General features: G+C 45.4%; 5 protein-coding genes across 7 annotated transcripts in view; 2 read left to right on the forward strand and 3 right to left on the reverse strand.

The window, feature by feature from the left end:
- The window catches only part of LOC311235469 (double C2-like domain-containing protein alpha), a gene marked incomplete at both ends in the record, with an annotated part of 99,389 nt that extends 68,023 nt beyond the window's left edge, over positions 1-31,366 (forward strand). The window contains 4 exons of the mRNA XM_084322932.1: positions 895-1,097; positions 26,455-26,536; positions 28,220-28,316; positions 31,230-31,366. Of these exons, the coding sequence (XP_084179058.1) occupies positions 895-1,097; positions 26,455-26,536; positions 28,220-28,316; positions 31,230-31,366 (519 nt within the window). The remainder of the gene's footprint in view (positions 1-894; positions 1,098-26,454; positions 26,537-28,219; positions 28,317-31,229) is intronic.
- Positions 31,367-69,147: 37,781 nt separating this feature from the next.
- On the reverse strand, positions 69,148-74,278 carry LOC311235470 (trafficking regulator of GLUT4 1-like; the record flags this gene model as incomplete). The annotated part of the gene is made up of 3 exons (XM_084322933.1): positions 69,148-69,294; positions 72,839-73,137; positions 74,047-74,278. The coding sequence occupies 3 exons, from the start codon at positions 74,276-74,278 to the stop codon at positions 69,148-69,150; spliced, it is 678 nt and encodes a 225-aa protein (XP_084179059.1).
- Positions 74,279-76,700: 2,422 nt separating this feature from the next.
- Positions 76,701-105,645, reverse strand: kif22 (kinesin family member 22). Its single transcript, XM_084322544.1, has 13 exons — positions 105,501-105,645; positions 104,726-104,925; positions 100,841-100,968; positions 97,543-97,697; positions 94,298-94,507; positions 91,465-91,861; positions 89,746-89,869; positions 85,012-85,126; positions 83,894-84,038; positions 82,308-82,396; positions 81,318-81,542; positions 78,321-78,380; positions 76,701-76,994 (listed from the first exon to the last, which is right to left on the reverse strand). Exons 2-13 carry the CDS (start codon positions 104,917-104,919, stop codon positions 76,965-76,967), a joined length of 1,872 nt encoding a protein of 623 aa, XP_084178670.1. The 5' UTR covers positions 104,920-104,925; positions 105,501-105,645; the 3' UTR covers positions 76,701-76,964.
- A 579-nt stretch (positions 105,646-106,224) lies between these two features.
- Positions 106,225-112,783, forward strand: pagr1 (PAXIP1 associated glutamate-rich protein 1). 2 transcript variants are annotated; one of them, XM_084323825.1, is made up of 5 exons: positions 106,225-106,288; positions 106,564-106,814; positions 108,092-108,431; positions 108,875-108,966; positions 111,675-112,783. In XM_084323825.1, exons 2-5 carry the CDS (start codon positions 106,607-106,609, stop codon positions 111,908-111,910), a joined length of 876 nt encoding a protein of 291 aa, XP_084179951.1. In that variant the 5' UTR covers positions 106,225-106,288; positions 106,564-106,606; the 3' UTR covers positions 111,911-112,783. The 2 variants fall into 2 exon arrangements, with proteins under 2 accessions (XP_084179951.1, XP_084179952.1); XM_084323826.1 differs by having other exon boundaries at positions 106,564-106,775.
- A 4,691-nt stretch (positions 112,784-117,474) lies between these two features.
- tlcd3bb (TLC domain containing 3Bb) lies at positions 117,475-138,285 on the reverse strand (the record flags this gene model as incomplete). 2 transcript variants are annotated; one of them, XM_084322474.1, is made up of 7 exons in its annotated part: positions 138,024-138,285; positions 135,081-135,281; positions 132,346-132,429; positions 127,194-127,419; positions 125,092-125,187; positions 122,491-122,600; positions 117,475-117,763 (listed from the first exon to the last, which is right to left on the reverse strand). In XM_084322474.1, exons 2-7 carry the CDS (start codon positions 135,203-135,205, stop codon positions 117,475-117,477), a joined length of 930 nt encoding a protein of 309 aa, XP_084178600.1. In that variant the 5' UTR covers positions 135,206-135,281; positions 138,024-138,285. The 2 variants fall into 2 exon arrangements, with proteins under 2 accessions (XP_084178600.1, XP_084178601.1); XM_084322475.1 differs by lacking the exon at positions 138,024-138,285 and adding an exon at positions 137,390-137,499.
- Between the last annotated feature and the right edge of the window lie 2,211 nt (positions 138,286-140,496).

Consider the following 140,496-nt stretch of genomic DNA (forward strand, 5'->3'; position numbering starts at 1 on the left):
CTCCTCTGTCTCTCCTATAAGACTCTCCCTCTCCTCTCCTCTCATCTGTCACTCTGAATCTGCGCTAATGTGCGCCGAGTGCCAGGGTTACTGCCAGGTACTTTGATCTCAATTCCTACGTTATCTACGACTAAACACGCGGGGCCGGAGGGCGATACATTAGCAAGTCTGATGGGAAGGATCGTTGTGTTTATGTTCCGCGCCCGGGGGACCAATCAGAACACTTTATATCGGCCCGCCTCGCCCGTCAGTAGTGATAATTGATTTTCTGGAAAACATATGGGGTGCATGGTGTGTGGACATCAAATGCTTTCTGTCTGCTTATAAATAACTAGAGAATTGAACCACAGCACAGAGGGGAGATTCTGTTTTCTGTCTGCTTATAAATAACTAGAGAATTGAACCACAGCACAGAGGGGAGATTCTGTTTTCTGTCTGCTTATAAATAACTAGAGAATTGAACCACAGCACAGAGGGGAGATTCTGAGATTCTGTCTGCTTATAAATAACTAGAGAATTGAACCACAGCACAGAGGGGAGATTCTGTCAAGTTGCCGGAGGAAGCGCTGGTCAACGTACACACGCTGGTCAACGTGCACGCGCACACAAACACTAACAAAAGGCCTGTTTCTCAGACGAGATGTTTTCACCGCAGCTTAAAGCCCCGCCGCTCTTAGCGGTTGTGTAACCGTGTTACAGCGGCGGCAGCCGGGAGAGCTGCTGACTCACACGTTATCAAAGGCTCAGCTCTCTGGCGCTGAGGGGGGCGACTTCAATACGTCAAGTGGGCCCGTTTTTCCGGACCGGGAACTTGAAATAACTTACGTAATAATAATAACAGGACGCGGGGCTGATGTGGCCTCCTCTGACTCCGCGTCTCTCTCCTTCTGACAGTGGGAGATGGAGCAGCAGAGGAGCCTGGAGGAGAGAGGCCGCCTGCTGCTCTACCTGCAGTACCTTCCTCCCTCCGCCAGCGAACCCGAGACAAAGGGCAAGGAGAAGGAGAGGGCCCGGGGGGGGCTGTGTGTGGGCGTGCGGCGCTGCGCCCACCTGGCCGCCATGGACGTCAACGGATACTCCGACCCCTACGTCAAAACGTAAGACGAGATGAGATGAGATGAGATGATGAGATGAGATGATGATGATGAGATGAGATGATGATGAGATGAGATGAGATGATGATGATGATATGAGATGAGATGATGATGAGATGATGATGATGATGATGATGAGATGAGATGATGATGATATGAGATGAGATGAGATGAGATGATGATGTTATGAGATGAGATGAGATGAGATGATGATGATGATATGAGATGAGATGATGATGAGATGATGATGATGATGATGATGAGATGAGATGATGATGAGATGATGATGATGATGATATGTGATATTCCTTTATTGATCCCCTCTGGGAAATTCAGGTGTCATAGCAGCATGAGGGAGGGGGGAGGGTACAGGTATGGGCAGGGTAATAGTAGAAAGACATTTCTACACAAAATTGTATCTGAATATAGAAATATGAGAAAACATAAACAGTGTAAACAATATAATTAACTCTGAATATAGAAATATGAGAAAAATAAACAGTGTAAACAAAGGTGCAGATGAGGTATGCCCTATCGGTTATATTATGTTACAATAAATATAGGCAATAAAGACATTTAATCTGAATATATACTATGAGTATATACTTTTAGTAAGCGGTATACACTAGGTGTGAGGGCTGGAGGAATTCTGCATGCTGCCCAACGAGGGGGCGTGCCGTTTTTCTGCCTCACGCACCTGAGATTGATCCACAATCAGCTCGTCAGGAGGATTCATATACGCTGACTCCCCTCCACTCCGTGTCGGGTCGTTCTTGTTACTACCATCTACTGCCGCGTCTCCGGCGTGAGACGTCGTGCCACCCCTGTACATCACCACCTGTCGCCGTTTCCTGGAGTAGGACACCGTCTTCGCTCTCTATTACTCCACGGGAGGATCCCAGTGTTCCCACTCCAGATGTTGTGCCGGCTACTTCCCAACTCCCTCTACATGGACCTCGTTCCTGGGGTGAGGCTCGCCATCGCTCTCTATTACTCCACGGGAGGATGCCCGTGTTCTCACCCCGTTCCCCTCGGACCCCCTGTTTGCTGCGTTGCCCGTCGGCAGCGTTCTGGTCGTGAGGAAGAAGACTTCTGTTTACTTTGCCCGTGAGGAAGAAGATTCCTGGGTACTGTTTGCCCGTGTTCCAGAGGATTCCTGTTACTTTGTTCCTGCCTGTTCGCCCGTTAAAGGCACAGTGCCGCCTTTTTTTGTGTTATTTTACTTTAGTGTTTTTTCGCCCTTAAAGGCTCAGTGCCACTTTTTCTGTATTATAAATCATGCCCTTGTTTTGGCTAACTCTGATTACCTGTCTGTGTCGTGCAATTGGGGTCGCATTACAAACCATAACACAAGGTGCCGTATACACAAGGTGCCGTATACACAAGGTGCCGTATACACAAGGTGCCGTATACACTAGGTGCAGTATACACAAGGTGCAGTATACACTAGGTGCAGTATACACAGGTGCAGTATACACTAGGTGCAGTATACACAAGGTGCAGTATACACAAGGTGCAGTATACACTAGGTGCAGTATACACTAGGTGCAGTATACACAAGGTGCAGTATACACTAGGTGCAGTATACACTAGGTGCAGTATACACAAGGTGCAGTATACACTAGGTGCAGTATACACAAGGTGCAGTATAAACTAGGTGCAGTATACACTAGGTGCAGTAAGCAGTATACACAAGGTGCAGTATACACAAGGTGCAGTATACACAAGGTGCAGTATAAACTAGGTGCAGTAAGCAGTATACACAAGGTGCAGTATACACAAGGTGCAGTATACACAAGGTGCAGTATAAACTAGGTGCAGTATACACTAGGTGCAGTATACACTAGGTGCAGTATACACTAGGTGCAGTATACACAAGGTGCAGTATACACAAGGTGCAGTATAAACTAGGTGCAGTATACACAAGGTGCAGTGTACACAAGGTGCAGTATATACAAGGTGCAGTATAAACTAGGTGCAGTATACACTAGGTGCAGTATACACAAGGTGCAGTATAAACTAGGTGCAGTATACACTAGGTGCAGTATACACTAGGTGCAGTATACACAAGGTGCAGTATACACAAGGTGCAGTATACACAAGGTGCAGTATACACAAGGTGCAGTATACACAAGGTGCAGTATAAACTAGGTGCAGTATACACTAGGTGCAGTATACACTAGGTGCAGTATACACAAGGTGCAGTGTACACAAGGTGCAGTATACACAAGGTGCCGTATACACAAGGTGCAGTATACACAAGGTGCAGTATACACTAGGTGCAGTATACACAAGGTGCAGTATACACAAGGTGCAGTATAAACTAGGTGCAGTATACACAAGGTGCAGTATACACAAGGTGCAGTCTACACTAGGTGCAGTATACACTAGGTGCAGTATACACTAGGTGCAGTATACACTAGGTGCAGTATACACAAGGTGCAGTATACACAAGGTGCAGTATACACTAGGTGCAGTATACACAAGGTGCCGTATACACTAGGTGCAGTATACACAAGGTGCAGTATACACTAGGTGCAGTATACACAAGGTGCAGTATACACAAGGTGCAGTACACACTAGGTGCAGTATACACAAGGTGCAGTATACACAAGGTGCAGTATACACAAGGTGCAGTATACACAAGGTGCAGTATACACTAGGTGCAGTAAACACTAGGTACAGTATACACTAGGTGCAGTATACACAAGGTGCAGTACACACTAGGTGCAGTATACACAAGGTGCAGTATACACAAGGTGCAGTATACACAAGGTGCAGTATACACAAGGTGCAGTATACACTAGGTGCAGTAAACACTAGGTGCAGTATACACAAGGTGCAGTACACACTAGGTGCAGTATACACAAGGTGCAGTATACACTAGGTGCAGTAAACACTAGGTGCAGTATACACAAGGTGCAGTACACACTAGGTGCAGTATACACAAGGTACAGTATACACTAGGTGCAGTAAACACTAGGTGCAGTATACACAAGGTGCAGTACACACTAGGTGCAGTATACACAAGGTGCAGTATACACAAGGTGCAGTACACACTAGGTGCAGTATACACAAGGTGCAGTATACACAAGGTGCAGTACACACTAGGTGCAGTATACACAAGGTGCAGTATACACAAGGTGCAGTATACACTAGGTGCAGTATACACAAGGTACCCTAACTGGCATGATATACGTCATACGTTGTAGTCTGTGCAGGTTTTGGTGGTTAAGAGTCAGACACAGTGGTTAAGAGGCCACTGAAAGACATGGAATTTGAACAGGAAGGTCTCGTAAAAAAAAAAGAAAAAAACCAGAGTCAAATAGTAAAATATTCCATTGCACGTTTTCTCAGTGTTGCACATGTTCTCAGTGTTGCACATTGTCGACGGTCCCTCGGCGCCCAGACATGCAGTTTTACAGGGGGAGTCTGTCACGGCACATTTCACGCTTCATAGCACTATTGTACACAGTCGAATGCGTCTCTGAACAGTCTGCTCGAAATGTAGTAAATTATAATGTTGCGTAAACAGGAGGGAGAGAATTCTGAGATGCAGTTGACGTCATTAAGCCTCTTCAAGGTACTTTTAACCACCCGATGCAAAGCGATGTGAATGCTGTGGCCCTTCCAGAGCCTATAAGCTGATAAATCTAGTGATCTATGTATTATAAGCTATAGATCTAGTGATCTATGTATTATAAACTAAATCTAGTGATCTATGTATTATAAGCTATATATCTAGTGATCTATGTATTATAAGCTGATAAATCTAGTGATATATGTATTATAAGCTGATAGATCTAGTGATCTATGTATTATAAGCTGATAGATCTAGTGATCTATGTATTATAAGCTGATAGATCTAGTGATCTATGTATTATAAGCTGATAGATCTAGTGATCTATGTATTATAAGCTGATAGATCTAGTGATCTATGTATTATAAACTAAATCTAGTGACCGAGGCACCGAGGTATCGAATCCGGCTGTCAGCGTTGCCTCCGGCTTGGCCCGGCCGTCATTCTGACTCAATTGGCAGAGTTAGCGGGTGGGAAGTCGATGGGTGATAGTCTGGTCGTTGTAAACAGCGACTCCTACAGGTCGGTCAGGGCGCCTGCACAGCAAAGACTCCCACACGTTACACCTCACCAATGAGAGTCCGCGCTGGCAGGTGAAAAGAAGTGACTGGCTGCCTCCACATGTATCGGAGGGGACATGTGATGGGCTTCTATCCTCCCTACGACCGGCCAGTGGGTGGCACATGCGAGCAACGATCAGGACAGGGGAGGGAGAATTGGCACGAGAGGAAATTGGGATGGGAGAAAAATCACAGAAAAAAAAGGAGGAGAAAAAGTAGGTCGAAAAAAACAAAAGGCTTTTGTTTTGAAGTATTAAAAGATTGCTATTGCCAATTACTAGGCAACTCGGGCGAAGAGAACAACTGATCTACTATAAGCCCCGTTTGGAAATACGAGTCCTCTGAACAATGTAGGGAACATCGGTCTGTTCATTTAACCGTGATCACAAAGATCTGATCAGAGAAAAGTGACCCTCTGTGTTCTAGTAGTGAGACACTGGAATGTAGAGACATTTTTCACACATTATCAGATTTAATTTGCCTAAACTTTGCGGCTCTTTACATCACGGTGGAAACGCAGACAACAATGGACTGAAGGCCGGTCAAGTATTTAACCCTTTCACTGCTGCGCTACCAAACGGTTAACCCTTTCACTGCAACAATACACAGAAGGTTAACCTTTTCACTGCCACACAACAGCAGGTTAACCCTTTCACTGCCACACTACAGAAGGTAGTGTGGCAGTGAAAGGGTTAAAGATAGTTATTGCCTACTAGGTGAGAGAAGGTCAACATTCTGCTACAATATAAGCCCCTGTTAAGTCATCTCACTCATGTGAGTTTCCAGTGCAGTGAGCGTCTGTTGCACCATCCTGTTCAATGTGAGGACCAATATATGGCAAACGAGTCTGCAGGGAACATTGATCTGTTCATTTAACCGTGATCAATGCCTGGAGACCTTTTTCACACGTTAACTTAACACACTAATTTGCCTAATATTCACAGGTCTTTACACTGCGGTGGAAACGCAAGCAATGGAAGGAAGGAACAATTTATTGTACTGTCAATTGTCCCTGGATTAAGTTATTTATTTATTTTTTATTTAACCTTTATTTACCCAGGCAAGCAATTAAGAACAAATTACAAAATACAAAAGAAGCCTGTCCAAAAAGCAAAGGTCTTTTGAGGGAAGGGTGGGTGGGAGTCTGTAACAAAAACAAGGTTATGTACATGCATACAAATAAATTAAATTACAGTAGCAATAGTATACAAGGACGACAATAAATAAGGGAGAGAGAAGGAAAGGGAGAGAGGGGAAAAGAGAAAGGGAGAGTGAGAACCAGAGGGAGAAGTTCAGGGTAATGTGGTTGAAAAGGCACTTAAAATACACATTATAGTGAACATGGGTGAGGAAATATTTAACTGCTTCCTCTGCAAAACAATACAGTAACACCTAACAAAACAATAAAGTAATGCATAACAAAACAATAAAGTAACGCCTAACAAAACAATAAAGTAATGCCTCCCAAAACAATAAAGTAACGCCTAACAAAACAATAAAGTAATGCATCCCAAAACAATAAAGTAACATCTAACAAAACAATAAAGTAATGCCTCCCAAAACAATAAAGTAACGCCTAACAAAACAATAAAGTAATGCCTAACAAAACAATAAAGTAACGCCTAACAAAACAATACAGTAACTAACAAAACAATGAAGTAACGCCTAACAAAACAATACAGTAACTAACAAAACAATAAAGTAATGCCTAACAAAACAATAAAGTAACGCCTAACAAAACAATACAGTAATGCCTAACAAAACAATAAAGTAACTAACAAAACAATGAAGTAACGCCTAACAAAACAATAAAGTAACTAACAAAACAATACAGTAACTAACAAAACAATATAGTAATGCCTAACAAAACAATAAAGTAACGCCTAACAAAACAATACAGTAATGCCTAACAAAACAATAAAGTAACTAACAAAACAATGAAGTAACGCCTAACAAAACAATAAAGTAACTAACAAAACAATACAGTAACTAACAAAACAATAAAGTAATGCCTAACAAAACAATATAGTAACGCCTAACAAAACAATAAAGTAACGCCTAACAAAACAATAAAGTAACGCCTAACAAAACAATATAGTAATGCTTAACAAAACAATACAGTAACTAACAAAACAATAAAGTAACACCTAACATAACAATACAGTAACGCCTAACAAAACAATAAAGTAACTAACAAAACAATAAAGTAACACCTAACAAAACAATAAAGTAACACCTAACAAAACAATAAAGTAACGCCTAACAAAACAATAAAGTAACGCCTAACAAAACAATATAGTAATGCTTAACAAAACAATACAGTAACTAACAAAACAATAAAGTAACACCTAACATAACAATACAGTAACGCCTAACAAAACAATAAAGTAACTAACAAAACAATAAAGTAACACCTAACAAAACAATAAAGTAACACCTAACAAAACAATAAAGTAACACCTAACAAAACAATAAATTAACACCTAACAAAACAATAAAGTAACTAACAAAACAATAAAGTAACGCCTAACAAAACAATAAAGTAACACCTAACAAAACAATAAAGTAACAAACAAAACAATACAGTAACACCTAACAAAACAATACAGTAACTAACAAAACAATAAAGTAACACCTAACAAAACAATAAAGTAACTAACAAAACAATAAAGTAACTAACAAAACAATAAAGTAACGCCTAACAAAAACAATACAGTAACACCTAACAAAAACAATACAGTAACACCTTACAAAACAATAAAGTAACGCCTAAACAAAACAATAAATTAACTAACAAAACAATAAAGTAACGCCTAACAAACAATTAGTAACGATTAAACAATACAGTAACTCTAACAAAACAATACAGTAACCTAACAAAACAATACAGTAACTAACAATAAACAATAAGTAAGTAACACTAATAACAAGTAACTAAAAATACGTATACGCCTAACAAAACAATATAGTAACGACCTAACAAAACAATAAAGTAACGCCTAACAAAAACAAATAACAGCTAACAAACATACAGTAACCTAACAAACATACAGTAACACCTACAACAAAACAATAAAGTATTGCCTAACAAAAACAATACAGTATCGCCTAACGTATATATATTATATATTTGTGAGAAAAATCATTTCCTGTGTGAGAGTTAGTGTGTGTGTGTTGAGAACCTTAGAGGCCATGGTCACCTTTGAATAAATGTCAAAGCAGGTCTCTCCTCCATGTATCTTTAGCCAATCTTCTAGATTTAAAAAAATAAACGACACAGGGAATCCATCGGATTTCAACCTTTTGTCCGAGACTCAGTGGCGTCCTGAAACGGCACCGCTGGACATGTTTAGCCACCGCTGATAAATACACACTTGAGATTGATAGGACGATATCTCCAGACCCCCCGCCCCCCGTTTCAAAAGCCATCCATCATCACAACCTCGATCTCCCTCTCCGGTCCTAATAGCCATGTGTGCTGTGATCGCCGGCCGCTGGCAGATTACCGGCCCCATGCATCACCCATTGTTGCTGCCTCATACGTGATGGATGGTGGGAGGCAGTAATGGTGATAGATTAGGGGCCAGTGTGCACCAAGTGGCCACCGAGCCGCCTGCGAGATTACAATAACATGTCCGTATTGACAGACATCAGAGTCCGATAGACAGGGTGACGTCCATCGTGACATGATCTAATGTTATCGCCTCCCAGGAGCTGGAGAGGGAGGGAGGGATATAAGGAGGGGTGGAGGGAGGGAGGGAGGGAGGGAGGGAGGGAGGGAGGGAGGGAGGGAGGGAGGGAGGGAGGGAGGGAGGGAGGGAGGCAAGACAGAGGATCCCTGTGGATATTGAGATGCCACAAGTGTGTCAGGCTCTATAGTTCATGACATCAATGTCCTCTGGTGTTTCATGAGTCACTGGCCAAAGGGTGGTAATAGTGTGCGGTCTGCAGTGGGGGGGGGGGGGGCATGTGGTGGGATTGTTCCCAGCGTGAGTGATGCCTGCTGACGACAGTCAGACAATAGGGTTCAAAATGGCCCCCTCCTCTACGTTCTCCACGAAGGCCGCTTGGGGTTATTCACTGAGATTAGATTAGATTAAAATGTATTGTCATCATGCAGCACAAGTACAGTACAACGAAGATAAGTCTGGCATCCAACCAGAGTGCAAATGTAACAGTATACATTCCAGCCCCTCAACACAGGAGCCCCCCAGGGCTGTGTCCTGAGCCTCCTCATCTACTCCCTGTACACCCAGGGCTGTGTCCTCCTCCTCTACTCCCTGTACACCCAGGGCTGTGTCCTCCTCCTCTACTCCCTGTACACCCAGGGCTGTTTCCTGAGCCTCCTCTACTCCCTGTACACCCAGGACTGTGTTATCCTCCTCTACTCCCTGTACACCCAGGACTGTGTTCTCCTCCTCTATTCCCTGTACACCCAGGGCTGTGTTCTCCTCCTCTATTCCCTGTACACCCAGGGCTGTGTCCTGAGCCCCCTCCTCTACTCCCTGTACACCCAGGTCTGTGTCCTCCTCCTCTACTCCCTGTACACCCAGGGCTGTGTCCTCCTCTACTCCCTGTATAACCCAGGGCTGTGTCCTGAGCCTCCTCTACTCCCTGTACACCCAGGACTGTGTTCTCCTCCTCTATTCCCTGTACACCCAGGGCTGTGTCCTGAGCCCCCTCCTCTACACCCAGGTCTGTGTCCTCCTCCTCTACTCCCTGTACACCCAGGGCTGTGTCCTCCTCTACTCCCTGTATAACCCAGGGCTGTGTCCTGAGCCTCCTCTACTCCCTGTACACCCAGGGCTGTGTCCTGAGTCTCCTCTACTCCCTGTACACCCAGGGCTGTGTCTCTCCTCTACTCCCTGTACACCCAGGGCTGTGTCCTGAGCCTCCTCTACTCCCTGTACACCCAGGGCTGTGTCCTGAGCCTCCTCTACTCCCTGTACACCCAGGGCTGTGTCCTGAGTCTCCTCTACTCCCTGTACACCCAGGGCTGTGTCTCTCCTCTACTCCCTGTACACCCAGGGCTGTGTCCTGAGCCTCCTCTACTCCCTGTACACCCAGGACTGTGTCCTGAGCCTCCTCCTCTACTCCCTGTACACCCAGGGCTGTGTCCTGAGCCTCCTCTACTCCCTGTACACCCAGGGCTGTGTCCTGAGCCTCCTCTGCTCTACCCCCTGTACACCCAGGGCTGTGTACTGAGCCTCCTCTACTCCCTGTACACCCAGGGCTGTGTCCTGAGTCTCCTCTACTCCCTGTACACCCAGGGCTGTGTCCTCCTCCTCTACTCCCTGTGTACACCCAGGGCTGTGTCCTGAACCTCCTCTACTCCCTGTACACCCAGGGCTGTGTCCTCCTCCTCTACTCCCTGTGTACACCCAGGGCTGTGTCCTGAACCTCCGCTACTCCCTGTACACCCAGGGCTGTGTCCTGAGTCTCCTCTACTCCCTGTACACCCATGGCTGTGTCCTCCTCTACTCCCTGTACACCCAGGGCTGTGTCCTGAGCCTCCTCTACTCCCTGTACACCCAGGGCTGTGTCCTCCTCTACTCCCTGTATAACCCAGGGCTGTGTCCTGAGCCTCCTCTACTCCCTGTACACCCAGGGCTGTGTCCTGAGTCTCCTCTACTCCCTGTACACCCAGGGCTGTGTCTCTCCTCTACTCCCTGTACACCCAGGGCTGTGTCCTGAGCCTCCTCTACTCCCTGTACACCCAGGACTGTGTCCTGAGCCTCCTCCTCTACTCCCTGTACACCCAGGGCTGTGTCCTGAGCCTCCTCTACTCCCTGTACACCCAGGGCTGTGTCCTGAGCCTCCTCTACTCCCTGTACACCCAGGGCTGTGTCCTGAGCCTCCTCGGCTCTACCCCCTGTACACCCAGGGCTGTGTACTGAGCCTCCTCTACTCCCTGTACACCCAGGGCTGTGTCCTGAGTCTCCTCTACTCCCTGTACACCCAGGGCTGTGTCCTCCTCCTCTACTCCCTGTGTACACCCAGGGCTGTGTCCTGAACCTCCTCTACTCCCTGTACACCCAGGGCTGTGTCCTCCTCCTCTACTCCCTGTGTACACCCAGGGCTGTGTCCTGAACCTCCTCTACTCCCTGTACACCCAGGGCTGTGTCCTCCTCCTCTACTCCCTGTATACACCCAGGGCTGTGTCCTGAACCTCCTCTACTCCCTGTACACCCAGGGCTGTGTCCTCCTCCTCTACTCCCTGTGTACACCCAGGGCTGTGTCCTGAACCTCCGCTACTCCCTGTACACCCAGGGCTGTGTCCTGAGTCTCCTCTACTCCCTGTACACCCATGGCTGTGTCCTCCTCTACTCCCTGTACACCCAGGGCTGTGTCCTGAGCCTCCTCTACTCCCTGTACACCCAGGGCTGTGTCCTGAGCCTCCTCCTCTACTCCCTGTACACCCATGGCTGTGTGCTGAGCCTCCTCCTCTACTCCCTGTACACCCATGGCTGTGTGCTGAGCCTCCTCTACTCCCTGTACACCCAGGACTGTGTCCTGAGCCTCCTCCTCTACTCCCTGTACACCCAGGGCTGTGTCCTGAGCCTCCTCTACTCCCTGTACACCCAGGGCTGTGTCCTGAGCCTCCTCGGCTCTACCCCCTGTACACCCAGGGCTGTGTCCTGAGCCTCCTCTACTCCCTGTACACCCAGGGCTGTGTCCTGAGCCTCCTCTACTCCCTGTACACCCAGGGCTGTGTCCTCCTCCTCTACTCCCTGTGTACACCCAGGGCTGTGTCCTGAACCTCCTCTACCCACTGTACACCCAGGGCTGTGTCCTGAGCCTCCTCTACTCCCTGTACCCCCAGGGCTGTGTCCTGAGCCTCCTCGGCTCTACCCCCTGTACACCCAGGGCTGTGTACTGAGCCTCCTCTACTCCCTGTACACCCAGGGCTGTGTCCTGAGTCTCCTCTACTCCCTGTACACCCAGGGCTGTGTCCTCCTCCTCTACTCCCTGTGTACACCCAGGGCTGTGTCCTGAACCTCCTCTACTCCCTGTACACCCAGGGCTGTGTCCTCCTCCTCTACTCCCTGTGTACACCCAGGGCTGTGTCCTGAACCTCCTCTACTCCCTGTACACCCAGGGCTGTGTCCTCCTCCTCTACTCCCTGTGTACACCCAGGGCTGTGTCCTGAACCTCCTCTACTCCCTGTACACCCAGGGCTGTGTCCTCCTCCTCTACTCCCTGTGTACACCCAGGGCTGTGTCCTGAACCTCCGCTACTCCCTGTACACCCAGGGCTGTGTCCTGAGTCTCCTCTACTCCCTGTACACCCATGGCTGTGTCCTCCTCTACTCCCTGTACACCCAGGGCTGTGTCCTGAGCCTCCTCTACTCCCTGTACACCCAGGGCTGTGTCCTGAGCCTCCTCCTCTACTCCCTGTACACCCATGGCTGTGTGCTGAGCCTCCTCCTCTACTCCCTGTACACCCATGGCTGTGTGCTGAGCCTCCTCTACTCCCTGTACACCCAGGACTGTGTCCTGAGCCTCCTCCTCTACTCCCTGTACACCCAGGGCTGTGTCCTGAGCCTCCTCTACTCCCTGTACACCCAGGGCTGTGTCCTGAGCCTCCTCGGCTCTACCCCCTGTACACCCAGGGCTGTGTCCTGAGCCTCCTCTACTCCCTGTACACCCAGGGCTGTGTCCTGAGCCTCCTCTACTCCCTGTACACCCAGGGCTGTGTCCTCCTCCTCTACTCCCTGTGTACACCCAGGGCTGTGTCCTGAACCTCCTCTACCCACTGTACACCCAGGGCTGTGTCCTGAGCCTCCTCTACTCCCTGTACCCCCAGGGCTGTGTCCTGAGCCTCCTCTACTCCCTGTACCCCCAGGGCTGTGTCCTGAGCCTCCTCTACTCCCTGTACCCCCAGGGCTGTGTCCTGAGCCTCCTCCTCTACTCCCTGTACACCCATGGCTGTGTGCTGAGCCTCCTCCTCTACTCCCTGTACACCCATGGCTGTGTCATCCTCCTCTACTCCTTGTACACCCAGGGCTGTGTCCTGAGCCTCCTCTACTCCCTGTACACCCGGGACTGTGTCCTGAGCCTCCTCTACTCCCTGTACACCCAGGGCTGTGTCCTGAGCCTCCTCCTTTACTCCCTGTACACCCAGGGCTGTGTCCTCCTCCTCTACTCCCTGTACCCCCAGGGCTGTGTCCTGAGCCTCCTCTACTCCCTGTACACCCAGGGCTGTGTCCTGAGCCTCCTCTACTCCCTGTACACCCAGGGCTGTGTCCTGAGCCTCCTCTGCTCTACCCCCTGTACACCCAGGGCTGTGTACTGAGCCTCCTCTACTCCCTGTACACCCAGGGCTGTGTCCTGAGTCTCCTCTACTCCCTGTACACCCAGGGCTGTGTCCTCCTCCTCTACTCCCTGTGTACACCCAGGGCTGTGTCCTGAACCTCCTCTACTCCCTGTACACCCAGGGCTGTGTCCTCCTCCTCTACTCCCTGTGTACACCCAGGGCTGTGTCCTGAACCTCCGCTACTCCCTGTACACCCAGGGCTGTGTCCTGAGTCTCCTCTACTCCCTGTACACCCATGGCTGTGTCCTCCTCTACTCCCTGTACACCCAGGGCTGTGTCCTGAGCCTCCTCTACTCCCTGTACACCCAGGGCTGTGTCCTCCTCTACTCCCTGTATAACCCAGGGCTGTGTCCTGAGCCTCCTCTACTCCCTGTACACCCAGGGCTGTGTCCTGAGTCTCCTCTACTCCCTGTACACCCAGGGCTGTGTCTCTCCTCTACTCCCTGTACACCCAGGGCTGTGTCCTGAGCCTCCTCTACTCCCTGTACACCCAGGACTGTGTCCTGAGCCTCCTCCTCTACTCCCTGTACACCCAGGGCTGTGTCCTGAGCCTCCTCTACTCCCTGTACACCCAGGGCTGTGTCCTGAGCCTCCTCTACTCCCTGTACACCCAGGGCTGTGTCCTGAGCCTCCTCGGCTCTACCCCCTGTACACCCAGGGCTGTGTACTGAGCCTCCTCTACTCCCTGTACACCCAGGGCTGTGTCCTGAGTCTCCTCTACTCCCTGTACACCCAGGGCTGTGTCCTCCTCCTCTACTCCCTGTGTACACCCAGGGCTGTGTCCTGAACCTCCTCTACTCCCTGTACACCCAGGGCTGTGTCCTCCTCCTCTACTCCCTGTGTACACCCAGGGCTGTGTCCTGAACCTCCTCTACTCCCTGTACACCCAGGGCTGTGTCCTCCTCCTCTACTCCCTGTATACACCCAGGGCTGTGTCCTGAACCTCCTCTACTCCCTGTACACCCAGGGCTGTGTCCTCCTCCTCTACTCCCTGTGTACACCCAGGGCTGTGTCCTGAACCTCCGCTACTCCCTGTACACCCAGGGCTGTGTCCTGAGTCTCCTCTACTCCCTGTACACCCATGGCTGTGTCCTCCTCTACTCCCTGTACACCCAGGGCTGTGTCCTGAGCCTCCTCTACTCCCTGTACACCCAGGGCTGTGTCCTGAGCCTCCTCCTCTACTCCCTGTACACCCATGGCTGTGTGCTGAGCCTCCTCCTCTACTCCCTGTACACCCATGGCTGTGTGCTGAGCCTCCTCTACTCCCTGTACACCCAGGACTGTGTCCTGAGCCTCCTCCTCTACTCCCTGTACACCCAGGGCTGTGTCCTGAGCCTCCTCTACTCCCTGTACACCCAGGGCTGTGTCCTGAGCCTCCTCGGCTCTACCCCCTGTACACCCAGGGCTGTGTCCTGAGCCTCCTCTACTCCCTGTACACCCAGGGCTGTGTCCTGAGCCTCCTCTACTCCCTGTACACCCAGGGCTGTGTCCTCCTCCTCTACTCCCTGTGTACACCCAGGGCTGTGTCCTGAACCTCCTCTACCCACTGTACACCCAGGGCTGTGTCCTGAGCCTCCTCTACTCCCTGTACCCCCAGGGCTGTGTCCTGAGCCTCCTCGGCTCTACCCCCTGTACACCCAGGGCTGTGTACTGAGCCTCCTCTACTCCCTGTACACCCAGGGCTGTGTCCTGAGTCTCCTCTACTCCCTGTACACCCAGGGCTGTGTCCTCCTCCTCTACTCCCTGTGTACACCCAGGGCTGTGTCCTGAACCTCCTCTACTCCCTGTACACCCAGGGCTGTGTCCTCCTCCTCTACTCCCTGTGTACACCCAGGGCTGTGTCCTGAACCTCCTCTACTCCCTGTACACCCAGGGCTGTGTCCTCCTCCTCTACTCCCTGTGTACACCCAGGGCTGTGTCCTGAACCTCCTCTACTCCCTGTACACCCAGGGCTGTGTCCTCCTCCTCTACTCCCTGTGTACACCCAGGGCTGTGTCCTGAACCTCCGCTACTCCCTGTACACCCAGGGCTGTGTCCTGAGTCTCCTCTACTCCCTGTACACCCATGGCTGTGTCCTCCTCTACTCCCTGTACACCCAGGGCTGTGTCCTGAGCCTCCTCTACTCCCTGTACACCCAGGGCTGTGTCCTGAGCCTCCTCCTCTACTCCCTGTACACCCATGGCTGTGTGCTGAGCCTCCTCCTCTACTCCCTGTACACCCATGGCTGTGTGCTGAGCCTCCTCTACTCCCTGTACACCCAGGACTGTGTCCTGAGCCTCCTCCTCTACTCCCTGTACACCCAGGGCTGTGTCCTGAGCCTCCTCTACTCCCTGTACACCCAGGGCTGTGTCCTGAGCCTCCTCGGCTCTACCCCCTGTACACCCAGGGCTGTGTCCTGAGCCTCCTCTACTCCCTGTACACCCAGGGCTGTGTCCTGAGCCTCCTCTACTCCCTGTACACCCAGGGCTGTGTCCTCCTCCTCTACTCCCTGTGTACACCCAGGGCTGTGTCCTGAACCTCCTCTACCCACTGTACACCCAGGGCTGTGTCCTGAGCCTCCTCTACTCCCTGTACCCCCAGGGCTGTGTCCTGAGCCTCCTCTACTCCCTGTACCCCCAGGGCTGTGTCCTGAGCCTCCTCTACTCCCTGTACCCCCAGGGCTGTGTCCTGAGCCTCCTCCTCTACTCCCTGTACACCCATGGCTGTGTGCTGAGCCTCCTCCTCTACTCCCTGTACACCCATGGCTGTGTCATCCTCCTCTACTCCTTGTACACCCAGGGCTGTGTCCTGAGCCTCCTCTACTCCCTGTACACCCGGGACTGTGTCCTGAGCCTCCTCTACTCCCTGTACACCCAGGGCTGTGTCCTGAGCCTCCTCCTTTACTCCCTGTACACCCAGGGCTGTGTCCTCCTCCTCTACTCCCTGTACCCCCAGGGCTGTGTCCTGAGCCTCCTCTACTCCCTGTACCCCCAGGGCTGTGTCCTGAGCCTCCTCCTCTACTACCTGTACACCCAGGGCTGTGTCCTGAACCTCCTCTACTCCCTGTACCCCCAGGGCTGTGTCCTGAGCATCCTCCTCTACTCCTGTACACCCAGGGCTGTGTCCTCCTCCTCTACTCCCTGTACACCCAGGACTGTGTCCTGAGCCTCCTCTACTCCCTGTACACCCAGGGCTGTGTCCTCCTCTACTCCCTGTACACCCAGGACTGTGTTCTCCTCGTGACTGTGTAGCCACGCACAGCTCCAACATGGTGATTGCATTTGCAGATGACACAACAATGATAGGCCTAATTGCCAACACCAACGAAGCACTGTACGGGAAAGAGATTGACAACCTTGGACAGTGGTGCTGGGTGAACCACCTCTCTCTCGACGTTGACAAGACCTGACAAGGAGCTGGTCGTGGACTACAGGAGAGGCGGAGAAAGGCTGGACCCCATCAATATCAACCGGTCTGCTGTGGAGAGTCAGCAGCTTCAGGTTCACCTCACCTGGGACGTGCTCACCACTGGCCAGGTGGTGAAGAAAGCCCAACAGCACCTCTTCTATCTCAGACGGACTAAAGAAAGCCGGCATGGGGCCCCAGATCCTACAGGCCTTCTAGAGGAACAACGAGAGCATCCAGGCTGGGTGCCTCACCGCCTGGTATGGGAACAGCTCTTCCCTCGACCACAGAGCAGGGGTCGTGAGAACAGCTCTGACCTCGACCACAGAGCAGAGGGTCGTGCGAACAGCTCTGCCCTCGACCACAGAGCAGAGGGTCATGCGAACAGCTCTGCCCTCGACCACAGAGCAGAGGGTCGTGAGAACAGCTCTGCCCTCGACCACAGAGCAGAGGGTCGTGCGAACAGCTCTGCCCTCGACCACAGAGCAGAGGGTCATGCGAACAGCTCTGCCCTCGACCACAGAGCAGGGGTCGTGAGAACAGCTCTGCCCTCGACCACAGAGCAGAGGGTCGTGCGAACAGCTCTGCCCTCTCCACCTCTCTCTCTACCTCTCTCTCCACCTCTCTCTACACCTCCTCTCTCGCTCTATACCTCTTTCTCCACCTCTCTCTCCACCTCTCTTTCTCTCCACCTCTCTCATCTCCTCTCTCTCTCCACCTCTCTCTCTATACCTCTCTTTCTCCACCTCTCTCTCCACCTCTCTCTCTCCACATCTCTTTCTCTCCACCTCTCTCTCTCCACCCCGCTCTCCACCTCTCTTTCTCCACCTCTCTCTCTCCACCTCTCTTTCTCTTGATTGATTGATTTTTATTGTGGAGTAAAGACAGCATCCAAGGGATAAAAACATGAGAAAGTGCAAGCACTTATTTCCATCATGGTCCCTGATTTTGGACATGGACAGACATCATAACACATAGAGCATCATAATAAAACATAGAGCATCATAATAAAACATAGATCATCATAATAAAAACACAGAGCATCCTAATAAAACATATAGCAACCCCATAAAACATTAACCTGTATTTCACTTCTACATACTATCAAGAGACTAACAGATACGCCCTACCCTCTCCTTCCTAGACGTGGCTACTCTACAATTCACTCTCTAGCCATTTCTTTGTGGCACATCTAAAGCTTCCCCCCTCTTCAATGTTTTTCAGGGCCACTGGAAGCTTGTTCCACTCCAATGCCGCAGAATATAAAAAAGTATTCGTGCCCATTAGTGAGTTGAAGTTTGGAAGAATAAAATCAGTACTGCTCCTTCTAGTTCTCTCAATCAATCAATCAATCAATCAATCAATCAAATTTATTTATATAGCACGTTTAAACATGACGCTTGTCAACCAAAGTGCTTCACATAGCTAAGCTAAGAACAAAGAAAAGTATAAAATAAACAGAAAAAAAAATCAACGGATAGACAAAACATAACAACACGTCAACAAGTACGGCAAGAGTCAAAGTGAGTCAGGGAAGGCCAGGCGATATAGGTGGGTTTTGAGTTTTCTCTCCACCTCCTCTCTCTCCAACTCTCTCTCTCCACCTCTCTCTCTCCACCTCTCTTTCTCCACCTCCTCTCTCTCCACCTCTCTTTCTCCACCACCTCTCTCTCCACCTCCCTCTCTCTCCACCTCTCTCTCTCTCCACCTCTCTCTCTCCACCTCCTCTCTCTCCACCTCTCTTTCTCTCCACCTCTCTCTCCACCTCTCTCTCTCTCTCTCTCTCTCTCTCTGGGACTCGGAGCATACGGACTCCAGCGAGGCTCTGTTGGGGCTGGGAGAGTGTGGGACTCGGAGCATACGGACTCCAGCGAGGCTCTGTTGGGGCTGGGAGAGTGTGGGAGAGTGTGGGGCTCGGAGCATACGGTCTCCAGCGAGGCTCTGTTGGGGCTGGGAGAGTGTGGGAGAGTGTGGGACTCGGAGCATACGGTCTCAGGGCCGTGGGCGGCGGCTGGCTGTGATGTGAGAGGCAGATCCGCTCTGCGCCTCCGTGGCGTAAAGATATCCTGGGAAGTGAAGTGTGGCATCGGGAGGGAACAGTGTACATTTACAGTCAGGAGAAACCTGTGGAAATTGGCATCCAACCAGAGTGCAAATGTAACAGTAAAGTGCAATAGTAATATATACAATGTACAGGTGATTAAACTGGGTATAAAATATATAAATGAGTACTACTGAGTAATAGTGCTAATCAGATGTACGTACAGAGTTGTAGTATTAATGTACAGTGATACAGGTATAAAGACAGTGGGCTGTCTTAAATACTTCGAAGCTTCGAAGCTTCGTTCGATGGCACAAGCTTCGAACATTAAAAAAAAAATCGAAGTAAAAAAAAATAAAAAAAAAACAATTTTTACTTCGGTGTGTGTGTGTGTGTGTGTGTGTGTGTGTGTGTGTGTGTGTGTGTGTGTGTGTGTGTGTGTGTGTGTGTGTGTGTGTGTGTGTGTGTGTGTGTGTGCATGGGGCCATTGGGTGGGGCCGGGGGACAAATACACTGGAGGAAAGTAACCCAGCTCAGCACTGCCCAAATTATATCATCACTATTGCCTGTTTGAAGGATATCATCCTCAAACACATATACACCACCTACACGCCTATTCTCAGTCCTTGCCCCACAATGGTGGAATGAACTACCCACCCCAGTTAGGACAGCCGAATCCCGTCCAATCTTTCGCCGTCGACTAAAGACGCACTTCTTCAACCATTATCTGAAATAAAATAAAATAAATAAAATAAAAAAATCTAACCCTAACTAACCTTACTGTCATGCACTTGTCCTAATAAACTAACCTACACTATAGCACTCAACACTTTGATGAACATTGTTGCTCAGCTGATAGAGTTGTATCCTTCCTGATGACCTGTCGTACAGAACTTGTAAGTCGCTTTGGATAAAAGCGTCAGCTAAATTACTAAATGTAAATGTGAATGTAAATGCCTTGTAGAATTCCACACATAAGAAAGAAAGATACTGGGATGAATAAACAAAATAGGAAATCAAATGTAGAAATGCATGCAATACATAAATAAATATGAATCTCCATATATGAAATAGAACATTTAGATAAGGTGCTACTGAGATGTTTTGGTGAGTTCTTTGTTTTTTTGTGGAAGTAGCCCTTCTTAAAAATGCATGAACATTCACTGATAATTGGTCTGTAGTGGAGTCTACAAGGTCTACATTGCCGGACCATGTAGAATCCGGACCTTGTAGACTGACATAATTCTGTGCATAGTTTAGTCTACACAGGCCATATTTCAAATAATCTAAATCTTACTTCATTCATCTTAAACATTCTTGATTTGGGGGATTGGTAGTTCCCATGAAATCTGAAGTTGTTCAAACGACAACAGCGATCCACCTTGAATTAAATCACACAGCCGTGTTGGCTGCGTCACAGTCACGAAAGGGGCTACTTAATTCATTAATCCAATCCACTTTATTTATAGAGCACATTTAAAAACAACAAAGTTTACCAAAGTGCTGTACAAGTCCCACAACATAAGATAAAAAAAAATAAAAAATAAAATTATTATTAAAAAAAAAATTATTAATTCTTTTTTTTATTCGAAGCTTCGAATTAAAATCGAAGCTCGGCCCCGAAGCTTCGATTGCCAAAAAAAAAATTGAAGGTCAGCCCTAAAAGACACTATGGTAGTAAGTCATACTGGCCAGCAGTGTAACTAGTAAGAGTAGGTAAGGGATATGTACAGACATAGATACAGCATCTACATATGTAAAAAGGATTCTATTCAGTTGTGTACACATATATATATACGAATAAATATATATATGGTACTGTATATTGTATTATTTGTTTATTTTATTTGTTTATTTGTTTATTGTACATGCTATCATGGTCAATTACCTGAGATGGATGAAAGAATGTCAGTCATGCTCCTGTATTGATGTTAAACATCTATAATTGTATCGTGTTGTGTTTATGTGTGTACATATTTAAGTAGATGTTTAACTGTGGTATGGGGAGTCTAAAGTAGATGTTTAACAGGTATGGGGAGTCTAAAGTAGATGTTTAACAGGTATGGGGAGTCTAAAGTAGATGTTTAACAGGTATGGGGAGTCTAAAGTAGATGTTTAACAGGTATGAGGAGTCTAAAGTAGATGTTTAACTGAGATATGAGGAGTCTAAAGTAGGTCAAACTAACCCCTGTGGTGATGAGGTGCAGGTTTCACCAGCCTGCCTTCTCTACATCCTGGCTGTCAAAACATTGGGACTTTTAATGTCTCAATAAATTATTAATAATAATAATAATAAATATTGGAGCTACAAGCGGGCAACTGTTATAACATTTTGATTTCAGTATGGGGATATAACTCAGGCAATGCCGTTTGATCATGTCATAAGGTTGCATTTTCATTAGGGATGTCCGATATTATCGGCCGACCGATATTATCGGCCGATATCGGCAGTAAAATGTGATATCGGAAAATATCGGTATCGGTTTAAAAAAAGAAAAAAACAATAACAATATTTGTTATATATATATCCAGTGAAATTATTAGTTACCTGAAATTATTCCGTTTTTTGGGGTGGGAAACCCTGCATATATCGGTATCGGTTGATATCGGTTGATATCGGTATCGGAAATTAAGAGTTGGACAATATCGGAATATCGGTATCGGTAAAAAAGCCAATATCGAGCATCCCTAATTTTCATTGATCTTGAAAGCGCATCACAGAGAAATCATAAAACAGATCCATATCTGTCATACGGTACCTGCAAATAATCCTTCTATATACCTACTTATACACCTCCATATACTGTAAGTCTGTATGATAGCATGTGCAATAATGCTGTATATACCATATATATATATATATATATATATATATATATATATATATATTTATTCTCACCGTATATCTCTATCCACATCTGTCTGTATATACCTGCATATAATAATTTTTACATATCTGTAGATACCATATCTATATCTGTACATATCTGTAGATACTATATATCTGTACATATTCCTTACCTACTCTTACTAGTTAGTTACACTGCTGGCCAGTATGACTTACTACCATAGTGTCTTTATACCTGTATCACTGTACATATTAATACTACAACTCTGTACATACATCTGATTAGCACTATTACCCAGTAGTATTATTTATATATTTTATACCCAGTTTAATCACCTGTACATTGTATATTACTATTGCACTTTACTGTTACATTTGCACTCTAATCTAATCTAATCTAATCTAATCTAAAGAATGTTGGGCCATAAAAAACTAAACAAGAAACCTCCACTTTTGCAAAATAGTAAACATTAATTTTGGTGGAATCCTCCTTTAGGTCTCTGTTGCTAGAGGGAGTATTGATCCATCTGTGGATTTTATTTTTATTTTTTCCATCTGTACTCACTCATAAAAAGGCCAGACAACGGATTAAGCTTTGATTTTCCACTCCACGTATTTCTCTTTCACTAGAGATCAAATGGGAATCAAGATAGTGGAGAACTGGGCTTGTGTCTGTGACAGCAGCCGGCAGCAGGTCGCATTATTAAGTGCCAGGGCTTCCTGGCTGTCATCCAGGCTGTGGGCGGTAATATCACCAGCGTGGCCATGCCCTGCTGGAGCCCAGACAAGTCCCAGACAAGTCCCAGAGCGAGTCCCAGAGCAGGGGAAGACAGACAGCATGGGAACTCATCCAGACTCCGTGCGCAAAGAAATGATGCGACACAAAGTATATTACACTGTACACACAGTACACCCTGACGTTCCTGGCCAAATTCCCAATCAGGTCTCTGACATCAAGGCCAGCTAATCATCCATCCCCCCTTAATTGGCTGATATCAATCCTTCTCTCCTGAGCCGTTCAGCCATTGTGTAGTGTGATGTGTGTCCCGGGTGCCAGTGTATGGTAGTTAGTGTGTAGTGTGATGTGTGCCTGGTGCCAGTGTATGGTAGTCAGTGTGTAGTGTGATGTGTGCCAGGTGCCAGTGTATGGTAGTTAGTGTGTAGTGTGATGTGTGCCTGGTGCCAGTGTATGGTAGTCATTGTGTAGTGTGATGTGTGCCTGGTGCCAGTGTATGGTAGTCATTGTGTAGTGTGATGTGTGCCTGGTGCCAGTGTATGGTAGTCATTGTGTAGTGTGACGTGTGCCTGGTGCCAGTGTATGGTAGTCAGTGTGTAGTGTGATGTGTCCCGGGTGCCAGTGTATGGTAGTTAGTGTGTAGTGTGATGTGTGCCTGGTGCCAGTGTATGGTAGTCATTGTGTAGTGTGATGTGTCCCTGGTGCCAGTGTATGGTAGTTAGTGTGTAGTGTGATGTGTCCCGGGTGCCAGTGTATGGTAGTCATTGTGTAGTGTGATGTGTGCCTGGTGCCGGTGTATGGTAGTCAGTGTGTAGTGTGATGTGTGCCTGGTGCCAGTGTATGGTAGTCAGTGTGTAGTGTGATGTGTGCCAGGTGCCAGTGTATGGTAATTAGTGTGTAGTGTGATGTGTGCCTGGTGCCAGTGTATGGTAGTCATTGTGTAGTGTGATGTGTGCCTGGTGCCAGTGTATGGTAGTCATTGTGTAGTGTGATGTGTGCCAGGTGTCAGTGTATGGTAGTTAGTGTGTAGTGTGATGTGTGCCAGGTGCCAGTGTATGGTAGTTAGTGTGTAGTGTGATGTGTGCCAGGTGCCAGTGTATGGTAGTTAGTGTGTAGTGTGATGTGTGCCTGGTGCCAGTGTATGGTAGTCAGTGTGTAGTGTGATGTGTGCCTCGTGCCAGTGTATGGTAGTCATTGTGTAGTGTGATGTGTGCCTGGTGCCAGTGTATGGTAGTTAGTGTGTAGTGTGATGTGTGCCAGGTGCCAGTGTATGGTAGTCATTGTGTAGTGTGATGTGTGCCAGGTGCCAGTGTATGGTAGTCAGTGTGTAGTGTGATGTGTGCCGGGTGCCAGTGTATGGTAGTCAGTGTGTAGTGTGATGTGTGCCAGGTGCCAGTGTATGGTAGTTAGTGTGTAGTGTGATGTGTGCCAGGTGCCAGTGTATGGTAGTTAGTGTGTAGTGTGATGTGTGCCTGGTGCCAGTGTATGGTCATTGGTAGTCAGTGTGTAGTGTGATGTGTCCCGGGTGCCAGTGTATGGTAGTCAGTGTGTAGTGTGATGTGTGCCAGGTGCCAGTGTATGGTAGTCATTGTGTAGTGTGATGTGTCCCGGGTGCCAGTGTATGGTAGTCATTGTGTAGTGTGATGTGTGTCCCGGGTGCCAGTGTATGGTAGTCATTGTGTAGTGTGATGTGTCCCAGGTGCCAGTGTATGGTAGTTAGTGTGTAGTGTGATGTGTGCCAGGTGCCAGTGTATGGTAGTTAGTGTGTAGTGTGATGTGTGCCAGGTGCCAGTGTATGGTAGTCAGTGTGTAGTGTGATGTGTGCCGGGTGCCAGTGTATGGTAGTTAGTGTGTAGTGTGATGTGTGCCTGGTGCCAGTGTATGGTAGTCAGTGTGTAGTGTGATGTGTGCCAGGTGCCAGTGTATGGTAGTCATTGTGTAGTGTGATGTGTGCCTGGTGCCAGTGTATGGTAGTTAGTGTGTAGTGTGATGCGTGTCCCGGGTGCCAGTGTATGGTAGTCAGTGGTAGTCAGGTAGTCAGTGAGTGTCTAGAAAAGCGCTATATAAATGTAATGAATTATTATTATTATTATTACACACTCTACACACTGTACACACTCTACACACAGTACACACTCTACACACAGTACACACAGTACACACACTCTATACACTCTACACCGTATCTTACTCGTGCCTGCAGGTCAGACTAGGCTCAGAAGGCGAGAGAAAGCCTGATTATCTGGCGCCACGGCCATTTAAAGCCGCACTACGTTGTTTCAAAGCAGGGGGATTTGTTTGCAGAGCCTGCAAAACACATTTACATAAAACATGTTCATTATATAAATCATAAATTAAAACGGAATCATGTTTAGTCACTGTGAACCAAACGTAAGCCTCGAATATGTTTGTTAAACTAAATTGCGGGCCCTTGCCTTTGTAAACGACAGCGATGAAATTGGACGACAGTTTGTTTATTCAGTTGTGAAAATATACCTTAGAAATTATTCACTTCTGACTGTCACAAAACGATATAGTACACCTTTAATAGAATAGAATAGAGCAATGGTAATAAGACAACAACAAAAACAACACAAACAGCAGCCTAAAAACAATAAATAGTATTAGAAATATGACACATTATGCATGTGGTGTGACATGAGAATATGTAACATGAAAGAGAATGTCCTCCAATGCATTTCTCCATTAAAGGAACACTTCACCCAAAAGATGAAGCTAATTTATTTCCCCCCTTAATCTCACATATATTCCAATTCTACAAACCGTCTTGTATGAATTAATTTGGTTTTGATTAGAACTGAGTGATTGAGTTGGAATGTGTGATTTCACTCTGTGAAATTATGAAAGAAAAGAAAAAAGAAAAAAATATATATATATATCAAGACCTTAGTTGGTGATTAACAGCTCCTGGAGAAGCCACACGCAGAAGGCCTTGATATTTGATATTTACATGTTTTAATTTTCATAATGTCACTCAGTTGTAGTGTTTAATTGACCGTATTAGCGAATATGGGGAAATGTCCTCAGGAACAATTTAAGTTTAATTATACTTGGTTACGTGTTTTAATTATTATTATTATTATTGTATTTCTTTTTAAATGTTAATTTGAAATCCGAGCAGGGAGTCACGATATATCAGTGACCATGTCAGTCTCCATAACCTTAACTTAAAGGTCAGACCGAACTGTGGGGATGTAAACTTAAAGGACCACTGTCATTTAAAAGGACGAGAGTTGTATTTTGTGCGGCGGTTAAAAATGTTGTGTATACTTCATTTAAAGGAACACGCCAACATTATGGGAAATGCGCTTACTTGTCTTCTCCAGAGTCAGACAAGGAGATAGATACCAATTTCCTCTCTGTGCGTTCAGTAGAAAGCTAGCCGAGCTTAGCACAAATTAATGGAAGTGGATACGGACCACTAGCCTACTTCAAAACTCCGGAAGAGGTGTTTTTGCCTCTTCAGCAAGGCTAGTGGTCCATATCCGCTTCCATTCATTTGTGCTAAGCTAGGCTATAGCTTGCAGCCGGATAGCTTTCTACTGAATGCACAGAGAGGAAACTGGAATCTGGAGAAGACGGCGAGCGCATTTGATGCGAAAATACACATTAAACAACAGCCTGCTAGATGAGGAAAGATATGCGTTTATCTGTTCTTATTTTTGTTTTCTGAAAAAAAAGAAAATCACCATTCCCTCAAAGTGGAGACGGAGGCTCCTGTGATCCTCCAACGCAACGCGGTCTTTTCTGTTTCACTGGATGGGGAGAGAGAACAGCAGCTCTCAGAGGCTGCAGGGCTTTGGAACGATAACGAATGAGACTCTCCGCTCTGTCGCCCGCCCGTCTGTGACCGTGTCACCTTCCTCTGCCTCAGGTACCTCAAGCCAGATCTGCACAAGAAGTCCAAGCACAAAACGGCGGTCATAAAAAAGACACTTAACCCCGAATTTAATGAGGTAGATATCGCCGTCTGTCTGTGTGTGTGTCTGTGTCTGTGCATGTCTGTGTGCATGCCTACGTGTGTGTCTGTGTGTGTGCATGCATGTGCGTGTGTGCATGTGCGTGTCTGTGTGCATGCCTGCGTGTGTGTCTGTGTGTGTGCATGCATGTGCGTGTGTGTCTGTGTGTGCATGCATATGTGCGTGTGTGTGTCTCTGTGCATGCCTGCGTGTGTGTCTGTGTGTGTGCATGCATGTGCATGTGTGCATGTGTGTGTCTGTGTGCATGCCTACGTGTGTGTGTCTGTGTGTGTGCATGCATGCGCGTGTCTGTGTGTGTGCATGCCTGCGTGTGCGTGTGTGTAGTAGATGTGTGTACATTTGCAACATGTAAAGAGGCAGGTTAAGACAACAATAAGTGGTCCACAGAGACACGGCGCTACACACACGTTTACACTGATTATATTGACAACAACAACTGTGTTCTCTTGCCTCCGAGCCAGTTGGCACGTTCAACTTTGAGACAAATGGCACATAAACGAGGCCTCTGGAGTATTGTTAACAGGAACACTGTTCTAGCTAACTGTGGAAAGAAAAACCCAGTCAACAAACAGGGTGAACAATACTTCAATACCAAACGCCCTCTGCAGCAAGATTCAAGATTCAAGAGATTTATTAGTCACATACATACATACACGAGACATGTAGTAAAATGAAGGTGGTCATGCCCGCCTTGATTGTGCATAAAATACAAATAATAATTGAATAAAATAGAATAGATAATAGATAGACATGATAAAAGGTACTAAGATAAAATACTTTACAATGCTAAGCTTATGAATTAAAGGTAATGAGTCCTACTGTATATACACTACTATACAATATGCTATACAATATACAGTTATGCTATATGTAACTATACTATACTAACTATACTATACAAAAACACAGTTATGTTTTTTAAAGTGACCTTTGCTTTTTCCTAGAGTGACCTGTAGTGTGTTTGTGTGTGAGAGTGTGTGTGTGTGTGTGTGTGTGTGTGTGTGTGTGTGTGTGTGTGTGTGTGTGTGTGTGTGCGTGCGTGCGTGCGTGCGTGTTCATGTGTGCTTGTGTGTGTGTGTGTGTTCATGTGTGCTTGTGTGTGTTCATGTGTGCTTGTGTGTGTTCATGTGTGCTTGTGTGTGTTCATGTGTGCTTGTGTGAGGAGAGATCACAGCAGGGCCGGGCGTGCACAGACACTTTGGGGGGCAGGGGCTCAAGCTACAAAAAGGGCACTCAACCCACCAACACCCAGGGCGGGATCCACAAAGAATGGATTGCACTGTGCTAATTGCACCCTTACTTACAATTCATTATGAATTTTAAATGGGGGACCCTGATGTAAACAAGACGAAAGTCTTTTTCTGGTCTGCATCCCCTTAACAATTGTGTGTATTGAGCCATACTGTATTGTACCCATTCTGCAATCTGTTAATAACATTTTCAATGGGTACAATACAGTATGCAATTAGCACCGTGCAATCCATTCTTTGTGGATCCCGCCCCTAGTGTTCATATTTGACAAAAACATTCTTATTTTTTGGGATGGGCAAAAGGGCAGGGGCTCAAGCCCCCCTTCAGCCCGCCCTGCGGGCCGATGAGTTCAGACATGACCCGTTGATCTTCACTCCCCTTCTCTGCTGCTCCCGGTTCTCCGCACAGGAGTTCTTCTACGAGATCTCCCTCACCGAGCTCTCCACCAAGACCCTGGAGGTCACGGTGTGGGACTACGACCTGGGAAAGTCCAACGACTTTATAGGTGAGTCGACACACGCCGAGCGGCGGGCCAATGATCACCGTCTCCTGGAGCTCCTGGCAAAACCAGGACAATTACCGATTAGTTATTGTTGATTTACCGGCTGACCATTCACAGACTTAACGCCATGTCAGCAACTTCTTACTTAACCCTTTCACTGCCACACTACAGAAGGTTAACCCTTTACTATCACACTAGTGAAAGGGTTAACCTGATGTTGTGTGGCAGTGAAAGGGTTAACCTTCTGTGTATTGTCGCAGTGAAAGAAGGGTTAACCGTTAACTCCACCGTTGTTTAATTTGTGGGTCCTGTTGTCATTCTTGAAGAGATATGTGTGGTAGCGATATTTCACTTGCATAGGTTTCCAGTGCATCCGAGCGCGTACCTTAAATGCCACGTAGATGCTCAGGACTCAACACATCTGATGAGAATAATGGCTGAGCTGGGTCTAAACACTGTTGACATTTAAAAGGAACACGTTCGACATTATGGGAAATTCGCTTACCGTCTTCTCCAGAGTGACACGAGAAGATAGATACCGGTTTCCTCTCTGTGAGTTCAGTAGAAAGCTATCCGGCTGCACGCTAGCCTAGCTTAGCACAATGAATCGAAGTGGATAGTCCCGGGGTAGCACAAATATCATGACAATACTATTTATGTTGTTCAATTCCCTGTCAGTTATTAATTATGTGCTACTGTCCGTCACAATAATTATGCATGCAAGTTGGTATTTATTTGGTATGATGGGTTTATAACTTGAGGTTCAGACCCCCAAACAGCCGGGGCCAGAGTTCAGAGGCCAGAGTTCAGATCCCAATCAGCCGGGCCAGAGTTCAGACCCCAAACAGCCGGGGCCAGAGTTCAGAGGCCAAACAGCCGGGGCCAGAGTTCAGAGGCCAGAGTTCAGACCCCAAACAGCTGGGCCAGAGTTCAGACCCCAAACAGCCGGGGCCAGAGTTCAGAGGCCAGAGTTCAGACCCCAAACAGCCGGGGCCAGAGTTCAGAGGCCAGAGTTCAGACCCCAAACAGCCGGGGCCAGAGTTCAGAGGCCAGAGTTCAGACCCCAAACAGCCGGGGCCAGAGTTCAGACCCCAAACAGCCGGGGCCAGAGTTCAGACTGGACTGTTCAGACCCCAATAGGGTGATGATCCAGGGTTCGATTCAACCAAACTAGACCAAGGCAGGTGTGAAGCACAATAAAGATCATCTTCTATAGGGAGGTGTAGTCTGACGTCACTTTGGACCGCCCGTGAGGTCCACCCGTATAGGGATTTATCATTGGGAAAATAGATTATCGGCTATTGTACCAATTCTGCCTCATGAACATTGGAAAGCTTTCCCTTCTATCACTAACACTGTTGTTTAAGCATTTTTGGGTTGAAATAAAATACGTTTTTTTTTTTTTACGATTAATTGCGAATATTTTCATGTTGAGCTATAGATTGTGGATGAATACGCACAGTAAGGTACACCATGCAAATGTTCATGCTTTATTTGATTTAAACGAGACGATTTAGAAATGGTCAATGGGGAAATACATTGCGTTTTCAAGAGGGTGGACCGCGGAGAAACAGCAATGACGTAACCACTACACCTCCCTATAGACCACTGCAACACTTCTGGTATGTTCAGCTCATGGGAGAGCATGGGGGGGGGGGGGAGGATAACATGAATGAATGTTTATGAGAGCCTTGACGGAAGTGGTTGTAGCTACGGCTGTAATTGATAATCCTAGATCTCTGGACAATCCAGAGAGACTCCCTGGGCAATCTGTGCATGTGTAGCCGGTCCAACGCTGAACCTGCCACTATTTCGACCATGCCTTGAGTGGGAGTCGAACCCCGGGCGTCCGCACCGGGGCCAGCAACACAAACCGCTGCGCCAAGAAAGGAATTCCTCTCTAAGCGCTCAGTTTGGATGCCTCTGGGGAGTGAGTTTTACTTCCATGTACCGTAGTCACACTATCACGGTACATATCCGTTACATTCACCCCCCCTAAACTCACACCACCCAAGGCATCCGGGTCACGGCACCACTGTAGCCGTTCCAACGCTGAACCTGCCACTATTTCGACCATGCCTTGAGTGGGAGTCGAACCCCGGGCGTCCGCACCGGGGCCAGCAACACAAACCGCTGCGCCAAGAAAGGAATTCCTCTCTAAGCGCTCAGTTTGGATGCCTCTGGGGAGTGAGTTTTACTTCCATGTACCGTAGTCACACTATCGCGGTACATATCCGTTACATATGCAATTGATAAAATGACTGTTATATCAATGATAGAATTACTAATTACTGGTGATCAAAAAAATTACTGTTATCAATGATAAAATGACTCATATCAAGGTCAAGAATGACATGGAGCCCACGAGTAAAAAATATATATTAAATATAAATATATGGCAGCTAGGTGGTGCAGTGGGAAAGGCACTCACCACCAAGGCTGGAGACGCTGGGTTCGCGTGTTCGAATCCAGCTCTCCACATTGTTTTCAGTTTGGCTGGTCGTCCGTACTACAATTGGCAGTATTAGAGGGTGGGAAAACTGATGGGTGGGTCCTGGGTGTTGTAAACAGAAAAATACTCCTACAGTTCGGTCGGGGCGCCTGCTCAGCGAAGGAAGGATCTGGAGGGAGGTAGTGTGACCTTCCACACGTTACACTCTCCCAGTGAGAATCTGAGCTGCCAGGCTGGCTGCCGGCTGGCTGCGCATGTGTCGGAGGATAGCATGTGATAGTCTCCGGCCTCCCGGACCAACAGTAGGGGGGGTGCGCAACAACCAGGAAGTGAGTTGGGAATTGGCATAACGACTAAACAGTGGGATGGGAGAAAAATCGGAAAAAGGGGGGGGAAAAGATACAAAAATATATATATATATAAATATATAATATTTTGTCATTTCTTTTGTCTGCACCGGTCAGGGGGCGTGTCCTTGGGCTGTCAATCGCAGGGAGATACTCTCCAGCATTGGATAGACTGTCTGAAGAACCACGGCACAAAGGTGGAACGGTGGCACACATTGACCAATGAGCTGCCAGGGTCCACGTTACCAGAGTAACCCGACGCGCCCTGCTGCCGTCTGGCAAGATCCACCCAAGATTCAGGAGACATTTCACCGCATGTTCTGAAGACGTTCTGTTCTGCATGACTTTGAACAATTTCTATCCTACTTTGAAACATTGCATCATTAATCAACACATGAATCATCATAACGACATTCCCAAAGGATCGAACGCCGGGTTTTCTTTTTTTTTCTTTTTTACAGCGGAACAGCGAACGGGAGGACAGGAAAACAAGATGTTTACTGGACAGATTTGATCCTAATCCAGGACCAGAAACTGTCAGTGGAAAATCTCAATGATAGTCTTTCAGCCTAAACAGGAATCCATAGGCTGCGTTCACACTGCAAGCCTTAGCGCTCAATTCAGATTTATCCCTCAGGTCGGGTTTTTTTTTGATGTGGCCAATATCAGATTCCAGTGTGAACTGGTCACTGCTCCTGAACTGACCCGCATGCGACAATAAACAATAAAGAAGGTGGCCGTAAACCTGGAGGACACTGAAGTCACAGTTTATAGTTTCATTAATAAATTTAATGCAGTGGAGGCCAGATAATTAAAACAAACCAGAGCTGTATGATATCTGATTCAGGACCACATCAGTCACATGTGAAAGTGGCCCAAATCAGAATGGAAAAGATCATATTCCAAGTGATTTGTGGTGTTCGCACTGTTATGAGGAGTACTTGGTCCGAGACCACTTTATGAGCAAAATATAATCAGATCCGAGCCTCTCACCTGCAGTGTGAACGTATCCTATATAGATTCACATAATGTAATCTGAAATCCCGCCCTCTTTTTCTTGATCCCCCAATCACAACTGTTTAGAGAAGGAGCCGGAGTGGTTGGAGGATCAGGTAAAGAGGGCGGGGCTTGAGATATAGGGACATTCACTAGATCGATATCCACAGGGATCAGTGTCCCTCTCTCATATTTAATGGTATCCTATATAGATTCACATAATGTAATCTGAATTCCCGCCCTCTTTTCTTGATCCCCCAATCACAACTGTTTAGAGATTGATTGATTGAAAACTTTATTAACAGATTGCAGAATGGGTACAGTACAGTACAGCTCAATACACACAATTGTTAAGGGGATGCAGACCAGAGAAAGACTTTCGTCTTGTTTACATCAGGGTCCCCCATTTTCAATAACATGAAGGAGCCGGGGAGAGAGAGAGAGAGAGAGAGAGAGAGAGAGAGAGAGAGAGAGAGAGAGAGAGAGAGAGAGAGAGAGAGGACACTATGTTCAGCCCTCATTATTCACTTTGGCTTCGTTTACTTTTCTTTTCATTAATGATTTGCGCCGACCTGAAAAGTCCCTCGTCATCCTCATCTTCATCACCCCGCCTGCTTCACCATCTACCCTGCTGGTGGCAATAACCGTCTCGCCTGATGCTTCCCGGAGATTCTAAGTGGTCTTATTATAATGATGTTGAAAATGTTGTTTTTAAATCAATTGAATTGACTGCCCGTCAAATTGCTTGCAGATGACAATTGTGAAGGAACAGTGTGAACTAATAAGAGGACTTGGTTCTTCCACATTGATGGTTTATGTGTGAGTTATTTGCATGTTTGGTGTAAAAAGAAAAATATGAAAAATCTGTGATCAAGTTTATTTCCTTTGGATTCAACTATATTGTGGGGTGGGTTGTCTCTAAGCAGTTTATCCCGTGTGCCAAACGTTTTAATTTTATTACATCTACTCTGTATCAGTAAAAGGATGGCAACAGAATCCCAGGATTCAATCGCAAAATTTCAAATGACATATTTACCAGTCGTCTCCCAAAAGGACTACACCACGATCAACGACAGCAGCTATTGTTTTGTTTTCTGCGTCTTTACATAAATGGACTGCAACTATAATGAACTCTGTTCTGTTCCGAGTGGGTTGTTCCCAGTCCCGAGTATTTCTCTTGGTTTCATGTGAGGCATGCGGATACATCAGTGCTGTGAATATGTAAATATGTATTTGTGTATCACTTAATTGCTTTGGCTGTTTGTCCTTGGAACTGGAAACTGCATGGAGTTTTTTTTCTTCTTTTCTTTCATAAAGACGTGTTCATATTGATTTACTGTAACACCAACACATTCCCCGTTTGGTTTTTGTTTGATGATTCTGGGGGAACTAATATTTAGACACGGGGCTTGGGGGGCTTTGATAAGACGTGTGCATCAGCGTTCATCAGGACAATGGCACCACCTAGTGTTCGTTGTTTGCAATTGCAGACGTTGATTGATTGAAAACTTTATTAACAGATTGCAGAATGGGTACAGTACAGCTCAATACATACAATTGTTAAGGGGATGCAGACCAGAGAAAGACTTTCGTCTTGTTTACATCAGGGTCCCCCATTTTCAATTCATCACAATATATGACATACACGACATACAGATACAGTATACTGCTACATCTATACATTTATGACATACCAGATTTACGTTGACGCCACAAGTGGTCATAAATCGGCAAACAAATAAATCAACACACGAATAAAGAACCAGAGCTGAGAAGCTATAGGGACAAAATCATTACGTTTCAGTTGACGGTGGTCCACTACCCGACACATCATTCTGTCAAAAATAGTTAAATGAAACCAGAAAGTGCACAATATAATCTAGGAGGCAGGAGCCGTTGCTACGACTACCCAGTGTGTTCTGCTCCACAAATTAAGATTAATTCAAAAGCGATAATATTCATAACATTTCAGACAGTTATCTTGCTAAAATTGACCAGGATTGCTTAAATAAAAAATATAATAATTTGAATCATGTGGGTTTTGTGTTGAGTTTTCGTTGTTTTTTTCACCCAATCATAGAATTAGCTAAAAAGGTCCTGCAGGTCTGTGGTGGTAATGCTTTCCAAACCACAGCCAGTCATGTTGTTCTCAGTAACAGCTGCTGTTGAACCAGCTCAGAGCCAAACCACCCCCTCCTCTCTGACGTGGTGCAACCTTAGAACAATAATAATACAAAAGAAAGGAAAAACCCTTCAAGAAAAGGTTTTGATGACTTTATTTGGGAATAAAGCAACATACTACATGTATACTGAAGTAAGGTCTTTCAGCTTGTTATTACTACAGTATTTCTGTTGGAGCCTTGGTGTATTTAACAGAAATATAGTATCTTCAATTCATATGCGAGTTACTTTGGTGGTAATGATGGGCGAGGCCTGCCTCTGACCTGCACCCACTCTGGCTGAACAACGGGTAAGAAACACACAGTATAACATTAAATTCATATATGGTAAGATACCACACAGTACATGGTAATCAATCAAATGTATTTATATAGCACATTTAGACATGACACTTGTCAACCAAAGTGCTTCACAGTAAGTCACATAGCTAAAAACAAAGAAAAGTGCTCAAGTATAGAATAAACAGAAAATATAAACAACCAACGGATAGACATGGAAACAAAACAACAAGTCAACAAGCAAGGCATGAGTCAGGGAAGGCCAGGGAGTATAGATGGGTTTTGATTTTAAAAAGACTCGATTGAGGGGGCAGATTTGATGGACATGGGGATGCTGTTCCAGAGGTCAGGGGCTGTGACAGCAAAAGCACCCCCGCCCTAGACTTGAAATTGGACCTACGGGTAGTTAAGAGACCCTTGTCAGCCAATCTGAGGGGGGTACATGTGTAACGGTTGTGACAACGTCACCTCAAACTTCGATGCCCCGAGTGGGAGTCGAACCCCGGTCTCCCACACCGCGGGCAGCAACACAGACCGCTATACCAAGAGGTGAATTCACTTGTAAGTAATGGGTTTATGCGTCTTTTGAGGATGTGAGTGAGTTTAACCCATAGGACCGCTACTCACCCCAGCCCTTCTTTACTGCGCTTCACGATACCATCCGTTACACTCACCCTCTCAAACTCACTCCACTCCACCCAAGGCATCCGGGTCAATCGGCACCATTGTAACGGTTGTGATGTCACCTCAAACTTCGATGCCCCGAGTGGGAGTCGAACCCCGGTCTCCCAGCAACACAGACCACTATACCAAGACATGAATCCACTTCTAAGTAATGGGTCTATGAGTCTTTTGAGGATGTGAGAGTGAGTTTAACGCATAGGACCGCTACTCACCCCAGCCCTTCTTGACTGTGCTTCACGATACCATCAGTTACACACGGTAAGATACCACAAACCACAGCAGTACATATAGCAAAACACCCGAGATGCATCATCAAACAAACAAGTCCCAAATGTTAAAGGTGCTATCTGTAAGAAGTTCAATCGCATGTTAAAGGTGCTATATGTAAGAAGTTCAATTGTTTGGAATGAGGACCATGTACACTCAATCACATACAAATTACAAACAAACTAAAAAATGATAAAAAGGTGGACTCTCCTATTAAATGACTTGCTTTGGAGCACAATTTAGCTCTTTTGCCAATCAATCAATCAATCAATCAAATGTATTTGTATAGCACGTTTAAACATGACGCTTGTCAACCAAAGTGCTTCACATGGCTAAGCTAAGTACAAAGAAAAGTATAAAATAAACAGAGAAATAAAATAAAATCAACGGATAGACAAAAGAAAAACAGAACAACACGTCAACAAGTACGGCAAGAGTCAAAGTGAGTCAGGGAAGGCCAGGCGATATAAGTGGGTTTTGAGTTTTGATTTAAAAGACTCGATGGAGGGGGCAGATTTGATGGACATGGGGATGCTGTTCCAGAGGTCAGGGGCTGCGACCGCAAAAGCACGTCCCCCCCTAGACTTGAAGTTGGACCTACGAGTGGTTAGGAGACCCTTATCAGCCGATCTGAGGGCCCTGGCGTTGGTATAGGGGGTGAGGAGGTCTGCTAGGTAAGCAGGGGCTTTACCATTTAGGGCTTTGTACACCATTAAGAGGACCTTGAAGTCTATTCTAAAGCGCACCGGGAGCCAGTGGAGGGAGGCAAGTACAGGGGTGATGTGAGCTCTCTTCCGGGTACCTGTGAGCAGTCTAGCGGCAGCGTTTTGGGGGAGTTGTAGACGGGCTATGGTGGATTTATTTAGCCCCAGGTACAGGGAGTTACAGTAGTCTAAGCGTGAGGATATGAAGGCGTGAATTATTCTTTCCAGGTCTGAGGGGGAGAGAATGGCCTTGATCTTGGCTATGGACCGGAGCTGGAAAAAGCATCCCTTCACCACCGAGTTTACCTGCCTATTGAAGGAAAACTCAGGGTCAAAGAGCACGCCCAGGTTTTTAACAAAGGGCTTGACTAGGGGAGACAGGTTACCCATAGGGATGCCCCGATCACGTTTTTTGCCACCGATACCGATCACCGATCGTCGTGATCCATATCGGCCGATACCGATCCCGATTGTTTTTGATTAAAAAGAAATTAAAAATTATTTTATATAAAAAGTTTTTTTTTTTTTTTTTTTTTTATAAAATATATATATTATATAATTAGACTTGTACTTGTATTATCTGCGACTGCGAGACATCGCCACCACGCAACAAGTCAAAATGCTCACTATCTGCAAACAGCTCCACTGTCTGTGTGTACTCTAGTAGCCCAGCTCAAAAGGATTCTCCGGCGCTGCAGCGGGACCCCATTGGTAACGTTAAGTGCTTTGGTCGTTTCACATTCAGCAAGCCCTCAGCTCGAATACGCATTAAATCAATGTTATAAGACATTGATATCAAGAGCTATCTGTAGCTACTGCTAGCCGGCTAGATGACGTTAAGACAGAACTTTAGTTCAATGGGACATTTCGTTTTGAACAGTAAACGAACGTCAGCTAACGCAAGCTAACTGAGGTATGAACATGAACTACTAGACTTTCTGGATCATTTGTTGATATCAGGAGCTATCGGTAGCTAGCCGGCTAAATACCGTTAGACAATGCCTACTAAACGTGAATAGTTGACTGGGTAATTTTGTTTAAACAGTAACGATAGCTAGGTAGCTAACGTTAGCGCAGGTCGAATGCAGTGCACTACAGACTCGAGCAGAGGAGCCGCACCTCTTTGTTTACAAACTCTACACGGGGGCGGGCGGGGCTAGGGAGGAGGAGCAGCGGCAGTTTGCAGGTCGTGTGTGTCTGAGACAGACAGCGAGTGAGAGCTTCGCTTGATCGGTTTCCGCTATCGGCGAATATGACTAATTATCGGAATTCACAGATTGCATATTTATACTGAGTATCAGCCGATAACGATCGGTGGCCGATCGATCGGGGCATCCCTAGTTTTACCCAGGCTGCTGGCAATGACATTGGTTTGGTTTGGAGGGCCGAAAAGGAGGATTTCACATTTTGAGTGATTGAGTTGTAGAAAATTGTGTGCCATCCAGCATTTGATGTCGTCTAGGCAGGAATGAAGACTGTCAAGATTGTTTATATTGTTGGGTTTCATGGGGAGATAGACCTGAGTGTCGTCAGCATAAAATGGAAAGAGATGTTGTGTTTTTTAATTATCAGACCAAGGGGCAGCATGTATAGGGAGAATAGGATAGGGCCAAGGATGGAGCCTTGTGGAACCCCGCAAGAGAGAGAGGCAGAGGGGGAGGAGCAGTTTCCGATGTTAACGGAGAAGCTTCTGTCACTGAGGTAGGAGGTGAACCATGATAGGGCTGTGCCACTGACACCAACTGCTTGGTGGAGACGGTCAATGAGGATAGCATGGTCTATTGTATCGAAAGCTGCACTGAGGTCTAAGAGCATAAGGACAGCGCAGTCCCGGTTGTCTGTAGTGAGGAGCAGGTCATTGGTGACCTTAAGCAGGGCAGATTCTGTGCTGTGGTTGGCTCTGAAACCTGACTGGCCAATAAACTAGTGTCATCAGGATTTCTCGTTTCCAGCGATACCTCCATCTAAAATCGAGCTACAACCTACAAAGGACAGTCCTGCATCACTGCGGATTAGGGCTGCAATATATAATATGTGCATATTTAATGGGGGAAGTGCCTCATTTGCATATATAAACATACAATTCAGAAAACTTGTAATATATTTTTCCTTAGGGCGCTTTCACATATAGTTTTGGTGGACTCGGTGCGGACTCTGTGCGGTTGCACATTGCTCTGCTCGTGACGCTACCTCATATCGCAGATCTGATTGGTTAGGTAGAAATTTAGCGCTCTGCTCGTGAGAGTCGTGACTCACTTCCTATATTTGGTCCGCGTTTGGTCCGATGAAGCGAAGCGAGACCTACGTTTTCAGGCGGACCAGAGTTTGCGTGTTTGGTCCGCACCAGAGTTCGACTGAGCATTACCAAAATAATCGTTAGTTGCAGCCCTACTGTGCGGATACAGCTGGGTTTTATAGTGTTAACTAACGAGTGAGTCTAAATGGTCCTCATGTGCTGGCCCGTCAAAACACCAACGACTAAACGGTTATATGGCCGACATGACTGTCTTTTAGAGGCAGTGGTTGTGAAGCTAGAATAAGGACAGAAGTATCATTGAAAGCTAGAGATCTTGAGGGATACGGAGGGCACTGCTAGCTCATCTGCAAAAGGATGTGTAGGATAATGTCCCATTCCAGATGATCCTTTTGTTTGACTTTTCTCTGCTCCTTCCGTGTTATTTGTATGGGGCCGAGTGCACAACAAGGTCCTCATTCCAAATAGCACCAAATTCCCGTTTGAAAGAAATGCACATTAGAAGAACCCTATCGACATGCAACGGGTTCATTTACCTTCTTCCTCCCTCAAGTGCGTCTTGACGTGGAACCGCAGCCCGCTGGAGTCGGTGTAGCGCTTCTCGCAGGAGTCGCAGCCGTACGGCTTCTCGCCCGTGTGCAGCCGCTCGTGTCTCTGCATGTTGGACAGCAGCGAGAAGCTCTTCTCGCAGTAGGAGCAGGAGAATGGCTTCTCGCCCGTGTGGACCCGCTCGTGTCGCGTGATCGCAGACAGAGTCCGCAGTTTCATCTCGCACCAGCGACACGAGTAGTACTCCTTCCCCTCGCAGCCCGCGGCGTCCAGAACACCGACGGAGTCCGAGGAGGAGGGTTCAACTTCGGCCTTCTCATTTACCCCCTCGTACGGAGGAGCGCCGTCCATCTCGCCTTCAACTTCGGGATCCACGGGTTCCGGCACGCTCTCCAGTTTAACGGCTACAGAGGGGCCCGCGGACGCCTGTGTCGAGCAACCCTGTGTCTTCGCGTCGCCGCTCTGTCCTCCGCAGACGTTAATAATGTGGGGATCCGGGGGTGCGGCGGGCTTCGGCCGGGCGTGCAGCAGTCTCATGTGCTTGTCCAGGAGATGTTTGTGGGTGAAAGTCTTGACACACGAGCCACAGCGATGAGTCCTCCCCTTCACCACTTTCTTCTGGTGTTTGTGCCAGACGTGGGACTTCATGGCGCTGGCGTCGGAGAAGCCCTTGCTACAGTAGCAGCAGGAGAAGGGTTTCTCCCCGGTGTGCAGCCGCAGGTGTCTGGTCAGGTTGCTCCGGAGGCTGAACCTCTTGTCGCAGTAGGAGCACTGGTGAGATCGGGCCTTGTGGCTGACCCGGTGTCGCTTCAGACTAGTCCCGTCGGAGAACGTCTCGCCGCACACTTCGCAGAGGTGCGTTGCATTTTGGACGTCGATCCCCTCGCCGGCGTCACCGGGGTCGGCGGGGTCGTCGCGGTCACTCGTCTCGTTCCCCTCTTGACCGCGTTTGGCGACGACGGCGGGCGGCGGCTCCCCCTTCTCAGCGAGGAGGGTCATACGGGTTTCCTGGGAGGTCTTTTTCAGCTCCTTCGCTCTGGTGTCTGCGTACTTGTGCATCAGACTATGAGCTAGTAAAGTGTTGGGGTCAGAGAAACGCTTGGAGCACAGCCTGCAGCTGAACGCTTTCTGCCAGCTGTGTTGCTGCTCGCGTCTCTTCAGGGAGTCCGTCCGGCAGACGTTCTTCTCGCAGCCGGAGCGCTGGTGCTTCGCCCCGGGCGCGGCGTGGGTCGTCTCCTCGTGCCGCTTCGTCTCCGACAGACTGAAGAAGACCGTCCCGCAGAAACGACAGAGGTACGCGGTCTCTCCCCTGCGGATCCTCTCGCCGACGCGTTCGGACATGAACATTATCTTCACGTTGCTGGAGGAGAGCGACTTTTCACCTACGACCACCCCGGCGCCGGCAGAGAGACGGGGACACACCGACGTCCTCGCCTCGTCCCCCGGAGGGCAACCGTCCGCTACGTCGTCCTCCACGTCGTCCTCCACGTCGTCCTCCACGTCGTCCGCCACGTCGTCCTCCACGCCGTCCGCCATGTCGTCCGCCACATCGTCCGCCACGCCGTCGGACTGGGTGCCCACGGACACCACCGTAGGTCCAGCGGGGCAACTCTTCTCCTCTGAGGCAGATTCTGATTCGAGCTCGCCGTGTTCCACAGCGGGGACGGAAGCGAGCTCGGACCTGGAGGACGGCTGTGAGACCATGGACACTTTGACCCCCAGCTCCACTCTCTCTGGTCCCTCAGAGCCGGTGCTCGTCCGGTCCTCGTCCCGGCCACTGGCCCCCGCTCCTTCACTGGTGGCTGAAGGAAGACAAATCAATACAATATGTTCTACGGAGTCAGACTGTGTGCATCATATCAAAGGTTATGCGTTTCATAGGCAGGATAAGATAAGATATTCCTTTATTGATCCCTTGGGGGAAATTCAGGCGTCATAGCAGCATGGGGGAGGGGGGAGGGGAGGTACAGGTATGGGCAGGGTAATAGTAGAAAGACATAAATATAGGCAATACAATTTTATCTGAATATAAATAGGCTATATGAGGAAAATACAGTGTAAACAATATAATTAACTCTCGTAAAAAAAAATATGATAAAAATAAACAAAGGTGCAAATGAGGGTCTGTATGCCGTATGGGTTATATTATGTTACTAAAATTATGTAAACCTAACTGGCATGATTACATGCCATAACATGATACAGGTCATACATGATAAACATCATACATGATATACATCCTGGACCACTAGCACAACGCCTATGAAATCAGAATGTGTCAACATAATGAAGACATGTCTAATTATATTATTGTGTGCTTCCTGTTTTGTGAAATTAAATGTACGATGGTTTTAAAAGGCTGAAACACTTCACTGGTGAGAGCGTGCAGAGGATGACATTTCTAGCGATGGGCGGATCGATTCCAAAAGTAATTGTTCTGAGAATCAATACTAGCATCGATAGGATCGGTGCCAAAATGTGCCTCTCTCTCTCTTCTCCATTCATTTGATTTTAGTAATGAAAATAATGGATTTTTCCTTTCAAACTCCGTTCTGGCATAGTCATACAGCGAGAGTTTACCATGAAAGATGATTTGTTGGTAGAATGACAGCCACATGCCTGGCTCAATAAACAACACGTCAAAATGGCCATTAGCCTACTTAAAATGTTTACTGTTTTAACTGTGATTTGATTAATTTTGTGGCAGAGCGATAAAGGAAAGAGAAATTATCATGAGTATATTATGAGTAGTCTAAAGACGACATTGGACTTATTACTGGTAATAAATTGTGAAAGACACGTCAGATAGAGACATGGGTAAATTTCTTGATACAGGAAAACATTTGTATAGTTTTATCAATCATGAGAATAATAACCAAAAATACCCACAAGCTGTTATTACGCATAATGGCTGGTGGGAGGTGATAAACAGACCTTAGCAACGGTTCGTGTGACCTCTATTCAATTTATTAACACGTTTTGTAACTGGACAGGCAAAACACAACAACAAATGTGTGTATTACATCAAAATGAAGATGGAAAACCATGTTGTATTTAGTCTTTTTTAGACATGTCATCTCTTCCACTACACAAGGAGGCGGGCGGGCCATGCTGCTGGGAAACTCCTCTATGAATGAATGAATGAAAACTTTATTTAACAGATTGCAGAATGGGTACAGTACAGTACAGCTCAATACACACAATTGTTAAGGGGATGCAGACCAGAGAAGGACTTTCGTCTTGTTTACATCAGGGTCCCCCATTTTCAATTCATAATGACATTTATGACATACAGATAGACAATACTGCTACATCTATACATTTATGACATACCAGATACCATACATACAAACGTAATATACATGACCATAGACAACTCAACTAGGCTGAAAATCACACAAAGACTCTTATGATCTAATGTAAATGTACTAGAGTAGGACATTATTACTAAACGTACCCGTGTCGAAATTCGAGTCCATCTCCTGACGGCTTGGAATAACGTACTGGTTCTCAACTCTCACCATCTCCTCGACCATCTTCAATATCTCCCCGAATCGCTCGGTCAAAAGAGAATTTAATCGGCATAACGTGTCTCTTCTTTGCAGCATGGCCATGTTGTCTAGCAGCAGCGACGTGGTGCACCTGGCTAACTTTACTCAGATAACGGCTAGCTAGCTCACCTAAACCAGAGTGGCTCTGACCTAAACAACAACGCTGGTTTGAAAGCAATCTCGCGATGGCTGAACCAACCAACCAGGTCGCGTCGCGTGCGTTTTACAAGAGTTTGGAGAAGAGCAGAATAGACGCCACCCAGCGGTCAGATTCATTCTTTATTCTTTATTTCAGATCCCCATTAGTCACTGCCTCAGCAGCGACTATTCTTCCTGGGGTCTGGATCCAAACATATAAAATTAAACAAGAATAATCAATAAACAACATAAAAACAAAACAAATATCAATAAAACACCAATAAAATATACAAACAATTATAGAACATATAGAACAATGAATGAAATTAATAATATAAAACTTTATTTAACAGATTGCAGAATGGGTACAGTACAGTACGGCTCAATACACACAATTGTTAAGGGGATGCAGACCAGAGAAAGACTTTCGTCTTGTTTACATCAGGGTCCCCCATTTTCAATTCATAGTGACATTTATGACATACACACATGACATCATGACATTTATGGCATAGCGCATAGGGACATACATGAGACATACAGGTATAGTACTGATTTGTGACATATACGATATGCAAATATACAGTACTGTTACCCATAGATCCTAACAGAGAATATATACATATGATGGGGAGGAGACTGTACATTAGGAGGGGGTGGTTTGGTGGGAGAAAAATATACATATGGTGGGGAGAAAATATATACATACGGTGGGGAGGAGACTGTACATTAGGAGGGGGTGGGTGGGGGGGAAATACATACGGTGAGGAGAGAAAATATACATACGGTGGGGAGAGAAAATATACGGTGGGGAGAGAAAATATACATACAGTGGGGAGAGAAAATATACATACGATGGGGAGGAGACTGTCTATTAGGAGGGAGTGTGTGGGGGGGGGGGTTGGACATTTACGGTGGCCAGTTTCGAATTGCAGCCTCCCGTAGGTGCTCTTTATTAAGAGCGGTTTTTAATGTGGGTAGGGATTCACTGTGGTCTACTAGGCCAGGGGTTCTCAAAGGGTGGTCCGGGGAGAACCCCAGGGGTCCTTGAGGCTGTTGCAGGGGGTCCCCAGCTAAATGGGAAATAGTTTACAGTAGTTTACAGGGGCCAAATAGTTCATCATACAGCACAAGTACAGTACAACGAAAATAAGTCTGGCATCCAACCAGAGTGCAAATGTAACAGTAAAGTGCAATAGTGATATACAATGTAAATTAAACTGGGTATACAATATATATAGTACTACAGCTAATCAGATGTATGTACAGAGTTGTAGTATTAATATGTACAGTGATACAGGTATAAAGACACTGGTAGTAAGTCATACTGGCCAGCACCATAACTTGTAAGAGTAGGTCAGGGATATGTAGCGACCCTGGGATTTGGGTGATTGGTAAGCCGAGCTGTAAGCCGACGCGCCCATTTCCGCCTCGACCAGCAGCAAACTCCCTAACGCCTAGTTTATCACTGGTTAAGCTTAGGCGACTCTTTCGAAGTTGGTTAAAGTGGAAATGAAGCAGTGCGATAAATACATATTCATAGCATCACATTAGTATTTAGATAAGCCACTGAAGAAATCACGTTATAAAAATAAGCAGTTTCTAAGAAAAAAAGATTTGTTGTGTGCATTTCTGAAGCATTTAGCATTATGGGCGCGGCCATTTTGTTGCTGACGTCATGGGGGTTGTTTGGTGTACACTGCTGGTTAGCTGCCTATAGTGAATGGGTCAGTAAGTAAATAAAATGTTGCCTACAAAACAACGGGACCGCGGTGGTTCTGTTTGTATTGCTCCTGGCTGTTCAAACTAATTTTACCATGTGAGAGAGAGGAAAGTTGGTTAATTTCCACAAACTACCAGTGAAAAAAACAGTGTTGTTGGCATGTTGGCTCAGGCTGGCTGCACTCAGGCGGCGTGATCAGCCTGTTGGACAGGGAATGAAGATCCCCAGAGAACACTTCATTGCCTCGGATTATGTTGTTGGGGGTGGAAGGTTTGTCCAGAAGACCACTAATCAGCTGAAGCCTGATGCGGTTCCCTCGGTCTTCGACAGACAGACCGGCGTTAGCTCTCGGGAGCGATCGCTAGCTAGTTGGCACCAGCCGGGGACCGGCGTTAGCTCTCGGGAGCGATCGCTAGCTAGTTAGCACCAGCCGGGGACCGGCGTTAGCTCTCGGGAGCGATCGCTAGCTAGTTAGCACCAGCCGGGGACCGGCGTTAGCAACCGGGAGCGATCGCTAGCTAGTTAGCACCAGCCGGGGACCGGCGCGGGAGCGTCGCGGAGCATTCAGCCTGCTGGCTACCTAGATCCACTTCAACCAGCCGAGCGTCGGGAGCTCCAGCAGCTTGTCGATGTGCTAATAGCCTGGAGCCAGCTACCGTTAGCTTGCCGAGGCTCCAGCACACCGACAAGCTGTGTAGCCAGCTACCGTTAGCTTGCAGAGGCTCCAGCACACCGACAAGCTGTGTAGCCAGCTACCGTTAGCTTGCAGAGGCTCCAGCACACCGACAAGCTGTGTAGCCAGCTACCGTTAGCTTGCAGAGGCTATTAGCACACCGACAAGCTGTGTAGCCAGCAGGCTGAATGCTCCGCGACGCTGGTTGAAGTGGATCTAGGTAGCCAGCAGGCTGAATGCTCCGCGACGCTCCCGGTTGCTAACGGCGGTCCCCGGCTGGTGCTAACTAGCTAGCGATCTCTCCCGGTTGCTAACGCCGGTCCCCGGCTGGTGCTAACTAGCTAGCGATCGCTCCCGAGAGCTAACGCCGGTCCCCGGCTGGTGCTAACTAGCTAGCGATCGCTCCCGAGAGCTAACGCCGGTCCCCGGCTGGTGCCAACTAGCTAGCGATCGCTCCCGAGAGCTAACGCCGGTCTGTCTGTCGAAGACCGAGGGAACCGCATCAGGCTTCAGCTGATTAGTGGTCTTCTGGACAAACCTTCCACCCCCAACAACATAATCCGAGGCAATGAAGTGTTCTCTGGGGATCTTCATTCCCTGTCCAACAGGCTGATCACGCCGCCTGAGTGCAGCCAGCCTGAGCCAACATGCCAACAACACTGTTTTTTTCACTGGTAGTTTGTGGAAATTAACCAACTTTCCTCTCTCTCACATGGTAAAATTAGTTTGAACAGCCAGGAGCAATACAAACAGAACCACCGCGGTCCCGTTGTTTTGTAGGCAACATTTTATTTACTTACTGACCCATTCACTATAGGCAGCTAACCAGCAGTGTACACCAAACAACCCCCATGACGTCAGCCATGACGTCAGCAACAAAATGGCGGCGCCCATGTTGAAAACAGGGATATTATATTTGATTTTTCAGACAAATAAGATAGATTTCACATTTGATTATAGAACCCTGTCTTACACAAGGTACACAACAAACAAACTAGGATCACATTGCTCACTGCTTCATTTCCAAGAGTTTGGAATCAGGGCTGGCGTTCTATCGCCCTGCTCTAAGACAAACTCTAACCTTAACCAACTTCGAAAGAGTGCCTAAGCTTAACCGGCGAAAGAACTTGCCGTCACACGATTGGTGCGACCAGAAACATCAGTGGCCAATCAGAGCGCAAAACGCGAACGCGGAAGCATGAACCGGTTAGGCTTCGAATAGACGCGGCAGGCGGGCAGGCGGGCAGGCGCAGGGGCTGACCTGTGGGAAGGTATACGAGGGTGTTCCACCTGAGGGTGTGCTCTCTTGGTGTATGGGAAGTTATGGAGATGAGTCAGTCTACTAATGTTATTATGTATTATTTATTATGTACGCAGTATACAGTATATGCATGTATGTACTGTGTGTATGTTTGTGTTAACACATATCTTTTGAATGTATTATGGTCTTTTTTAAATAATATGTATATTTTTTAGGGATGTCCGATATTATCGGCCTATACCGATATTATCGGCCGATATCAGCATTCAAATGTGATATCGGAAAATATCGGTATTTCTATAACCTTTATTTACCCAGGCAAGCAAGTAAGAACAAATTCTGATTTTATTTATTGTCAAAAGTATGCATAATGTTGTGTTAATTCCACAACAAGAGATATGTAATGTTAATTACCTGAAATTATTCCATTTTTGGGGGGGAAACCCTGCATATATTGGTATTGGTTGATATCGGTATCGGAAATTAAGAGTTGGACAATATCGGTATCGGTAAAAAAGCCAATATCGAGCATCCCTAATATTTTTGTATGTTTGATTTTACAAAACAGGGGAAGTTCTCGATAAGCCTCTATAGGCTTCTAAACATCTCCTATACACAATATGGTTATTATGATTTTTTTTTTTACTTTTGTTTAAACTCTTTGTGTTAATAAATAAATACTTAATACAAAAATGTCAAGCAGAGGTGATGCACCCCATCTTGTGTATAGAGAACCATGCCTAAGTGTTGAATAAAGACATAAGTGAGAAATAACAACAGCCTCTGGGAGTCATCCATTGCAGAGGACGTTACAGTATGTACATTTATTGTAATCATACAGTAGTACAGTACAACCAACCAGAGTGTGCAAATGTAAAAGTAAAGTGCAATAGTAATATACAATATACAATGTTCAATTTCATTAATATTTTATTAACTTGACTAGACATCAGTACAATGAGAGAACACATAAGACTATTATGATCATAGGTTTCACTCTCCCCACCTATGTAGTGTATACCTTAGACAGTTATGGAACAAACAAAACCAGACCAAAAACAGGGGGTTAATCTAGGGTTAGTATAATGTACAAAGTTAGTATATTAATCTAGGGTTAATCTAGGGTTAGTATAAAGTATAAAGTTAGTATATTAATCTAGGGTTAGTATATAAAGTATAAAGTTAGTTATCCTTCGGATGAGATGCTAAACCGAGGTCCTGACTGAATTCGGTCGTTAAAGAACCCAGGACGCTTATCGTAAAGAGTAGGGGGTTCCCTGGTGTTCCTGGCCAAATTCCCAATCAGGTCTCTGACATCAAGGCCACCTAATCATCCCTCACCCCTTAATTGGACGATAGCAATCCTTGTCTCCTGAGCCGTTCAGCCATTGTGTAGTGTGATGTGTGCCTGGTGCCAGCCATTGAGCCTGTGTAGCCCAAGGTTGGGTGCTACCAGTAGGGGTGAAGGAGTCTAATTCCACCCTACATTGTGGGGAGCGCTTTGAGTTTCTAGAAAAGCACTATATGTAATGATGATCATATATTAATCTAGGGTTGATTGATTGATTGATTGATTGATTGATTGATTGAAAACTTTATTAACAGATTTCAGAATGGGTACAATACAGTACGGCTCAATACACACAATTGTTAACAGTACTGTATATTTGCATATCTTGTATGTCACAAATGTAACAGTACAGTCATGTATGTCAGAAATGTCATGATATATATCTATGTCATTAATGTCATTATGAATTGAAAATGGTGGACCCTGATGTAAACAAGACGAAAGTCTTTCTCTGGTCTGCATCCCCTTAGTAGAAAAATGCGATTAATTTATTGATAAATTAATCTATATTAATCTAGATTAAATACAGAAAATTGTGTGATTAATTAGTTAATTTTTTTTTTTTTTTTTTTTATTATTGCAAAACAAAAATTATTAAAAGTCAGTACTCAACACATAATGCATAATGAAACTAACAGACAAGGTGGCTAAAGTGACATGCAAGTACAGAAACAGAAAACAAATAAAAGTCTATAATAATATTTTAACGTATATAGTGTATATCCAACGAAATTACCAATTATACAAATGCCTTATACAGGATATACCCCTAATACCTATTTTCTAAAACCCTACACACATATGCTCCAGCTCGAACCCCCCCCCCCCCCCCCCCCCCTCCCGGACCCCTCCTTGGATAGTACCTCCATTATCCCTCACTCTAACCAGACACTACCATTATAAGCTAGCTTTTATTCTCTCCACCACTTCTAACCACATTGACATTTTGGATTCGTTGAGACCCAGAATTCTTGCTGTAGATATTTCTTGATAAATCACATCGAGATATGTAAGAGACCAAACCTTCCTGCACATTTTTTCCGGTTGAAACCAGCGTGATGCGATCAGTTTTTTAGCTACTGTGATACCCGATAAAACCAATCTCTTTAGCTGTGGATTTACTGCAAACTCAAAAACATCATTCAATAGTAATACAGAGGGGTGTACTGGTATATTCCAAGATACGAGTTTTGATATTTGATGGGTCACATCTTTCCAGAATGCCTTAACTGGTGGGCAGTCCCAATACATGTGCATAAATGTCCCTTCGTCTCCATTTGTACATTGGGAGCATTTTGAGTCTTGTTTAAGACCCATTCTGTTCAGTCTTATAGGAGTCAAGTATGTCCTGTGAATATAGTTAAGATTGATTTGTTGATGGTCCGGGTTCCTTGATGTAAGACGGACATTTGCCCATGCTTCTTGCCAATCAAAGTCACTTTCCAGGTCTGGTATATCCCTCCTCCAGACAGAGTCTAGTTGGAGGGTTTCATACGAGGACGTTAGTAATTGATAATAAAAACCTGATACAAAACCTCTCAATGTATCTCTTTCATAGAAGAATTTGTGGTATCTGTGGTGTTCAACTGGTATGTCTAATGGAACACTGTGAGACCTCAAACATAGGCGTAACTGTATGTAAAAAAGCCATGTGGACTCGGTGAGGTTAAACTTTGTGCATATTTCTCCATAACTACAAAAACCTTGGTTATTAAAAATATCCCCTAATGAGTGTATGCCTTGCTCTTCCCATATAGGGAATCTTATAGGACGTTTTTTGTTATTGAATATGGGAGTATGATTATGCCATTTTTGAGGGTTAGGATATTTTTTTTGTGTTTCACGCCATATCCGGATTGCATGGGTAATTATGGGGCCAAATTTCCGCTCACAGTTAATCTTTTTTTATCTATTGACAGCACTAGTTAAAATACATATTCTATCTCTGATAGCCTTGACTAGTTAATATGATCAACTAGTATACTGAGCTCAGACACTAGGCAACAGTCTTAACAGTGTCTCTTAAACTAAGCCAAAGGGCCAGGAGATATTAGAGGTCCAAGGTTATTTTCCTCTTCAGTTCTAGTGTAAAGACATAACAAAGCCATAGACCCATTCTTTGTTTTCATTTCTGTCATATCTGGTATCTCATGTACGTCATCTAATTTACGTCACCCACAGCCGTAAAAAAATGTGAATCCCTACCCACCTTCAAAACCGTTCTCAAAGAGCACCTACGGGAGGCTGCAATTCGAAACTGGCCCTCGTAAAATGTTCAACCCCCCCCCCTCCCTATGCTTGCCTACAGCTTACTGTCATGGCTCATTTGAATATTACACAACAAGGCCATGAAATGTTTGTGTGAGTTCTTACATACAAATGAGCTTTTAATTCTGGCGCTCAGACCTTCTAGCGATGTTAAAATATGAACCTCGTCTGGGTGGAAGAGCTTAATACAAACAAGCCGTGACCCTAGATTCCCCGTCCCAGGGCCGTCAGCAGTGGGAGGCTTCCCTCTCCTACTTCTATATTTAGGAGAGACTGAACCGTCCTGGGGCGCGGGAAGAACATCTGTTCATTCTGAACATGGTGATGTTCCTCTTTATTCATATTTTAACATGGTGATGTTCCTCTTTATTAATATTTTAACATGGTGATATTCCTCTTTAATATTTCAACATGGGTGATATTCCTCTTTAATATTTTAACATGGTGATATTCCTCTTTAATATTTCGACATGGGTGATATTCCTCTTTATTAATATTTTAGGCCTCTACAAAGTCAGAGCCCCATTCATTCTAGCAGTCCCAGGTTTTCTGTGTTTACACCCAGGTAACGTGACAGATGGGATGGTTCTCTCTCGGATAGATCGAGTGGTGCATATTAAACGGACACATGGCAGACGTTCCTCTTTAATTCCTCTTTTGTTGCCGACTTTATTCTGGGTCTTATGCAACAGGGTACGCACAGCCTGTGGACCAGAGCCCAGTCCAAACCCTACCCATATGCTGATGGTGTTGATGTGGAGTCATCTGAACAGATTATTTCACGGAGGCCAACAGAGTCTTTGATTAAGGATAGAGTTTACTGAGAGCATGACATGTTGCAACATAGAGAGACCTATAGGTTACACTAGTATTGATTGAATTGATTGAAAAGTTTATTAACAGATTGCAGAATGGGTACAGTACAGTACAGCTCAATACATACAATTGTTAAGAGGATGCAGACCTGAGAAAGACTTTCGTCTTGTTTCCATCAGGTTCCCCCATTTTCAATTCATCATATGACACACATGACATACAGATAGACAGTACTGCTACATCTATAAATTTATGACATACCAGATTTTCAAATACAGTACTGTTTGTGATACTAAAAAAATCCAGAAGAAGAGTATATACATTTGACATAGAAACTGTGCATTGGGGGAGGTTGGGTAGGTGGGGTGGGGCTGTACATTGGAGGTGGGGGGGGGGGGGGGGGTTGGGTAGGGCGGGGACACTGTACATTGGAATACTGACATACATTTGACATGGAAACTGTACATTGGAGGAGGTTGGGTAGGTGGGGTGGGGTTGGGTGGGGCTGTACATTGGAATACTGACAAAGCCATGCTTGGTCTTTATTGTACAACTGGGTTAGGACATTTGTAGGGGCCAGTTTTGAATTGCAGTCTCCCGTAGGTGTTCTTTGAGAGTGTTTTTGAAGGTGGGTAGTGATTTACATTCCTTTACAGCTTTGGGTAGGGCGTTCCACATTGTTGTGGCATAATTGCGAAACGTGTTTAGTCCCTTGTTTGAGCCGAATCTGGGTTTTACATGATTTGTGGAGCTCCCTCTGGTGTTGTGATCGTGGTATTCACTGACCTTTGGGAAGTATTTTGACATGTACATGGGTACCTTGGTCGTGTAGTGTATCTTGTAGACCAGGCCCATTGCAAGTTGCTGTACTCTGTTGTCTACTCTAAGCCATCCTAGGTTGGCAAAGTGTGCAGGGGTGAGGTGGGTTCTAGGAGTCAGGTCAAGCAGTAGTCTGACTAGTTTGTTTTGAGATGTTTGTAATTTGGTTTTTAGTGCCTTTGAGGTGCTTTGGTACCATGAGGTGCAAGCATAGTCGTAGTACCCTTGAATGAGTGCTCCTGCCAGAGTCTTCAGGGTATTCTTGTTTACCAGGGAGGAGATCCGGTACAAGAATCGAGTTCGTTGATTGACTTTTTTTATTACATTGGATGCTATTTTGTCACAGGAAAGATTAGCCTCTAGGATGGAACCCAGGTAGGTAATTTCATCTTTCCTTGTGACAATATTGTCACCCACTGTAACTGAGAAGCCGTCTGTTTTGCTGAGTTTGTTATTTGAACCGAAGAGAATGGACTCTGTTTTGCCCATGTGTAATGATCGTTTGTTGTCGGCGAGCCATATGCAGATTTTGCCTAGTTCCGAGCTGAGGGTTTTTTTCAACCTGTAACTTGTTCTTGTCAGAGACCAGCAGGGCTGAGTCGTCCGCAAACAGGAACAAGTTGCAGTCACAAGCTGACGACATGTCATTTGCATAAATTAGGAACAGTAGTGGTCCTAGTATGCTTCCTTGTGGAACACCACAGTTCACTGTGAGGGGGGGGGATAGGGTACCGTTTACCTCCACCATCTGTTCTCTCCCCTCCAGGTAGGATTGTATCCAGCTCACTGATAAACTATCAAAACCAATTGCTTTTAGCTTGTCAATCAGAATGGTGTGATTGACAGTGTCGAAGGCCTTTTGTAGGTCTAGCATGACCATGCCGCAGTATTTGCCCGCGTCCACCTCTTGCTTGATGTGGTCGTTCAAATAGAGAAGGCATGTGTCAGTGGAGTGGGATGTTCTGAAGCCAGATTGGAATTCGTAGATTAGATTTTTATCCGTAAGGTACTTTTCGACCTGTTCGTATACTATTTTTTCCATGACTTTCGAGATGGATGTAAGGATAGAAACAGGGCGGTAGTTGCCTGGGTCTAATTTGCTGCCCTTTTTGTGCAGGGGTGTTACTCTCGCTATTTTGAAGTCCTTGGGGACGTGTCCCTGTTTTATGGAGAGGTTTATTATGTGTGTGATGACTGGGGTGATGGCGGCTGCTGAGTCTCTGAGGAATTTGGAGGGGATGTTGTCATGGCCAGTGGCCTTGTTCGGTTGGAGGGCGCTCAGTTTATTGAGTACCTCATCTGTAGTTACCATTTCCAGTTTGAAATCGTCTTTGTGGACGCCTAGGTTCTTGTAGTATGCTACTATGTGTTCTACCCCATACTGCCCTGAGTGGGAGGGTAGTTTGTTTACCAGTGTTGTGGCTATGTTTGTGAAGAAAGTGTTAGTAATGGTCCTATAGCGTAGATCTCTATAGAATGACATGTTGCAACATAGAGAGACCTATAGGTTACAGTAATGGTCCTATAGCGTAGATCTCTGTAGAATGACATGTTGCAACATAGAGAGACCTATAGGTTACAGTAATGGTCCTATAGTCTAGATCTCTCTAGAGAGACCTATAGGTTACAGTAATGGTCCTATAGTCTAGTTCTCTCTAGAGAGACCTATAGGTTACAGTAATGGTCCTATAGTCTAGTTCTCTGTAGAGAGATCTAGAGGTTACAGTAATGGTCCTATAGTCTAGAGATCTCTGTAGAATGACATGTTGCAACATAGAGAGACCTATAGGTTACAGTAATGGTCCTATAGCCTAGATCTCTGTAGAATGACATGTTGCAACATAGAGACCTATAGGTTACAGTAATGGTCCTATAGCCTAGATCTCTATAGAATGACATGTTGCAACATAGAGAGACCTATAGGTTACAGTAATGGTCCTATAGCGTAGATCTCTGTAGAATGACATGTTGCAACATAGAGACCTATAGGTTACAGTAATGGTCCTATAGCCTAGATCTCTGTAGAATGACATGTTGCAACATAGAGACCTATAGGTTACAGTAATGGTCCTATAGCCTAGATCTCTGTAGAATGACATGTTGCAACATAGAGACCTATAGGTTACAGTAATGGTCATATAGCCTAGATCTCTGTAGAATGACATGTTGCAACATAGAGAGACCTATAGGTTACAGTAATGGTCCTATAGTCTAGATCTCTGTAGAATGACGAGCTAACAAAGTATTTATACAGGACAGTAGACAAAACAAGTGGTACCTTGACATACAGACTATGAGTTATAGATATGATATATGAGATTATAGATATGAGAGTATGTGTGTATGTGTGCAAATATGGTATGCAGACGTGGATGTGAGCGTGTTATGTGGAATATGGGTGTGTATGAAAGAGAGAGAGAGGGAGGGAGGGAGAGAGAGACTCGTGACTCGACTTGGACTTGAGCACTGACTGCATTCGGACTCGGAAGGTGCAGACGAGGACTTGGACTTGTTAATTGATAAATATATATATATATATTTTTGTAATAGGCCCTAATAATTTTGCATAAGATATTAATGGCTATATTAATACCGTAACATTATGTAATTCCGTGCATGGGCAGACACGTGTGTTCCACAACGCATTTGTTTGGCTATTGTGTCACAAAGTAAATAAACACCCTTTGAAATGGTGTCATTTCTGTTTATATTGTAGACCTTTTTTTATTTGTATGTCAGCTCTTTGACTGCCAGAGTGGAGTGGCCTCAACCTTGATGACTTGGACTCGGGCTCTTCTTTGGTGACTTGGACTTGGACACTGGAGACTCGACCTCGAGATTTAGTGACTCGACTACAACACTGGCCTCCGTAAATGTCCAAACCCCCCCTCCCACTCACCCACCCCCTCCTAATGTACAGTTTCCTCCCCCTCATATATTATCTGTTAGGATCTCTGTTTTAACAGTACTGTATATCTGCATATCTTGTATGTCACAAATGTAACAGTACTGTATACCTGTATGGCATGCATGTCAGAAATGTCATGATATATATCTGTATATCAGTATGGCCTCCGTAAATGTCAACCCCCCCCCCCCTCTTAATGTACAGTTCCCTCCCCCTCGTATGTATATATTTTCTGTTAGGATCTCTGTTTAATAGTACTGTATATTTGCATATCTTGTATGTCACAAATGTAACAGTACTGTATACCTGTATGTCAGAAATGTCATGCTATATCTGTATGTTGCGTATGTAATAAATGTCATTATGAATTGAAAATGGGGGACCCTGATGTAAACGAGACGAAAGTCTTTCTCTGGTCTGCATCCCCTTAACAATTGTGTGTATTGAGCCGTACTGTATTGTACCCATTCTGCAATCTGTTAATAAAGTTTTCAATCAATTAATCAAAACACTGCAGTCACGTTGGTGCAATAAAGAACATGGAACCCCAACTGTGTGGTTTATGTATTTGTCTATTTTCAGTGTTTGCTCTTTGGGCTCAGCAGCTGCCCTCCTTGGCTCTGATGTGTGCTGCATACTGTACGCGCCTACATCCCTGCTGCCCTGTGGCCCTCCGTGTCTGTTTATTTACATGCGTGTGCTTGTTTAACCCTTTCACCACACCATTCTACAAAGGGTTAACACGTTCACTGCCCCCTGTGTGTGCAGCTCAGCAGGGACGTGCACAGGACTTTAGAGGGGCAGGTGCTCAAAGGCTGAAAAGGGCACTACACTTGTGTGTATATATAAACCGAGCGCACGTAGCGCGCGTGGGCGATTTTCAAGGGCCCTTTCCGGGCGGGGAGCCCCCTTTTTATGCTTTTTGGGGTTTTTTGGTGATCAAATATTGAATATTGAACTATAATAATCAGTGCAGGAGCTCACTTATCCTTGAAAGACACTTTTATCACTGACTTAAAAGGCCCACACATCTCCATAAATGTTCAGGGGGGAGGGAATAAGTGCTTACCCTACAGACCCCAAGAAGTGCTGTATATTCTGTATTGTTTAATATAAATGCATTTTTTATTCCAATCCCGATTTGTATTTGAGATTCCCAAATCCCATCGGACTTGACTTCTTCGTGTCCCTCAATGAGTGTAATACCAGCATTCAACAGCGGTTTCTATCATCATCATCATCACCACCCACGCTATGCATAAAATATATAGGTCCGCGGAGAGGCACGCTGAGGAGGCCGTGCAAACTGCAATGGAATATGGGGCATCTCTCTCTTTACCTAATATTTTGATTATATCCTGACATTTTTCAGTTGGAAGGGCAGTCTATATGCGTAACGGTAATTTTTTTATTTTTTTTTTTTTTTTCAAAAAGGGCACTTTTTTGATGAGGCTCAAAAAGGCAGGTGCTCAGGCACCCCTTGGCCTCTATGTGTGCACGTGCCTGCAGCTCAGTCAGAAAGAGGTGGAATCTGCCTTAATTCTGAAGGTCAAAGGTCAGTGACTGGCTTCCTACAACGTCTGTAGGCTTCAGTAGGATTAGGGGCCGATCACATTAGACGCACCAAAGAAGCTACTTCCCCATTAACTGTGGCAGCCTTGATGTACGGCTGTGCGCCTCGATCAACACTAAGCCACAAACACAACCTCCTGCAGCAGAAGGTCTATACCTCCTGGTTTCTGGCAATGTTCGTTTTAAGATAAATGTTTAAAAACAGCTGCTCTTACAGAAACAAAGGGCTGAAGGCCACAAAAAGACAGTTGTAAAAGTCTCCACAGCCAGTTCCACAGAGGAGCACTTATTTATAGGAACACGGCAACATTTTGGGAAATTAGCTCACCGTCTTCTCCACAGAGAGACAAGAAGATAGATACCAGATTACTCTCTGTGCGTTCAGTAGAAAGCTATCTGGCTGCCCGTTAGCCTAGCTTAGCACAATGAATGGAAGCGGGCAGTGCCGGTTAGCCTAGGCAAACTAACCCCTTTCCCAAAGGCTAACCGGCACTGTCCGCTTCCATTCATTGTGCTAAGCTAGGCTAACGTGCAGCCAGATCATGATGTCTTTCTCTGGTCTGCATCCCCTTAACAATTGTGTGTATTGAGCCGTACTGTATTGTACCCATTCTGCAATCCGTTAATAAAATGTTCAATCAATCAATGGTAAGTGCCGTAAGTGGTAAAAATTGCATTTATATAGAACTTTTATCCAAAGCGCTTTACAATTTCTGTTCCTCACATTCACCCGTTCACTCACCGACGGCAGAGGCGACCATGCCAAGGTGCCAACGGTTAAGTATCTTGCTCACGGACACTTCGACACGCTGCCCGGGAGGAGCGGGAATCGAACCGGGGGCCTTCCGACCACCAGACGACCGCTCTACCTCCTGAGCCACTGTCGCCCCCGATGTGATGGCTTAGTCCTAAACCGACACCGAATGCAAAATTGGAACAGGCTACCGTGGAGAGCAATCAGTGCAAAACATGTTATTGTAATGGGTCAGTAAAACAGAAGAGATTGAAACGCATGTTTTATATGTGGGGACTTCCACACCGCCTCAGGTTAGATTGAACGAACACAGAAGCAATATAAAGCCGGCCGACATTAATTCTCCCGTGGCGTGACATTCTAATGAAATGGATCATAAAATCAGTGACCTCAAGTGTATAGGTTTAGAGATGGTATATCTTAATAGAAGGGGAGGCAACCATGAACAACTTCTTTTGCAGTGGGAATGTGTATTATGGATTCATCGGCTCCAATCGATGTATCCATCTGGTATGAACGAAGAGTTTAATTTGGCTCCATTCCTGTCGATCACAGCCTAGTTAAGGCTCGTTTGTTGCAACTATTCATTACACACCGATGAAGGCCGGACGGTCGAAAACGTTTTTGAGTGTGGTCCCTACCCCCTTTATTGTGACTTCCACACCGGCCACATGTCCAGGGAAGGGACATTAAACTATGTCTCAAGCAGGGCAGGCCTTCTACCTTGTAAATGGTGTGGCTTATATGGACAGTAGGCTATATCTAGGAAGTGATTCCGATTGACCAATGCTGAAATCTACAGATCGACAGCAAACATCTACCCTGCATCAAAGAGGATCACCCACTGGACCAGAGAGATTTAGGCTGTTCAGGTCACAGACCGAACTCTCCAAACATGAATCATTTTCCGACGTCACACTTACAGACTTACTGTCAACACGAATCGACGAACACATCGTTCATATTTGAATCATATGAACCGGGCGGTGCGCCCTGAGTTATTAATGCAAACTAAGCCCGACATTAGATTGGATTGTAAAGCCATCACTCAGGGCTCCATATCCCCAGAGCAGTATTTGCTACACAGGCGGCCAGGTTGATGGTTATATATCCCGGCCGGCACCACCAGGCCGACTCACAGCCATGGCCCGGCGATCCCTGACCCACTTATGGCAGCCAGACGGGTCTGTCTGGTAGACCTGTGTGGCTGTGCATAATGCTACTGTAAGGGCAACCTAACAAGAAATGTTGCCAGTGAGGGAATACTGGGTGAAGCTCTTTCCTACGCGTGATGCTTGTTGATAATAAAATGATGTCTTCTCCTTGGTTACTGTTGAGTTTTTATTACTACTTGCGGTGTGGACAAATATAAGCATACAAAATAAACTCAAAAAGTGACTCAATATAACTGAAAACAAACAAACGAGCACGGTAAAAAGATAGTGTGGCTTCCCTGTGATAATTACCCAATTTCCCTGCCGCTGCACACCTGTGAACACATACATATAGATTGCACCTGAGCGCACATGAGCCCCGCCTCCTGTGCCCACTGCCAGCTAATTGGTCAACACTTTCATGGTGACACGGTGCCTTCATACAATAACATAACGTCAGAAAATCATTAAATTGGCTACAACAGCTACTTTGAAATAACTCTTGAATATGGCTACTTTCATAATGGGATTTGTCTTCTATGACACCGTTTCAGCGATGTTCCCGGCTTATGATAAGAACTCAACATTTAGTTTGAAGCAGTGCGATTTAGTGGATTCATGTGCTATAACATACAAAACTCGTACTTGATTTCACATTAAAAAAAAACTTTCCATATGGTCTATGATAATAAACTTTATTTGTATAGCACCTTTCATACAAGAATTGCAGCTCAAAGTGCTTCACCGCAGAAAAAAGACAAAATGAGACAAAAAGTGCAGACATATAAAATCAGTTTTTCCACATTAGGATCCAACATCAGGCCACCTTGTTTATGGTTTGATTCTATTGCAGTTTTAAAATAGACATTAATAAAGAGTAAAATAGTGCAATAATGCAGTGCAGATTTGTTCAGAATTATAACAGTTTAAAAGAGTCTTTATCTTCCCTGTTTGATATCCACAGTTTAAAAGCCGACAGTCTTCCTTCCTGTTTGATACCCACTTTGACCCTATAATGTGTCCCCAACCTCTTCCACAAAGAGTGGACCTTGTTTAGACCGGCCTTTGTTCAGCTAGTCTTTCATCCCAAGTATCGCTAGTGATTCTGGTATATATATATATATATATCTGTCTGTACAGTTCCTGCATGTAATCCTTTTATCTGTAGATACTATATCTAAATTATATCTGTATTCTGCACATATCTCTTAACTACTCTTACTAGTTATGCCGCTGGCCAGTATGACTTACTACCATAGTGTATTTATACCTGTAAATATAAATGTGCTAGTAATAGTGCTAATCAGATGTACAGGTATAAAGACACTATGGTAGTAAGTCATACTGGCCAGCGGCGTAACTAGTAAGAGTAGGTAAGGAATATGTACAGATATAATTTAGATATAGTATCTACAGATAAAAGGATTACATGCAGGTACTGTACAGACGGATATGGATATATATATATCTACCAGAATGACTAGAGATACTTTTGGTTGTTGGTGAAATACCCCCTTCACAGGATGAAATGTCTTCCTCATCAGAGAGACTGACGTCATTAATCCAACCTCTAGCTGCTGGGCTCCTTCTCCACTGGTCTACAAGCTCCTCCTCCACTGGTCTACAAGCTCCTCCTCCAATGGCCTACAAGCTCCTCCTCCACTGGCCTACAAGCTCCTCCTCCACTGGTCTACAAGCTCCTCCTCCACTGGCCTACAGGCTCCTCCTCCACTGGCCTACAAGCTCCTCCTCCACTAGTCTACAAGCTCCTCCTCCACTGGCCTACAGGCTCCTCCACTGGCCTACAAGCTCCTCCACAGGCCTACAAGCTCCTCCTCCACTAGTCTACAAGCTCCTCCTCCACTGGCCTACAGGCTCCTCCTCCACTGGTCTACAAGCTCCTCCTCCACTGGCCTACAAGCTCCTCCTCCACTGGCCTACAGGCTCCTCCTCCACTGGCCTACAAGCTCCTATTCCACTGGCCTACAAGCTCCTCCACTGGCCTACAGGCTCCTCCTCCACTGACCTACAAGCTCCTCCTCCACTGGCCTACAGGCTCCTCCACTGGCCTACAGGCTCCTCCTCCACTGGCCTACAGGCTCCTCCTCCACTGGTCTACAAGCTCCTCCTCCACTGGCCTACAAGCTCCTCCTCCACTGGTCTACAGGCTCCTCCACTGGCCTACAAGCTCCTCCTTCACTGGCCTACAGGCTCCTCCTCTACTGACCTACAAGCTCCTCCTCCACTGGCCTACAGGCTCCTCCACTGGCCTACAAGCTCCTCCTCCACTGGTCTACAAGCTCCTCCACTGGCCTACAAGCTCCTCCTCCACTGGTCTAGAAGCTCCTCCTCCACTGGTCTACAAGCTCCTCCTCCACTGGCCTACAAGCTCCTCCTCCACTGGCCTACAAGCTCCTCCTCCACTGGCCTACAAGCTCCTCCTCCACTGGTCTACAAGCTCCTCCTCCACTGGCATACAAGCTCCTCCTCCACTGGCCTACAAGCTCCTCCTCCACTGGTCGACAGGCTACTCCTCCACTGGCCTACAGGCTCCTCCTCCACTGGCCTACAGGCTCCTCCTCCACTGGCCTACAGGCTCCTCCTCCACTGGCCTACAGGCTCCTCCTCCACTGGCCGACAGCAGGAAGCTCCTCCTCCACTGGGTGACAGCAGGAAGCTCCTCCCCCTCCACTGGTCTACAGCAGGAAGCTCCTCATCCACTGGCTGACAGCAGGAAGCTCCTCCTCCACTGGCCAACAGCAGGAAGCTCCTCCTCCACTGGCCGACAGCAGGAAGCTCCTCCTCCACTGGCTGACAGCAGGAAGCTCCTCCTCCACTGGCCAACAGGCTCCTCCTCCACTGGCCGACAGCAGGAAGCTCCTCCTCCACTGGCCGACAGGCTCCTCCTCCACTGGCCGACAGCAGGAAGCACTCGTCTCTCAGCTTAATTAAGGGGCTTTTTTGTTTTTTCAGCTTGTTCTTTTTCTTTCACGTTTTAATTACTTTCTTTTTAACATCCTTGCACTCTATTTGATGTTTTTATATGTGAAGCACTTTGTGACCCTGGTCTGTGAAAGGTGCTATATAAATAAACCTTACTTACTTACATCCTGTGGAGACATAATACATGCGCTGGTCCACTGAACGCGTCGCATCTGCTCACCGTCAAAACAGACTAGCACCTCCTCAACCATTAAAGGCCCAATCAGTGGTTCGCATAAACAGAATGCGCGGCGGCACCAAAAATAAACTCAAAAACAGAACTGTTTTCATTCTGCCGTTGACACGAATCAACTGTGACCGTTCTCTTGATACAAGGACTAACGCCAGACAACGGGTCAATATGAGTTTTTAAATTACATTGGTTGTAAAACGGTTTGTTTACATTGGTTAAGGTTTGTTAAATGGTTTGTTTACATTGGTTAAGGTTTGTTAAGGTCTGAATTTAAACGGATCTATATTCAGATTCACAGCGAGTCAATAGAGTTAAAAACTGGCGCATTTCCCATCTAGAGATCAAAGTCTTCTATAATGCATCATGGATTGAGCCTTTAAAGTCCCTCCTTTCACACAATCGTGCTCCTTACTCGTTCCATCTTTTAAGACCATAATAATGAATGGTGCGCTTTACAATTTATTTTGTTGCCCACATTCATTCACAGACGGCGGAGGTGACCATGAGGTTCCAACCTGCTCATCGGGAGCAGTTGGGGTTAAGTGTCTTGCTCAAGGACAGGCTGCCTGGGAGGAGCGGGAATCGAACCGGGAACCTTCAGACGACTGCTCTACCACCTGAGCCAGTCACCCTACAGCACCATCATTCATTCATTCATTCATTCATTCATTCATTCATTCTCACACACACACACACACACACACACACACACACACATACATACATACATACATACATACATACATACATACATACATACATACATACATACATACATACATACCAATAATATACCAACACACAGACTTCATGCAATGTGTCTTTATTAAGAATGTGCGTTGGAAGCATACAAGCACAGTACATATTATTTCTAACGCCAGGCTATCCTTGTGATTTCAGATTTGACCTCTTTATGTTGCCATACATCAATGAAAAACCACAGCATGCCAATAACCACAGAGATTATAGTAACCAGTGGCAACGCAGTGACCTCCAGGAGGCCGACGGCTTGTCTGCATTGGAATCACTACTTAACGCTAACTCAATCAATCAACGATAGACAGTATAGAGGTTAATATATGCAGAGTGTACCGACTTGCCGATTACAATGAAATGCAAACATCTACATAGTAACAGAGGAAAATGTCTAATAACAATAATAATCAACGTAGAAAATGTATTGTAGGTACTAGGTATTGTAAGATTGTTGATACTTTTTACTAAGTTGTGTCGCGTAGGATCTTTAAACCAGGATCCCAAAACAAAAACGAGAGAATTGATTTCCATTTTACATTCTTCATTCAACCCATCGTGTTTTTGCATTATAGTGGCATTTGTAAGAAAACACAGATCAGAAAACAAGCCGTCATACACGGGGAACATAACGACCAAAACGCGGGCCAGTTCACTAGAACCCCCCCCCCCCCCCCCCCCACCATAGTAGCTGTGCGTTAAAGGAGCACTTCACCAAAAAAACAATGCAGATTTATGATCTTGCACGTAATCTCACACGCATCCAAAACCTCTAAACAGTTTTGCACACATTCATCGAGTTTGACCGTTACGGAGTAAATTAGTTTTAATATGGCCACCAGTGATGTCATCAGGGACATTTAATCCTTGTATTGTGTTAATTACATCTCAATGAAATAATAAGGCAACAGTTCCCCATAAGACTAGCTATATTTTCCTCGACATCATTTCATAGAGCTGTAATCAACACAAAATAAGGATTCAATGTCCCCGATGACATCACTGGTGGTGGCCATATTCAAACTCACTCTCAATAACTGTCAAACTAAATGAATGTGTGCGAGATTATGTGCAAAATAAAATCGGCACCGTTTTTCTTTTTGGTAAAGTGCCCCTTTAACGATCACACACACAGACGTCTCAGATGGAACATTACAAGAAGGCAGAGGAGCAGAAGACTGTGAGTAAACCTCTGGTGTCGCAGGTTTTAAACTATTTACACCGAAGGTCCACTGTGGCTTCTGAGCCAAACATAGTGTCCCACAAATAATTCATCGACGCCCGTCATGCTGCTCTAAATGGAGAACAGCGCGGGTAACGGCACTGAACAGCAACAGACGCTGAAGAGCAACAGACGAGTAATTGGCTTACACTAATTTACAAAACCCTCCATATTTGATACACCCGTTAGAATTGTCATCTACTCCCTATAACACCAGAGTTGCTCACCATATCTCTATAACACCAGAGCTGCTCACCATATCTCTATAACACCAGAGCTGCTCACCATATCTCTATAACACCAGAGCTGCTCACCATACCTCACTAGATGTTTCCCGTGTTAACACTTCCTTTAGACCTTTAGACCCAAAGTTTGTTACGGGTCGCGAAGCTGTCGGGTACCTTCACATGGAGACCCATGTTACTGACCAGACACTCTATATCAGTGATGGCTGTTTACTGCAGAGTGGAGGGACTGGGAGACCCATGTTACTGACCAGACACTCTGTATCAGTGATGGCTGTCTGACCCATGTTACTGACCAGACACTCTATATCAGTGATGACTGTTTACTGCAGAGCGGAGGGACTGAGAGACCCATGTTACTGACCAGACACACTATATCAGTGATGACTGTTTACTGCAGAGTGGAGGGACCGGGAGACCCATGCTACTGACCAGACACTCTATATCAGTGATGGCCGTTTACTGCAGAGCGGAGGGACTGGGAGACCCATGTTACTGACCAGACACTATCAGTGATAGCCGTTTACTGCAGAGCGGAGGGACTGAGAGACTCGTGTTACTGACCAGACACTCTATATCAGTGATGGCCGTTTACTGCAGAGCGGAGGGACTGGGAGACCCATGTTACTGACCAGACACTATATAAGTGATGGCTGTTTACTGCAGAGCAGGAGGGACTGGGAGACCCATGCTACTGACCAGACACTCTATATCAGTGATGGCCGTTTACTGCAGAGCGGAGGGACTGGGAAACCCATGTTACTGACCAGACACTATCAGTGATGGCCGTTTACTGCAGAGCGGAGGGACTGAGAGACTCGTGTTACTGACCAGACACTCTATATCAGTGATGGCCGTTTACTGCAGAGCGGAGGGACTGGGAGACCCATGTTACTGACCAGACACTATATAAGTGATGGCTGTTTACTGCAGAGCAGGAGGGACTGGGAGACCCATGCTACTGACTAGATACTCTATATCAGTGATGGCCGTTTACTGCAGAGCGGAGGGACTGGGAAACCCATGCTACTGACCAGACACTCTATATCAGTGATGACTGTTTACTGCAGAGCGGAGGGACTGGGAGACCCATGTTACTGACCAGACACACTATATCAGTGATGACTGTTTACTGCAGAGTGGAGGGACCGGGAGACCCATGCTACTGACCAGACACTCTATATCAGTGATGGCCGTTTACTGCAGAGCGGAGGGACTGGGAGACCCATGTTACTGACCAGACACTATATAAGTGATGGCTGTTTACTGCAGAGCAGGAGGGACTGGGAGACCCATGCTACTGACTAGATACTCTATATCAGTGATGGCCGTTTACTGCAGAGCGGAGGGACTGGGAAACCCATGCTACTGACCAGACACTCTATATCAGTGATGACTGTTTACTGCAGAGCGGAGGGACTGGGAGACCCATGTTACTGACCAGACACACTATATCAGTGATGACTGTTTACTGCAGAGTGGAGGGACCGGGAGACCCATGCTACTGACCAGACACTCTATATCAGTGATGGCCGTTTACTGCAGAGCGGAGGGACTGGGAGACCCATGCTACTGACCAGACACACTATATCAGTGATGGCCATTTACTGCAGAGCAGGAGGGACTGGGAGACCCATGTTACTGACCAGACACTCTATATCAGTGATGGCCGTTTACTGCAGAGAGGAGGGACTGGGAGACCTGTGTTACTGACCAGACACTCTGTATCAGTGATGGCTGTCGGAATGTAGAGCTACTTAACACTTATAGCATCTTTAAATAAAGGTTAATTAAATGTTTTTATAAAAACAGACACAGGGACTTCCAGTAGCTTTGGCTTCTATTTAGTTACTCTGGCTTTACTGGAGATGGTTTCTAATGATACGTTAGAGATACTTCATTACAACCTGCCTCATTGTAAATGAGTTCAAAGTGGCACCAAATGTCTATGGACTGGGATAGATGGAGGTTGTCTGGTGAACGAGACGACGCCCAGCGGTTCCTGCCAGGATGCAGGCGTAAAGCCACAGTACATGTTACTGCAACCACAGTACAGAGACTATTTACTCTGTTAACCAAATAATGATGCCTGTATCCAACACACACACACACACACACGCACGTGCGCACACGAAAACACCATCTGTCAATTGTGGCTCAGTACTCAGTAAGAGCAATGAAACTGCTGGTTCAAAATCCTTCTTTTTTTTTGCAAATGCTCCTTTACAAAGTTATCAAAAGGTCGACTATACAGGAAAACGTCGTCTCGCGATGACGTAGCGTTTACTTTACGGACGTCGGTCAAATAACTGCCTTTTTTCTCGGCTCACGCCGTCCTTCCAGAAAGGGCTCCGTGGTGCCGGAACAGATCTGAAGTCACAGGAGGGCAGACGAGTAAATCCATGTTCCTCGTCCACACAGAGGGGTTTGGACTCGCCGGGATCGTCTGATCGAAAGCCAAGAAACTCCACGTCACACAAGCGAGAAACTTTCCCTCTGGTTTTTGTCTCTTTTGGCACGTCGTCTCCCTGTCTGTCTGTCCCCTCCGTCCTCCGTCTGTCCCCTCCGTCCGTCCGTCTGTCCCCTCCATCTGTCTGTCTGTCCCCTCCATCTGTCTGTCTGTCCCCTCCGTCCATCTGTCCCCTCCGTCCGTCTGTCCCCTCCGTCCGTCTGTCCCCTCCGTCCGTCTGTCCCCCCGTCTGTCTGTCCCCCCGTCTGTCTGTCCCCTCCGTCCTCCGTCTGTCTGTCCCCTCCGTCCGTCTGTCCCCCCGTCTGTCTGTCCCCCCGTCTGTCTGTCCCCTCCGTCCGTCTGTCCCCTCCGTCCGTCTGTCTGTCTGTCTGTACCCTCCGTCTGTCTGTCCCCTCCGTCCGTCTGTCCCCTCCGTCCGTCTGTCTGTCTGTCTGTCCCCTCCGTCCGTCTGTCCCCTCCGTCCGTCTGTCCCCTCCGTCCGTCTGTCTGTCTGTCTGTACCCTCCGTCTGTCTGTCCCCTCCGTCCGTCTGTCTGTCTGTCCCCTCCGTCTGTCTGTCCCCTCCGTCCGTCTGTCCCCTCCGTCCGTCTGTCTGTCTGTCCCCTCCGTCCTCCGTCTGTCTGTCCCCTCCGTCTGTCTGTCCCCTCCGTCTGTCTGTCCCCTCCGTGTGTCGGTCTGTCTGTCCCCTCCGTCCGTCTGTCCCCTCCGTCCGTCTGTCCCCTCCGTCCGTCTGTCCCCTCCGTCCGTCCGTCTGTCTGTCCCCTCCGTCCATCTGTCCCCTCCGTCCGTCCGTCTGTCTGTCCCATGCGTCAGTCCGTCTGTCTGTCCCCTCCGTCCGTCTGTCCCCTCCGTCCGTCCGTCTGTCTGTCCCCTCCGTCCATCTGTCCCCTCCGTCCGTCCGTCTGTCCCCTGCGTCCGTCTGTCCCCTCGGCCCGAGACGTCTCATCATAATCCCTTCCAGTCTCACAGCTGGTCGTAAGCCTCCCTTTCATCCACCCACTTACTCGCTCGCGCTCAGATACAGAACAGGCGGGTCGCGGGGAGGTTACCCACGGACTCCAACCTAGAGAGTATCTGGAGAAATTTAAAAAGGGATCTCTGAAATGCATTCCTCCTGTGCGCTTCCAACTCACACCCCCCCCCCCCCCCCCGAGCGGTCTCCCGCGCGTCCGGAATGGATTTTAACGGCGGCTTTCCGACGCGTCCTGTCGTCTGGGGCGCTGAGGGATGTACTTGGCAGACAGTTTGTTGGGCCTGGCGTGTGGCCCTCTCCACGCCGAGAGGCAGGTACTGTCACATACATCACCACGGCGCCACCTCAGTCCTGCCAGAGCAAAGTCACGTCTCGTCGTTAACGCCGGAGGAGCCGCTCTCGGGTCTGAGAGCGGCAGACGACGAGGTGGATTAGTCCGGATTGTTTATTATTCTCCGCCTCGTCCGGCGGCCGGAGTCCAGACGCAGAGCGGCGTCTTGCATATTTAATTTTCTCCAATCAGGATAAAATATTTTTATAATAATAAAAGGATTCATATAGATTATAGAGGTAAGTATGTATATTGGTCAGTCTGCCGGGTAATGACTTGGCGGGAAGGAGATGGGGGCGGGCGGGTGGGGGGGGGGGGCGGGTGGGGGTGGGGGGGCAGTCGCTCGTCTTCAGCTTCCAGCCGGGACCACGCTCAGGTTTTCACGTTTACTGGGAAAAAAAGATGAAAGGGAAAAGAAAAGGAAGTCACGTCAGCTGAGCAAATTACTATTCAGCAGCTCAACATGGAAGTAAACACTTTAGACAACAGAGCCGTGATGTAATCAAGGCAAACAGAACACATGCTGGGCCCGCGGGGCCTTTTGAAGAGAGATGTTGGCACAATACAACCAGTCTCCGATAAAAGTTAATTAGGACATCTCTAGGATTAATGAGACCCTGCGGGAGGGTGGGTTTGTACGTAAAACAGGAAACACCACACCACTAAGAATCTGTTTGAGCTTCAGTGAAAACACCACTAAGAATCAGCTTGAACCTCAGTGAAAACACCACTAAGAATCAGCTTGAACCTCAGTGAAGACATCAAACAGACAAAAGTGTGCTTGAGCAGTGAACTAAAACATTATAATCAAATTGCTCCTGGGTAAAATCATTTAACTGACTGACCCTCTTGTGTATGTTAGGACACTAGGGAACAATCCCTTAAAATGACTTAAATCACTTGAAATTGATCTATGCACACACCCCCTACAATGGGTACTTAGTTAAAAAGCAATGCAGACCACTTAAACATACCTTAATCTTAGTCGGGGGTTAAACACCTCATCAGGGTAATCTAAGGGGTTGGAATCAGTTTTTCTTAAAGGTAGAATTCGCGGCTTTTGCAAAAAGAAACGTGGACTTCGTTAATGCAAAATTCTACTTCATTTTAGACGCATAATATTTTCCCCTTTACTCCACAAAGTAAGCACCGGTTTGTAAAGCGACTGGGTCGGTACCGGCAGTGTGACTGCATGTGCAGCACGCTAGCATCAGGTCTACGTTCTGTACGTTCTGTAATCAGGAGCAAGCGAGAGCTCAAGGGAAGCCTTTACCCCCCCCTTCAGGCAGGAGGCTGCGCAGCATCCAGGCAAGAACCCCCGAGGCCCAGACTGAAGAACAGCTTCTTCCCGGATGCTGCGAGACGACTGAACAGTTCATCTAAGCTCATCACTGCCATGCCTCTGCACACTGCACCGTAGCACCTTATGACATCCATCTCTTTTAATCTTTCAATGAGTGAATCTATTGGTCTTATTGAATTAAATCAGTTTTACTGAATTAGACTAGGTTTCTTATTTTGGATTAGTTTGCTACTGAATAAATTCACTGTTTCTATTGACCGTTTTTATTGAATGATTAGGTTCTACTGGATTTTATTGAATCCGTTTGTATGTCAGTCATGAGGATCAGTATTTTATGTATTTTTTATTATTTATTTAGTGTATATCTAGCATCAAATGGCTGTAACTGAGACCCGAGTACTGTGTCTCGTGCTTCCATGCCAATGGAAAAATTACAATAAACTTAACTTTGACTCTGTTACAGTAACTGCTGAGAACTAAGAAAGACGGCTTAAGCTTAGAAACACATCGAAACAACAGTTCTACACCAAGATGCAGTATTTACACAAACAAGTCAGTTTTTCGGAAGCCCTTCAGAGTTGTGTAAATTATTTACGTTGCGTTTTTCATGCCTCATCTAAAAAAAAGTAACAAAATGGGAGCCAGGGGTTGAAGGGTCAAGGGTCAAGGGGGTGACTCACTGGCCAGGTTGACGATGCAGGCGACGATGATGAGGGTTCCTCCCACGAGCGACACCACCGAGAGCAGCTTGGCCACGCGGCCCAGCCGCCGGGCGCCGTCCAGGTTACCCTGCTCCAGGCTGTTCTTGGACTGGGACCAGAGGAGAGGTTAGCAGGGTGTGATCCATCATGTGACATCACAGTGCAGCAGGGCTCGTCATCCCGGGGATGATAAAATATGTATTTGGGACAAACAGAAATCCTCCTCGGCATGCAAGTGGGACGAAGGGGATTTTTTTTTACTTGGAAATGTCAATTTCCAGGATAGCCAACTGTCAGTGCGCATATCACTGCAGTGGCACAAGACCACTGCACAAGACCCGTGACAATATCAGAATGTTTAATTGATTAGTTGATGCTCGCCCCCTCGCTGTCTTGTTCTCTCACACACACGGTATTAAAATAAGAAAGGTGTTTCAATATTGTTATTGTTTTGGTTGTTTTGTTGTTACCCGTTGGTCTAATGTGCCTATTGTTAAAATAAATAATTATTTCAAATATAAATACAATTCTTTATTTCCTAATCATTTGAAGTGTTTTTTTATGGCAATAACAACTATAGACGACAAAACAAAAGTAAAGAAACGACATTTCGATTTTTGGGACGGTTTACATTCACTTTGGGACGGTTAAACATTTATTTCGGGACGGTTCTGGGATGGTGGTGAAAAAAGTGAGTCTGGAGCCCTGCAGTGCAGGGTGTGATACATCATGTAACATCACACACAGAGCAGGGTGTGATCTAGGGCTGGGAATCACCAGAGGCCTCACGATACGATATTATCACGATACTCAAGTCACGATAGTATTGCGATTGAAAATATATTGCGATATGCAGAGTATTGCGATATTAATATTGCGATTTATTACCTTTTTTCAACTGCAGAGTAAAACTTTGTCAACATGTTTTATCTAATAGAGTTTTGAGTCCATTCATCTCACTTCAATCATTTTTATTGCAGCAAATGGGATTTTTTCAAGCAGACAGACAGTGTGTGTGTGTGTGTGTGTGTGTGTGTGTGTGTGTGTGTGTGTGTGTGTGTGTGTGTGTGTGTGTGTGTGTGTGTGTGTGCGTGTGTGTGTGTGGACTACTGTACCATTACAGGTATTGAAATGAACAATGCAACTTCCTTATACAAAAAAAATAATAATAATAATAATTTGCATAATAAAATATCGATACTTGGCGTCCTTGTATCGATACAGTATCGCCACGCAAAGTATCGCGATACCATACTGTATCGATATTTCCCCCCACCACTGTGATCCATCATGTAACATCACAGCGCAGCAGAGGCCGTCTCTGGACAAACCAGGACAACGGACGACGGAATCGCTGACCGTGTGGAAACACGAGGCGTTCTGAAATGAGAGATACGTCTCTGAATAATATGAAAAAGAAAAGCTTTGCACCCATATATCGGATGTCGCCCGGTTGAAGACGTGGTGCGGAACGGTCAAAAGATCCGTTTTAATTAACAACTCTCCCCAGTTGAGAAGGCAGAGGAGTAAGACTTTAAGCCGCACTAGCCGGAGCTGAGGCCCAGAGAGCTAAGTGGGACAGATGGCGACGCGGACAGTGAGAGTTCCCAGTACAGGCGGTTTCTAGGGGGAAAGGTCCCTTTAATGGTTGTTCTGTGGACTGGCTCTGTGCATCTCGATGACTTGCCAGGTCATACATGTTAAAGGTGCTTTAGATCATTTTTTTTGTAATATACATACGTGTATATATATATATATATTTTACATTTTATTACTGTATATTGTCGGACTGTATATTTCAGAATGTACAGTATATACATATTTTAGAACGTACATCAGACTGTATTTAAATTTTTATTCTTATTCTATTTTTTGACTTTTGCCTAACTAAATGTTCATTGTGAGCGATGTGTGGTGCTGAATTTCTCTCGGGATCAATAATATATCATACATATATTTTTATTTCTTTATTTCGCACCATTTCAGCAAAACAGACCCACAATAAAGTACTTCTATTCTATATATACATTTGATCATAAATAATACAATCAGAGCTTTTAGAAAAATGCAGAATAAAAGTATTGCCCCCCCCCCCCCCCCCCCCACCCCCCCAAGAAAATGATTGATTAATTTATCATTGGCGTGTCCATAATTAATGTTTACATGTTGCAGGCATGTGATCCCCTCCCTACTTCCCATGTGGAAGGCACCCGATTGGACAAACGACACTGCCGGTGCTCTAGTGGGACACCTAGTGGCCGAACGCCATCTATACAGCACCTTTAAAGGAAGAAAGACCGTCAGGTCTACTGTTTAAACAGTAATTCGGAACTGCACTATTGCATTATTCTTTTTTTTTTATCCACTTTTTCTCCCATTTTCTATATTTTCTCCCATCCCAATTTCGTATCATCCAATTCAACCCTCCCCTGTCACGAACGCTGTTTCTTGCCTCCCACAAGCCGGCTGCAATGTGGACTAAGTCATACATAGCACAAGTCCCCTCCGGTACTTGAGGTAACAGCAGTCGCATCTTTTCACCTGCGCAGCTCGATCTCTCAGTGGCGAGGAGTAACGCGTGGGAGGCTCACGCTGCCCCCGACACTTCCTGATTCTACTGCGCAGGCGCACCAACCGACCTGTAGGAGTCGCTGTCCACAACGCCCGATCCCCACCCATCAGTTTCCCACCCCCTAATACGGGCAATGTGTATTAGTACGGACGACCAGCTAAACTGAAAGCAAATGTGGAGCGCTGGGCTCGAACAGGCAAGCCCAGCGTCTCCAGATTTCGTGGCGAGCGCCTTGCCCACTACGCCACGTAGCCGCCCCCACTATTGCATTATTCTATTCTACTTACCGTTTTATTGAGTTGCACTATTTGCTCTTTTATTATTTGAAAATTGTCTATATTATGTGTGACGATCAAGCAGTACACAGGGAGGCCTAGTGGGATGTTAGATCATAATGTGAAGAACTGCTTGATTTTGTGTTCCATGTCTTGTTTATTTAGCAAATTTTATCTTTTTTTTTATTCACTTTTTGCTGCTGTGAAGCACGTTGAGCTGCAATTCTTGTATAAAAAAATAAATTTTTAAATAAATGATTATTATTATTATAATTTTTTTTTTTAATCTTTCTTCCCCTCCTTTTTCCCGATTTTTCTCCCATCCCACCCTTCCTGGTTGTTGCGTACTTTCCCCTACTGTTGGTCCGGGAGACCGGAGACTGTCACATGCTTTCCTCCGACGCATGTGCAGCCTGGGGCAGGCCAACCTGGCCGCGCAGGTTCTCACCGGGGAGAGTGTAGCGTGTGGGAGGCCACACCATCTCTCCTTAGTTCCAACCCTTGCTGAGCAGGCGCCCCGACCGAACTGTAGGGGTCGCTGTCCACAACGCCCAGGACCCACCCTTCAGCTTTCCCACCCTCTGATACAGCCAATTGTATCAGTGTGAGAGGCCAGCCAAGCTGATAGCAACGCCGGGAGCTGGATTCGAACAGGCAAATCCTAGTGTCTCCCGGTGTTGGTGACGAACGTAATCTCCGTGCGCCACCTGCCCCCCTATTATTATTATTTAACCGGAACCATCTCGGATCATAGGAATCAGACTTGATTTCTTAAAGCTAAAAGAGAGAGAGAGAGAGGCTCTCACCATGATGGAGTAGACGAAGCCTACGATGTTGATGGGCCAGACGGGGCAGAAGCAGGCCAGCACGGCCAGGAACAGGTAGTCCTTGGCCTTGGTCCGGTCTAGCGGCGGGTTGGTGGCGATGCTGGAGTGGCGGGACAGCGAGGGCCGTGGGGAGAAGGCGGTGTATCCGATGGAGCTGGCGCGGCTGCCCTTGCGGGTCTTGGTGCCGTGGTGCGAGTAGGAGATGGAGCGCTGCCTCCGGGGGGGCGTGGAGACCACGGGGGAGGTGGGCTCGGCGGAGGACGGGTGGATCCCGTTACCTGGAGGAAAAACACCGGAACAATGATTACACGCTGGGAGAGTTCATGATGGTAAAATGGCTGCTTTTTTTATATAGCGATTTTATCCAAAGCCGCTTTACAATTTGTTCTTCACATTTGACCCATTCCACCATCACACACCGACGGCGGAGGCAACCATGCAAGGTGCCAACCTGCTCATCGGGAGCGATTAGGGGTTAAGTGTCATGCTCAAGGGACACATCGACACGCTGCCCGGGAATCGAACCGGGAACCTCCGGATTGCCAGACGACTGCTCTACCTCCCGAGCCACTGTCGCCCCGGGAGCTAGAGCGCTCGTCTGGTATTCCCGGAGGTTCCCGGTTCCCGCGCTACTCCCGGGCAGCGTGTCGATGTGTCCCTTGAGCAAGACACTTTGAGCAGGTCGGCACCTTGCATGGTCGTCTCCACCGTCTGTGTGTTTTTTTTTATCCGATGATTTAATGAGTTGAGGCCCATCTGGGTCTCTTGCCTCTACTCAGCACCTTTATATACACTTTGTGTCACGGTCAATGTTTTGATTTGTTTACCGTTTTTCTGAAATGGTGCGAAATAAAGAAATAGAAATATATGTATGAAGTTGCTGATAAACTAGGTCACGTTTGGGGAGCTCGTCGTGGCTGTAAATGAGGGAGACCTCCATTGCCTTTAGAGTTTAAATAAAGGTTTGAAACTAGGGGGGCAGAGGTGAGTCCACTATTCAACCACAGGAGGGACGAGACGAGGACATCGTCCCAAAACACACGACTGCATCCCGGCAGGCAGAGCGCCGGAATAGAAGATTAATGACATGTGACCCGAGCCCCCGTCCTCTCCTAGCCCCCCCCCCCCCCCCCCCCCCCCCCCCCCCGCCGTGAGGCGCATGGGGAGTAGAACCCTCGACCACTTACTGTTCTCTAGGTTTTCGTTGATGACGATGACCAGCTCCCTGTTGGACTCCCGGTGGGGGGACCCCGACCTGCCGGTCCCGTGGAGGGTCTGCTCGTCCGTGGCTGCGGGAGACGGGACCGGGAGGGGCGCCGGGAGCGGGACCGGGCTCGACAGAGAGTCGTCCTGGTCCAGTAGAGACGGCTGGTCCTCCCCGGGCCAAGTGCTGGGGACCGGGAGGATGTTTGCAGTCATACTGAGAGAGGAGACGGGCCTGTGGTCCTGTCCTCTTCATGCAGCCTGTAGCCAGGCCTGGGGGAGGGGGAGGGGGGCACAAAGATCTAAGCATCAACGTGAACAAAGGCTTATTTTTATTCACCTATTGTTTACGCTCTTTTTGAAATAGTCTTCTGCATCTCTATATGCCTGCTGGCATATGAATCTAGTCTGCCTATGATTAAAGCTCAGGAAAACGGTAATGTAATCATAATCTCCCACCACAGCCTTTAGGTCACAACACTCATCCTTAATCCCGGCACCCCCAACCACTTCCCCCTACCACCATGCATCATCATCAGTAATAAAGAGCCAGAGTTAAAAGACTCGGAATACACTCTGGCAACGAAGGTCTGCGCATGGCAAGTTATGATGAGACCAGGATAATAATAGAATAAAGACATTAACTATACGAGATGATATGGATAAAATCATGACAATTATGCGAAAAAGGCTGCAATTCATGGGAAAACACAAGGCAGGGACAGATGGGACCCGGTTCCTTTGAAATGGTGCCAATATTGTTTTGTGCAGGTGAGTGAGTACATATGCTCTCTTCTCTCGTCATCATCATGTGTACATAAGCAGCGTCCCGCACAATATAGCACATATGGTCTCAATGTGCGCAGAACAATAGGGAGGGAGGGAGAGAGAGCAGGACCACACGGAGGAGGGGGGGGGGGGGTTGGCGCGCGCGCGGTAGGGGTCGTGGGTGGGAAACCCACACATTAGAGCTATTAAAATGCAAAGAAAAATGGCTTTCTATATTTTCAATGGCGAGCGGTCGGTCACCGGAGCCTCGCATCCAAAAGCGACCGCCAACAGGACAATATGGCAAATCCATCCATCCAGGCTCAGTCAGGTGGAAGATGATAATAAGACACACGCAAGAAGAAAAACACCACTGACCTTTTTCAATCCCGCGCACGTCTCAACACTCTCACTAGATGCGAAACGTCCCTCGCTTCGGTTCTTCAGAAGAATCTGGTGAGGACGCGATAATAATAATAATTCCCCACAGCCGCGGTGCCGCAAGCTAAAAGAGAGCAGAAACGTGACCCTCTCTGTCCAGAATCCAAGCATCTGCTCCCGTCAAAATGTGAGACGTGTTGCCTGCGCGCCGAATAATGTGGGAAGCACTTTCTCCCCCCAGCGCGGCGCTGCGCTCCGGGGACGCGGAGAGAATGCTGCCGCGCGGCGAGCTGTAGTGAAAGCAAAGCCAAATGAATGTAGTGAAACCTCTACAGTTGACTGCAATTCGAAACTGGCCCCTGTAAATGTCCTAACCCCAACCCCCTCCAATGTACAGTAATTGACCAAGTATGGTTGTCAATATTCCAATGTACAGTTGCAGTGTCCCCCCCCCCCCCCACCTCCTCCAATGTACAGTTTTTACGTCAAATGTATATACTCTCTTTTCTGGTATTTGCAAATCTGGTATGTCATAAAATGTATAGATGTAGCACAGTACTGTCTGTCTATCTGTATGTCATATATATGTTATGATTAATTGAAAATGGAGGACCCTGGTGTAAACAAGACGAACGTCTCTCTGGTCTGCATCCCCTGTGCTGTACTGTACCCATTCTGCAATCTGTTAATAAACTTTTCAATCAATCAATCAAACCAAAGCCACCGCTGCTGCGCGCAGTGGGGGGGGGGGGGGGATATACAGCGCGGCTACAGAGAGGTGCAGGTCTACCCCCAAAATGACGCTCAGGTGCGACTGCGACGATAATGGTCCCAGTATAAATAATAATAGACCACGTTTACACAGCACAACAGACTGCATATATTCACAGAGGGCTTATAATGCCAAATTTCCCTCGGGATAAACTTTAAGTATTTATATTCTAACCTATTGTTTCCCCATCATCAGCAGGGGTTGATTGATTGATTGAAAACAGATAGCAGAATGGGTACAGTATACAGCACGGCTCAATACACACAATTGTTAAGGGGATGCAGACCGGAGAAAGACTTTCGTCTAGTTTCAGGGTGCCCCATTTTCAATTCATAATGGTTCGTAATTATTAGCCCAATTAGAGGAGATATTTGTAAAGGAGATGTCGGGTCCATGATGCAAGATTAGAGAATAGAAATCCTATATTAATCCTGAGGGAAATTCGGCACTACAGATCGCCCACATTGAACAATAAACACTTAGGACTACGATAACATTAAAAAATAAGAATAAAATACGGTCCGGGATATACATTCTGGTATGTATATACACATTCTAAAATATAAACTATACAGCCAAAAATACAGAAATACACAGTAAAATGTACAGCAAGTGTAAAACTTTTCCAGGAAGATTAAGGGCGTTTTATAGATTTTATTTATCTAAAAAACATATATAATAAAAACATGCATTCTTATAATGAAAGAAACAGAAATATTGAGTGAGCAATGAATGTGTTTATTAAAAAGAAACACATGTTGGAGACACACTTGGGAGGAAAAAAAGGCAATATTGCGCCATCATGTGGGATAAAGCAACCACTACAAAAACATTGTGGTACAAAGCAAGGACATTCGCAGTATAAAAAAAAGCTTAAAATAGGTTAAAAAGGTTTATATACATTGGGCAATTATACACAACAGAAAATATAGCTAGATAAAGTTAAGAGAAAAATTCATAAAATACAAAAAGAAAAAAAAATCACTTCCCCATGGCGCTGAGAATGTTTGCCTGAAAAAGGAGAACAAAAAGATATCATTAAATAACCACAACAAAAACACAACAAGCAGAATGTCAAACAGTGGGGCACAGGTTTTCAATCCTATAATTAATCAAGAATGTCATTGGTTTTGCATCAACCATGTCCACACGGCCACCATCTTGCCCTTATCTCACTCAGGTTGTGGTAAATGTTGCATTACAACAGCTTTTATCCAAAGCGCTTTACAATTTGTTCCTCACATTTTACCCATTCACTCACATTCACACTCTGACAGCAGAGGTGACCATGCAAGGTGCCAACCTGCTCATCGGGAGAAATAAGGGGTTAAGTGTCTTGCTCAAGGACACCTCAACACGCTGCCCAGAAGGAGTGGGAATCTAACAGAGAACCTTCCGATTACCAGACGATCGCTCCACTTCCTGAGCCACTGTCGTTCCTTTCCACCCAACAGGTTGGGTTCCTTTCCACCCTTTACCCAACCAACAGGGTGGAAAGGAACCCAACCTGAGCATGGCATAAGAGCAAAATGCCCACTGTGTGAATATTGGTCAATTACAGTCCGATAACAACCATCACCATGAGATCATTCCTGAGCCACTGTCATAAAACATTATTATCCTAATTATATTTTATTATAACTAGGGCTGTCAAACTCAATGCTTTAACTTGAGATTAATTTAAATTATTTAAAGCATTAAAATAAATTAATCTAGATTAATCTATGGAGTGAAAAATCTTCAATCTTAGCACCACAGATATAAGAAAGAGGTCTAGCTGAGTCAATGTTGATGGTTTTGTTGAACATTTGTATTTCACAGGAGAGAAACTGTATTCAAAGAAAATTAAAATAGTCTTTGAATCTAAATATACTTTCTTTGTGTTGATTTTACTCAAGTAAATATCTGTTACAAGCTTCGGTCTTAAGTAGAAAAATGCGATTTTTAATCTAGATTAATTACAGAAAATGTGAGATTAATTAGTAAAACAAATTGTATCTATTGACAGCACTAATTATAACAACTATAAAAATCGTGACAAATATATACATAAACAAATAAATAAGTGTATAAGTTTTGTATAAAACTATGAAACTTTAGTTTTTACAAAATGATGTACTGAATTAAATTTTTTGTGTGTTAATAATGTAATTTAAAAGGGGTAGGCAATTATAAGCCTCGGCTTCAGCCTACACCTTTTCGGTCAATTTCTCTCTTTTTTATAAATGTCCTACTAATGTACATTGCTTTGTAAAAGACAGAAATAAAATCATTCATTCATCATCAACGTGTAAAATCCCAACTGGGTGTAGAGAGAGACGAGGCCGCTGGCGTTACCTTCATGAAGGAGGAAAACCTCTTCGCTGTGATGCCCTCGATTTTAGTCAGTTCCTCCACCTGGAAGAGAACAGAAGAACTTTGAAATATGCCCCAAAACAAGTTATTTTATTTGTCACATATAAGGTACGTGTACATTACAGTGAAATGCTTGGTTCTGTATGAGCCTCCTGAGATTGTGCTTCATACAGTAAAAAAAATAAACGTAAAAAAAAAAATAACATAGGTGGTGTTAAAAAGTATTTAAATTGTCTAAAGTGAATGAATGTTTGAGGTGAATGTTTAAAGTGAGTATGTGCTTGAGAGGATGTGTGTGCAATGAATGTAGATGGATGGGTTAGTGGTGGATAGAGTCATTGAGAGTCATCCCGATGGCCTGGGGATAGAAGCTGCTTCTGAGTCTCTCTGTACTGGCCATGAGACTCCGGTAGCGCTTGCCTGACCGCAGCAGTGCAAAGAGGTGCAAAACAACACACTGTAGCACCCACTTTATCACACTTTTAATTTATATTATTGGTAAGAGAATTATACATCTCTCATTCCTTATTGCAGTGGTTCCCAAAGTCGGGGCCACGGGAGGGCCGCGAGATGATTTAAAAAAAAAAAAAAAAAATAATAATAATAATTCCAGGCCACTGAACTTAGAAGCAGGCCAGGACAGTGTTTCTAGTTGTATTCTAAAATTATATGCTATTGTATTCTAAAATGAGACTATATGGTTTTATATTAACTTAATAAATAAACAAAAACGAAAAATCTACTTACCGTATTTCAACGAACATTTCAAACTAAATAACAGATTATGCACATAAAACGCTGAAAACAACCGAAACAACAATAGTATTTTAATGAGGCTATTATTATTATCATTATTATTTTGCAACAAGTTAGCCCTCTCATAAATAGCACATATAAATGAATAACTAACTTGAACTAACTTAATAGGATTGAAGTGATATTTGGCCTAAAAAACCGATCGCCAAAAAAAAAAAAAAAAAAAAAAAAAAAAAGCCTGACGATGTGCATTGGGCCGCGGCTTTCTGACTCCTTATTTTCTGGGTCCCGGCCTGAAAAGTTTGGGAACCCCTGCCTTATTGCACCTCACCACCACAACGGTGGCACCACAAGCTAAGCCTCGCCATTTTTGTACCAGATGTACATACTGTATATAGAGGTATACTGAACAATTGTTGTTTACACTTGTGTTTACTTGACTTTCTATTTTTTACTTATATTTATTTATACCATCTTATTATTATCTAGCACACTCTCAGGAGCGAAACAGAAAGAAACATTTCATGCAAAGTATTCTGTATGACAAATAATAAAGAAACTTGAAAGGCTGTTGTTTTAATGGCTAGAGTCGGACTATTCTTAGCCGTGGCCCTGCAGTGCCTGGTGTAAATGTCCTGGAGAGTGGGGAAGCCCACCTACAATTTTGCCCACTAAACCAAACTTGACCCGAGGCTCTGCAGGCAACTTTCACATAAAATCCCATTAGGTTTTTATGAGTCTGCTGGTTGTGACTGGTTGGTCTTCCTCACAACAACCACCCTGAGAACTGACGGCAGGTCAGTGACTGGTTGGTCTTCCTCACAACAACCACCTGAGAACTGATGGCAGGTCAGTGACTGGTTGGTCTTCCTCACAACAACCACCCTGAGAACTGACGGCAGGTCAGTGACTGGTTGGTCTTCCTCACAACAACAACTACCCTGAGAACTGACGGCAGGTCAGTGACTGGTTGGTCTTCCTCACAACAACAACTACCATGAGAACTGACGGCAGGTCAGTGACTGGTTGGTCTTCCTCACAACAACAACCCTGAGAACTGACGGCAGGTCAGTGACTGGTTGGTCTTCCTCACAACAACAACCACCCTGAGAACTGACGGCAGGTCAGTGACTGGTTGGTCTTCCTCACAACAACAACCACCCTGTGAACTGACGGCAAGTCAGTGACTGGTTGGTCTTCCTCACAACAACAACTACCATGAGAACTGACGGCAGGTCAGTGACTGGTTGGTCTTCCTCACAACAACAACTACCCTGAGAACTGACGGCAGGTCAGTGACTGGTTGGTCTTCCTCACAACAACAACTACCATGAGAACTGACGGCAGCCCAACAACTACAGCAAGTGTTTCCATCACACATGTATCAGGATTCAAATGGCATTATTTAATAAATACTTTCGCCAAATTTGTTTGCGCTATTCCTCCGCTTTAAAACCTGGACAATAGTCTTATCGAAGTCCTTTTCCAAACCGGCACAGGTACACTGTAAGATACTAGTACTTTAAAACCAGAAGCAGTACAAGGTAGAATCCAAGAGCTCTCTGGGAAGGAAGAGTCACAGGGAAACCAGTGCTGTGGCCTCGTCTCCACTAGCCAGTAGGGGTGTAACGGTGCACGGAACCGGTTCAGTATGCGCAGTGTACCAAACGAATGCAATGGTACGTTATAACATAAATATATAACAATTAAAAATAAAATATAAAAAATAAGTTGGAACAGGAAATACATTAGTGTGTAAAGGGTCTCAAACTCAATTTACCTGGGGGCCGCTGGAGGTAGAGTCTGGGTGAGGCTGGGCCGCATCAAATATTATATATATATATATATGATTTTTTTTTGTGCAAAATCAACTCTGCCTCTCTTTGTTAACTACAACAAGCAATGCCGTTTGTTATTTAAGATGAGGTCGGACTCGGCACTGACAGATTTGTGTTCATTGTGCTGCTTTTATAAAGCCTCAAATGATGGCTTACAATATTTCATGAAAGCAAAGTGTTTTGTTTGTCTAAGATTTAAAAAGGTTTAAACTTTACAGGACTGACAAAGTTGAACAAAGTGCTGTACAAGTTCCACAACATAATTTTTTTTTTACTTTGATGTCAAGTAGGGGGCCGTCAAGTAGGGGGCCGCAAAATATCATCCAGCGGGCCGCAATTGGCCCGCGAGTTTGAGACCCCTATTCTACACGGTGGTAAGAAGGACCTGTGTGAAGTGGCCCTGGATCTCCCTCCAGCCCAGGATGAGCTTGGCCTTCTTGTCTCCTATGAGCTGCAGGCCCTTGAGGTCCTTGAGGGAGCCCGTGTTCAAGATGTTCAGGATGTTCTGTCTGGTCTGCTCCAGGACAGAGGTGTCCAGCCGGGACTCCCAGCTCGTCTCCGTCTCCTTCCAGTTCTCCTTCTCGTTCTCGTTCTCCTTCCCGCATGGCGGCTGCGAGAGCGAGGAGACGGACGTTAATGTTTAGTTTCGTTTATTTGACAATTATATATATTGTCAACAAGTCATGCATCCTAAAATTATCAAGGATAGCACAAAAAAGTCAGACTTATTTCCATTGTGGTCCTTGGTCTCAGCAGCACATGGTATTTACATAAACATGTATTACACATTATTATCAGCCAACAGTATATTGCTCAAAATATAATTAAAAAGTAAAATACAACATTTATTAATAAAATATGTACAAAATGTACAGACAATAAAACTACACTACATTAAAACAGGAACCTTCCTTTGTTACTCTGGGACATTTTCTAGGAGCCATTTCCTGTATTTGAAACTATACAGGTTCAAGATCTGTTTGGTGGTCAAAGGCAACTCATTCCAACGACTCATGTTACCCGCTCCTCCACACACTTCAACTGAGCAAAACGCAATCAACTCAAGAGTTTGGCTGAGGGTGGGAATACTTCCCGTTGACCATATTCATCCCCAAATACAACGTTCTACTTTAACTTTAGAAGATCCGGGTGAAAACCCCCCTCGACAGCTTGTGGAAAGCTTTCTCCATGTGAAGAATCTGTCCGACGTGTGGCAACTTGGGCTTAATTAGCTGTAGAAATCTTACAGTGCGAGAGGCACACTGTTAAGAAGCTATTCCACCATGTCAGCCTGTATCTCTCTCACACACACACACACACACACACACCTCAGCAAAATGTCAAATGAAGTACAAAGAGGAGATCGGGTGCTGACCTCACACTGGTCTGAAACCTTCCTCTCCTTCTTCTTGACGGCAACGGATTGTTTCTTTACAGCAACGATGAGTTGAATCGGCTGAGACACTGATTAGAGGAATAACAAGTTATAATATATACAGTACACTACATCACAAGTTATAACAATATATACAGTACACTACATCACAAGTTATAACAATATATACAGTACACTACATCAATACTATACTGTATATACACTACATCATAATACTAACTGTATATACACTACATCATAATACTATACTGTATATACACTACATCATAATACTATACTGTATATACACTACATCATAATACTATATATACACTACATGACAATACAACACTGTCATAATTGTTAAGTTAAGGACAGAAGACCTGGGCCACGTATACCAACATCATTTTCACTAAATAATTTAGTACGACTCTTGAGCTGACCCGACCCCCAGACAGTCGATTCTCTGTGGGTCCCCACCAAAATAAAGCCTCCGATAGTGGGTCCCGTCCCACCATCCAGCGGTCTGGGAAGCTCTCGTAATGGACAGTAAGTGTGCAGTGTAGACAGATTAAACGGCAGATGACCCCCCTCAAGGTGGTTCGTCTAAATATATACAAGTCGGAAGCCGTTACTGAAGTCAGAAGTCATCATGCGCTTCGCACCGCGATGCGGTGTCCGTCTAGTTTTCCCAGCACAGTCTCCAAAGCTGCTGAGACACGTAAAAAAATAACACCTCCTCATCGTCATTTGATCCATCGTCTGGCTCCAATATAGCAGACTGGGCCTCTTGCATCAGCGTACCGCTCTAATCAATAGCCCGGCCGAGTGATTCTCCATGAGGCCCCAATGACGCGGAGAAGCAGAATGACGGGCGTTTGTCAAAGAAGAACCGACTGTCGCACTCTTCCTGGACAAGCAGGGGGTCAGTTCCCTTTATAGACGATCAACGCAGAAAGTAAATATTTCTTCAGGTAAATTATTGATAGTTTTCTTGCCGTGGAAATTCCCTCCCATTCACACAATGGATTCCATCGTTTTCGGTTAGACGTCGAAGTGGTTCATTTGCTTACAGTGATGTTTTTCAAGTAATAAAATGTTTGATTATCGTTTTTATTTTAGAATTTTATATTACATTTCACCAAAAACAATGGCTGGGCTTGAATAATCCTTTTGTCCCGATAGATCCAGAAGATAAATATAATAAGATTACAATAGCGTATGTAAATGTCTGTCAGTGTATTTAACTGGTGTGATATATTAACTGGTGTGTACCCCGACACACCACGCCTGGGCCGGTCCTTTATACCGGCAGCCATCAGGCTCTACAACCAAGGGCTCAGACGTCCGGCTCTGCTGCCAGAACCATCAGTCAGAACTCGGGACTTGAGAACTAGAGAGACTCATATCACTGCCACTGGACTATCTTGTATTTTGTACTTTTTTATATTGTATTGTATTTGTATTTTATCTTTTATATTGTATCTAGTGTAAATAGATACTGGACTGAATAGGAATGTGAAGCTCTGTATCCCGAGATGATCTGACCCTGGTGGCCCGTGGAGAAGGTGAGCAGCCACACTGACCCTGTTGTAGAGGCTGGACCACGGCCTGCTGCTTGACCTTGGCGGTGGACTGCTTCCTGTGTAGAGGCGGCAGGCCGCTGCTGAAGAGGCTCCCCTGGGTGGAGCCACTCCTGCTCTCCAACGCCTTCTGTTTGTCCATCAGCTCCTGCAGGAGAGAGGAGGCACCATGCAGGGGGACAGACCTCAACATTAAACATTCATGAGGAAAATGTGAACAGAGAGAGAGTTATGTTATTTGAATGATGTCCTCCAGTGATGTCAAATGATGGCGTATTAATCAATGAAATTGAGATAAAAAGATCCTATAAGGTATTGCTATTTTCTCATCTGCCATCATATAATTCAGTTGTAATTCATACATGACAAGGATTCTGTGTCTTTTTTTTTTTTACTTTCTTTTTTTTATTATTATTTTTTAGCGTTTATCGCTTTCCTGGTCAAGTATGACCGACAGAAACAGGTTGAAACGGGATGTAGAGCAGGGGAAGACATTCTGAGAAATGACGGCGGGTCCGGGAATCGAACTCGTGTCCCCCAGATCCGTGACGAGCACGGTTTTCCCCCGACGCAGAAATAGCGCCGAGATATGCGGTGAGCTACTGGAGCTCCCAAGGATTCCGTGTCTTAGTGACATCACTGGAGGACAAATAGAAATTCAGCAACTCTCAATGACATTTTTTATTAATTTGTGAAAAACGGTTTAGCTTTTTGAGATATGTGAGAAATTGTGTACAAAATTAAATGTCGAGTGGCCTTTTAAAAAGGTGTTTTGTGAAGTGAATCATCTCTACGGTCCTCAAGAGGAACATCCCTGGAACCCGTGTGAAGCTAGAAAGCCACATGAATGTGACGCCGGGTCCTTTTCCTTTTTGACGTGTTGTTTAGTTTCCATGTCTATCCGTCGGTTGTTTACATTTTCTGTTCATTCTATACTTTAGCACTTTTCTTTGTTTCTAGCTATGCGACTTACTGTGAAGCACTTTGGTTGACAAGTGTCATGTCTAAATGTGCTATATAAATACATTTGATTGATTGACATCATCTGTCCCTGCTTGTGGGGACATTTTTGTCCTCAAAAGGATAGAAGAACGTGTGTGTGTGTGTGTGTTTGCGTTTACTTGGATCTCCTTCTTGTGGGACTGGGCCATATGGTCCAGCCTCTGGTGCTCCTGGGAGCTCATCATCATCTTCTCCAGAGCGAGGAGCCGGTCCATTACAGAGAGCTCCGACGGACTGAGAGAGACAGAGAGAGACAGAGAGAGAGAGACAGAGACAGAGAAAGGGGGGAGAGAGAGAGAGAAGGGGGAGAGAGACAGATACAGATAGAGACGGAGAGAGAGAGACAGCGAGAGAGAGACAGAGAGAGACAGAGAGTGAGACAGAGTGAGGAGAGAGACAGAGAGCAAGAGTATGAGGAGAGAGACAGAGCAAGAGTATGAGGAGAGAGAGACGGAGAGAGTGAGAGGAGAGAGAGAGAGGGTGAGATGGAGAGAGTGAGACAGAGAGAGAGACAGAGACGGAGTGTGAGACAGAGATAGAGTGAGGAGAGAGACAGAGGGTGAGACGGAGAGAGTGAGACAGAGACGGAGTGTGAAATAGAGAGAGAGGAGAGAGACAAAGAGTATGAGGAGAGAGAGAGAGAACTAGGTGAAAGTTGACGAGCGAAAACCAGAAGTGATTCAGCCTTCAGAACACAGCGGTGGATGGGGAAATGGGATTTTGGAAAGCTTTTTTTTGTCGTCGCTTTTACTCGTACGTCTCTCATTTCTGAACAGATTTGTATCAAATTTGGACCTGTACTACATAAGACTTCAGGCTATGGAACCGCAGTGTTTTCCAGTTTATACCTCTATGCTGAAATATTGGAATCTTGCAACCACTACAGAAAAATGCGAGTACAGTTCAATTAAGGTCAGACCTCTGTTACTCGATTTCATTAGCACTAAGTGATTTTCCTTTTTTTCATTAGTAACTTCAGAATGTTATCTTTCAAAAGAGACCAGGCTCATGCATGTGCTATAAGTATAAAGCTAAGCTTTGCAAAAAAGGTATGCAGTGCTCAAGTTAAAGTTAAAAAATTGCCACTTTTCTGGGTGTTTGTTAACCTCTCAACAGGCGCCCCCAAAAGTGCCATTTTTTTTTTTACTTTACAAACATCAACAACCCTGTTGGCATTTGTGGCACTGAATGTGGGAAGTACAAGTCTCCTGTCTCCTCTCTGCTGTATCCTCTCTCCTCTCTCCCGTCTCGTCTCTCCCGTCTCCTCTCTGCTGTATCCTCTCTCCTCTCTCCCGTCTCGTCTCTCCTGTCTCCTCTCTCCTGTCTCCTCTCTGCTGTATCCTCTCTGCTCTCTCCTGTCTCCTCTCTCCTGTCTCCTCTCTCCTGTCTCCTCTCTCCTGTCTCCTCTCTCCTGTCTCCTCTCTGCTGTATCCTCTCTCCTGTCTCCTCTCTGCTGTCTCCTCTCTCCTGTCTCCTCTCTGCCGTCTCCTCTCTGCCGTCTCCTCTCTTCTATCCTCGCTCCTGTCCTGAGTACAAGAGATAACGTTAGAAGTTAGTCAGACATGCAGTGTGTGTGTGTCCACTAGAGGATGACATATTTTCGGGATTCCCACGGGATGGGAGTCAATTTCACTTTGAATCCCGTGATTGGGCAGGACCGGGAGTAAAAGTCAACGGGAGCAGAAGGGAGTGGGAACAATGACAACAAAATCAACAGGATTTGGACGGGAGTGATACATCGGTGCTTCAGTAATGTAAATGTTTGGTGATTTTATATTTAACTAAGGCAGACATCAGGGCTGTACAGCGTGCTATGAAAAAATCGGTCTGTGCGATGAATGAATTTACTGCACTAGCACCCTAGGGTTCCCACGCTTGCCTTGAATTTTTTTTCCATGCTACCTCCTGATTTTCCAGGTACCATATTAAGTGATGATAGAATAGATCTTCATTTGTCATTGTTGGTACAACGAAAATTTGTTAGGAACATCACCACTGGCATACAAACATAAAATATAGCATGTGCAAAATAATAATGTCAATAATATAATAATAAAGTATCAATGTCCCAATGTCCTCAATAATAATAACATACCATCATTCACACAAGAGGTAGGATTAGTCACATACCTGAGAGATGCACACACACGTATGAGACACTTACGTGATACACGTACCCACATACACATCTGAGACACATTCATACATGCTCTCACGCACACCTACATATATCTGAGACGCATCCTCTCAATATGTGCAATATGGAGAAAGATGGCATCCCGATAGAAGATGCAGCACATACCTGCTTGCAGGTAGATCGGTCTACATATAACGTATGTGCATCAGGGATATATATGCACAATGTATAGTAATGGTTTTTTTTTTGTAAGTGCTTTTTTAATTTCCATGTCAGTTATTAATGTGTTTGTCTGAGTCTCTTACATGTTTTGTATGTTGTTACAAAAAAGAAAAAGACGAATCTTGGATGTTGCACATTATGCTGTGGAAAGATATATTTTGAATATTGGAAAGATTTGTGCAAAAATATATATAAAAAAAAATCAAGTGCATTTAGTGCTAGTGCAAATAAATAAATATAAATATTTCAGTGAAAGTCCAGTGAGTTAATGGAAGGAGGGGGGGGGTTGACTTGCAATGGATGAAATAGTGTATAGTGCAGCAATGCAGGTCCGGTTCACAGTTATTGTTGTAATGTGGAAGTGGGAGTTATGTCACCGGGGTTGGGGATGGGGGGTGCGGGGGGAATGCGGTATAGAAGTAATGTCACAGCCTAATGTGAAAATGTATTGGTAGTTAGCTAGCAATGCAAGCTAGCCAAGACTAGCTAGTAGCTAGTTAGTTAGCAAACTGAATGTTGGCTAGCAAGATTGCACTCCATGTGCTTGCATCATTAACAAAATCAAAACAAAACAAACTCAAACTCAAGTTGCTAGCTAGTTAGCAAGATTGCACTGCTTACTAACTAACGTTGATAAACCCAGGTCTACCACACAGTTAAAACACAGCTACAGTTAGGGCTGACCTTCAAAGCTTTTTTTGGCAATCGAAGCTTCAGGGCCGAGCTTAGATTTTTTTTTTTTTTTTTATAAATACATTTTTTATCTTATGTTGTGGGACTTGTACAGCACTTTGGTAAACTTTGTTGTTTTTAAATGTGCTCTATAAATAAAGTGGATTGGATTAATTAATTAAGTAGCCCCTTTCGTGACTGTGACGCAGCCAACAAGGTTTCACTCGGCTGTGTGATTTAATTCAAGGTGGATCGCTGTTGTCGTCTGAACAACTTCAGATTTCATGGGAACTACCAATCCCCCAAATCAAGAATGTTTAAGATGAATGAAGTAAGATTTAGATTATTTGAAATATGGCCTGTGTAGACTAAACTATGCACAGAATTATGTCAGTCTACAAGGTCCGGATTCTACATGGTCCGGCAATGTAGACCTTGTAGACTCCACTACAGACCAATTATCAGTGAATGTTCATGCATTTTTAAGAAGGGCTACTTCCACAATAAAACAAAGAACTCACTAAAACATCTCAGTAGCACCTTATCTAAATGTTCTATTTCATATATGGAGATTCATATTTATTTATGTATTGCATGCATTTCTACATTTGATTTCCTATTTTGTTTATTCATCCCAGTATCTTTCTTTCTTATGTGTGGAATTCTACAAGGCATGTAGGTGTATATGTGTTTGAGGATGATATCCTTCAAACAGGCAATAGTGATGATATAATTTGGGCAGTGCTGAGCTGGGTTACTTTCCTCCAGTGTATTTGTCCCCCGGCCCCACCCGACGGACGGACGGACACACACACACACAAATCGAAGTAAAAAAAAAAAATTATTCTTTTGAACTTCGATTTTTTTTTTTAATGTTCGAAGCTTGTGCCATCGAACGAAGCTTCGAAGCTTCGAAGTATTTAAGACAGCCCTAGCTACAGTACTTACATTTGAGGATAAACTTGCATAAGAAGTTTCACTGTAGATGTCAAGGATCCCGTGTTGGCTGGGAGATGCATGTATTTGACCCTTCTATTGAGATCGCGAGTAACGTTATTATTCCTGATGTCCACCAATCCGAAACCACACTTTTAAAGTCCATATCACCAAGTTGCCTGCATCAAATTCCAACATCCAATATAGGATGCCAAGAGCATGCTCTAGTCTACAACATGGGATCATCCATTTATATCTACAGTAAACGCTGTTCACATGTAAAGGGTTTTTATAAACTAATCTTAATTTTGTGCTCATTAGTTTCATTTTATTACTATTTTACACATCATCCAATACAATTTTCCAGGACAACTGTTTCTATTTCCATGTAAGTGTTCACTTTTGCTCAGTTTCCATGACTTTTCCATACCTGGAAAATGAAAATTAATTCCATGTTTTCCAGGTACCGTGGGAACCCTAAATGTTACTGGTTGTGTTAAATGGGCTTATTGTCTCATATCGATTGCAGGCACCTGCATCGTATCGTGGCAGACTTTGTGATATCGGCAAATATCGTATCGTTGTCCAAATAATCGACATCGTATCGTATCGTGATGAAACTGGTGATTCCCACCCCTAGTAGAGTCCATACATCCAACACCAAATCCCATAATTCCTTACACGTAACGTGTCTGGCTGTGTGACGTCAACTTGTCAGCATGAAAATGACAGCCAAACATGGCACTGCAACTAAATAACAAATACAATAGGCACATTTGTGACTGTTACAAATATAACACGTTTTATACTTGTGCTACAATATTTTGGCCTGTGCTACAAAACTATCAACCTCTGTAGCACCAGAGGGTGTGTGTGTGGTGTCCACCTGTGTGGCTGGGCTGTGGAGGGTGAGTGGGCCTCCTGCTCAGTCTTCTTGACCCCCTTCAGCCTCTTCTTCTGGGGCTCGGCACCGGAGCACCCGGCCTCCTTGTCGTCTCTGGCACGCTTCACTGGAGCAGAGGACGAGAGGGGAATTAACGTCACAACTCACTGTGTATTCAGTGAGCGACGGCATCTGTGGGGTTCCCTCTAGACTAGAGACAGTATATGGGGTTCCCTCTAGACTAGAGACAGTATATGGGGTTCCCTCTAGACCAGACAGTATATGGGGGTTCCCTCTAGACTAGAGACAGTATATGGGGTTCCCTCTAGACTAGAGACAGTATATGGGGTTCCCTCTAGACTAGACAGTATATGGGGGTTCCCTCTAGACTAGAGACAGTATATGGGGTTCCCTCTAGACTAGAGACAGTATATGGGGTTCCCTCTAGACTAGAGACAGTATATGGGGGTTCCCTCTAGACTAGAGACAGTATATGGGGTTCCCTCTAGACTAGAGACAGTATATGGGGTTCCCTCTAGACTAGAGCCAGTATATGGGGGTTCCCTCTAGACTAGAGACAGTATATGGGGTTCCCTCTAGACTAGAGACAGTATATGGGGTTCCCTCTAGACTAGAGACAGTATATGGGGGTTCCCTCTAGACTAGAGACAGTATATGGGGTTCCCTCTAGACTAGAGACAGTATATGGGGTTCCCTCTAGACTAGAGACAGTATATGGGGGTTCCCTCTAGACTAGAGCGTGAGGCAGTTCTGGTGAAAGTGGCACAGAACCCGTCCTGGCTGTAACTCTAACTCCGTTGGCTGAAGGCTGAGGATCCCCTGCCTGGTAAAATGTTGCCCGTTTCTTGACCTAGATTTTCCTTTCATACGGTTTCAAATAATCCCAGTAATGATTTACAGACGCGCTCCCCCAGCTCAGGTTGAATGCCCTCCAACACCCTCCCCCAGCTCAGGTTGAAAGCCCTCCAACACCCTCCCCCAGCTCAGGTTGAAAGCCCTCCAACACCCTCCACCAGGTCAGGTTGAAAGCCCTCAACAACACCCTGCCCCAGCTCAGGTTGAAAGCCCTCAACACCCTGCCCCAGCTCAGGTTGAAAGCCCTCAACACCCTGCCCCAGCTCAGGTTGAAAGCCCTCAACACCCTGCCCCAGCTCAGGTTGAAAGCCCTCAACACCCTGCCCCAGCTCAGGTTGAAAGCCCTCAACACCCTCCACCAGGTCAGGCTGAAAGCCCTCAACACCCTCCACCAGGTCAGGCTGAAAGCCCTCAACACCCTCCACCAGGTCAGGTTGTGAAAGCCCTCAACACCCTCCACCAGGTCAGGTTGTGAAAGCCCTCAACACCCTCCACCAGGTCAGGTTGAAAGCCCTCAACACCCTCCACCAGGTCAGGTTGTGAAAGCCCTCAACACCCTCCACCAGGTCAGGTTGAAAGCCCTCCAACACCCTCCACCAGGTCAGGTTGTGAAAGCCCTCAACACCCTCCACCAGGTCAGGTTGTGAAAGCCCTCAACACCCTGCCCCAGGTCAGGTTGTGAAAGCCCTCAACACCCTCCACCAGGTCAGGCTGAAAGACCTACGTTAGAAATAACTGAAGATACAATTTAAAAACCTCCCATGTACTGCGTTCACATCAATTAAATCCAACAGATCCTCACATTTATTTAGGTAAATCCAGACAATAAACCAAGCCGCCGCTCACCGTGTGGCACCGGGACCGTCACCGTCTCGCGCACGAAGGGCTTGTTGACCACCAGCTTGGACTTGGCGGCGAAGTTGAGCGCGCTGAACGTGTCGTGGTAGAAGCGGTACTCGGGCGCGATGTTGGTGATCATGACGGAGTGGGCGGAGCCCCCCAGGGAGTCCTGCAGCAGGCGCGTCAGCTTGCTGTCGCGGTACGGCACGCGGCCGCCGGCGCCCGAGTTCAGGGAGTCCACCACCTTGCTGAGGGTGAACAGGGACAGGTTGATGGCGCCGCTCTCCTTCAGGCGGATGCCCTGGTTGCCCGTCCGCCGGTTGTCCTCGGAGCCGGCCAGGTCCACCAGGTACAGCTTGCCCGTCTGCTGGCGGTGGGGTGGCGTGCGCTGGGTCCGCACCACCTGGGGACACGGGGGGGGGGGGGGGGGGGGGGGGGGGGGGGGGGGGGGGGCAGTGAGGAGGGGGAGACACGGGAGGGAGGCGGTGAGGACGGGGGGGGGGACACGGGGGGGAGGCGGTGAGGAGGGGGGGACGCGTGAACACTTAGGTAACTAACATGCACTTCCGCGTTTCTCTGATTGGCTGAGCGCCTTCCGCGTTTCTCTGATTGGCCGAGCGCTAAGCTCCGATTTACCCGGTGGCTACAACATGCATGTAGTCACTGTGTTGTTGTAGCCACCGGGTAAATCGCGATTTTTTTATTTGTTTGTCATGACAAACGAATTACATAATCCAACATATGTGTAAAGGCACAACATATTCCAGTTAACGGTATCTTTTTTTAATGATTCGTTACGGCGCAATCAATACTTCCATTTGTATAAATTGCGTTCGGGACCTCCATGTTTTGGGGGTATTCATCCGAAAAATCGGATCCGGGATTCGGCTCCCATCAGTGGGGCAAGAACTGCGGGTTTTCAGCCTCTCTCCTCTCTCCTCTCTCCTGGAGTTTAAGGGGGAGCTTAGTATTCCTGCCTCTGAGGAGCGCGTCGCGCTCGGCCAATCAGAGAAACGCGGAAGTGCCAGTTACCTTAAGTGTTCACGCGGGGGGGGGGCAGATGGCAGCAATGTTCCCTCAAATTTTTTTCCGGTCTGAGCAAACACTCAAACCTCCTGAGCAGACATCAGCAACTACTGAGCAACACACGTCACCTGCCGATTAAACGGTTAGTTGATAAGCGCCGGTTTGTAAAAAAATCTGAGAATCTTAATTTCCCTCAATGTCTAACATAAAAATATATAAATTTTGCTGATACACCGAGAAATAATACAAAAAGGCATATTATATTCCTTAATCAAATATTTATTTGACCATTGATTGATGATACAGAGCAAAGTCCTTACTTTGGCGGCGGCGGTGTGAGTCGTGTCACTAACTTTTGTCTTTTTAGGAGGCTGACTCGTCATTATTTTATTAAGTGAATTATAATGAGACTTCAAGGGTGACCATATTGTGATTTTTTTTTTTTTTTTTTAAAGAGGACACTGCCTTCAGCCTCAAGATACTTAATGATACTCAAAGTTTACTCAAAGATGCCTTATCATTATAATATATTTAAAGTATGCCTCCTCTGTATGGATAATACAATTATTGTTTATATTATTTTATATAACAAAATAATCTCTCTATAACCAAAGTTACTCAACATGCTGTATTATGCCTAAAGTAAATCTGACAAATCTCAAGAAAATAACTAAATCAACCTATGACAAAATAATATATATTTTCAAGTCTTACTGGACAAAATAAATAACAAGAAAAATATGAATATAAATAATACCTCTTCAGAAAATCCAGCTTAAAAAATATCTTTGCATCTTTTCAATGTAATGTAAATTATAAAACAGTAACCTCACAAAGATACTAATTTAAAAGAGCACTATGCAGTTTCAGATTTGTTGCAATTAGTGTACTAAACTAATTTATTACACACAATCCTTAGAATGATTGTATCATAACAAGCATCTTATCAAACCAAAACATCATTTTGAGGCATCAAAATAGTTTTCAATTATTTTTTCTCTCTCTCTGTATAGCTGCATACTTCAACCAATTCGGTCAACTTTGCCATCAAACTCTCGCCTCGCATTGCTTTGTTTGTAATGTTTTTATGTGTCCATGTGAGCTTTGAGATCGCCACCACTTTTATTAGACACAGAAACATATGGTCAAGCTTTGCACACGTTGCACTCCGCTTCCAATTAGTCTCGACCGGGACGATAAATTGGGAATTTTCTCTGCAGTTAATCTGTAATGTACATTTTCGCGTTGGCATTGTGAGGAGCCAGCGATGCTGGTCGGATCTGTCCGCTTCCTGCTCTGTTGTGCGTGTCTGTGTGAGTGTGCAGTAGCGACGCCCACAAAGCACTGAAAGCGAGGCTTCTCTTGGTAACGTCACACGCAACAGGTTACCGTAGTATTCGGTGCAACGCGCCAGTCAATTTAACTACATGCATATTTTACACAAACGTTTCTGTGCGCGACAAATTTCAGATGTGCGCGGAGCGTTTTGCCATGTGCGTGCCGGCGCACACGGGCACACCTTAGGGGGAACATTGGATGGCAGGGTTATCCTCCTCCGTTTGACAAACAGCTGGTTACCGGCCTCATTTGGAGAACAGGGTGTTTTTTCAAAATACCTATATTAAACTGATGGATGAAATGACGAATATGCCCCTTTAAGATATTGCAGATTTATCACACACCGTTGGCTACGGGCTAATAATATATTTCACAATGTCATTATCGATACAGATAACAGCGTTCAGTTTCTTTGGTGTGTGTGAGAACCCTCCCCCTCCCTGCCTGCAGGGGGAGCCTGCGTTCAGAGCGGCACCTTGAGCAGCAGGATGGCGTGGCTGCGGCTGGACCGCTGGTTGAGCTTGGTGGAGGCCGTGGTGCGGTTCAGGCTGGCCGGGATGAAGAGGCGGTCGAAGTCGCTGAAGGAGGCCAGGGGCGTGTTGGTGAGCCCGGGGATCAGGATGTTCCGGTCCTTGTCCTCTCTGATGGGCAGGTCGTGGGACCCGGGGGAGAGGAGGTCCAACACCTGGAGGAGAGATGACAGAGACAGACGTGCACGGGAGAGACAAAGTGAGTTTCAACCTCTTATTATTCTATAAAGGAGAAGACTGGAGACACGAGAGGACACAGGAGACAGGAGAGAGGACACAGGAGAGAGGAGAGAGGAGACAGGAGAGAGGACAGGAGAGAGGACAGGAGAGAGGAGACAGCAGAGAGGAGACAGGAGACAGGAGAGAGGACAGGAGAGAGGAGACAGCAGAGAGGAGACAGCAGAGAGGAGACAGGAGAGAGGAGACAGCAGAGAGGAGACAGGAGAGAGGAGACAGGAGAGAGGAGACAGGAGAGAGGAGACAGGAGAGAGGAGACAGGAGAGAGGAGACAGGAGAGAGGAGACAGCAGAGAGGAGACAGCAGAGAGGAGACAGGAGAGAGGAGACAGGAGAGAGGAGACAGGAGAGAGGAGACAGGAGAGAGGAGACAGCAGAGAGAGACAGGAGAGAGGAGACAGGAGAGAGGAGACAGCAGAGAGGAGAGAGGAGACAGCAGAGAGGAGACAGGAGAGAGGAGACAGCAGAGAGGAGAGAGGAGACAGGAGACAGGAGAGAGGAGAGAGGAGACAGGAGAGAGGAGACAGGAGAGAGGACAGGAGAGAGGAGACAGGAGAGAGGAGACAGCAGAGAGGAGACAGCAGAGAGGAGACAGCAGAGAGGAGACAGGAGAGAGGAGACAGGAGAGAGGAGACAGCAGAGAGGAGACAGGAGAGAGGAGACAGGAGAGAGGAGACAGGAGAGAGGAGACAGCAGAGAGGAGAGACAGGAGAGAGGAGACAGGAGAGAGGAGACAGCAGAGAGGAGACAGGAGAGAGGAGACAGCAGAGAGGAGACAGCAGAGAGGAGACAGCAGAGAGGAGAGAGGAGACAGCAGAGAGGAGAGAGGAGACAGGAGAGAGGAGACAGGAGAGAGGAGAGAGGAGACAGGAGAGAGGAGACAGGAGAGGAGAGAGGAGACAGGAGAGGAGACAGCAGAGAGGAGAGACGGAGACAGCAGAGAGGAGACAGGAGAGAGGAGAGACAGGAGAGAGGAGACAGCAGAGAGGAGAGACAGGAGAGAGGAGACAGGAGAGACAGGAGAGAGGAGACAGGAGAGAGGAGACAGGAGAGAGGAGACAGGAGAGAGGAGACAGCAGAGAGGAGAGAGGAGACAGCAGAGAGGACACAGGAGAGAGGAGACAGGAGAGAGGAGACAGCAGAGAGGAGAGAGGAGACAGCAGAGAGGAGACAGGAGAGAGGAGAGAGGAGACAGGAGAGAGGAGAGAGGAGACAGGAGAGAGGAGACAGGAGAGAGGAGAGACAGGAGAGAGGAGACAGGAGAGAGGAGACAGGAGAGAGGAGAGACAGGAGAGAGGAGAGACAGGAGAGAGGAGACAGCAGAGAGGAGACAGCAGAGAGGAGACAGCAGAGAGGAGACAGGAGAGAGGAGACAGGAGAGAGGAGACAGGAGAGGACAAGAGAGGAGACAGCAGAGAGGAGACAGCAGAGAGGAGACAGCAGAGAGGAGACAGGAGATGACAAGAGAGGAGACAGCAGAGAGGAGACAGCAGAGAGGAGACAGGAGAGAGGACAGGAGAGAGGAGACAGGAGAGAGGAGACAGCATAGAGGAGACAGGAGAGAGGAGACAGCATAGAGGAGAGAGGAGAGGACAAGAGAGGAGACAGCAGAGAGGAGACAGGAGAGAGGAGACAGGAGAGAGGAGACAGGAGAGAGGAGAGGACAAGAGAGGAGACAGCAGAGAGGAGACAGCAGAGAGGAGACGGCAACGTACAAAAACATAACTCGATGCCTTTATTTGCAGTTTCGTTACGAAACCTCCATCCTGACCTTCACTTCTGCCCTTTCCTGATTCCCAGAGAGCGAGCAACAGAAATAGAACCAGAACATGGCAACATGAAGGATGATATGTGGTAGACCTAGAGCTGCCGCGATAACCGCATTACCGCGGTATCGCTGTTGCATCACGCCCACCGCAGAGTTGGGCTGAATACCGCATCACCGCTGATTTTTTTAATAATAATAAAGTAGCGCCCAGACGTTGGACTTGCGGCTCTGCAGATATACCCTACTCGGTTCCAAGCGACCCTATTGGGTAGAAGTGGTACCAGAAAAGTCATGTGAAACATTGCAGACCACTGATTGGTCAGAAGAGAGATGCGTCACACATTGGAGTCTCTGAACAAAAACAGAAAGCCGCCATCTTTACTGCCTCGCTAAGGATGTATTTCATTCAGGATTTGTTTGCGACAGCACCAAGTGTAATAAACAGAAAAGGATGGATTCACTGTGTAATCGGCCTCATTTATTGATGAAACAAAACCGACATCAACCCAATTTACCACAGAGCGGAAAGTTTAGTGTCACAACAAGATCGCTGATGTGTTAAGTTTGTTGTTATTAGCCTAATACTAACGTCAGCAGATATACACTAGAGGTAACGTTAAACCCGGGTTGCTTGGTAGAATAGACACAATGAGGTAACGTTAGCTTTAGCACAATAGACACAACGAGAGTCTGGTTAATGTTGTTATTGATTGATTGAAACTGTGTTCAACTCTGGCTTGCTGCAAGCCCTCGGACATGCCCACGGAGCTTTCAGTGTACACAAGCGGCCCCGCCTGCATCCCCACACGGAGACAAACAGAGTTTTTTTTTGTGTGCGCACTGTGCGGCAATAACCGCGGCGGTAGGAAATATTTCGCAAATTTGTGCGGTAAGGAAAATATCAATACCGCGGCAGCTCTAGGTAGACCCAGCCTGATACACATGCAGAATGTCTGTGACTGAGGAGTGTCTCTGACTGAGGAGTGTCTCGGTGACTGAGGAGTGTCTCGGTGACTGAGGAGTGTCTCGGTGACTGAGGAGTGTCTCTGTGACTGAGGAGTGTCTCTGACTGAGGAGTGTCTCTGTGACTGAGGAGTGTCTCTGTGACTGAGGAGTGTCTCTGTGACTGAGGAGTGTCTCTGACTGAGGAGTGTGTCTGTGACTGAGGAGTGTCTCTGACTCCCACCTTCTCGTTGTAGATCTCCAGGTAGGACATGCTGATGGAGTAGTCCCAGTCGTCGCTCTCCTTCTGCTTGGCCCGGACCAGGTGGAAGACCTCCCTGACGGCACGGGGAATGACCCCGGGCTGCTCCGCACTGCCCAGCATGGTGTGGGTCTTACCTACATGGGGAGGACGTGGTTAGTAGTGGTGGGGGAAAATATTATCGCGACACTTTGCGTGGCGATACTGTGATATTTTTTTATTTATTAAAAACAACAATTTTTTTTATATATATTTCTTTTTTGTTTGCATTGTTCATTTCAATACCTGTAATAGTACAGTAGTCCACACACACATGTGCATTCAGTTAAGTTGGAATATGACTAATACAAACAGTTCAGTTTGTCAGGTACATGCAACACAGATTAGAGTGTTTATATCTGTCTGCTTGAGAAAATACCATGTTCTGCAGTAAAAATTATTGAAGTGAGATGAACAGACTGAACTTTATTTTATTAGATAAAAATATGTTGACAAAGTTTTACTTTGCAGTTGAAAAAAGGTAATAAATCGCAATATTAATATCGCAATACTCAGCATATCGCAATATATCTAGTATCGCAATACTATCGTATCGTGACTCAAGTATCGTGAGGCCTCTGGTGATTCCCACCCCTAGTGGTTAGTGAGGGGGGACCTCCACACTGCCCAGCACGGTGTGGGTCTTACCTACAGGGGGAGGACGTGGTGATTAGTGAGGGGGGACCGCCGCACTGCCCAGCATGGTGTGGGTCTTACCTACAGGGGGAGGACGTGGTGATTAGTGAGGGGGGACCGCCGCACTGCCCAGCATGGTGTGAGTCTTACCTACAGGGGGAGGACGTGGTTAGTGAGGGGGGGACCTCCACACAGGCAATGTGGGGACACTTCAACACGCTGCCCGGGAGGAGAAATCGCGATCAGACAATTGGAATATTCTTTTTGGACTATCTGACATCAATTTCAGCTTGATCCAACAATGTTTTCATATCCATCCAGCTGATCGGCTTCTGTAGTGTTCAACACGAATGCCGTTACTGGCCATCAAAGCATAAAAAAAACGATGCATTCATGATGAAACATAATACCCATTATATACATTTGATTTGGAAATAGTAGTGTGTCCAGGCAAGAAATGCCAACGTTTATAGTAGAATTCACATTGCGCCCTATTAGGCTTTGTCCAGACTAAAACAATTGAGATCTTTTTAGTTTCCATTTAAAAAAAAGGTTTCGGTAAAAACGAAAAAGATAATAAGTGTGTGCCACAAATTTACAAAATAAATGTCTTTCCGGTTAGACGTCGCTCTTTTATTTTGAAAACCCCAGAAGTGTTGTTGTGCCGTCCGGTTTTGTGCTTTTGAGCTGACCTACTTTTCCAGAGACACACGGCAACGTACTTTGGGAGTGGAGAGAGACCGCGGCTCAAACTACCTGTTGGAATAAATTAATTGATTGATGTTTAACTTGTCCCTGTGTGTGTCCAGTAATTTTGACTAGCAAACGTCGTCTGTATTTAGTTGGTTAGCTATTTAGCTAATGTGGATAGCATTTTGAATAGCATCAATGCTAGCTGGCTGGCTAGTGGCTACAGCTTTATTTACTAAATTATGGAGGCTTTTTAATCGTCAAGGTAAGAGAGGATTTGTAAGGCGGCTAAGTGGCGCAGTGGGCAAGGCGCTCGCCACTAACACAGGAGATGCTGGGTCCGAGCCCAGCTCTCTGCGTTGCTACCAGCTTGGCTGGTCGTTCATACTAACACAATTGGCAGTGTTAGGGGTGGGAAAGCTGGTGGGTGGGGATTGGACGTTGTGGACAGCCGACTCCTACAGGTCGGTTGGTGCGCCTGTACAGCAGAATCAGGAATCATCGGGGGCAGCGTGAGCCTCCTACGTGTTACTCCTCGCCACTGAGAGATCGCGCTGTACAGGTGAAAAGATGCGACAGCTGCCTCCTCGTGTACCGGAGGGGACACGTGATGCAAGGCTTGGTCCTCACTGCAGCCGACCAGTGGGAGGCATAGTCTAGCAACGTTCGAGACAGGGGAGGGGAGAATTGAAGGGAGAATTGGCGAGGCAAAATTGGGATGGGAGAAAAATAGAAAAATAAGGAGAAAAAGTGAAAATAAAAATAAAAAAGAGGATTTGTCATAATCAACTGAAGGCGTATGCTATGGAACAATGTTCTTGGGTTTTCAGAAAAAGGCCAGCTATGTGACGCTAATCTCTAGTTAGTATCGATAATGCATCAGTGTAAGCACAGCAGACCGCTTCAGACAGAGAGCACAGCGCGTGTGTGAGCATGCGTGTGTGAGCATGCATGTGTGTGCGCCTCGTGTCATTGGTTCAGGAGAAGACACGCTTCGCTTGTAAAGATGGTGACGCAACGGGGGGCGTCTTCAGAATTGCGCACTCTGAAAGCTGGTATCAGAAAGTACCGTCTTCAGGCTGCCAGAACGCAGTTCCGTGTGGCAGAGCGATGCAAACGATCAAATACTTTGCCCATGGCCTTACTCGCTTCCCAGGAATTATCCCGGATCACTCTGAAATTAGGCCTAAAAAAATTGTTTGGTTCCGGTTGCCGACCGACCCTGCTGATTTAGGTGCGACCAAATTTATTTTATGAGTTAAAAAAAAATGTATTAAACATTTTTTTTAACAATAAAGATTCATACAAATCTTAGTCAAACCTTTAGTATTATGGATATTAAACATGCTGGCAGAGTACATGCATCCATGTTGTCGTGAACATTTTAATTAAATAAAGAAATTCCCTATCCATAGTCGCCGTGGGAAAAAATTTAATACATTCCCTACCTACCCATGGCCTTAACTGACAAACAAAAGGGAACCAAAAAAAGATTATTTTATGCCTTACTTATATTCACCACGGGATAACGCACGAACGTATGCATGGAAAATGTCTCTTTTTTGTATCTTGGACGGAAGAAAGTCACTGTCAAATGACCATAGTATTGTCCCCATAGCTATAGCTCTCCAAACAGTGACGCACCTGGCACGTTAGCTACAAGGCCAAGACTAATAGCTGCCGCTGAATGAGTTATGGACGGGTCGCCCTGAAAACCGCTCCCTCAGAGCTCATCTTTAAAAGGCAGCTAAAAACCCACTTCTACAGGCAGGCCTTTTATACACTCAGCCCTTTTCTCCCTGTTCAGGTCCGTTTTGTTCTTGTTTTAGTTTTTTTTTAGTTTAGCTATACAAATAAAGTTTAACTTAAAAAAAAAAGACTGGGGGGGGGGGGCAATATCTGCTCTCTGACTTACCAGCTCCAGTGGGTCCGTAGGCAAAGACACTGGCGTTCTGCCCCCTGAGGATGTGGGACACGATGGGCTTCACCGACAAGAGGAACACCTCTTTCTGTGTGGTCTCCTCATTGTGGTACATGTCAAAACTGAAACAATAACGCAGGTCCAGATCAACACCTTGACAGTTGACAGCATAAGAAATATCAGGTCACGAATGAAACGACACAGCACCACGTAGTTACTGTCATGAGGACATGACAGACAGTGAGAGTGAACAAGACATTTACTCTCATGACGACATGTAGACAGTGAGGTTAGACAAGACAGTTAAAAAAGGAACACGCCAACTTTTTGGGACATTTTCTTATTTGCCATCTACCCTGGAGTTAGACAAGCAGATACACTTTTCTTCTCTGTGCATGCATTAGGCTTAGGGAACAGCCGCACTGTTAGCCTAGCTTAGCGTCATTCACTGGAAGTAGGTGTACCAGTGTAGCCTAGTTCCCAACAGTCACGAAATACACTCCAAATACAACTCCAAGACGTTCCTGTAAACATATTGTGACTTGTGTATTTACCGAGAATACTTTTTTTTTAATTTCAGATAATGATTGAATAAGTGCATCGTTAGTCGATGGCGAAAGATTGGACTGGTTTCGGCTGTCCTAACTGTGGTGGGAAGTTCTTTCCACCATTGTGGGGTAAGGACCGAGAATGGGAGACTTCTCTTTGTTGACCCTCCCGGAGCTCGGATAGGTCTGAGGCGGCCAGAAGATGCAGAGCGCAGGGGTCTTGAGGTTGCGTAGTTAGAGACCATTGACTGGCACGATATGCCAGGTCGAGGGCCTTGAAGTGGATTTGTGCGGCAATAGGGAGCCAGTGCATGCATGCAAAGAGAAGAAAAGGGTATACATCTGCTTGTCCAACTCCAGGGCAAATAAGCTAATTAGTAATTTCCCAAAAGGTTGGCGTACGGTGTTCCTTTAAAGTAATGGCAGTGAGACAGGACAAGACATAGTTAATACAATGAGGCCATGTAGACAGTGATACTGAACAAGACAGTTAATGTAACGAGGACATGTAGACAGTGATACTAAACAAGACAGTTAATGTAACGAGGACATGTAGACAGTCAAGTCAAGTCAAGAGTTTTAATTGTCACGGCATACAAGTATACAATGAAATGCGGGTGGTCTTGCCCGCAACGATGTGCAATACAGTGGTACAACATATAATAGAATCCAATAAAAAACAACATTGTGCAATAAACAGGTAACATGGTGTGACATTTCGGTATCTGTACATAGTTATTTACAGAGCATATAGGACATGCTAGGTAGCTTTGAGACGGAACAAGACATAGTTAATGTAATGAGGACATGTAGACAGTGAGACTGAACAAGACATTGTTACTAGAGATGTTCCGATACCATTTTTTCCTTCCCGATCCAATTCCGATACCTAAGCTTTGGGTATCGGCCGATACCGATACTGATCCAATACCAGTGCATACATTAAAAAATATATATATAAATTATAAAATTTTATTTATTTTTTAATACAGCTACTGTTTTATATATACAGTTTTTTAGTAATAACTATAAAGTAATGGTATTTATTCAACAACAGGTGATTGTATAGATTAGTAATAGTATCAGTAATTGAAAACTATCTCAATGAGTTCACCCACGGAAAGGTTGTTGGCACATTAGTTCCACACAGACATTATTCGTTGCTGCACTTGCTTCCACAAGGCTCCGTTTAAGTAGCAGAGGCTGTGTTGTGATTTTTGCACAATAAATATTCAACATTCTCTTTTGAGACTCCGCCCCAGACTCTTATCATTTGGCACTAAAAGCTAAACATCGTCACCGATATGGCTGTCCGCAACATGTCATTAATTGTGTACGCGAGGTGGTCTATCAATGACGACGTTAATGTGAGCTAGGTTAGCTAGCATGAGCTACCGGTAGATGGAAAGACTAACGTTACTGGTGAAAATGTGAAATGAATACTACTTTGCCAACTTGCTGTACTTTGCTTGCAGGTCTGCAGCCATTATTGCTGGATTATGAATAGCCCCAACTTTAGCCAAGGTAACGTTAAAGCTAAAACGTTAACGTTAGTTAACGCTAGCATTCGGTTAGCTGTTCAATGCTAATAACACCACCAAGCGAACCCATCAGAGCTCCCTGTCAACACCGCTCTGTCGGGAGGATGGCATTTAAGAAAGTATCTGCTGTTAAAATGACAAACAGCATTGACACTTTAATTCACGGTTGGTTAAAAACACGTTTGTTTTATAATGCTCACTCAGCAGACCGCAGTGTTGTTGATAAATTATGTCATATGGTATCGGAGCGCAGAGTACTCGCCGATACCAGCATTTTTGGCAGTATCGGCGGCATTTCCGATACTGGTATCGGTATCGGAACAACTCTAATTGTTACTGTCATGAGGACATGTAGACAGTGAGACTGAACAAGACATTGTTACTGTCATGAGGACATGTAGACAGTGAGACTGAACAAGACATCGTTACTGTCATGAGGATATGTAGACAGTGAGAGTGAACAAGACATTGTTACTGTCATGAGGACATGTAGACAGTGAGACTGAACAAGACATTGTTACTGTCATGAGGACATGTAGACAGTGAGACTGAACAAGACATCGTTACTGTCATGAGGACATGTAGACAGTGAGACTGAACAAGACATTGTTACTGTCATGACATGTAGACAGTGAGGTTAGACAAGACATACCCATTTAGACCTAGAACGCCTGCTAATACATTATATAGCCTACATATATACACACAAATGTGTTTCCAGGTTTCAATGGGTTAATGGAATGAGGACATGCAGACAGTGAGGTTGGACAAGACTGTTAAGCAACACGCCAACTTTTGGGGAAATTAGCGCATTTTGCCATCTACCCTGGAGTTAGACAAGCAGATACATACCCTTTGTTTCTCTGTGCATGCATTGCATTGGGGCTTAGGGAACAGGAAGTAGGTGTGCCAGTGTAGCCTAGTTCCCAACAGTCACGAAATACACTCTAAAACTTTCCTGTAAACATGTTGTGACTTGTGCATTTACCATGTGGAGAATATATATATATATATTTTCATTTCAGATAATGATTGAAGAAGTGAGTCTTTAGTCGATGGCAAAAGATTGGACCAGTTTCGGCTGTCCTAACTGTGGTGGGAAGTTCGTTCCACCATTGTGGGGCAAGGACTGAGAATAGGAGACTTCTCTTTGATGACCCTCCCGGAGCTCGGATAGGTCTGAGGCGGCCAGAAGATGCAGAGCGTAGGGGTCTTGAGGATGTGTAGTTAGAGACCATTGACTGGCACGATATGCCAGAGAAGAAAAGGGTATACATCTGCTTGTCCAACTCCAGGGTAGATGGCAAATAAGCTAATTAGTAATTTCCCCAAAGGTTGGTGTGTTCCTTTAAAGTAATGAGGACAGTGAGGCGGGACAAGACATAGTTAATGTAACGAGGACATGTAGACAGTGAGACAAGACATAGTTAATGTAACGAGGACATGTAGAGAGTGAGACGGGACAAGACATAGTTAATGTAACGAGGACATGTAGACAGTGAGACAAGACATAGTTAATGTAACGAGGACATGTAGACAGTGAGACGGGACAAGACAGTTAATGTAACGAGGACATGTAGACAGTGAGACGGGACAAGACATAGTTAATGTAACGAGGACATGTAGACAGTGAGACGGGACAAGACATAGTTAATGTAACGAGGACATGTAGACAGTGAGACGGGACAAGACATAGTTAATGTAACGAGGACATGTAGACAGTGAGACGGGACAAGACATAGTTAATGTAACGAGGACATGTAGACAGTGAGACGGGACAAGACACTTACCGGTATTTGACTGTTTCGGTGGCGTTTCTCCAGTTGATAATCTCGAGGTTCTGAGAGTCCAGGCCTCGGACACACGGTCCCTCGCCCGGCTTCTCTGTGTTGTCCTCCATGTAGGGCCGCAGACGGACCGCCACCTGCACCCTGCTGGACGTCTTCTTGATGCCACCCTCTGTTGCGGCCACGCGTCGGGCCATGTCTGACTGATTGAACACTTTATTTAACAGATTGCAGAATGGGTACAATACAGTACGGCCCAATACACACAATTGTTAAGGGGATGATGCAGACCAGAGAAAGACGTCTGTCTTGTTTACATCAGGGTCCCCAATTTTCAATTCATAGTGACATTTATGACATACACAACTACACAAACAAACTAAACAGGTTCAAGTCTCAAACAGGCCCAGATAACAACATGAATGGCTAAGGTTAGCTTAGTTATCTCATTCTGATTAGCGTGAATGAATGAAAACTTTATTTAACAGATTGCAGAATGGGTACAATACAGTACGGCTCAATACACACAATTGTCAAGGGGGTGAGTCAGTAAGTTTCACCAAGTAAAGTTACTAGAAACTAGCTACATAGCTATTATTATCATTAACAAGTTGCAATGTCACACCATATGCATATACTAACAATCGTGTTTGAAATACAACAGTCATGTGTTAAGTTAACTTATATCGTCCCTAACGAGACGGCTAGCTGGTTGTTTTATGCTAATGTTAACTCTCACGTTACCTCCGTGCTTCAAAAGCGTTCCGGATAATCTTACCTCTTGATATGCGTGACGTCTCTCGATAACACTTATATTTTGGTGGAGTTGCCCTTCGCGGATTTCTTTTTATCAAAAAGGTGTTTAAAACATCGCAAAAGAACGACCTTTAGCAACAACAGCGACGAGGCCCTGCAGCAAACATTTTCAAATAAGGAGCATTCTAGCTGAAAACCAATATGAACCAATCAGGACTTGAGATTCGGCGCCAGCGAACCGTTTGACCTATGACGTCACAAAGCACTGTGCCCGCCCACCCACCGCTGTAACTTCCGGAGAGAATATCCAAAATGGCGCTATGTTGACGTCTGTGTATTGGAGTATTGTGGTTTATTTATGGTCAAAACAGTATCTAAAAACAAAAAAGCGTTAAAGACATCTTATCTCCCGAGAAACCATGTGGACTGCCATATTATTTCAATTGATTTGCAATATTTATTTTTAACAAATCTTATTTTGTATTGTATTTATATTTTTTTTTCTCTTTAATGGCTGCATTATGTATATTTTTACATTGTACAATTGTATTTCTGCTTGTGATTATTTTATTTATTTTTCCAACACTCCCTGTACTGTTATTTTATTGTAATAACTGTTGTTAATAAAGTAAAATACAATCTAAATCTTCACGGGGCGCTTTGATCACCAACAGCTGTTACTGTCCAGTAGATGGCGGTAATGCAACTGTTATGGATGCCAACCGCCGTGTAACCCCATAGAAGAAGACGATAGATCAACATTTGCAACAACATTGCCCTGCAAAACTTGGAACTGGACATTACATAAAGGTAACGTTTGGTCCTTGTCCTTGCATGTTTCATGCAATTAACTTTATAGCTAGATAGCTAGCAGTCAGGCCTAACAATTGGCTTACAGTTAACCTAACAACCCCTGATAATAACGTTAGATGATCTCACATGATGGTGGTTGCTAACCTGAACCAGACTAGCCGTGCCGAGAGGATTGCTCTCACGTAACATTGTTTTATTTACATCTGTCATCGTTGCAATAACATGTGTTTCCGATTATATAGATTCGTGATCTTAATGTGCTTTCTCGACAGACTTGTGGCTATAATAACAAGCTAGCCAACGCCAACGGGGAGGATGCAGGCTGAAGCCACCGACGCCTCGCTCAGGGAGGGCATCGAGGCGCTGGGGGTGAGAGACGCAGCCAGGGCTCCAGGCAGCAAGGAGGAGGAGGAGGTCAGAGAGCTAAAGGACACGGGCATGGCGACTGTGGCACAAGAGGAGACGACCTCCAAGGAGGGGAAAGGTGACAACCTCCTCCAATGTACAGTTTCTACGTCAAAATGTATATACTTTCTTTTCTGGACTCTTTGTATCACAAACAGTACTGTATTTGCAAATCTGGTATGTCATAAATGTATAGATGTAGCAGTACTGTCTATCTGTATGTCATATATGTTATGATGAAGATGAATTGAAAATGGGGGACCCTGATGTAAACAAGACGAAAGTCTTTCTCTGGTCTGCATCCCCTTAACAATTGTATGTATTGAGCTGTGTCGTGGATTTCGACTGGTCCTAGAGTGCTTAAGGCATACAGAATAGACACAGGATATGCCTGATGAGCGTGTGTAAATGTACAGACCACAACAGGTTCTCAACGGGCATTAAGGCAGTCTGTAACAAGATCACAATGAAAGTCAGATAGTCAGAAATGGAGCCAGGAGGGAAAGGTTCTGAATACGTACTCACGTTGGTTTATTTGAACAAAAAAAGGTTTACATTCCATGGAAGGTCTATCGGTTTGGCAGAGTCGTATATCAAGGAAAATATTTCAGGTCTGCCAGAGCGAAAAGGGAGAAAAGCATAGTGTGTTTTCCGTTATTATAAGCATAGCGAATCGAGACGTATTATTGGTGCGTTTTAGTTTCTGGGAGGATTATTTCTGATTGGGTCAAGATTTATATGGGCATCGGAAGACGGCAAGAGGTGTAAATGGGCCCCCTCGCAGACGCTGACCTTGACTGTATCAGCCTTATCAAGCTCGATGAATGGGTGTAGTGTTTTAACAGGAAGCCTCAAGCCTGACTTCACAAAGAGAGAATGTGAAATTACACTCACATTTGGGAAGCCTGACTTCACAAAGAGAGAATGTGAAATTACACTCACAGCTGTACTGTACTGTACCCATTCTGCAATCTGTTAATAAAGTTTTCAATCAATCAATCAACATTTGACACGGCTTAGTCCTTAGTTCACTATGAATTGAAAATGTGGGACCCTGATGTAAACAAGACAAACGTCTTTCTCTGGTCTGCATCCCCTTAACAATTGTGTGTATTGAGCCGTACTGTATTAATTTGTACCCATTCTGCAATCTGTTAAATAAAGTTTTCATTCATTCATTCATTCAGTTAGATTGTTACACAACAGGCAAGTTGTGTCATCATGAAGGGGTAATGTACCTGCCAGCAAGGATAGTTTGAGGAACATCTGGTAGACGGGAAGTTGCCATCATGTAATCTGTGTCAAGAGACATTTCTGATGTTGCTCAAAAAGCTGCCAGGTTTATCACAGCCCTACCTGGAACTGAGACTGTTGTGTTTGTCTTTCGTTTCACAGACGGAGACAGAGACGGTATGGGGGGAGACAAGCACAAGGAGGACATTCAAGCGGAGAGGGAGACGGGTGGCAGGGGGAAAGGACAGCGGGTTGAGGGACATGACGGCGAATGGGACATTGCGTACAGCGACGAGGAACTCGAGGACCCCAAAAATTGGATGCCGCCCCCTGCTGAGATCAAAAGACTGTATGAGCTCCTGGCTAAAGGGGAGATGCTGGAGCTGGAGTTTGTGCCTCTTCCCAGGAGGCCCCCCACCCCAGAGCGCACGCCCTCCCCCGAGAGGGACGACGAGGAGGACACCGAGAGAGACGGGGAGAGGGAGGAGAAGAGCGAGCGCAAGTCAGTATCCTGTCTTCTTCTCAATAGTTTCATGTCGTGATTGTGGACTGGTAGTGGATTAGAGAAGGTTATTGGTAGTGGATTAGAGAAGGTTATTGGTAGTGGATTAGAGAAGGTTATTGGTAGGGGTTAGAAGGTTATTGATGGGGATTAAAAGGTTATTATAGGGGTTAGAGTTGGAAGGTTATTGGTAGGGGTTAGAAGGTTATTGGTAGGGGTTCGAGTTAGACGGTTATTGGTAGGGGTTATAAGGTTATTGGTAGGCCAGGGGTTAGGGTTATAAGGTTATTGGTAGGCCAGGGGTTAGGGTTAGAAGGTTATTGGTAGGGGTTAGAATGTTATTGGTAGGGGTTAGAATGTTATTGGAAAGAGGTTCTTCTTCATGAGCTTGAAAGAGGTTCTTCTTCGTGAGTACATTAATTAATTTATCTCTTTTCTCTCAGGCCTCCTCCAACTCCAACAGAATTTGACTTTGATGAGGAACAGATGCAAACGACTCCCAAAAATGCCTACATCAACAGACGGAGAGCCCCAGGTATGACCTCAATAACCTTCATCAACAGGCAGAGAGCCCCAGGTATGACCTCAATAACCTTCATCAACAGGCAGAGAGCCCCAGGTATGACCTCAATAACCTTCATCAACAGGCAGAGAGCCCCAGGTATGACCTCAATAACCTTCATCAACAGGCGGAGAGCTCCAGGTATGACCTCAATAACCTTCATCAACAGGCAGAGAGCTCCAGGTATGACCTCAATAACCTTCATCAACAGGCAGAGAGCTCCAGGTATGACCTCAATAACCTTCATCAACAGGCAGAGAGCCCCAGGTATGACCTCAATAACCTTCAACAGGCAGAGAGCCCCAGGTATGACCTCAATAACCTTCATCAACAGGCAGAGCCCCAGGTATGACCTCAATAACCTTCATCAACAGGCAGAGAGCCCCAGGTATGACCTCAATAACCTTCATCAACAGGCAGAGAGCCCCAGGTATGACCTCAATAACCTTCATCAACAGACGGAGAGCCCCAGGTATGACCTCAATAACCTTCATCAACAGGCAGAGAGCCCCAGGTATGACCTCAATAACCTTCATCAACAGGCGGAGAGCTCCAGGTATGACCTCAATAACCTTCATCAACAGGCGGAGAGCCCCAGGTATGACCTCAATAACCTTCATCAACAGGCGGAGAGCTCCAGGTATGACCTCAATAACCTTCATCAACAGGCAGAGAGCTCCAGGTATGACCTCAATAACCTTCATCAACAGGCAGAGAGCTCCAGGTATGACCTCAATAACCTTCATCAACAGGCAGAGAGCCCCAGGTATGACCTCAATAACCTTCATCAACAGGCAGAGAGCCCCAGGTATGACCTCAATAACCTTCATCAACAGGCAGAGCCCCAGGTATGACCTCAATAACCTTCATCAACAGGCAGAGAGCCCCAGGTATGACCTCAATAACCTTCATCAACAGGCGGAGAGCTCCAGGTATGACCTCAATAACCTTCATCAACAGGCAGAGAGCCCCAGGTATGACCTCAATAACCCCACAGGACATGGTTACATTTCGTTAGCCTCATACGATAATTGCCTAAGTAATTTCTTTGCCAAATTGAGATTTCTGCTTAACTGTACTCTCCTCACACTGCTGCATTGCCCTGGCTTAGTGCCTATGTCCTCAGCCAATCAGAACGCTTGTTACTTAAAAAAATCCCCATCTGCCTAACTCACTCGTGTGACTTGTGCATTTTAACGTTACATAAACAGATGGCGATCGCATGACTTGGGCAAGTATAACAACTGCCTAGTGTATGACATGTATGTACGTAAGAGGAAAAATACGACATATTTTGTTTAAAAGTCACCTTATTTTGTTACGCAATGGTTGTTGTGTTTTTGTATTTTTGCAAACTTGTTGATACACCTTGTGGAACTTATTTTCAAAATATAAATTAAAAACTCTTACACATTTGCTGGAAACTTAGTTTTTTCTTCTTTTCCAAAAATCTTGAAAAATTACTTAGGCAATTATCGTATGAGGCTAATGCATACTCATTTCCTCTGTGCGTTCAGTAGAAAGCTATCCAGCTGCAAGCTAGCATAGCTGGTCCGTATCCACTTCCATTAATTTGTGCTGACCTAGGCTAGCTTGCAGTCAGATAGCTTTCTACCGAACGCACAGGAAGGAAACTGGTATCTACCTTCTCGTCTGACTCTCGAGAAGATGGTAAAGCCCATTCCCACAATGTTGGCGTGTTCCTTCAACATCTAAACAAAACATTGGACACTGATCCTCACCTTATCCTGACTAAAGACTGTGGATGTGAGACGGTCATTGTCGTAGTCATCTGGGAGGACTCTGGTGACCTCTCAGCCTTTTCAAGAGCCTCACAAATAATCATATAATAATACACTTTATTTGTATAGCACCTTTCATACAAGAATTGCAGCTCAAAGTGCTTCACAGCAGTAAATTAACTCTGCTACAGCTGCAGGTACATTAACTCTGCTACAGCTGCAGGTAAATTAACCCTCTCTGCTACAGCTGCAGGTAAATTAACTCTCTGCTACAGCTGCAGGTAAATTAACTCTCTGCTACAGCTGCAGGTAAATTAACCCTCTCTGCTACAGCTGCAGGTAAATTAACCCTCTCTGCTACAGCTGCAGGTAAATTAACTCTCTGCTACAGCTGCAGGTAAATTAACCCTCTGCTACAGCTGCAGGTAAATTAACTCTCTGCTACAGATGCAGGTAAATTAACTCTGCTACAGCTGCAGGTAAATTAACTCTCTGCTACAGCTGCAGGTAAATTAACCCTCTCTGCTACAGATGCAGGTAAATTAACCCTCTGCTACAGCTGCAGGTAAATTAACCCTCTGCTACAGCTGCAGGTAAATTAACCCTCTCTGCTACAACTGGAGGTAAATTAACCCTCTCTACTACAACTGGAGGTAAATTAACCCTCTCTGCTACAACTGCAGGTAAATTAACCCTCTCTGCTACAGCTGCAGGTAAATTAACTCTCTGCTACAGATGCAGGTAAATTAACCCTCTCTGCTACAGATGCAGGTAAATTAACTCTCTGCTACAGCTGCAGGTAAATTAACCCTCTCTGCTACAGATGCAGGTAAATTAACCCTCTGCTACAGCTGCAGGTAAATTAACCCTCTGCTACAGCTGCAGGTAAATTAACCCTCTCTACTACAACTGGAGGTAAATTAACCCTCTCTGTTGCAGGATCTTCAGCCAGGTCCTCCGTGAAGCGGGAGGCTCGTCTGGACAAGGTGCTGTCCGACATGAAGCGCCACCGGAGGATGGAGGAGGCCATCCTGCGGACGGGGCGCGACCTCTTCAAGAGCGAGAAGAAGGTGGAGGAGGCCCTCTCCCCGAACAGCCAGAAGGAGCGCGAGAAGGAGAGGGAGCGGGACAGCAACCCCAGCACCATCTTCTCGCCCAGGCAGCGGCGGTACTGACAGCGCCATCTTCTCGCCCAGGCAGCGGCGCTACTGACGAGACAGCAACCCCAGCACCATCTTCTCGCCCAGGCAGCGGCGGTACTGACGAGACAGCAACCCCAGCGCCATCTTCTCGCCCAGGCAGCGGTGGTACTGACGAGACAGCAACCCCAGCACCATCTTCTCGCCCAGGCAGCGGCGCTACTGACGAGACAGCAACCCCAGCGCCATCTTCTCGCCCAGGCCGCAGCGCTACTGACGAGACAGCAACCCCAGCGCCATCTTCTCGCCCAGGCCGCAGCGCTACTGACGAGACAGCAACCCCAGCGCCATCTTCTTGCCCAGGCAGCAGCGGTACTGACGAGACAGCAACCCCAGCGCCATCTTCTCGCCCAGGCAGCGGCGCTACTGACGAGACGGCAACCCCAGCGCCATCTTCTCGCCCAGGCCGCAGCGCTACTGACGAGACAGCAACCCCAGTGCCATCTTCTCGCCCAGGCCGCAGCGCTACTGACGAGACGGCAACCCCAGCACCATCTTCTCGCCCAGGCAGCGGCGGTACTGACGAGACGGCAACCCCAGCACCATCTTCTCGCCCAGGCCGCAGCGCTACTGACGAGACGGCAACCCCAGCACCATCTTCTCGCCCAGGCAGCAGCGGCGGTACTGACGAGACAGCAACCCCAGCACCATCTTCTCGCCCAGGCAGCGGCCGTACTGACGATGAGGACCACTTCACTCGGAGGGAGGCGAGGCCAAGAGAGCAAAACCGGGGCTCTTTCTCAAAACTTGAATTTTATGTGTGACGCGATGGGACTTTTGTATGTTTTCTACTGGTGTTTTTATTTTTTTGTATGACTGTAATAAACGCTTTGCTCTCGGTGAACGTGATTGAACTGTTCTGCTGTGTTGGAGATTAGATTAAAATGTATTGTCATACAGCACAAGTACAGTACAACGAAAAGGCATCCAACCAGTAAGTGTAATAGTAATATGTACAGGTGATTAAACTGGATATAAAACATATAAATTAGTACTACTCTCAGTAATAGTCCTAATCAGATGTATGTACAGAGTTGTACAGTGATACAGGTATAAATACACTATGGTAGTAAGTCATAGTAAGCGTCTTACTAGTAAGAGTAGCTAAGGAATATACAGATGTATAGTATCTAATCTATAGATATGTAAAAAGGAGGATTATATGCAGGTATGTACAGACATGTGGATATATATATGTAACGGATGGTGCCGCGAAGCGCAGTCACAAAGGACTTCAGATGTTGTGAAGTGACGAGTAGCGGTGCTATGGGTTAAACTCACTCACCCTTAAAAAAGACCGACACGTTACAAAGCAGTGAATTCACTTCTTGGTATAGCGGTCTGCTGTTGACCACGGGTTCGAAACTCCCTCGGGACATCGAAGTTTAAGGTGACGATGTCACAACCGTTACATATATACGGTAAGAATAAATCTATTTATAAAGCATTATTGTACATGCTATCATACAGTTATACAGGCAGTCATATCACTTTGAAGCTACAGTACCAGAACAGGTACGTTGTTTTACGATGGAAGGACCGGGCGGTTTTGTGTCGTACTGGTGATCATTGCCAAATTCCACCCCACTCCAACCTCATTCAATTGTTGTGCTGAATATTTAGGGATCTTTAACAACTAGTACTATTAAGAATCCATGGCGCCTCAAAATGATTTAATTTATGACACGCGATAGAATAATTCTATGAATTACATATATAATAAATGTTTTGTAAACTAATTGTAGGCTCTGTAAATGTAAAGGCCACCAGAAATTGGAGTCCACCTTTTTTGGCCTGAGATGGTGGCGTGGTTCTCCCTCCTCTACCTCTGGAACACATGAATAACCTGCACACGCTGCACTGAAGAAAGAACCATATGAACCCGTTTAGAAATTAACTGGACAGCCCGTGTATTTGCGGTTGTGAAGTTAATCTAAATATATATATCAAAATAAACGACTCAACCTCTACTGTTTAACTATGAATGAACACAACACTCTAACTCACCATCTTTAGATAATAAAGTACTCAACCTCTACTGTCTTTAACTATGAATGAACACAACACTCTTAACGTAACCATATTTAAATAAGTTTGAAAACATTGTTCCTCTGAAAACTTAAACAGTTATATGTTTTTTTGTCTGTGGTACTGTCAGTCAGTCCACCTCCAGATTCACTGATATGGAAATTACTAACACATCTAATATCTAACATCTGTGATATATTCCCTTGACATCCGCACTTCATGTGATACATTCCCTTGACATCCCCACTTCATGTGATATATTCCCTTGACATCCCCACTTCATGTGTGATATATTCCCTTGACATCCCCACTTCATATATATATATTCCCTTGACATCCCCACTTCATGTGATATATTCCCTTGACATCCCCACTTCTTCATGTATATATTCCCTTGACATCCCCACTTCTTCATGATATATATTCCCTTGACATCCCCACTTCATGATATATATTCCCTTGACATCCCCACTTCTTCATATATATTCCCTTGACATCCCCACTTCTTCATGTGTGATATATTCCCTTGACATCCCCACTTCTTCATATATATTCCCTTGACATCCCCACTTCTTCATGATATATTCCCTTGACATCCCCACTTCGTCATATATATATTCCCTTGACATCCCCACTTCTTCATGTGTGATATATTCCCTTGACATCCCCGATATATATTCCCTTGACATCCCCACTTTTTCATGTGATATATTCCCTTGACATCCCCGATATATATTCCCTTGACATCCCCACTTCTTCATATGATATATATTCCCTTGACATCCCCACTTCTTCATATGCTATATATTCCCTTGACATCCCCACTTCTTCATGTGTGATGGTTTGTAACGCAGCTGAAGCTTGAGTGATATTCTGACTAAAAGAAGAGACTTAAGACGTGGACAGAGGAGTATATTTGAGCTAGGAGTCTGGAGTACAGCCTTCACATAAGGCTCAGAAGCATATAGTGTAATATGTATGCATTCAAAACCACAACAAATGAACCAAATAAATAAACAATAAATAAATACTTACAAATAAATAACAAGCATTTTGTGGAATATACAGTACGTCAGTTGAAATACTTCAGTCTATTGGCAAGAAGCAGAACCATATCACTTCAGGGAACAACAGACGGACAGGTGGCTTGCTTTTTTGACAACATGCCCTGTCTGGATGGTTTCTGAACCTAGTCTGGATGAGTCTGGATGGTTTCTGAACCTAGTCTGGATGGTTTCTGAACGTAGGGTTTCTGAACCTAGTATGGATGGTTTCTGAACCTAGTCTGGATGGTTTCTGAACCTAGTCTGGATGGTTTCTGAACCTAGTCTGGATGGTTTCTGAACCTAGTATGGATGGATTCCAAACCTTGTTTTGAGTTAGATTTTCTTAACCCATTTCCAGGGAAGTGTACCTGCTTGAAAACAAAACAAAACGGGAGAGCCTGGATATTTAACAAGCTTTAGGGTTCATGGAACCATTGGCTCAACATAAATGGCTCAAAGGATGGTACAATCATACAATGTAAAATGGCTCAACGGCTGATACAATTCATAGACTTTGAGTAATAATAATAATAATAATAATAATAATAATAATAATAATAAAAAAAGACAAACATTGTAAGGAAAAAAATAACAAAAGAAAAACCACCAAAACGTTAGTTTCCATGGAAACCACCAGGTCAACCTTAAGTGAACGCCGTCACACGAGCGTACGGTTCCGTTTTGGCAGTGGCCGCTGTACCTCTGCATGTCCCGTAAAATGTTGCTTAAACCTTGATGCCTGGAGCCAATCAGAAGAAGCCTCCTGGACCCCCTGCTGCATTCACGGTACTGGAGCCAATCAGAAGACGCCTCCTGGACCCGCCCTGTTGTGTTAACGGTCCGAAAGCCAATCAGAAGACGGATGACGCCTCCTGGACCCGCCCTGTTGTGTTCACGGTACTGGAGCCAATCATAAGACGGATGGCGTTGACGTGGAGCTTATTAGACATGGAATTTAGTTTTAAGGTGACGTTTGCCGTCTCGGATCTCTTACATCCTGCAAAGTTATTAAAAAGTTTAAAACACCTAACTGCAAGTCACCTGCTCGACTCCGGTAAATGGAATAAAAGTCATACCTACACTGAATTAATGAACACTGCTATAAAAAGGTGTGTGTTGTGTGTGTGTGCCCCTATGTGTGTGTGTGGAGGAGGGGTTTGTGTACATGACACAGTTGTGACTGAAAAACAGTGAAATGATTAATAAATTGCTACTTTTAAAACGTACTACAGTTGAAAAAATGCAAGTAAAAAAAAAATAAAAAGGATGTAAGAAATGAAAACCAAAAAGAACAACGACATTAAACTAATACTGATGGAAACGACGACACTTTTACATCGGCTATGTACACTCGTCACATGTCCAGTTCCACGGAGAGCCCGTCTCCTCCCGCGTTGGAAATAAATTAATTAAAAATGAAAACTAAACAAAATGGTAAAGAACGGAGACGAGGGATAAGGCAGCAGAATCTGCGGGTTACGCGTTGTTTGGAGTGACAGACGACACGGAACACTAACGAGTCAAAACACTGCTGCGCCGTGAGGGTGTTTTGTCTTTTCCCCCCCTTTTTTTTTTTTTTAAGTCTTGGTTACTAAGCTGAACCGGGCCTTCTACCTACAGCGAGAGGTACTAACATACAATATAATACATTCCTACTTCCTGCCAGTCGCACCTTTCAGGCAGACGGGACGCGAGGGGGAGGCCGTCCCTCCTGCCAACACCTCCAGAGGGGTCGCCTCAGTGCGCGGTCCTACCTCATCGTCACGTGTTCCTACCTCATCGCCACGTGTTCCTACCTCATCGCCACGTCTCTCTACCTCATCGTCACGTGTTCCTACCTCATCGCCACGTCTCTCTACCTCATCGCCACGTCTTCCTACCTCATCGTCACGTGTTCCTACCTCATCGCCACGTGTTCCTACCTCATCGCCACGTGTTCCTACCTCATCGTCACGTGTTCCTACCTCATTGCCACGTCTCTCTACCTCATCGCCACGTGTTCCTACCTCATCGCCACGTGTTCCTACCTCATCGTCACGTGTTCCTACCTCATCGCCGCGGTGCCAGATGACATCGTGGTTCTATCCCGACGTGCCACTCGGCTCCGACACCAGCGAGGGCTGCAGGACTTCGCAGCCAGAAAGCGCCACTCCTCAAAACCTTCTTTGGTTATCGGGGGAGGGAGGGAGGGGGCGTGGTTGTCGGGGGGAGGGAGGGGGCGTGGTTATCGGGGGAGGGAGGGGGCATGGTTATCGGGGGAGGGGAGGGGGCGTGGCATCTGGCTGCGAAGACTCCTGGCGCCACTTCTGAGGCCTTTTCTGTAGCTTCCTGTACGTTGCTACTCGCTTCCCCCTCGTTACCCTTTACTTCCTTTACAAGCTCATTGGTACATTCTCTCTCACTCTCTCTCTTCCCACCCCTCCTCCTCCTCCCCTCCAGCCCCCACCCCCCCCACCCCCAACGCTCTCAGTGAGTAGCTGCGTCGGACTCTGTGGAGCGTGTGCTGTAGCCGTTGGCGGGCTGGGGGGGCGACACCCGGCCGTCCGCCTGGGCCTCCTTGTCGGGGTCGGAGGTCACGGGGGAGGGCGGCGGCGGCGGCAGCCGCCGGGAGCGCGGGGAGCCGGTGAAGAGCCGCAGGGCGCCCCGGGAGATGAGGCAGAACCAGTACACCTGGGGGGCCATGAGCAAGGCAGCGCCCAGGTTACACTGCCAAGACACCGACAGGGGGACCAGGTGGAAGGGAATGGAGGCGTACCTGAACACACAGGAGGAGGAAGCACTGAGAGCAGGTCAACCTTAAAGGACAACTTCGCCATTTTGGAGCTGACACAGTCTGCCTACCATGTACCCGACACACAGTCTGCCTACCATGTACCTGACACAGAGACTGCCTACCATGTACCTGACACACAGTCTGCCTACCATGTACCTGACACACAGTCTGCCTACCATGTACCTGACACACAGAGACTGTCTACCATGTACCTGACACACAGTCTGCCTACCATGTACCTGACACACAGAGACTGTCTACCATGTACCTGACACACAGTCTGCCTACCATGTACCTGACACACAGAGACTGCCTACCATGTACCTGACACACAGAGACTGCCTACCATGTACCTGACACACAGTCTGCCTACCATGTACCTGACACACAGTCTGCCTACCATGTACCTGACACACAGAGACTGTCTACCATGTACCTGACACACAGAGACTGTCTACCATGTACCTGACACATAGAGTTAGGGCTGTCGCGGTATGACATTTTCTCACCGCGGTTGTGTGTGTGGCTCATCACCGCGGGATGCGGTGGTACCGCACATATACATTTAAAAACCCTAATCTACTTTTATCACATTTCAGAATGTTGAGGGACAAATGGATAGATTATCAAACATGTTTGAAATCGGGACTCCTACGGGCATTATAATTTTTTTCTTATTACGATCGCGGGTAAACTCGCATGTCTTAATAAAAAAAAAAATATATATATATAAAAAAAGAATACAAATGAATACCTTTTTTGTGATGAGCCACACACAAAACCGCGGTGAGAAAATGTCATACCGCGACAGCCCTAAGATAGACTGTCAGGTACATGGTAGACAGACCGAAAATAGCGTCTATGGTAGCAAAATAGCAAAGTTATCCTTTTAAAAGGGGGAACCACGAACAAATCAGAATTCATACATGTTATTCTGACGGTCTAAGACAGTGTCACAAACAGCTCTCCCCCAGATCCAAAGGTCTGAAGCTGCTCCGGAGACAAGGACTTGAGGAAAGATGGTCAAAAAGACCCTGAGAACAGCCAGGAGAACTGTGACGTAGGTGGGTTAGTCATTATTATTGTGTTTGTAACACCATGTAAACATCAGGTTAATATAGGTAAGTAATATTGTGTTTGCATATGGTGTAGTATCACCTTAACACATTGTGCGCCATAAACGGCGTAAATCGTTATTGCCCGCCATGCGTTGAATGCCAACAACGGCGTATCACGTGTTTGGGATCAATATTTCATTTTTTCACCATGGCATTCATAATTCATCCAGCCTCACCCCGGATCGCAGCCGGACCATGTTCTGATATTGCAACGCCTCAATACCGCCGCCTGGTGGATGGTCGGGCGAGTTACACTCACGCCAAACCGGAAGTGGCGATCGGTGCATCGAGGAAATTCCTCCGTCAGAGATATATTGTGGCGTGGATCAATATACACACTCGAGTGCATTTGGATCGCTTTCGAAACGCAATAATCGATATGATTTCGGCATTTAACAAGCGGTGCAAGGGGAAGGCTAAGAGAATTATTAAGGACTCGAGCCACCCGAACAACTGCCTCTTTGAACTGCTGCGGTCAGGCAAGCGATACCGGAGTCTTAAGGAGAGCACAGAAAGACTCAGAAGAAGCTTCTATCCCCAGGCCATCAGGCTGCTAAACGAACAATAATCACTATGCAACAACCATCAAATGCACACAGCACACACACCCACACGCACACTCAAACAAACAACACACTGCAGCACCCACTCTCCACACTTTAGATCACACAAACACACTTACACTTTATATTTATTGATAAAGGATTTGCACTACAACTCGTACACCTACTGTGAATTGTACCTAAATTGCACCTCGTCCCATTTCTCCATTTCTGCCTTGCACTATATAGTATTGTATATTAGTACACTGCACAGTATTGTATATTGTATGGTAACTACGTCTATTCTGCATCGAACATTGTACATATGTCTAAACTGAACACTGTGACCTCATTTGTTTTTACTTCTAATTTTACTATGTTATTTTATTTCATACTTATCTTGTCTTGCACAGTCTCTGGAGCGCAACAGTAAGAAGCATTTTGTATAAAAGTATTCTGTACTTCTGTATGACAACTATTAAAGAAACTTGAACTTGAAAACTTTATTGAGTCATACAAACCGGAAATGGATCCAGCAGATCGACGTCAAATAATTGGGATCTTTTTCCTCCAGTCTCATCGGCGAACGGTAAGAGGACACTAACGTTACTTTCAGCTTGATTGTCCATTTCTTTGTTTGCAATCAGTCTGATCAATATATCAACCCATACTAAATAAAGCCGTTACTGACGATCAAGGAATTATAAATGACCCCGCCCCCCCCCTCACGCATGATGAAGCATAATGTATACCGATCATATACATTTGAATTTTTTAATATAGCGTGTATAGGAAAGAAACGCCAATCGATAATCTATCATATGCTTCAGGGCCTATAACTAGCGTTTTTGGAATTACAGCAGAAAAGCTTAAAAACATACTTATATTCTCGACGGTATTAACACAACAATGTATGAATGAAAAAATATAACGTTCCCACATCCGGAATGATAGATACCCGATGTCGAATGGGCCATAGTAATGCAGATATAGCTATAATATTTAAAAAGTTATAGCCCTGCAAAGAAGGTAAACATCTCCATAGACTTACAGCGGTGGCAGAGAGGGCATAATGATGGGCACAATGCATGGCGCCCAATGTGTTAATAACAAACCCCCCTTTTTGTTTCCCCCTTCTAAGGTGCCGCCCGCCCCTTCCTGTAGAGTGTGCCAATTGGCTGATTGTCCGAGGATGACGGCAGCTGAGGGCAATCACTAATTAAGGGGCGGGTGGATAAAACCTGAGATGCTGCACATCTGCCTTTTGCCATTTCCATTGGAGTGGATTGTTGTATTGCCTTTCTGCCATTTCCACTATTGTGTGGTTTGATTATTGCGTTGGCCTCATTGCCCAACTGTTTTGGGACTGTGTGAACCGTTCACACAGGTTCATTTTGAATAGCCTTATTGTGGTTATATTATTTCTGGGTGGTTCCCAGAGTGCCAGCCTTGTGGCTTGTGTCCTGTGACACTTTTTGATCGTTTATGTGTTTATAGTGTTCCCCCTTGCTTCCCCCATTTGGATAGGGTTATTAGTGTAGAGAGGTATCATTTACCTTGTTTGTTTAGTGTTGGTTGTCTTAGGGTATATCCCTGTTTGTTCTCCCTTACCTTATCCCTATTGTGTGCGTTTACGGGTTTCATTTCCCTTTGTATAATAAATATATTTTACTTTGGAAAACGCTTTTATTTATTTCCTCCTACCGGGACCTGTGCTAATTGCACTTACTGGACGGGTTGCGTGTAGCTTTTCTCCAACGCGTCCGTGTTTCCGTTTTGCGCTCCGATTGGCCAGGTCATGTGACATGTGCGCCAATCGTGGGACGGCAAGTTCTGCGCCTATTTCCGGGTCGAACAGCCTGCAAACTACCTAACGCCTAGTTTATCACTGGTTAAGCTTAGGCGACTCTTTCGAAGTTGGTTAAGGTTAGAGTTTGGAATCAGGGCAGGCGTTCTATCGCCCTGCTCCAAGACAAACTCTACCCTTAACCAACTTGGAAAGAGCGCCTAAACTAAACCAGTGTAGAAACTTGCGGTCCCACGATTGGGCATACATGTCACATGACCTGGCCAATCAGAGACGCGGAAACACGAGCGCGTTGGAGAAAGGCTTCAAGCGGACGGGTTGGCTTCACAACAAGGTACATTTCTGTTGTTATTATTAGACCTTTGTATGTGACAAGACTGTTCCGAGTTCACAGGTACATGTTCCGTGACCCTGAGAACAGCCAGGAGAACAGGTACATGTTCTCTTCCAGAACCCACAACACTGCTATAGAATAAACATCATTAGGATATAAAAAAAAAATTAAAAAAAAATGTTCCGCGGGTCCATAAAATCAGTCTCCCGTTCATTGTCAACAGAGCAGCTCCAGAGACCTCCCACCTGATGACATCACACGTCAAGTCTTTTGGGGGAGAGAGAGAGAGAGAGGCTCAAGTTCACAAGTATTGACTGAAGGTTCCAAGACCACGGAGAGGACATGCTGGCGTGCATCATCTGAACAGGCATCAGGCCAGTCACAGAGCATCTACATCATTAGCCAGGATACTGAGATCTCATTATTATGTGTAATGTTCTGCAAGATTTCCATTTCCACGGTAACACCCACATTTATAGATGGTTTCACTGGCATTCTGTCGCTAGGGGAACCGTTTGGACCCAGGTGTATTTGCTGTCAGTTATTAGATTAGCAACAGGAAATAAACTTGAGTCCTTTTTTTTTTCTTCTTTTTTTTTCTTCTTTTTTTAGAAGGTCTATGTTGTCAAGTTGAAGCCGTCTATAAAAACACCAGGATATTATTCATGATCAGAATGTAAAAAAAATGCATCACTGCAGCCAACCTTAGACACATTGATGATGACTAATGGGGATCCCAATAAACATAAACTGACGACACCGTATTATTAGCTAGTGTCTGGAATATTAGCACTTAAATCCTACACAACCCGTGGAATGAAAGGGAAATATAAAAAGAGATGTGAGCGATACTCACCCAAGCTGAGCAATAGAAAACAGAGAGATCAAAAGAGAAGAGAGAGACATACCTGCCATAGGCGTAGTAGAGGTAAGGGAAGAGGAGAACTCGACACATGAAAAAAGTGATCAGCATAAGAGCCCCATTCACTTTATGCAGGAGAGTGTGTTGCTGTTTGTACTGAGAGAGAGGAGGATGAGAGAGATAGAGAATAGGAGGGGGAGAAGGAGAGAGAAGAGGTGGAGAAGGAGAGAGAAGAGGATGGGTAGGAGAGAGAGAAAGAAGATGGGGAGAAGGAGAGAGATAAGATGATGGGGAGGAGAGAGAAAGAAGAAGAGGGGGAAGGAGAGAGGGGGGAGAAGGAGAGAGAAGAGAGGGGAGAGAGAAGAGGATGGGGAGAGAGAGAGAGAAGAGGATGGGATGGGAGGAGAGAGAAGAGGGGGGAGAAGGAGAGATTGGAGAGGGGAGGAGGAGAGAGAGATTGAGAGGGGAGGAGGAGAGAGAGAAGGAGATAGAGAGAGAGGAGGGGGAGAAGGAGAGAGGAGAGAGAGAAGGGGGAGAAGGAGAGAGAGAGAGAGAGAGAGAGAGAGAGAAGGGGAGCAAGAAGCAGTAAAGGTTGTTGAAAGCTGAAGGAGTTAATACAGCACTACATGAACGCTTAAAAGTGGAAAAACAGAGGCAGATGAACGCCATGCTTTGTGGACGGAATACAAACGTCTGTTCCATTCGACACAGAGAGGGAGGGGAGGGGAGGGGAGGGGAGGGGAGTGGCGTTGTGGAGGACGTGTCAACAGAACAGGGTCTTGTTTACATTTACATTACATTTACATTACATTACATTGTTTGTTATCAGTGTCTACACCGGCTCTTATCTGGGGCGGCCAGCAGCAGCACGGAGATGTTTCAGCAGGTTCAGAGAGCGTCCTCTGGGTTCAGCCTCTCGCCGCCGCCCCACAGAGGCTGTCGCTTGGTTTTACAGCCTGAATCTGTATCGTTTGTTTTGGTGTTTGATAGCATTTCCTTTTTTCAGTACAGATTATAAATACTTCATTCAAAACTTGGCTATTTTCCTGTGAAATCTTTAAACGCTGCTGCAAGGAAAACATTGTAACCCTTTCACTACCACACTACAGAAGGTTAACCCTTTACTATCACACTACAGACGGTTAAGGGTTAACCTTCTGTAGTGTGGTAGTGAATGGGTTAACCTGCTGTCGTGTGGCAGTGAAAGGGTTAACATTCTGTATTGTCGCAGTGAACGGGTTAACCGCTTGGTAGTGCGGCAGTGAAAGGGTTAAAATGAGATTTAAATGTATCGTTTGTCATCATAACAGCACAAGTAGAGTACAACTAAAAGTTTGGCATCCAACCGGAGAGAGAAATGTAACAGTAAAGTGTGATAGTAATGTACAATGTACAGGTGATTAAACTGGGTATAAGATATATAAATTAGTACTACTGAGTAATAGTGCTAATCAGATGTATGTACAGAGTTGTAGTATTACTAATTTATATACTTTATACCCAGTTTAATCACCTGTACATTGTATATTACTATTGCACTTTACCGTTACATTTGCACTCTGGTTGGATGGCAAACTTTTAGTTGTACTGTACTTGTGCTGCATGATGACAATACATTTGAACATAATCTAATTAATATGTACAGTGATACGGGTATAAAGGTACTATGGAAGTCATGTTTTGATTAACAAAATATTATACAGTATTATAGTTGTGTTGTGTGATAGAGGTGGTGGTGGTGTTGGGAGAGGGGTGGGGGGTGGTGATGGTGTTGGGAGAGGGGTGGTGATGGTGTTGGGAGAGGGGTGGGCCGGGGCTGAAATTTCAGGCCTGTGCAGACCTCTAGTAGGGGGGTAGAGGGGTGTTGGTGATGGTGGTGGTAGAGGGGGAGGTGGAGAGGTAGGGTGTTGGTGGTAGTGGTAGAGGGGGAGGGTGTTAAGATATTCCTTTATTGATCCCCTTGGGAGTGGTAGAGTTGGTGGTAGTGGTAGAGGGGGAGGGTGTTAAGATATTCCTTTATTGATCCCCTTGGGAGTGGTAGAGTTGGTGGTAGTGGTAGAGGGGGAGGGGGTGGTGGAGGGGTAGGGTGTTGGTGGTAGAGAGGTAGGGTGTTGGTGGTAGAGGGGTAGGGTGGTAGTGGTAGAGGTGGAGGGGTGGTGGAGGGGTAGGGTGTTGGTGGTAGAGGGGGAGGGTGTTGGTGGTGGTGGTAGAGGTAGAGGGGGAGGGGGTGGTGGTAGTGGTAGTGGTAGAGGTAGAGGGGGAGGGGGTGGTGGTAGTGGTAGAGGGGGAGGGGGTGGTGGTGGTGGTAGAGGTAGTGGTAGAGGGGGTGGTGGTAGAGGGGGAGGGGGTGGTGGTAGATCACTGCAGGGTCAACATTCACCCAGAAACCGACACACTAGTCCATACATCCACACAGCCACTCACACCACTAACATGTATTCAGCCGTTATGTCACAGATGACGGCTGTGTCAGACGGACGCAGGTGCAGCTGCTGGTCCACAAACAAGCTGCATGCCTTTAATGCCTCTAATGCAGGAGGAAAGCCGTCCAGTACGTGAAGGTGTGAAGAACGTGGCGCATGCAAACACACTCTGCAACAAACTCGCATTCATCACCTCTTCCTGATCACAATAACAGAAGAGGTACCTGGATGAGTATCTTGCCCAGACAGACGGACGGGGTGCTGAGCTCAGCCATGAGCAAAACGCCCTGGAAGTAGTCCCCCTTCCCCTGCCGCCAGAACTGAGGAGAGAAGAAGAAGAAGAAGATGAGTCACCGACTCGCAAGGAAGCCGCCGCCTACTTCCTTCCAGGTAGGCTGGAGCGATATCAAAAAGGTAAATGGTGCATTTATATAGCAGCTTTTATCCAAAGCGCTTTACAACTTTGTTCCTCACATTCGCTCACATTCGACACGCTGCCCGGGAGGAGCGGGAATCGAACCGGGAACTATGAATGTTCGATATTGGCTTTTTTACCGATATACCAATATTGTCCAACTCTTAATTTCCGATACCGATATCAACCGATACCGATATATGCAGGGTTTCCCCCCCCCAAAAACGGAATAATTTCAGGTAATTAACATTACATATCTCTTGTTGTGGAATTAACACAACATTATGCATACTTTTGACAATAAATAAAATCAGAATTTGTTCTTACTTGCTTGCCTGGGTAAATAAAGGTTAAATAAATGTTAAAAAATAAATAAATAAATAAATATTTTGAAAACCGATACCGATAATTTCTGATATCACATTTTAATGCCAATATCGGCTGATAATATCGGACATCCCTACCGGGAACCTTACGATTACCAGAGAACCGCTCTACCCCCCCGAGCCACCATCGCCCCCGACATCACAATCACACCGATATTGCAATTTTTTAAAATAAAAACACAAAATTGGCAGATGAAGAGCAATGCATAAAGTTCAAACATAAAATAACGAGCATCTTCACATTAGGATCCCAATAGGCCTCTTTGTTTACATTTAATATACATTTCAACAGCAAACATCTAGGTAAATATGCTGTTACGATATACCATTGTATAGGGCTATGTGACATTGCAACACTGCAATAGACCAGTGTTATATATATATATACAGTGAGGAGAACAAGTATTTGATACACTGCCGATTTTGCAGGTTTTCCCACTTACAAAGCATGATATTTTGTCATTTTTATCATAGGTACACGTCAACTGTGAGACGGAATCTAAAACAAAAATCCAGAAAATCACATTGTATGATTTTTAAGTAATTAATTTGCATTTTATTGCATGAAATACGTATTTGATACATCAGACATTTTTTTTATTTAATATTTGGTAAAGAAACATTTGTTTGCAATTACAGAGATCAGACATTTCCTGTAGTTCTTGACCAGGTTTGCACACTGCAGGAGGGATTCTGTCCCACTCCTCCATACAGATGTTCAGGTTTCTGGGCTGTCGCTGGGCAACACAGACATTCAGCTCCTTCCAAAGATGTTCTATTGGGTTCAGGTCTGGAGAATGGCTAGGCCACTCCAGGACCTTGAGATGCTTCTCACTCCTTAGTTGCCCTGGCTGAGTGTTTCGGGTCATTGTCATGCTGGAAGACCCGTCCTGTTCCCTTTGCAGAAAAGCATCCCCAAATAATTATGTTTCCACCTCCATGCTTCACGGTTGGGATGGTGTTCTTGGGGTTGTACATGGAGTGGCCTATAGTCATTCTCCAGACCTGAACCCAATAGAACATCTTTGGAAGGAGCTGAAAGTCTGTGTTGCCCAGCGACAGCCCAGAAACCTGAAGGCTCTGGAGAAGATCTGTATGGAGGAGTGGGACAGAATCCCTCCTGCAGTGTGCAAACCTGGTCAAGAACTACAGGAAACGTCTGATCTCTGTAATTGCAAACAAAGGTTTCTTTACCAAATATTAAGTTCTGTTTTTCTGATGTATCAAATACTTATTTCATCATTTTCATGCAATAAAATGCTAATTAATTACTTAAAAATCATACAATGTGATTTTCTGGATTTTTGTTTTAGATTCCGTCTCTCACAGTTGTAGTGTGTACCTCAAGTGTACCTATGATAAAAAAAATTACAGACCTCTACATGCTTTCTAAGTGGGGGAAAACCTGCAAAATCGGCAGTGTATCAAATACTTGTTCTCCCCACTGTATATATGGACAATAAACAAGTGGAATTTGAGGCCTTGAATCTCGACCCTGAGCACCATCTCTCGGGGCGACGGTTACCACGGAGACGGGGAAGCAGACGGTGACCATGACGACGTGGTGCAGCACCATGAGGAACTCGCGCCGCAGGTAGCTCCTGAGCGCCGAGCCCACGTGCTGGGGCGCCGCCGCGGCCTCCTCGTGACCCTTGACCCGCAGCTTGTACCAGTAGCACATGAACATGGCGTAGATGTCGTACAGGAAGTAGGGCACCGCGAACAGGATGTAGGTGCTGGTCAGCCAATGCCTGGGCGGAGAGGAACACAGGAAGCCTGCCTTCAGGATGGAGCGACACAGGAAGATGAATCCCTGTCCGTTACAACGGTATTCTAGAACAGCAGTCGCACACAAACACACACATTACCAAAAGGACTACATTCTTTACCGCCTATATTCATTTGCAATGTATAATATAACCGATCTGCACCAGGAACGGTCTGGCAGAACCCGTTAGCATCCAGTAGGCGGCTCTAGACTAAATGGACAGGAAACAGTTCATTTGCAAAAGAGTGCAGGGTTTCAACAGTAGGTATTATATGTGACACACATTTTCTTTCTTTTGGGCCAGTAAGAAATATGCTTGGCGGGTAGATTTTCCCCATCTACCCGCCACTGGCCGGCGAGTCAAAAAGTTAATTTCGGGCCCCGTGTGCGATGCTTTAACCCTTTCACTACCACACTACCAAAGGGTTAACCCTTTCACTGCGACAATACAGAAGGTTAACCTTTCACTACCACACTACAGACGGTTAGTGTGGTAGTGAAAGGGTTACTTACTACTGTATCCCTTGGCTGTGTGCTCCATGTGGCTTCGAAATGAATGAAACCCGCTGCCACTCAACTGGTACTTTGTTTGAAATGTTTGTCTTGTGCACCAAGTTATGTCGAGCAATTGCCTTCAACACCGACGCACGTGGACAGTTTGTGCTATTTTGAAAGGTTCCATTTGATCCGTCTTCACACCATTCAGGCTTCCCCTCGTCATGTTTCCTCGACAGCTGCAGGAGAGCTCCCGGTTTACATACCTGGAGATAACAGCCCTACACTGTAATCATAACTACCTACCTCATACTATAGTCTACCCATATAACTCTGTGTGATAGCATGTACAATAAGTAAATAGTAAGTATACATGTATATATCTATATTATTTACAGCATATATATATCTCCATATCCGTCTGTACATTTACATTTAGCTGACGCTTTTATCCAAAGGCGCGACTTACAAGTTCTGTACGACAAATCATCAGGAAGGGTACAACTCTATCAGCTGAGTAACAATGTTCATCAAAGTGTTGAGTGCTACAGTGTAGGTTAGTTTATTAGGACATGTGCATGACAGTAAGGTTAGATTTTTTTTTCCTTTTCCTTTTTTCAGATAATGGTTGAAGAAGTGCGTCTTTAGTCGACGGCGAAAGGGATTTCGGCTGTCCTAACTGGGGTAGGTAGTTCATTCCACCATTGTGGGGCAAGGACTGAGAATAGGCGACTTCTCTTTGATGACCCTCCCGGAGCTCGGATAGGAGTAGTACTAGCGTTGTTCCGATACCAGTATCGGAAATGCCGCCGATACTGCCTAAAATGCTGGTATCGGTATATACACGTAAATTGTAGCCTCCGATCCCATGACGTAATTTATCTCCTGTGGAGAGTGAGGATTATAAAATGAACGTGTTTTAAAGTGTGATGCTGTTTGTCATTTTAACAGCAGATACACTTTCTTAAATTCCATTGTCCCCGACAGTGCGGTGTGACGGGGAGCTCGGACGGGATGTGTTTTGCTGGTGTTATGATAGCATTAGCTGAAAAGCTAGCTAGTTGGAACAACATCCGCCCATTACATCAAATCAGATGATCGCCTGTCTTTTCTCCAGGACCTGACACTGTCCGTGATAGTCTATCAACAATAATGCACCCACGGTGAATCGTATTTAAGTTAAGTAGCTACTGACTAGTGTTAGCTGACTAACGTTATCAAATGTCAATGCGGGAAGACGAGCTAGGTCAGCTAGCTTAGCTTGATAACGATACCGTGTCTAAAGTTGGTGCTATTCATAATCCAGCAATAATGTCTGCAGACCTGCAAGCAAAGTACAGCAAGTTCCAAGTGCCAAAGGATAAGAGTCTGAGGCGGAGTCTCAAAAGAGAATGTTGAATATTTATTTTGAATCGAAAATCACAACATGAACATTCTATCTGCTACTAGCTTACAGACTGAGTAGGGTATATCTGCAGAGCCACTGGGTAGCGTCCGTGCGGATCATTGGAGTAGGGTATATCTGCAGTGCTGCAGCCCCATACTCGTTGATTAATGATACTAATACAAATCTATACAATCACCTGTTGTTGAATAAATACCATTACTTTCTAGTTATTACTAAAAAACAGTATATATAAAACAGTATCTGTAATAAACATTTTAAAAAAAAGTATAATTTATATAATTTTTTTTTTTTATGTATGCACTGGTATCGGATAAGTATCGGTATCGGCCAATACCCAAAGCTTAGGTATCGGAATCGGATCGGAAAGGAAAAAATGGTATCGGAACATCTCTAAGTAGTACCTAACCTTTTTTACATGTCTGTAGAGATATAGATATAGAATCTACTAGGGGTGAGGGCGGCTAGGTGGTGTAGTGGGCAAGGCGCTCGCCACCAATGCAGGAGACGCTGGGTTCGAGCCCACCTCTCCGCATTGCTATCAGCTTGGCTGGTCATTCATACTAACACAATTGGCAGTGTTAGGGGTGGGAAAGCTGATGGGTGGGGATCGGACGTTGTGGACAGCGAATCCTACAGGTCGGTTGGTGCGCCTGCGCAGCAGAATCAGGAAGCGACGGCGGCGGCGTGTCCCTCCCACGCAGACCCCCGCCGCTGAGAGATCGCGCTGTGCAGGTGAAAAGATGCGACGGCTGCTTCCTCGAGTACCGGAGGGGACACGTGATGTAAGGCTTCGTCCACATTGCAGCCGGCTTGTGGGAGGCATGGCCTAACAGCGTTCGAGACAGGGGAGGGTAGAATTGGACGATACGAAATTGGGATGGGAGAAAAATAGAAAAAATGGGAGAAAAAAGTAGATACAAAAAAAAATAATCTACTAGGGGTGGAACGGTTCACAAAATCGACGGTTCAGTTTGTATCACGGTTTTGGGGTCACGGTTTTCGGTTCGGTATAAGTTGTTTTATCTAAAAACAATTAAAGTGCAGTATTTGAAATACAATGAAAGGAATATGGCTGGATTTCTTATCAAAAAGGAAAATTGTCAGTTATTTAAAATAAATAAATAAATCATGTGTACTAAATATATATATATTTATTTACTTTTTAGTTGCATGAAACATTATGAAGTATTCTCTTATGCCGCTTTTCCACTGCATGGACATGGTACCTACCCGACTCGCTTTTATTAGTTTTCCACTGCATGCAGTAAAGAGAGATACAGCCCCCCTCCCCCCATGATGTATTAGGTTTGCGGTTTGAGCGTCTTGGTAGCTATATTTGAAGTAGTGCTGTCAGGCGATTAAAAAAATTAATCTAATTAATTACAGGATTTGTAATTAATTAATCGCATTTTAATCGCATAACCATTTTATGCCTGATATTCTATATTCTATAATCATATTTCAAATTGCATGTGTCCGGATGGCAGAATTCAGTACTGTATCTACAAAACCTTCTGTTTGATCATCTTCCATCTATTAATTTGCTTAGATTTTTCAGGTCTGGTCAATTTGAGCATGGTGTTATTCACAGTCAAAGATAACAAAAAAATATTGATATTCTCATTTGGTTCATTACAATTTACTCAAAATAAAATTTTCATTCAATCAATCACAGCGCAGATTGAGTGATTGAATGAAAATGTTATTAACAGATTGCAGAATGGGTACAATACAGTACGGCTCAATACACACAATTGTTAAGGGGATGCAGATCAGAGAAAGACTTTCGTCTTGTTTACATCAGGGTCCCCCATTTTCAATTCATAATGAATTGTAAGTAAGGGTGCAACTTGCACTGTGCAATTCATTCTTTGTGGATCTAGCCCACAGTATTTCTGACACTGGGAATACATTCCCTGAGATTCATAGATGTCCCTAGAATCAGATACCAAGAACATGCAAATGGACCATATTAAAAAACATCTGTAAATGTGTATTCTACATTCTTATGGAATGAATGAGATACAAAAAAAATATTATATAAAAAAAAAAAAAAAAAAAAACTTTTTTGTAATTAATTTTGAGTTAATTTTCATAACGCGATAATTTGCTGTGTAATTAATTAATCTAATTAACGCGATAAACTGACAGCCCTAATTTGAAGTGACGTCACACGAGGAAGTCATTGTCAACAGTAACACAGCATTGGAACCTAGAGAAGCCCGATTCTTGAAGCGATATATAAACGAACAGCCAATAAAAGTGAAGTTATCTTTGAACCTCTGTTGACAAGCCTTGTCAATACACCCCCCCTTCCCCACTAATGGAACTGTTGTCGTGGAGTCACTTCGCTGTGAGCATTTCCACGGTTAGCGGCTAATGTTAGGTTGGCTTAGCTAGCGCCTCTCGGTCTCTGGGTGTGTTCGAATGCGTACAGTTCCACCCCTAGAAGTTATCTTTGAACTTCTGTTGTCAAGCCTGGTCAATATACCCCCTCCTCACTAATGGAACTGGTGTCGTGGAGTCACTTCGCTGTGAGCGTTTCCACGGTTAGCGTCTTAACGTTAGTTAGCTTAGCTAGCGCCTCTCTGTCTCTGGGTCTGTGAGTGCGTGTATGTGCGTATTTCTTTTGCGCATCCCGTGAACCGAACAATACACACATGCCCCGAACCGTGGAGGTCGTATTGAACGGTGTACGGTTCGAATGCGTACCGTTCCACCCCTAGTAGATAGACCTTTAGATGCATGTAGATGTGTGTGTATGTAAATGTAGATGTGTGTTGGAAGCGTTATGAGCTATGAGTCAAGTTCAATTCACAGTTTCTGGCAATGGCTGTAACTCAAGTTGTCGTGTAAGATGGGAAAAATAGTGCGAAAAACCTCAACAACACCAGCAGTGTCCTTTAAAAGAACAACCGGTAGGCTCGTTGTTCTTCCAAGTAAACTATACTGTACAGCCAGGCCCGGTGGGATGAGATGTGGTGTGATGTCACTTTCTGGACTTACTGGTCCTCGATGATGTCATCGCAGGAAGCAGCGATGATGCAACCAGTCGAAGAAGCCATGATGGCCTGAACTGTGGACACCAACCTGAGAACACAGGACAGACACATTATAACTCTACAATACACCCATATAACTGTACAAGAGCTGTATATACCGTATATATTAGGGATGTCCGATATTATCGGCAACAAACTGAACGGCTCAAAACACGCAGAGGCACTGTACAAGAAGGGCCAGAGCCGACTCTACTTCCTCAGAAGGCTGAGATCCTTCAATGTCTGTACAAGGATGTTGAGGATGTTCTATGAGTCGGTGGTGGCGGGCGCCTTCTTGTACGCTGTGACCTGCTGGGGCAGCGGACTGAGAGCAGGGGACACAAACAGGCTGGATAAGCTGGTCAGGAAGGCCAGTAGCGTGGTTGGGGTGGAGCTGGACTCCCTAGCGAGGGTGGCGGAGAGGAGGAGCCTTGCTAAGCTCCAGGCCATCAGGGAAAACCCCTCCCACCCACTATACACAGACTTGGCTGACAGGAGGAGCATGTTCAGTGCCAGGCTCACACTACCTAAATGCAGCACTGAACGGCACAGGAAGTCCTTCATTCCAACAGCCATCAGACTATACAATGCATCACTGTGCCTCACTGCATCACTGAGCACAGAGTGACAGTTACCATCTTCCTGGACTCTTACTTTTGAAACAGCACTGTGCAATATTACACCTACTGTAGACCTCAGTATATTTTTACTGTATTTATTTACTGTATATTTTATTCCATTTTTATTCTACTCTTATCTTAGGCAATTTTATTTGTTTTGTTATTTTTATTCGTGACCTGTTCTGTCTAAATGTTTAAATGTTGAGCGATTTGCAGTGTCAAATTTCCCTCTGGATAATAAAAGTATTTCTATTCTATTCTATTCTAGTTAGTATACAGCTACAGCTCAGACACTAGGGCGACAGTCTTAACAGTTTGTGTGAGACATGACAAAACCTCTTTATTTACCTTTCTTGTCACATCTGTTTTTAATTTGTCATCTTTTGACATCATGTCAACTTTGTACTGCCCAGAGCTCTTTCTCACTTTCTGGTCAGACACTTTGTGTGTACACATTTGTCTCTGATTATAAACTGAGCATACTCTTTTTGTGGCCACAGAAACAGATAATAAACTATGTTCTATTTTTGATACAATTTGACTCTAAATTTCTACAGTTTCACGGTTTGGCTCATTTCAAATATTCCACAACAATACCTACTTATACACCTGCATATAACCCATATAACTCTGTTTGACAGCATGTACAATAATGCTGTATATATATATATATGCTTGAGTGTTACACTCTGAGTGCATAGTAGTTGTTCTGAAGGTCCAGATTAATACCTAAAGTCCAAGTTTATTATTTTCTATATATGTATATATATATATATTGTTTTATTTATATAAGATATATATTTACTGTTTATCTAATCGTGTGTTGTCATGTTTGTTTATGTGTTTGTTTAAAAAATAATAAAAAAATAAAATACAAAAAAAAATATATATATTTACTGTAGACCTGATAGTGTTTTTATTGTTTGCCTGTATGCTCCTTGTATCGCGCGCTGCATACAGCGCACACCCATTGGAACAGAGAACGTTAACGTTAGTTATGTATATGCAGCGCGAGCCACTCACCACATATTAAACGGAGAAAAAAGATACAGTTAGTTGGAGAATAAAAGTGAGGAGAGAGAGAGGTGTTTTGCTACAGCGCTGTGGTGGCAACGTTAGTGCCGTTATTAGATTAGTTGGAAACGGTGTTGTGGTGTCGCCATGGGAGAGGAGGAATACCATACTCCCGCATCGATCTGCCGACGGCGACGGGCAGAGGATAACGGAGAAGGAGACGTTAAACTTTAGACCGAGTTCGTTGAGGCTGAACTCATATAGCAACCAACGGACTGTTTGCTAGTTAGCCCTAGTATAAAGGGCTAACGCACCAACCGTTACCCGAAGCTCGGGCGGTTTGGACTGTGGGAACCCGGTCCGTACGAGACCCCCTCTATATCCAGCGACTACCCGACGGTCTTCCACGGTTACGTCTACATTAGAGATTGTCGTCTCCGCCCTCAGCTTTCTCCTCCGGACGTCATCATCCACTCCACCCCCCACCTCCATTCAGAGCTCCAACGGCCTGGTACCATTCATTTAGGAATCATAATTCATTCAAACATTGTTATATATAAATTGTATAATAATTAGGATACTGTTTATAAGAAAATTGTATTAACCCCATTATATTTGTTGTTGTTTATATTTACTTACATTTGTGTTTATGTTACACATTAAATGTGATTATTCAACCTGGTACCCCTGTCCCCTCCTCTTTAATAGAGTGTCCGCCATTTTGTGTACATATAATATTGGTTCATTAATAATTTAGTATTTGTCAATCTCATTATTTAAATACAGTCAGGGTTGTGTAGGCCCTCAGCTACAATAAAAATATTAGCATGATAAGTAGTAATATAAGTATAGTAGCACAGTAGTAAGGTACATAATAGTAATAGCACTAATACTCAGTAGTACCCCGTTTAATCACCTGTACATTGTATACTATTGCACTTTACTGTTACATTTGCAGTCTGGTTGGATGCCAAACTTCTTTTCCTTGTACTGTACTGTATTTTGAATCTAATCTAAACTATAAAGGAAGCGATAGGGTTATATAGAATATTAGGAGTTGTCTTGCCTGGCGGAGACGATGACGGCGTCCCCCTCGCTCCACCGCAGCGCTGGGAGGTGTTTCAGGCATTGCTTGGAAAGCAGGAAGAGGCCTGGGAAGAACACAGAGCCGGCAGCCAGGATGGTCAGCATGGTCCCGGAGGCTCGTCAGGGAAGAGAACGTTCAGCAGGCAGGTCTGGTACTCGAGATCCGTTCCTCCTTCTCCCTCTGGAAGACAGGAAGCATAGACGCTCCAGAATAACTGCAGGTTTCAACAAGTTACATTTAAGACCATTTAATACCACTTAGAGCTAGATTTAATACCAATTTCACAACCATACTAGCAAAAAACAACAACATAGCGACGCTGAACTGGCGGCTGCACTTGTGCAACAATTTTAATTCTTGCTCGTTCCATATACAAGCTCCCGGTAGCCCCGCAATAAACAACGACTTGAATACAAAAACATTTCATATATTTAATATTACTTCATCTCCCAACATCCTGATTGGTCAGATCCCAAACGCTTTGAGATTTTAAGTGGTCAAACTCATCCTTATTGGTCAGATAATTTACATTTAGTAACTTTTATCCAAAGCGACTTACAAATTGTATACAACAAGTCAGCAGGAGGGGTACAAATCTGGCAGCTAAGGGTCAGTGGCATTGTTCGCCTGGCAGTGTTGAACTTGAGTGCATACAGTAGTATAGACATATTAGCATAGTAGTATATGTAAGGGATAATGTATAGCTACGAGGTCATTGTCGCAAAATAATTGACCGACACAGAGTTTAAAATACCGAGGCGCAGCGCAGAGGTGTTTTAAACTTCAGTGAAGGTCAATTATTTCACGACAATGATCGAGTATAGCTATACATTATCCCGCTTATTACATGGCTAACTTACTAAGTTACTAACAATATACCTAATTCATTTTACATCGACAAGACGAGATCAAATGCAGACGTAGTTCTGTTCTGGCTCCGCTGTCATCGTCACACAGCCAGCAGGTGTGTCTGATTGGCTGCACTGATGCAGTGTGTCAGTGGCCTTGATTGCGAACAGCTGCGCACAGCGGTCATTATTGTTCCACAGAGGTCCGTTATCGAGTAATATCGGACCTCTGACGAGCGCTATTGACCAATCACAAGCAAGCATTTCGGCGAATGTGAAAACGCCATGTAATAATAGAAGACAGTAAGAAGGTTATTTATTTTATTGAGAAATTGATTGAGCTCATAAGTGGTCGAACTCATCCTCACTGGTCAGATCACACATGCTTGGAGTTCATTAGTGGTCAAACTCATCCTCATTGTATCAAATGATTTACGTAATTCATTATGTAAAGTGCTGCCCTACAGCCATTAGTGGTATAAAACATATCCAACAATGTATTCCTTTTTTTTTTTTGTAAGTCTAGCCACAGGCAAAACAGAGCGGAGTGGGGTGAGAGGGAGATGGGAGTGTCTAGACAGAAATAGCCCTGGCACATAATGCAACAGGGGGCATTTGTTAGTTGAACAAAGAGGTGAGAGGACCGGGCATGTGGGCTGCTGGTGTGATGATGCTGAGGGCGAGCATGGTCTCTGGGACTAATGTCCACAGATGAGAGGAGGCCCATTGTGCAACACGCCGCCGTGGCCATCAAAGGTCATTGTACGCGTTATCACTTAGTACCGTTATCTCGTCCAGGCCCGAGGCGAACAGACGTGGACTTTGCCTACATTAGACGTTAAAAGTTGAGGCGCAAATAGCTAAATATGCAATGCGCTATCTTATTCGTCAATAGATCCCTAGATACAGGGATACAGGTGTGGGCTGTTGACTGGCACACTGTTGGTGGCTGGCAAGCCACGGTACCCGTTAAATACACAACAGACCAAGTGGCGTCTCCATCGGACACATTGTTCATTTATATGATGCTTAACGATCAGCTGGACGTTAACGAGTCCATCGCATGGTTATGCAGACCTGTTATGATTAAGCGAGGACGGCTTAAAACAATTGTCAAAACAGTCTCGAAGTAACGCTAACGTTACCTCCATCCACCGGAACAAACATGAATGAATGAAAACTTTATTTAACAGATTGCAGAATGGGTACAATACAGTACGGCTCAACAATACACACAATTGTTAAGGGGATGCAGACCAGAGAAAGACGTTTGTCTTGTTTACATCAGGGTCCCCCATTTTCAATTCAGTGACATAAATGACATACACAACATGCATGACATCATGACATTTATGGCATAGGGACATACATGACATACAGGTATATAGTAATGTTACATTTGTGACATATACGATATGTAAAAATATACAGTACTGTTACCCAGAGATCCTGACAGAGAATATACATGATGGGGAGGAGACTGTACAGACAGGCTCTTTAAATCCACCGAGGCTAACGCGTGCTGCTGGCTAACGTTCACTTGGTCGCCAACTACCATAATAATAGCGATTTAAAGTAGGTCAACCACAAACTGTAAAGCACATATTATCATTGTGTCCCGGCGGTGGGGTCGTGGTGGGGATACAACACGGCTTGCTGCTGCCATCACAGTTCAGCAGCACGCTGTGGGCTGAGAGCCAGAGACAGTCACGCATGATGCTAACAATAAAAACGCCCGACCTCTGCCGCTACCGTTAGGCTTTTAGTGGACACATCGCCTTTAACGTTAGCTAGCGAGCTAACAGTGAAGAAGCCATCCGTGTTAGCAGGTAGCCGGGCTGCCTAGCAAGCGGTTCTTCACACAACACCGACACTGTTGACACGATCGGATAGATTAACCGGATCAAAAAGGAGCTAACCAGAACGATCTAACCCGATGTTAATTAGCGACCTAGCGTTAGGCGTTTAGTACAGAGACAGTACAGCGGTAGCGGCTAAGCTAACCGGTTGACGGGGTGTTTACACTACAACACAAGTTCAAATGGGTGGAACTAGGACTTGAGATTGTACATACAGATACTGCAGAGTCCACTCAACAAACTCGTCGTGTCCTGCGGCAGAAAGCGGTGAACCTTGTTGTCCCGAGGGTCTCCTCCGCCTCGACGAGCCGCATGTTTCTGTGGCGTTAGCTTGATTAGCATCTGACGCTCCTTCGGCTCAGCGCGTCTCTCTCTGCAGCAGCAGCAGCGGCGACGTTATCTAACTTATAGCTAATGATCGCACACTGTTGTAAACCCACCGCCACGATAACAACAACACGGCTAGATCCCAGCTAGTAGCTCGCCGTCAGCTGGATCACTGATCTGTCTCATCATGGATCACCGACTGTCCTGCTGTCTGTCCTCCTGCTTGTCTGTCAGTCATTACTCATTATGGATTGAAAATGGGGGACCCTGATGTAAACAAGACGAGTCTTCCTCTGGTCTGCATCCCCTTAACAATTGTGTGTATTGAGCCGTACTGTATTGTACCCATTCTGCAATCTGTAAATACAATTTTCATTCATTCATTCAGCCGCTGCGAGGACGCGACGTCGATTGCTTAGAAAACACATCGAATGTCTTTGACAGGAATCGTGTGTGTGTGGAGTTTATTATTATTGCAAATGGTAGTTCCCCAGTACTAAGAGGACTAAAACACAAATAAACCTAGTCGACATCTGCTGCACGCAGTCTTTAGACAAGAGAGCTCCGCTTGGCGTTGTACTTTTTTTTTTAAACTTTTTTCTTCTTTTTTGGTCTGAGGTGTGTGTTGGAGAGTTAGGTGGGGATAGGTAATGGGTTGCTTGGATTTATGATTTTCATTTTCATTCATGATGGAATTACTATTTCCACGCAGCCCAATGTTCAACAAAGGACTTCATATCCCAAACTCTTTGATGTTTGTATGACCTCGATCGAAAAACCGTGCAGTTTCTTGAAAGGCCCCTCAGCCAATCATAATCCAGTAGATTCTGAGTGAATTCTCATCTCTGCTGAATGTGAATCTGAAGGTGGTTTTATTCCAATCGTTAAACCTCAACGTTTCAACTAGGGTCTAGGGAAGTGGGTATTAGTAAAATATCAAGGGTGAATGTGTTTGCTTTTAGAATGTACTTTATTTCACCTGGTGAAGGAGTCCCTGAGAAGTTTGAAATATGAAATGGAAATATGAAATATAATCAGATTGTCCACAGACTATATCAACTCTAAACCTCACCTCCCCCATGCTGGGTATAACACCGAATTTCCCCAAGGGGATCGATAAAGGAATATCTTGTCTTATCTTATCTTAAAGTTGGAAGCCACACACAAGTTGGAAGTATGATCTGGCTCCACACATCTACAGATGGAACACAAAAATAGGTTTATTAGAATAGTAATACCAAATAGACTGAATTACCACATGAGCATACTGTACACACTAAAGCACCTGAAGTGACTTACACACCACACAAGCACACTTATTAAACGCACACACTGCTGCTACTGACACTAGAATAATTCCTCATTGATTTATTTATCCGCTGTTTTTTTTTTACCATTGTGTATTGTGTTTACAAATCAGCCGGGAAAAAACAAGCATCTCATGTTTTTCTGAATGTATGTACATCTAAAAAAAAAAAAAAAAGGCTGTGACAATATAATAATCCGAATCTCAATCTGAAATGTGTATGTTCCTTCCTTTTCAATGAAACATGTGTCATAATAATGTCCCTTGTGTGCTGGAATAACTAGCTTTGAGTGCTTTTAGCAGCCAGCTCATCCTGCGCCCAGAGGCCAAAACTTCAGATTGTGCAGAATAGAGCAGCTCGTCTTGCACTCGAGTGTTCTATATGAGTAGACCAAATGCATAGGGATCTTGCGTGGTTGAAAGTAGAGGACAGATCGACACGCAGCCTACTAACACTATTCAGAAATATAACTGTGTCTAAACAACCAACCTGTACTAAAAAATAACCGTTTCCCAAGCCAGACATGAGCACAGGCCATGTTTCAATTCCTCTACAGAGATCAAATGCAATGAAAATAACTGCTATAGGGCCATCTCACAGTGGAATAGGTTGCCATATGCAATTACTCAAGCAACAAGCAAAGAAAGCTTTAAAAAGCAAGTAAAGAGGTTACTTTTGGGTACAGGCACAATGCTTGACATATAACAGACAGTCTCCTCCCCACCGCATGTATATATTCCCTCCCCGCCGTATGTATATTTCTCTGCCGCCCACCCACCCCCTCCAAATGTACAGTCTCCACCCCACCATATGTATATTTCTCTCCCACCCACCCAACCCCTCCTAATGTACAGTCCCCTCCCCATCATATGTATATACTCTGTCAGGATCTAGGGGTAACAGTACTGTATATTTGAATACCGTTTATGTCACAAATGTAGCAGTACTAAATACCTATATGTCCCTATGCCATAAATGTCATGTATGTTGTATGTCTATATGAATTGAAAATGGGGGACCCTGATGTAAACAAGACAAACGTTTTTCTCAGGTC

Source organism: Notolepis coatsorum (assembly GCF_963971535.1).
Source record: "Notolepis coatsorum genome assembly, chromosome: 10".
NCBI lineage: Eukaryota > Metazoa > Chordata > Actinopteri > Aulopiformes > Paralepididae > Notolepis > Notolepis coatsorum.

Excerpts from the sequence above, each read along its gene's own strand:
- kif22 (XM_084322544.1), bottom strand. The coding sequence starts at position 104,919 with ATGGCCCGACGCGTGGCCGCAACAGAGGGTGGCATCAAGAAGACGTCC. Across the intron at positions 94,508-97,542 it reads TGGAGATCTACAACGAGAAG|GTGTTGGACCTCCTCTCCCC; the intron begins GTGGGAGTCAGA and ends TCTCTCCTCCAG. Across the intron at positions 82,397-83,893 it reads GGTCCAGCCTCTACAACAGG|TGTCTCAGCCGATTCAACTC; the intron begins GTCAGTGTGGCT and ends TCCTCTAATCAG.
- pagr1 (XM_084323825.1), top strand. The coding sequence starts at position 106,607 with ATGCAGGCTGAAGCCACCGACGCCTCGCTCAGGGAGGGCATCGAGGCG. Across the intron at positions 106,815-108,091 it reads TACAGTTTCTACGTCAAAAT|ACGGAGACAGAGACGGTATG; the intron begins GTATATACTTTC and ends TTCGTTTCACAG. Across the intron at positions 108,432-108,874 it reads GAGGAGAAGAGCGAGCGCAA|GCCTCCTCCAACTCCAACAG; the intron begins GTCAGTATCCTG and ends CTTTTCTCTCAG.